The sequence below is a fragment of the Loxodonta africana genome, chromosome 4, assembly GCF_030014295.1.
Source record: "Loxodonta africana isolate mLoxAfr1 chromosome 4, mLoxAfr1.hap2, whole genome shotgun sequence".
In the NCBI taxonomy this organism is placed as follows: Eukaryota; Metazoa; Chordata; class Mammalia; order Proboscidea; family Elephantidae; genus Loxodonta; species Loxodonta africana.
Genome location: NC_087345.1, coordinates 88589004 through 88709526, shown reverse-complemented (window position 1 = coordinate 88709526; position 120523 = coordinate 88589004). Strand labels below are relative to the sequence as shown.

The 120523-nt window shown below is 50.2% G+C and overlaps 8 protein-coding genes and 1 long non-coding RNA gene across 21 annotated transcripts; 5 read left to right on the top strand and 4 right to left on the bottom strand.

Moving 5' to 3' along the window:
• Nucleotides 1-727: 727 nt before the first annotated feature.
• Nucleotides 728-38567, bottom strand: LOC100661118 (integrin beta-7). 8 transcript variants are annotated; one of them, XM_064284169.1, is made up of 24 exons: nucleotides 38453-38567; nucleotides 37637-37703; nucleotides 33035-33366; nucleotides 21696-21844; nucleotides 21162-21303; nucleotides 20345-20505; nucleotides 19944-20120; nucleotides 19192-19396; nucleotides 18587-18745; nucleotides 17645-17787; nucleotides 9983-10186; nucleotides 8362-8563; nucleotides 8097-8267; nucleotides 7203-7444; nucleotides 6658-6816; nucleotides 6248-6343; nucleotides 6011-6100; nucleotides 4392-4538; nucleotides 3911-4104; nucleotides 3318-3541; nucleotides 2854-3073; nucleotides 2508-2713; nucleotides 2039-2199; nucleotides 728-1741 (listed from the first exon to the last, which is right to left on the bottom strand). In XM_064284169.1, exons 3-24 carry the CDS (start codon nucleotides 33216-33218, stop codon nucleotides 1661-1663), a joined length of 3717 nt encoding a protein of 1238 aa, XP_064140239.1. In that variant the 5' UTR covers nucleotides 33219-33366; nucleotides 37637-37703; nucleotides 38453-38567; the 3' UTR covers nucleotides 728-1660. The 8 variants fall into 8 exon arrangements, with proteins under 8 accessions (XP_064140239.1, XP_064140240.1, XP_064140237.1 ...); XM_064284170.1 differs by lacking the exon at nucleotides 38453-38567 and having other exon boundaries at nucleotides 37637-37714; XM_064284167.1 differs by lacking the exons at nucleotides 33035-33366; nucleotides 37637-37703; nucleotides 38453-38567 and adding exons at nucleotides 22440-22633; nucleotides 26374-26467.
• A 4063-nt stretch (nucleotides 38568-42630) lies between these two features.
• LOC135231201 (uncharacterized) lies at nucleotides 42631-47909 on the top strand. The gene has a single exon (XM_064284165.1). The coding sequence runs from the start codon at nucleotides 45962-45964 to the stop codon at nucleotides 46487-46489; it is 528 nt and encodes a 175-aa protein (XP_064140235.1). The 5' UTR covers nucleotides 42631-45961; the 3' UTR covers nucleotides 46490-47909.
• Nucleotides 42722-54505, bottom strand: LOC135231202 (uncharacterized). 2 transcript variants are annotated; one of them, XR_010321842.1, is made up of 3 exons: nucleotides 54180-54505; nucleotides 49150-52847; nucleotides 42722-43794 (listed from the first exon to the last, which is right to left on the bottom strand). It is a non-coding gene; the product is annotated as an uncharacterized LOC135231202 (long non-coding RNA). The 2 variants fall into 2 exon arrangements; XR_010321841.1 differs by lacking the exon at nucleotides 42722-43794 and having other exon boundaries at nucleotides 48939-49452; nucleotides 52687-52847.
• An 88-nt stretch (nucleotides 54506-54593) lies between these two features.
• MFSD5 (major facilitator superfamily domain containing 5) lies at nucleotides 54594-56927 on the top strand. 2 transcript variants are annotated; one of them, XM_010597085.3, is made up of 2 exons: nucleotides 54594-54725; nucleotides 55318-56927. In XM_010597085.3, the coding sequence occupies exon 2, from the start codon at nucleotides 55336-55338 to the stop codon at nucleotides 56686-56688; it is 1353 nt and encodes a 450-aa protein (XP_010595387.2). In that variant the 5' UTR covers nucleotides 54594-54725; nucleotides 55318-55335; the 3' UTR covers nucleotides 56689-56927. The 2 variants fall into 2 exon arrangements, with proteins under 2 accessions (XP_010595387.2, XP_023412729.2); XM_023556961.2 differs by having other exon boundaries at nucleotides 54605-54725; nucleotides 55258-56927.
• A 206-nt stretch (nucleotides 56928-57133) lies between these two features.
• On the top strand, nucleotides 57134-88925 carry ESPL1 (extra spindle pole bodies like 1, separase). Of its 2 annotated transcripts, none has more exons than XM_003405049.4 (31): nucleotides 57134-65942; nucleotides 66316-66408; nucleotides 66704-67762; nucleotides 68048-68152; nucleotides 68307-68427; nucleotides 70417-70553; nucleotides 71546-71739; nucleotides 74063-74302; nucleotides 74673-74817; nucleotides 74926-75064; nucleotides 75279-75418; nucleotides 76404-76538; nucleotides 78415-78534; nucleotides 79035-79206; nucleotides 80513-80641; nucleotides 80761-80917; nucleotides 81599-81708; nucleotides 82551-83512; nucleotides 83931-84276; nucleotides 84476-84637; nucleotides 85023-85236; nucleotides 85358-85548; nucleotides 86064-86191; nucleotides 86327-86449; nucleotides 86769-86924; nucleotides 87044-87214; nucleotides 87334-87438; nucleotides 87629-87744; nucleotides 87913-87996; nucleotides 88120-88284; nucleotides 88564-88925. In XM_003405049.4, exons 2-31 carry the CDS (start codon nucleotides 66328-66330, stop codon nucleotides 88763-88765), a joined length of 6309 nt encoding a protein of 2102 aa, XP_003405097.2. In that variant the 5' UTR covers nucleotides 57134-65942; nucleotides 66316-66327; the 3' UTR covers nucleotides 88766-88925. The 2 variants fall into 2 exon arrangements, with proteins under 2 accessions (XP_003405097.2, XP_023412742.2); XM_023556974.2 differs by having other exon boundaries at nucleotides 87334-87450.
• A 1447-nt stretch (nucleotides 88926-90372) lies between these two features.
• On the top strand, nucleotides 90373-93365 carry PFDN5 (prefoldin subunit 5). Its single transcript, XM_064284166.1, has 6 exons — nucleotides 90373-90501; nucleotides 90705-90807; nucleotides 91090-91121; nucleotides 92137-92211; nucleotides 92311-92416; nucleotides 93156-93365. The coding sequence occupies exons 1-6, from the start codon at nucleotides 90430-90432 to the stop codon at nucleotides 93230-93232; spliced, it is 465 nt and encodes a 154-aa protein (XP_064140236.1). The 5' UTR covers nucleotides 90373-90429; the 3' UTR covers nucleotides 93233-93365.
• Nucleotides 93366-93564: 199 nt separating this feature from the next.
• MYG1 (MYG1 exonuclease) lies at nucleotides 93565-100387 on the top strand. Of its 2 annotated transcripts, XM_003405471.4 has the most exons (7): nucleotides 93568-93827; nucleotides 94012-94124; nucleotides 96689-96848; nucleotides 98909-99061; nucleotides 99181-99303; nucleotides 99420-99601; nucleotides 99742-100387. In XM_003405471.4, the coding sequence occupies exons 1-7, from the start codon at nucleotides 93612-93614 to the stop codon at nucleotides 99938-99940; spliced, it is 1146 nt and encodes a 381-aa protein (XP_003405519.1). In that variant the 5' UTR covers nucleotides 93568-93611; the 3' UTR covers nucleotides 99941-100387. The 2 variants fall into 2 exon arrangements, with proteins under 2 accessions (XP_023412758.1, XP_003405519.1); XM_023556990.2 differs by lacking the exon at nucleotides 99420-99601 and having other exon boundaries at nucleotides 93565-93827; nucleotides 99742-99855.
• AAAS (aladin WD repeat nucleoporin) lies at nucleotides 96848-113699 on the bottom strand. Of its 2 annotated transcripts, none has more exons than XM_064284164.1 (16): nucleotides 113450-113699; nucleotides 112727-112854; nucleotides 109454-109509; nucleotides 109051-109142; nucleotides 108810-108856; nucleotides 108449-108547; nucleotides 107985-108128; nucleotides 103140-103260; nucleotides 102666-102790; nucleotides 102445-102505; nucleotides 102201-102291; nucleotides 101897-101990; nucleotides 101742-101809; nucleotides 101512-101593; nucleotides 101303-101387; nucleotides 96848-97268 (listed from the first exon to the last, which is right to left on the bottom strand). In XM_064284164.1, exons 1-16 carry the CDS (start codon nucleotides 113570-113572, stop codon nucleotides 97224-97226), a joined length of 1461 nt encoding a protein of 486 aa, XP_064140234.1. In that variant the 5' UTR covers nucleotides 113573-113699; the 3' UTR covers nucleotides 96848-97223. The 2 variants fall into 2 exon arrangements, with proteins under 2 accessions (XP_064140234.1, XP_003405520.1); XM_003405472.4 differs by lacking the exon at nucleotides 96848-97268 and adding an exon at nucleotides 99949-101174 and having other exon boundaries at nucleotides 113450-113697.
• Nucleotides 113700-117204: 3505 nt separating this feature from the next.
• On the bottom strand, nucleotides 117205-120131 carry SP7 (Sp7 transcription factor). Its single transcript, XM_023556999.2, has one exon. The coding sequence runs from the start codon at nucleotides 120091-120093 to the stop codon at nucleotides 118852-118854; it is 1242 nt and encodes a 413-aa protein (XP_023412767.2). The 5' UTR covers nucleotides 120094-120131; the 3' UTR covers nucleotides 117205-118851.
• Nucleotides 120132-120523: the final 392 nt, after the last annotated feature.

Here is a 120523-nt window from a genome sequence, read left to right as displayed (position 1 = left end):
GAATCACAGGCGTGATCAATGGCCCTAAGTTTGGGAGTGTGTTCAAGATGAGAGCGTGCCCTGGCCCTTCACACAGGCTTTGGCTTCCTGCCTAGGTGAGTGTGAGGGAAGGAATTTCTGGTCATATGGGCAAAGGGGCATACCAGAACCACCCTGCCAAGGATTGAGGTGGGGGGAGGAATTCAGGAGCACGTCGTTGGTTCAGTCATCCAGGTGCTGACATTCTAGAGCAGTGGATGTGTGAGGAGAGAGGAGCAAATGGGTGAGAGGAGTGATTTAATGCCCAGAGGGCCCAGGAGCCCCACTTATACCCCAGGGAAACCACAGACTTAAGATGGCTGCAAAGGCTCCTTAGTCCAATGCTCTACCTCTCCTGCAGGGGTGGAGCCTAGCACTGGAAAGATGCCTCAGGTGTGTTTGGAGTGGGGGAAGGGAGGTGGGGCAGGCTCTCAGAGACCAGGTTGTGGAATGTGGGGGCCTGGGAAAGAGTAGCGCCAGTTTCTGGGTGGGCAGCTGCCCCAGGCCCTGCCAGCCCTGTCCTTCCCAGCACCCCAAGTCTTTTCCGTCCACCCTCCAACAGCCTCTTGTCATCACTTAGCTACTGATTGTACCCCATGGCTTGATATGGGAGGGTTAAATGAGGTGTGGAGTCCCACCACAACTTTTAACCCTCTCCCCCAGGTGCCCTTTGCCTCTGCTGTGGCCCTGGGACTTTTATCTTCAACAATCCCCTTCCTACCCTTCCTCTCTACCCTTTTTTTTTTTTTTAATATACTTATTTTGCTATTGGGGGAGGGGAGTATCAAATGAACAAGATCACTTTTAAATGGTAGTTTTTATAAGATGTTATAAACTTGTATCTTTTTACCATTAAAGTGCAGTGTATGTTCCTTTGTGATATATTTAGGATATTTAATAAAAAGAAAATGGGGCTTTTCTACATATTATCTCCTCTTTGGGGGAAACAGACTTTGGGGAAGCTTTTCACTGGGGCCTGAGTGGTTTCCTTCATCCCCCCCAAATGTGACCACCACACAACTTTGAACACCCTACAGACCACTGTTTTAAAACTGTCTCCCATCCTACAGAGGAGCAGTAAGTAGGTATAAAGAGCATTGATTCTGAACAAGTGAGAAAATGTGTACAGCAAGACGGAATGAGGTTAGATAATCAGCAAATCTGGTAATTCTCAGTATGTGGTTTGTATCCCTCATGCATCAGAAATACCTGGGAAGTGAATTCACCAACCCATTCCAGACCTGGTGAATCAGCCTGTTTCATGATTCAGCACATTGAATTTTGAAAACCTCTTTATGCCCTCAGTGGCTGGAGGGGGAATGAACAGGGTTTTCCGGAGGCCCAGGCTAACTAGCCTGCTTTGGCCTTGGTGGGGTAGAGCAAAATGACAGCTGAGGTCTGAGATACGACTTTATTGTACACTTGGGTGGAGGGAACGCCCACTCCTTGTGAGGTAGGAAAGCTAAGTCTCAGCAGTAGGAGGCAGCCCTCTTGGGTATCTCTGAAAATAAAGTAAGGTGGAAACTGCCCCTTGGCAATGGACGGGTTCCCTGCCAGGCTGCTGCCTGATAGACCCCTGCCATCCCACAAAATACCCCTTGTCCCAGAGAGAAGAGCCCCAAGGCGAGTGTCCCTCCCCCAGTCAGAGAAGGGGACTCTCTCTTCCTTGAAAGCGAGGATTGATGGTTGTCGTGATGGCGCTTTTGTAGAGAGGATTGTTGTCCTGGGGAAAGAGATTAGAAATTAGGAGGAAAGGTCCCAGAATTCCTCATCCGCTTTAGCCCTAAGAGGCCAGCCTAGGACTTGAGCAGGACCCTAAAAGCTGATGGAAGCTGACAGAGGGATGGGGCGGAGAAGTAAGGGTAAGTGTGCAGAGGAAGGACAGACCAAGGTGAGTATGGCCTAGGTGGGAGGAGTCAGGGCTGGGTCTGGGGTGGGGAAGCAGAGAGCAAGAAAGGGATCCTACCAGGGAAAGCAAGTAAAACCCAGCCCAGAGGGACAGGAGACAGAATGTTTTCACCTGGTTCCAGTTAAGTTGCTGCTGCTCCTTCTCAAAGCGACTGTATTCCCGGCGATCATAAATTTCCACTGAGATCCGGTAAGCCAGGACCAGCACCAGGCCCACTGCCACGATGCCCCCTACACAGCCCAGTACAATGGCCTGGGTGTGGTCTGCTCCCTCTATGGAGGGGAACAGGACCCAAATGTTTGAGGGCTGGAGCACAGGGATAGATCAACAATTGCCTCCACTGTACCCGGTCTCATCTAGCCTCCCCAGCCCTGCCTGGCATTGAAAGCAAAGGGAACCCTGTAGGACCCAAAGATATTCTCAGGACCCAGAGCCTTTGCCTTAAGCTCGTAGTCCATCGCCTTTGCCTTGTGATTCATAGCTTTGCTTCAACTCCCAGCCTGGTTTCCCATTATCTTTACCTCCCCATCAAACATGCAGGGTTGCACTTGGCATGCCCACAGCATCCCCACCCACTTACTTTCCTGGGGTCTCACTCTCAACACCACCCTGCCTCCGGCCTCCTCCACCAGGAAGAAGAATAGCTGGTTGTCCAGGGTCCTCTCTTTGCACCAGCCATCATCCAGGATGGGGGCCAAAGCCAGAGTCACGTTGGCATGGGCGCAAGCCATGCTGCAATTGGTGGTCAGGGGACCAGTCCCGAAGGCTCCGCACTCTGCACAGTCCCTGTCCAGCAAACCCCAAGAAGTTACCAGGTGGGCATAACCCCATTGGTCCTCACCCCAACACATGCAGAAAGGAGAGCAAAAGTGCTCACCAAGACGCCCCGTACCCTTGCTCCCAAGATGCAGGACCTGCAGCCTCACCTGTGTCTCTCGCATGGTGTCTTGCAGCCTGGGCACTGATCACATAAAGCACCGTAGTAGCCGTCCAGGCACTGGCAGCGGTTGCATTTGCAGTGTCCATGCCCACTGCAGAGGCCTCCTTCAGAACTGACACAACTGTCCACGGACCCACTGCACTCGCAGGCTCTGCCCGTGCGGTTGGCATGACAGTGACATACTCCACATTGGCAGCGCCCAAAGCCTGGGGCAGAGTCATGCATGGAGTGACAACCATATTCCCCACACACAATTGGACATCCTATGCCGCCACAGCTGCCTAGAGTTGACCTATTCCCCTCACTGGCCTAAGCACCCAATCCCTCTTAAGTATGCCAGACACATCCAGAACCTTTGATACTTGCTCATAGTGCCATAAATCTCCCAGAGCCTAAGTGCCCTTGGGATAGCCTCTCTGACCCTACCCTTTTCCCAAAAGCTCCAGGTACCTCCACAGAGAATGCCCTCGTGTCGCTCACAGCTGGCATCATCACACTCGCATAGACGCCCGGAGCTTTGTCCACTGCAGCTACAGCGTCCACACTGGCACCGACCCTTCCCGCTGCATAGAGGGCCTGTCCCATTGGGGGCCCGGCACCCAGATTCCAGATCCGGGGAGGACAGCTCAGCCTCAGAGCACTCACAGAGCCGACCCCGACGCCCGGGGGCACAGCTGGAAAGAGGAGGCAAAGGGGTAATGGAGAGAAGGTGGGTCACAGAGTTTGGCCATCCCATGATCTGTCATTCCCAGGGTCCTCTAAACCCAAGTTTCCACAAATGTTGGGAAGAGACGTGTGGCTGAAGGAATGCTGAAGTACAGTGGAGCACCCAAGGGGTAGAAGAACCGAGGAAGTTCTGGTCTAGGGCAGGGTGTGGGCATATCTATGAGGCTTTAGGGGAGGAAATTCAGGGTGGAGGCTTGGAACTACTAAGAAAAGATGCCTAGGGGCCCCAGTGGGAGGATGGAAGACTTTCAGCAGGAATACAGGGATTGATCATTAGCAGGGAGCCAGATGGGTGAAGGGAAGCATGAGGTTCTCACCTGCACACCCCGCACTGCAAGTGCCCCTGGCCATCACTGCAGTGGGCAGCCTGAGGCTGGGTGTCACTGCAGTTACAGTCACACAGTGTGTGCAACTCCACAGTCAGCTCCTCGGAGAAGCCAAGGGCCCGGAACCTCAGAAGCTGGGGCTCTGTGAAGCAGTGGGCAGCTTGGAGAGTAACCCAGAAATTCACCTGAGGACGGTGTGAGCAGGAATCAGACTAAGATTACACACACACACCCTGCTGATCACCCAGAACATTTCCTAAGGGTTAGGATCACGCTAACACCCATCCTCTAGAGACACGCTCGAGGGAGCTGCCCATTAAACGCTCTCAGAAGGGATGGATGGAGGACTATTCCTATGCTTTTACATTGTTCTCTGTGCCTGCCCCATCTTTTCCTGCCTGCTTCAATTTCCCACTCCTACCCAGTCTTAAATCCCACAGCCTTCCTTCTCCCTCTCCTGGCTGGCTCTCACCGTCTGGTTGATTCGGACGTGATTGCACTGGCCCCGATCCCCAGTCTCACCCTCCCTCTTCTTGGGACCGCCACACTGGGATTCGTAGGAGATGTGGACCCCAGGAAGGGGTGAAACGTGTTGAAGGGTCACAGTGGACGACAAGCTCTATGGGAAGACAGGGAGTGAGTAACCGCATGAAGGCAGGACTCCAATTCCATCTTATGCTCTCTCCAAAAAAAAAAAAAAAATCATTGTTGAGTTGATTCTGACTCATGGCGATCCCATGTGTTGCAGAGTATGCACCCCATAGGGTTTTCATGGCTGTGACCTTTTGGCAGCAGATCACCAGGCTTTTCTTGCAAGGCACCTCTGAGTGGGTTCAAACCACTGATGTCTCAGTTAGTTGAGCACTTAACCAATTGTGCTACCCAGGGACTCCTTATATTCTCTCTCCAGCCACTCCAAATTCTGCCAGAACCCTGCCCTCCAACTGCCTTGGTGCTCCTTCTACTCTGCCCAGTGAGGAAGCATTTCTGGAGGAAGGAGCTGTGCAGAACTGTGAGTGGAGTGCATGGGGATCCTCGAAGGCCTGGACACAACACTTCAGTGTAGCTGCCAGCAAGGGCCTGCTGGAGGGTCAAGGGCTGGCCAGACAGTAAATGTACAGTGACTATGATTGTCAAACTCCAAGTCAGGAAACACAACCTGTGTGCATACAAGGTCTAAAGGGCAGAGTCTTTAAATTGGGTTTGTCCTGGGAAATTTCATGTTGTCTCAAATTTTCTCGCTGTGGATTTAGGACACAAAATTTAGGATGATAGTCTCTGTCATCAAGGAGTCCCTGGGTGGCACAAAAAGCACTCAGCTACTAACCAAAAGGTTGGTGGTTTCAATCCACCCACAGGTACCTTGGAAATAAGACCTGGTAATCTACTTCTGAAAGATCACAGCCATGAAGACCCTGTGGAGCACAGTTCTACTCTTACACACATGGGGTCTCCATGAGGTGGAATCAACTCGACAGCAACTGGACTGGCCCCTAAGTCAAGAAGCTCACAGTCTAATTGCGGAGATAAGACCTAAACCCAAGAAACACCAATTTTTATGGTTCCTTCCACCTGTAAAATTGTGTCTATGGCTCCAGTGAAGTATATCTCTGAATTGTTTACAAGCTTATTGGAAGCTGGCTTCAGGTGTCACATTTTTTGTGTACAGACAGACTGGGGACATATGCCACCCCTTTCATTTGTGATCTGTGCGAACTTGGGCAAGTGACTTAGTCTCCTTGTGTCTGCTTCCTCATCTCTAAAACAGGGGCGATATTAGTTACCAAGCAGAGGTTTGGGTGGAGTTAAATGAGATAGCAAACAGGATGTGCACTTAGGACAGTGCTTGGCATGAACTAAAAGCTCAATGAATGTTTTCTCCTTCGACTGGAGCAGGGCTCCATGCTTTGCATACAGCATACACTAAAGATTTATAAATGTAAGATTGAGTAACTAACTGTTAATGACAGTCACATGCAAACTGTAGGGTGGAACTCCGGAGGGTTGGACCAAAAGGTTAGACTCTCTTAGTTCTGCCACTTCCATCTTTCCCCAGTGCCCAGCCTCACACCCCACACCCCAGGCCCTCACGTTATAAGCATCCATGATGAGCTGCAGCACATTGCTGGAGTTCTCGCTCAGCTCCCCAACTGTGGATTTAGGAATCAATTTACTCAGCTCCTGGATTAAAAGAAGTGGCGGGGGGGATGGGTTACAGCTCTAGGTAGATAGACTTCTGGGGGGTCTGGGAGGAGAGCATATGGGGAGGGATGAGTCTTTGGGGGAAATGAGAAAGGCTGGGGGGTTCTGGCATTCAGAAGTTCTTACCTGGTAGACAGGCAGCGTGGCACTGGTGACAGCGAAGATGGGCTGGATATTTGCCGCAGAGAGGGCCTGGGCTACCTGACCCACGGAGGGGTAATCCTGGCGGGGGGGATAGTTGGGGACAAGGTGAGCACCACAGTTCCCCCCAAACACACAAGGTGCTCTCAGCCCAGGGAATCCAGGAACCAGAGTTCCATCAGCAGGAGGAGCTCTGGAGGCTTGACGAGGAATAGGGAGTGGGGAGAGGGTGGGGTGACACAGGTTTCCTGTCTGACAGCTGTGGGACACAGAGAAGAGGAACTCCTGGGGAACACAGGAGGGTGGTCACCAGGGAGGAGTGTGAAACTGGGGGCTGGGAGTTCTGGAGGGAAAGGAGGTATGGCTGAGATGAGTGGGGTGAAGGCAGGACTCACAAACTCCGGGCTGCGGCTATAGAGGCCATTGCTGTCCAAGTGGCAGCGCCCATCGCTGGGCCTGAAAATGCCACCTAACTTCCCATCCCCAGCTGTGTGGAATGTGTCATCTGAGGTGAACACCAGCAGCCGGGACACGTTTCTCCAGCCAATCTGCTCCTGGGATGGGGGGTGGGTGGGGAGTCTGTGTACCTGGGCACAGCCCTTGAGCCACCCCAGCCATCTCTATGAGCCAAGGATTTATTTGACCAGTCTTGTTTTGAGTCAGTTTGTCCATCCCCCATCTCCAGTTCCCTGCTTCTCTGTGCCCTCCCCAGCCCCCCAAACAGGGCTGCTGTCAGTGAGAACCTTCCGATGAATTGGAAAAACATGCTTCTTCCTCAAGACACTTTATTCTAATCTACAAAGAAATCGTGAACATAAATATGCACACCTACAGTGACTACAATATGAGTGACGCCCCCTCATTTATGCATTATACAACATAGGTGGCAGTCCTGGACCCAAATGGTCCTCCAGGCTCAGATCCCGTCCCACCTCCTTACCTGGCAGACTGCAGCCTGCAGAATGGCGTCAAAGCCACCTTCGGGCGAGTCCAGGTTGCCAGACACATTCTGGAGCCCCACCTCCCGCTCAAAGACCTTCGCCTCAGTCGTCAGGGACAGCACATGGTGAAAGCTGAAGGGTGGCTGGCAGGGCTCGAGCCGGGTGGGACAGGGGTGGCGAAGCTTCGAAGGTACTGTGCTCACAAAGGGCAGCACCGTTTTGTCCACAAAGGAGCCAAAACCTGGGAGGAGGAGGTGTGAAGGCTGTGCCAGAAGTCACTGGGCAGCAGCCAGTTGAAGGGGTCACTGCTGAGGACTCAGAAGGAGGGAGTCCATGGGAAGGTGAGGGAGCAGCTATAAAGGAGATGATGGAGAAAGTGCTCCTAGAGGGCCGGAACCCAGTACCTGGCAGGAGCAAAGGGGTGAGACCACCAGCCAGGGAAGTGAGGGTTGGAGGACAAAAGGACGGGACTGGGACAGAGCTTCCTGATGGCTGAGGAAGAAAAAGGTGAAGGTGTAGGGTGTAGAAGCAGCACAAGGCAAAAGAGGGGAATTTTGAACGGGGGAGAGGTGAGCGCAGAATGTGGAGCCAGAGACTGCAGGATCAGAGTAGTATTCAGGTTAGTGGGTCCAGCTGTCAGATCTGGAGAGCTGTCTGAACACAGCCTCACTAGACTCTGGGCCTCAGTTACCCCAGATAAAATAAGGGTCATACAGTCTCAGAAGTCCCCTTTACCTCAGACCTCGAAGATGGGTGTCTTGGAGAGAGATGTCAGAACCTGGGGGCTGGGGCAGGTCGGGACACTTGTGTGTCCAGTTGTCAGAGGGTAAGACTGCGGTAGAAGTCAGGTCAGAGACAAGGGCTGGCGGGGTGGGGGACAGCGCTCTGCTCACCAATGCGAACGGAATGGGTGACCTCCTGCAGCCTGAGCAACAGGTCGTGCCCGAGCTGGCGCACTTGCTCCAGGTCGTCCTTCATGGAGTAGCTCAGGTCCATGAGGTAGTACAGGTCCACTGGGTAGCCCTCCGCACGGAGGAAGCGGACCTGGAGTCGCTGGGGCTCCCCTGGTGGGGGATGGGGGAGTCGCGGGCGCTACGTTAGTGGGGAGCCTTTGGAACCCAGCTCAGACCTCTGCCCGGCCCCCCGCCCCTAACTCACCTGGGCGCAGCATGACCCGGACCCGCTGCGGAGCCAGCTGGACGGTCCCTTCGCCGCGGGCGCCCTGGCTGAACGGGTAGTCCTGCAGCACCTCCTGCCGGCTGCGGGGCTCCTCCAGCTCCTCTAGGGGACAGCCCCGGGCCAGCAGCTCCTCCCGCCCTGCGCAGCGCCGCTCCTCCGCCTCCCCCGACGCCGTGAAGTTCTGCGCAGCGAGTGGAGGCACATCGGGACCCCTCACCTCCCCACGGGTCCTTCAACCCCGCTTCTAGAATCACCCTGCACTCGTGCCCGCTTCTGACCCCTCCCCTCTCAGTCAGCAACCTGAGCCCTTTTGATACTCTTTCCTGCCCTCCCTTCCAGTGCTACCCTTCATCCCTTGTCCTCTCCCCCTGTGGGAACCCCACTTCCTATAGCACTCCTACTCTCCTACCCTTATCTTGACTCCCTCTTGCGCCAGTCGCCCACCCTTGCCCTCCACCTAGGGCCACAGACTTCCTCTTGAGATCTCAGGGACATGACTACCACAAAAGAGGGGCAGCCTGGCCTCTAGCCCAACCTCTTCTACATGCTCAGGCTGAAATGGGAAAGGGGTTCGGCTTAGACCCCACAGTTCCTGAGAATAGGAAGCACAGGGACAGAAAGGAGACCCTTTCACTGCCCCCTGCCCCACACGTGTGTCTGGCACCTCTGGGACTGGCTGAGAAACCACAGGGGAAGGAAATGGTTAGAGTGGCTTCTCAGCTGGCCTAGGTGCCAGCCTCTGGTCTGAGGATTGGAGGAGGCAGACACAGACCTGACTGTCCCAAGAGCCTCAACTCCCCTCCCCTAGCCTGGCATCTCTGCCTCTCCAGCTCCCTCTGGCTCTGGATCTACCATCCTGTCTATGTGCCTTTCTCCTGGGCCCTCTCAGCCTCTGTAACTCTGCCTCCTTGAGTTTGCCCCATCTATTATCTCTTGCCTGCACTGATCTAACTTCCTATCTTCCTGTGATACAGTTCTGTCCCTCACCCCCAGCCTGGGCACCCATCATGCCCTGCAACTCAGTGAGCCCTGTCTCTTTTTGGCAAAAACAAAGAACACCCTTGTTTGAACATCCCCTCCTTAACATCCCCTTCTCAGCCAATCACTCCTCACTTAGGGCTCAAGCCTTACCCCCCAAGCCCACAGGCTTCAAATCCCTTCCCACACTTACCCAGCCAGTCACAGGCTGCTACACACCCAGGAACATAACCCTTCCCCCCATAAACACAGACTCAGAAACTCCAATCACTTTCTCACATGTGTACAGGTTCCTCCAATTACCTCTACACAAACATGAATTCTTACAAACACATACTTTAGCCACAGTCATTGCCATAGGCCCTGTCCATATGTACACAAATATGCACACACAGCCATAAGCACACATGCTCTGGAGGCTTGTATGCATGTGTGTGCCTCCCCCAAAACACGCACACACAGGAATCCTATGTGCACAAACTCACACGCAGGGCTGTGGAGTGCACCCAGAAAATGACACACGTGCCCACACCATCACACATAGAAGCCTTGCTTACACATACACCCAGGTTGCATACGCACAGATATACATACGGTTCAAAGACCACAGGCCCATCTTTACCAGTTGCTTGCACCACGCACAGCTGGGGTGTGATAGGATGCACTGCTGGCAGGAGGGGGCTGGCTGGCAGGACCCCAGCAGAGACAGGTCAGGATCCCCCCATTCTGTGGCCTCCCCTAGAGATGGGATCTTGGTGTCCAACTCCCTCTCAGCTCTGCTCAGGGCCAACAGGGACCAAATGACCATCGATAAAGCTACCATGGCCTGTAATAGAATGTAAAGGGGAACATGTCAGTCCTCCCTCAGAGTAGACTCCCAAACTCTCAGTCCTCTAAACTTAACCTGTGGTTGTCACTCTCAGAACTCTACCCCAACTCCTTATCTCCCCTCATAGTTTCACTTCCCCTGTGGATCCAGCAGTTTCTTCAGGATGGCGATAAGGGACATTTACAAGTCTGGGGTAAGGGCCTCAGAGAAGACCTGTCTCTCCTGTGTGCAGACTCCATGAGTCTACCCCAAAAACTAATTGTTGGCTAGGGTCCATTCCGACTCATAGTGACCCTATAGAACAGAACTGAAATCTTTAAGGAAACAGATTGCCACATCTCTCTCCTTTAGAGCGCTGCCTGTGAGTGGGTTCGAACTGCTGAACTTTCAGTTAGCAACCAAGTGCTTTAACCACTGTACCACCAGGGCTCCTTTCCATGAGTCAAAACACATTGCTGTCAAGTTGATTCTGACTCATAGCGACCCTATAGGGCAGAGTAGAACTGCCCCATAAGGCTTCCAAGGAGCAGTTGGTAGATTCGAACTGCCGACCTTTTGGTTAGCAGCTAAACTCTTAACCACTGCGTCACCAGAGTCCCTCCATGAGTCAAACCTGTTGCTATCAAGTCAATTCTGACTCACAGCAACCCTATAGGACAGAGTAGAACTGCCCTATAGAGTTTCCAAGGAGCGCCTGGCAGATTCGAACTGCAGACCCTTTGGTTAGCAGCCATAGCACTTAGCTACTACTCCACCAGAGTTTTCTCCATGAGTCAAGGGTGGGCAAAATAGCCTAACCAAAGTCCTGGGAACTGGGCCTGGAGGCAATAGGGGCTGCACTCAGGCCTCTTCACCAAGACACCAAGCCATAGTGGAGGTAGAACCAAACGAGAAATGGACCAGGTTCTAGCCCTGCCTCAGTCACTCACTGGCTGTGGGACATGGCAGACTTTCTCTCTGGGCCTTAGTTTCCCTATCTATAAAGTGAGGGAGGTGAATAAATAATCTGACAGTGCTTTACAACTTTCACATTCTTGCACTCTAAATAAGGGATTCTAAAGGATAATAGTAAGGGATTCAACGAGTCTGAATAAGGGAAGGAGGTCAGGGGTAGGGAGCAGAGGAAAGATGGCTGAAGCAGAGGAGAGAGTGTGTGGAAGAGGCAGAGAAGGGTAGCTCTACTTGACTCACATGGTAGCAAGGGGAATGAAGATTAGACCACAAGAAGGACTTTCTAAAGGTCTGAGATGAGAGGAAATAGGCCAGAAGTGGTAAAGAATTTTCTCTTGATTTTGCACAAAGAAGATCTACATTAGCGAAAGAGTCTGGAGGCAGGGTAATTAATTCCTGGTCATTAGAGGGTAATGACCTCTGTGATGACCTAGGGTAAGATCAGGCAAACTCTGAATTTTTTAAAACTTATTAACAATTTGAATAGGCAATCCATTCCCATGATTCAAAAAAGTTAAAAAAGGTATATAGTGAAAAGTCTCCCACCCCTACCCCCCATCCACCCACTCCAAATATATAACCATTATTATTCATTTCTTATGTACCTTGCCAGAGATTGTTTTCTGCATACACAAACATGTGAATATATATTCTCTTCAAATGGTAGAATACTTTATACCCAGTTCTGCACCTTCTTTTTTTTTTTTCTTTTTTAACTACTTTTTTTTGGAGATCTTTCTACCTAAGAAAATGAAGAGCTTCTTTGTTCATTTGTACAGCTACATAGATTTCCACTGCATGGATATGTCATACTGTACATAATCAGTCCCTTAATGATGGACATTTAAATTGTATCTAATTTTTCACTATTATAAATCAAAATTCATGTGTTGATCATTTCACATGTGTACAAATAAACCAGTAGGATAAACGCCTAGGATAGGATTTGCAAGGGCCAATAGACAGTAGCGTTTGTAAGATCCATGGGATACTGCTGACTTGGCCACCTTGGGGATAGAACCTGTTTACACTCCCATCAGCAGTGCAGGAGAAAGATCAGGCAACTCCTTGCCATAACGCATCTGCATCTTCCTCAGCCTGGGCCTAGACTCAGATCCAGATGCTCTGCGTGGAGTGTGGGGTGCCAAAAAGTCGTTGGACCCAAGCCCTGCTCCCCACCACCTGTGACCCCAGGTGCAGAGCGCAACACATCCTCTACCCCTCTGTGCAAAGCCCAGCCCAGGGCTCGGCCTTGGTGTAACCTCAGCCCTGCTTGCTCTGCACCCCTGTGGTCAGAGAGACTGGGGGATGCTGCAGCAGACAGCCCAGTGTTGACTCATCTCTCATAGGTGGGGCCTCACTGCCACACTGATTTCCCAGAATAGGGCAAACCCAGAGACCCCCAAGCCCCCCTCATCTCCCCCTAAAGGGGGCCTTCGACTCCCTAGACAGTTCTCCCCAATCTTCTTCCAACCCCACCCCCTTCTCCTTGCCTCAGGGATACATGCCCTGCCACTCACTTTTTCTCTCCATCTGTCTGGTTCTCTCTCTCTCTCTGTTGTTGTGTGCATTCATAGCGACCCTATAGGACAGAGTGGAACTGCCCCAAAGGAAGGAGCAGCTCATGGCCTGAGCTCTTAACCACGTTGCCACCAGGGCTCCTTCTCTCTCTCTATCCCCTTCCTATTCAAAAATTTTATTACCTCTCTCTGCTGCTTTTCTCTACTTGACCTCTTCACACTTCTTTGTTTTACTTCCTTTTTCCCCTCTGAACCTAACCATAGAATGTCAGAATCTTCTACTTCAACTCCCTCTTTTTACAAATGGAAACCTAAAGCCCAGAGTGGTAAGTGACTGGCTCAAGGTCACACAACAAACTAGAGGCAGAGAAGGGACTGAGACAGGTCAAGCCGCTTGGATTGTTTGGGCCTTCCTCCCCTCCAACCCAGGCACCATCATCATCATCAAAAGTTGTATCTTCTTGGTGGAAAGGAGGAGTGTGCTGTCTGTCACATTATAGGGAGAGCAGCTAGGGTCACGTAACAATGTATGTATAAATTTTTGTATCAGAAACTAACTTGAGCTGTAAACTTTCACTTAAAGCACAATAAATTCTTTTATAAAATTGTGTCTTCTCCCCACTCCCCTCTTTCCTGAGGATTTTCTTCACTCTTTCCTTCTCTTTCCTCTATGGTTGTCCATTTTCCTGGACTCAGTTCTGACTCCAATACACCCTTTACTCCCCTCTTAGCTGCTGCAAAACAGAGGCTCTTCCCAACCCAGCCAGGCCTCCCAGGTCCGGCAGAAGCCTCCACTGCCCACTTAGAGTCACAAGGAGGGGATGGGCTGAGCAATTGGGCCAAGTCTCCCAGGAGCACGGAATCTGGAGGCCAAGGTGCTGATTGGGAGGAGGTCTGAGCTAAGGTCAAGTTACTGGGCAGCAGGGATGACAGCTGGGGAGTCGTGTTGGGAGACCCCTACCTTGCCATTGTCCGTGGCACATGGCAGGCACTCATAGACACCCCCACCTCCTTTTCCTTCCTCCAGTCCCACTCTTTGGAAACTGATGCAAAGAGATAGGTGTGGGTATGTGCGTATGCATGTGTGTTTGTGTGTGTGTGTAGGGGTAACACTGAAGGAGAGAGCAGGAATGGGGCACTCAGGAATGCAAAAAAGAGTTCAGAGCCTTTCTGTCTAGGCAGGCCCCTGGGTGTCTTCAGGTCAGAGCCCTCTTCCCGGGAGGTTGGGACCAGGTGGAGCCTGGGCTTACAAGGAGAAGAGGCAGGAGGGCTGGTGCCCTGGTACTCACAGGTGCGTGCAGAGCAGCCCTTCCTCCAGCGGCAGTGGCAGGCTTTGTGTACCGATCTGCAGCTGCATCAGTGGGTGAGGAGGCTGCAGAGGAGGAAGTGACACGCCCTGGGGTGGGGGAGACTTGAGGGTGTGGGAGTGACTGATCTAGGTGAAGGTGGTACAGATAGGGTTGGGGCTGGGGCGAAAGAGTGAACGATAAAGGGATCTGGGAGAAGGAAGCAAGAAAGCTTACCTATTGAGCTATTGAGCACTTACCATGTGCTGGGTGTATCATGACCGTAAACTAAAAAAGTTGCCATCAAGTGGATTCTGACTCATAGAGACCCTGTAGGACAGAGTAGAACTGCCCCACAGGGTTTCCAAGGAGCAGCTGGTAGATTTGAACTCCCGACATTTTGGTTAGCAACCAAACACGTAACCATTGTGCCACCAGGGCTCCATGATGTTAAATAGATGTTAGTATTTGCCCCCATTTTAGAGATGTAGAGATTGAAGCTTAGAAGCAATAAGTAAAGAATTTAGCCCAAGGTCACATAGCTAGTTAAGTGGCTGGAAGTAGACAGCCAGCCTTTCTTCTGAGGCACCTTTGGGTGGACTCGCACCACCAATCTTTAGGTTAGCAGCCAAGTGTGTTAACTGTTTGAACCACCTACAGACTTTAGGAATATGATAAAAATAAAGTAAAAAACCGTTGCCTTTGAGTCAATTCTGATTGGCAGTATTTATTTTTTATTTATTTATTTTTACTGTAGGGAAGGAGATATGAAAAACTATTGATCATTGCTTAACTTCAAGGGCTCTGGAGTCAAAACTGCCTGGGTTCAGATCCCACCTCTACCACTTATTAGCTGTGGGATCTAAGGTAACTTACCCCTTCCTGTGGTTGTTTTCTTATCTGTCAAGTGAAGCTCATAGGATTGATGTAAAAATTAAATAATTCATATCAATTGCTTAGAACAGTGCCTGGCATGCACTAAGGGCTTGGTAAGAGAAGCAGTAGGGATGAGAAGTAATGGAGGTGGGAAGCAGAAAGACTTTGAGAAATACAAGGGCTAGGCAGCTAGAAAGTTGGAGAGGGGGAAGGGCACAAACTCAGGCTCTGAGAATGAGATTGGAGGTCCCAGGGGCCAAGATGGGAAGGCCTGGAAGAGGCAAAATGAGGAACTGGGAGAAGCAGAGTGTACTGAGGCAATCTTGAAGCCTGCAAGGAGATCTGCTTGCAGGTTGATGAGATTCGCCCCCTGCCCACGCTTGACCACAGGGAGCTTTGAAAGGAAACTGAACCCTGAATTCTGGTTCACAGTTCTGTTTCCCCTACAGGCACTCCTTGAGGGGAGGGACCAGCTCCACAGGACTCCCTGCTGTAGCCACAGCACCTAGCACAGTGCCCATCTCACAGTAGGTCCTCAATAAATGTCAGATGGGTTGTAGCTGCTGGTAGGAGGCAGTTGGGGGAGAAAGGGCAGTGGGAGAGGCTCTTCTACCCTGCCCCCACAGCCAGGGAGGTTACCATGGCAATGGCCCCTCCTTCCCCCAGGCCCTGTGGTTTCCTCTGTAGCTTCTTTCACTTTCTTCTTCTGCTTTGCCCCCACTCCGCTCTCCTCCCTGTAACCCTCTATCCAGCCTCCACATCCTCAACTTCCCTCTCCCATATGCACACAGATCACGGGTGAAGAACGCCAAGGACAAAGCAGGCAAGGCACTGTCTCAGGGAAGCAGGTGGGTCACAGGGGAGGTAAGAGGCCAAGGGAGTGACAGTGAGGTTGGAGGGGGTCCAAAGGCAAAGCATCCTAGGGGCAGGGAGAGCTATTAGGAGAGAAGGTAACAATGGGGTCATAGAGGGTGAGTGGAGGTCGGTCATGGGGTGAAGACAGGAATCAGAAGGGGTAGAGGGAGTGAGTCATAAGGTGATAATGGGGTCACAGGTATGAGTGCTCTCTGGGTGAGAGGCTGGGATACAACAGAAACACTGTAACACATGCAGGCTGTGCTTTTAAACTTTTCTAGGGCCAGGAACCTCCCTAAGAACAAAAGGAGAGTGCAATGGACCCTTCCCCAGAAAAGGGCAGATCTGCACATACACATAACTGGGAGGGGAAGGAGGGGAACATGTTCAGAGACCTCTGAAGCCCATTCATGGCTTCCCTGAGGTCCATAAAACTCACTGCCATAAAGTCGATTCCGACTCATAGCAACACTACAGGACACAGGAGAACTGATGCATAGGGTTTCCAAGGAGTGGCTGTGGATTAGAACTGCCGACCTTTTGGTTAGCGGTTGAATGCTCAATCTCTACACCACCAGAGGTCCATAGGATCCAATGTTAAGAACCACACTTCTTGACTGGGAGGCACCTGACACTCGGTTGCCCCCACACCTGGCCCCATCTGGTTCAGGTGCATTTTCATCCCATTTCCTTTGTTCGTCTAAGCAAGCTGCCAAATCCAGTAGTTTAGTTTACCCTCGTCACCCAGCTCCCTCTCCATCCAGCTTCCCAGCCCATTGGCCAGTCATTTCCCCTACCACCTCCTAGAGGGAGCCACATGCTATGAGTTTCCATCACTTTATTTTGCAAAAATAGAAAACTCAGCAACACGCGATACAGCTGGGTGGAGGGGAGATGTAAACAGAGGGGTAGGGGACAGCACCCTGACCCCCCAGAGAAAAAGGGGAGCCAGTGGGAATCTTATTCGGCAGCTAAATACAAACTGGGGATTGGAGGAAGAAGGGAGGAATCACAGGGGCCCCGGGCTCCCCCTCCCAAGACCCCTGGAGGAGGGGTCAATTCCAGGGTGTAAACAAAAGCTAATAAATAAATAGAGGCTTCCTCTGGGTCAGGGTGGGATCAGCTAAGCAGCGCCTCTCCCTGGGCCAAGCTGCTCTGGGGTCAAGGGGGAAGGCACTAAGGGGAGAGGGATCCCCTGGCCCCTCTGTAGTGTAGGAGGGTCCCTGCCCCATGGCTGAGATGGGGGGCAGAGGGAGCCCAAGGCACATGGCAGGGCTGGGGGAGGGGCTTGTAACGGAGGGCACAGGGTAAACTCTGGACCCAAGCAAAGAGGTGCAGACTGGACCTGCATCTGTCCCTTTCACCCTCTGGCCCCCACAGAAATGCAGGGTCCAGCCTACCCCCACCCTGAACCTAGCACAGGGATGGGTGCACAGAGGGCAGCGTGCACCCAGCAGGTGCATTACGCAGCATTAGGCACCAAGGGTAGGGGCAAGAGAGTGGGCTCAGCCCTCCCCTTGTACCCCCATTTGGTCTCTAGTGTTCCCGTTTGCTCCCAGAGGCCTAAGCACCTGGCAGGGGGAGGGCTGTGAATGGCAGGATTTTCCTCCTGCCCCAGGGAGCCTGGGACCCTGGTATCTGAGGGGCAGCGCTGAGATTTTAGAGTCCAGACCCAGGCTCACCCCTCTGCCCTCTCTCCTGGTGGGAGCAGGGCAGGCCCCCGGAATTGGAGGGGGAGCCAGTCAGAGCAAGAAGGGGGTGAACAAGGCACCCCTGGAAACTTTGGCAAAAACAAGGAGCTGGCTGGAAGGGGTGGGGAGAGGGCAGAACAGGTCCTCTCCCAGTCACTGATGGTGTTTGGGAGATGGTCAGTCTGCTGCCTGGAGCCCCAACCCCCACAGCAGGGGAAGTCAGGGGCCCTAGTCAGGCTGGGGGCTTTGGCCCCCTTTGCCCTGGCCCCTAGGAACCTCATCCTCGCTGGAGGCCTTGGGATGAGGGCCAGGCTGCGAGGAGTCGTCCTCAAACATTTCGGGGTTCTCCAGCATCTCCTGGATCAGGGGAGGCATTGGGCCTGGAATCTCCATCTTCAGGGTAATGGCCCTTTCTGCTCCTGCAATGAAGAAGCAAAGAGACTCAGGGAGACAGAGGCACATGCCCATTGAGGCCACTTACCTTTCTCAACTGTCCTTTGACTCTCTTCTGGGTACCCCCAGCACAGGCCTGCCACCTCTTTGTCCTCAGCTCATCCTTTCCTCTACTTGAGGGTTGCTGTGGGTGACTCTTCTGCCTGGACCCTCTACCTGGTCTTCTCTGCCAAGCCGACTGCCTATTCATCCCATTCCTTCAGGACGTCTTCTCAAAGATCACACTGCTCCCAACTTCCAGCTCCAACCCTTAGGCACCCCACCTCTAATGTTCAAAGTTTGCCTGTTGTTCCTAGGCCCATTCTTAATAACATTTATAGTAATAGCTAATATTTACATAACGCTTACTATGTGCCAGGCATCCTCCTAAACAAGCACTGTCCAACAGAACTTTCTGTGATAATGGGATATCTGCTCCGTTCAACACAATAGTCACTGGATACATGTGCCTACTTAGCTTTGAAATGGGGCTAATAAAACTGAGAAATTGATTTTTAATTCAGTGCAGTTCCAAGTTCACTGGGTATTAATTCAATTCTCACAATAACCTTAAGAGGTAGTATGGACATATCTCATTTTATAAACAGGAAAATGGGTGTACAAAAAGTAAAGGGATTTTCCCAAAGTCTCCCCGCTAGTAGGTAGCCCCAGTGTAGACCTCCTGCTTCTCAAGCCCTCTGTTCTTGTCTTTTCCTGTCCACCTGTCTGCCTTGGGAGACCAGCAGCTCCAGGAAGACAAAGAGGGAAAGCTCACTCCTGACTAACCCTTGGTGCTGATGCCCCGGAGGTCGGTGATCTTCATGAGCATCCTTGGGAACATGTAGGGCTGGCTGGGCCGCCGGCGCCGGGTGTACAGCCTCAGGGCTTCCAGCAGTGGCTCCTGAAGCTTGTCTACCTTTTCAGGTTCCTCTAGGTCCATGCGGTCTGTGATTACAAGTACAGTGGAGTGAGAGGGGCAGAACCTGAAGGAAGGGGAGGACAATGACAGGTGGCTAATCCCCAACTGACCCTGCCCTATGGGCCTCCAGACCTCAAACTCTGTTCCATCAGACCCTCACCTATCATCCTTGAGCCCCACCCTGCTCCAAGCCCTGTACCTTCTCCCCTTCAGTAAGAGGCTTACTATGAGACATCGACCCAAACACCACTCCTGCCTATTTCAGCACCAATATCTGGCATCTCTTCAGCAACCCCTGGGTCTGCCATTCTTTTTTGTCCTGTGTTGCAGGCTGCTAGGAAGCCTGTACTAGATCAGAGAAGTCTGTGGATGTGGCCAAGGCCTATGGCCGGGTCCCAGTCAGCCAAGACAGAGATCAGGTATGGGTGTGGTGGGAAAGAACCCAAGCAAATACCAGGGGGTACCCCTGCACCTCCGCAGATGAGACAGATGGCACTGAGCAGCCCTGTCTCTGTGTCATCCATCTCCAGCGGCAGGAGTTGCCCAGCAAAGGCAAAGACGAGGTCTGTGAGGGGCCCGAAGCCGGCATTGTGCATCTGGGTCCGGTTCAGGGTCAGCCCATCAGAGAAGGTCATGGTGTCCTGCTCTGGGGTGTACCGCGTGCAGATCCGCAGCATCTAGAGGAGGTGGAGAAAGGGGTAGGGTTATTGTTGGCTCTGGAGAGGGCCATATATAGTGGATAGGGAGTAAAGGGAAGATGAGTGGGGGGAGGCACAGCAGGAGGTGTTTGAGGAAAGCAAGGAGGTTGGGTCCAGACCAAGTGCCTACAGCAGGCATGGGGAGGAATGCAAAGAGGTGGAGGAGCTGATACTTGGGAAGGGGAGGTCCTGAGAAGACAGGAGTTGGCAAGGGGTCCAAAAGTCTAGGACCAGTCTTACGGGCAGGGTTAAGAGAAAAAGAGCTTGGGAATCTGGTAGAGGAGGTCTGGGGAGTCCACGGTTTGGGGGGAGATCAGGAAATCTTTGTTTGGACCAAGGAATTGTTGAGCGTCTCATATAAGAGTCAGGCTGTGGAAAGGGTTTGAATTTGGCCAAGTCTGGGATGTAAAGTGCTTTCAGAGTTGTAAAAGGCTCCAGTAGAGCTGGTCAGGGAGGAATGAAGATACAGAGACCAGAGAGGAGATGCTCAGCTGGGTGGCTGAGGTAGGTGCAAGGCCCAACCTACCAGGATGTCCAGGCAGGCAGCCTTGAGCAGAGTGATCTGGTCAGCAATGCTCAGCCCTGTAAAGCCGGGCACCCGCTTGGCAAATTCCACGATCTTGATGATGCACTTGGTGGCCAGCTCACTGAACTTGTCCCACAGCCCTAGATCCAGCTGTACCCGGTGGTCTGCACTGGAGTTCTAGCGAGAAGAGAGGATTGGAAGGCATACTAAGGCTCACTCCTGGGACTTCTTTCTTTCCGCCAATACCCCAAACTCTTCCCTCTGCATACTCCCATGGTACCCCTTCTGATGTCTCCTTGTCTCAGTGCCAGACCACAGCCTCCAACACAACCCCTACCCATTCCCCAAAGTGACTAGCGCCTGCCTGCACTAGGGCTACACAGGTTCCGCAGGTTCCTCACCGTGGTGTATTTGCCCAGCTGGCAGAGTGAGGGGAAGGTCTCCTGATGGGCTTTGCTGACCTTGGTGATAAGTTCTTCTAACTGGGGGCTCAGCTCATAGCTGTCAGGTGACCCTTCTTCCTTCACCTCTTTCTTCTTCTTGTTCCGATCATTCCGCACGGCTTAGGAGTGGAGGAAGGAGCAAGAAGAGTCAGGCCCCTCAGAACTTTTGTCTGGGTGTCCTCTCTCACCCTGATTTAACGTGCTCAATTCCAACCATGAACATTTATTCCCTGGGCCCAAACAGTGCCTCAGTTTCCCCATCTCCTAGATTAACTCCTACACCCAGGCTGGCTCTCCCCAGCCCCACCCAGGGCCTGCAGCCCCTGCTCCCTCCCCAGGCCACTTGGCTCCATCCTGCCCTTCCTGTCACCCTGCAGGAGCTGGGGAGGGGGGGGCAGGATATGCAGGCGGCAGGATATCCACTTATAGCCTTGGCAGCACAATGGCAGGGGGGAGGCACCCCAGATACACTTCAGGCTCAGTCCTGTGGATGGGGGAGGGGACTGGCAAGCCCCCCACTTCCCCACAAAACAAGGGGAACAGACCCTAATTCCCATTCACTCATTTAGAGGAAGGATTAAGCCCAGAGGGTAGAGGGGGAAAGGGTGAGGTCTTCTGGGTATAGGAACTAATCAAATAGGACTGGCCAGGGAGAAGGCAGTACCCCAGGGCAGGCTAGGTCTCAGAGGTCAGGGAGAGGCGGAGCCGATGGGAAGAGGGTGGCCACCACAGGGAGAACGGGAGTGTTCCTGCCCAGGCAGGGCTAGGGGCCTACCTTCCTTGGACATGCCTACTTCGAAGCACTTCTGTAGCCTGCAGTATTGGCAGCGATTCCGAGTCACCTTGTTGATGATACAGTTTTTGTCACGGTGGCATGTATACACCATGTTCTTCTGGATGCTGCGACGGAAGAAGCCCTGGAAGAAGACCGAGACCCACCATGGGGTTGCCGCTCCTGCCCACAGGAGGGGTCCCTGCTGAGGAGGAAGGGGGTAGGCTCTGGGTTTTTCTCCTTTTAAAGCCCACGTTTGTGAAATTGAGGAAATTCCTGGACAGGCTAAGCAGCCAGGTGTAGGAGGTGGTCACTGAGGCAGGATGCTGGGAGTACCAGCCTCTCATAGGCCTTACAGGTTGCCCTGGGCCTAACCCAGTAGTCAATCCAGTAACCACCTGTGTGCAAAAGAGCCCCCTCCCACCCCACATGTGCCCACTCCCCCACAGCACTCACCCCTCTGGTCTGGCCCCTGGTCTCTGATCTTACCCAGGTTAACTCCAGACCCCAATCCACCCACCCCCACCACATACACACCTTGCAGCCTTCACAAGAGCTGACACCATAGTGGTAGCCAGAGGACTTGTCATTGCACACGAAGCACGGCTTGTAGACCCGAGGAGGTGGAGGAGGTGAGGGTGAGCTGGGTACCATCTCCTCTGAGCTGGTGCTCTGCGTCTCCACCGCTGGGGGGAAAGGAGTGATGTGAAGGTTGGGGGAGAAGGACCTCTCAGGTCTCCAGGAGTCCTCATCATACATACTCCAATCCACTTCCTCCTCCAGCCCAGTGGTGACAACGCCATCACTACCACAGTGCACTAGTCCCAACAAACATGGATAGCCCTACAGAAAACATTCCAAGAAACCCCCTAACAACCACTATTACTACAGCTCATTGGGATCCTAGCCCACCTCTCCTGGTTTGGCCAACCTCTGCCACAATAATGCCAGCCCTAGCCCTATATGACACTGCTCAATTCTCTAAATTCCAGGCCAAGGCCATCCTAGAAGTTAGCTTCTCTGGGCCTCAGTTTCCCCAACTATAAAGTGAGTTAAGGTATGGCCCTGCCAGTTCTGCAGTCTCTAGTAGCCCCCAGGTCTTTCCCTGTCACTTTGGCCACTCTTTGTCAGGTAGTCTACCTCCCACCATCCTCCTCCCCATGATACAATAGATTTGGGGGCGGCAGGCAATTACAGGCCACCTGTAGCTGGCAGCTGGAAGAATGACCTGCTGGGATAATCAGTAGGTAGAACAGGACCTCATTTTCTCTCAAGTAGTACCGGGTAGATAATCCTCGAGCTTCTCCCTCATGTTGTTGTTAGCTGCCATCGAGTCGGCCCCCAGACTCATGGAGACCCCACGTGTTAGAGCAGAACTGAGCTCCATAGGATTTTCTTGGCTATCATCTTTATGGAAACAGATTACCACCAGGACTTTCTTTCGCAGTGCTGCTGGGTAGGTTCCAACCGTCATCCTTTTCGTTGGTAAAAAAAAAACTCATTTTCGTTGAGCTGATTTTGACTCGTAGCGGCCCTATTGGACAGAGTAGAACTGCCCCAGAGATTTGGTTGGTAGCCGAATGCTACCCAGGGACATTTTACCCCTCCTACCATTCCTCGAATAACCGCTAATGTCCTTTTCAACAAAAGCCACTGAAACAGTGAAGCAAATGGGATATAGATGTCAGGAAGGTAGGTCAGGGGATATGCAATGGCCTTATTTTACACCTGAAGAAACTGAGGTCAAGAGAGGGAAGTGGCCAGCCCAGAGCCACACTACCAGTAAAAGGAGGAGGCAAGGTTCTCTGGTCTTCTAACTAGATCTAAATGCCCATGAGGCAGAGAAGCTGGGGAATGGGACACTGGGGTATTTGCTTAGATCCTCAGGTGTAGAACTGTTGGGGGTGGGTACAGCAAACCAGAGAAGTCAGGTGACAGTGGGTATACAGGGCTGATGGGGGAGGGGATGTGTCTCAATCACAGCTCAAAAGGGGTCTCAGCCCATGCCTCAGATAGCATGTGGAGGGCACCCTCTTTGCAGGGGGCTGCTGAGTAAATCTTTTTTGTGTGTGTGGTTGATCTTCAGAGACTAGGAGAATCTATAAATTATTCAACCTGTAAAACCTGTTACCCAAACCTGGAAGGCCCGATTTAATGCAAGAAAACCCTAAGACCTCCCTAAAAAGTATCCCATACGCCCAGCTCATGAACGTCTTCTTTCTAACCCTCTGCAGCCCGCCTGGTAAGAAGTCTGCTCAAATGCAGCCAGAAGGGCAGAAGGAAAGTCCAGGATGCCTAGGTTCCAGCCTAGCTCCATCCACCCAACGAGAGGGAAGCCCTCCCCACCCCCAACACACACACACACACACACTCAATTAACATAAGAATCCTGCTGGAGTGAGATTCCCCCATGAAAAAGGAGAGAAAGCAGGGAGGAAAGAAGGGCACTTGGGTCTATTCAAGACTGGGGGCAGGGGACTCCAGAAGGGCTCCTGTTAAGAGATGTGGGGAGGGCTGGGATATCTTTCAGGACCTCCCCTCCTCTCCACAGGCCCACCATGTTGTCCTCTGAGGGTACATGTCTGCCCAAGGGCCTGTGCGTGGGGTGGTGCTCACTCCAGTGCTGACGCTCTCCTGCCCGCAGAGCGCTGCCTCATTTCCTCTCTTACGCAAGGGTCTGGGTGCGGTCAGACTAGCATGGGGCAGTGTCAGCCAATTATAAGACTGGAGGCCACAGGGAGGCAGGCCTGGGGGCAGCTTTTCCCATCTAAGTGGTACTGTCAACCCATTCTCAACACCCCTGTGGCACATTCCCGGCTCCCTGAACCCTAAAGCGCATCCCAGTGACTCTGAGGTCAATTGGGGGGTGGACGGTGCAAGAAGGCAAACTGAATCTACTCCACCTGGACTCCCTCTTCAGCCCTGGGCTAAGACCCACCACGGGGATGCTGCTTCTGCCCATGGCAGGAACCCCTTGGCCGGACTGGCTAAGCCAGGGCAGGGGCCCCTGCTGAGGAGGAGGGGTGTGGGCTCTAGGTTTTTCTCCTTTTAAAGCCCAAATTGCTGAAATTGAGGAAATTCCTGGCCAGGCTGAGCGGAGCTTCAAACAAACTCTTTATAACCGGCTGTAAACGCTCCCAGCTGCGAGGCCCAGGCTGAGAAGCCCAGGACTCTCGGTCTGACACACATCTCCCTGGAGAATGGAGAGACACACACTCTCTGAAATGACAACAGCACATAGGGCACAAACCAGGCATATCGATGGGCTTTTATACCACGACCAGACCCTGGCATAGAGGAACACACAGGCAAAAAGGCACACTCATTCGAGCCGCATGAGGGAGGTGAATGCACAAGTCACAAAGCCGATATGCAACACCAGCACTGGAGTTCGTATTTGCAAGTGAGCAGCTACCACCATAAAAACACCCAGCCTGCCAACGCAGCACCAAGACTCCAGCCTCCAAACATGCACAAACACACCATCCGGCCCTCCCCTCAGAGGACCTCTTTCCTTCCCTGGTTTAGACACACAGGTCTAAACTACTTTCCCTCTGAAAGTGTGTGGGAGCAGGCCCGAGGCTGGTTTTGTCTGGCTCACCAGGACCCTAGAGGCCAAATTATTAGTCCAAATTTAAATACAAAAACATAATGCCAGCCTGAAAAGGGCTGGGGTCTCCACCCAGCCCCCACAAAAAGCCCTTCCTGGGAGATTGCCTCTACCTTCGCCCCCACCCTCACCTACCCTTGTTTCCCATCCTATTGGGCAATGAGAGGAAGATTAAGAATTCTCAAAGATTTGGTGCAAAGCAATAGTTCGAGGCTTTCTCCACCCTTTAAATGCCACACTTTTCATTCTTGCCTCATCCCAACCAAGACTACGGTCTCCTGTTTGCCACCTCCCTCTTCAGGCTCCCAGTCTTTAAATCTGAGCAGTTCTGTTCTAGAACCAAAGACAAAAAAAAACAGCCTAACTTGTAAACAGCGCTGCCGAGTGCCAAGGAGCGAGGCGCGTTGGCGGGGGCTCAGTGACCCGGCGTGCGCACTCCCCCAGCGCCCGCGCCCCGCCCGCCGCCCGCCCCTTCTGAGCGTGCCCTACACCCCTCGTTCCTAGACGTCCGCACCGGGGCTGCAAGCGCAGCTCCAGTCCAGGGCAAATTTGGGGGGGTGTTTCAGGCTTCCCTCTCGGCCCCTCCCCATACCTCACCCCCGCCAAGCACTGTGGCCCAGGCTTCAAAGACGCCTCTCATCTGGACTTCATTTTTACTGCCTCTCAGTCAGTCCCCAGCTTTTTATTACCGGTCTGGAAAGGGGTTCCAGGGCCCCAGGCCTGGCATCTCCCGTTTCACAGAGGGGAGAGGATGGATATTTGGGGACCCAGTACTTGTACTCCCACTGCCATCTCCAGGCCACCCCACTGCACACACAGACTTTGCTTTAAACTTTCCGCTTCCTGCTGAAGTTGTGTGGGTTGGAGCCATAGGGAAAGTCACTGCTCTTCACACAACCGCAACACACATTTACAAACTTTTTTCTTTCTGAAATGGGGCGTGGGGGCAGAGCCCAGCTTTCTCCCTATGCGCACAGCCCCTTCCACGCCGCGCGGAGGACACACAGGATGCACTCTCGCACACATCACTTTCCAAAACCGCCCCCGCAGCCACGCAGGGGCACACGCCCTCCCGCCCTCACGCCACAAACATCCCCCACACAGGGCCACGCGGACCTGCCAACCCTGTCCGAGGGCGACAGTCCGTGGAGAAACCCCTACACCTACACCCACACGCCCTAGGGAAGGTGCTGCATACTCCAGGGATTCGCACGCTCTGCAAAATATCTTTTACACTCCCAGCTTCCCACACGGACTTTACAAAACGCCACCCACGGTCCTTCGGGCGGCAGACTTGCGGGCACAACTACCAACACATCTCGGTCTCTCCCTACCCCCAGGAACTCTGGAGTGGCAACAACCATACATCCTAGCTAAACACCCACCATAAAAACCACACACACTCCAAACACTATTGCACACACCCAAAAGAGTCGCTGAGGCCCCCACGTTTAAAGGGCCAGTACCCCACTTTCCCACACCCGCCCCTCACATTTAAAGGGCCAGTATCTCCGCTTGTACCCCAGTTCTACCCGTTGCCCACGGAAAGAGTGAACCCCTGCCTCTCCTGCACCCCACACCCCATCGCCTGTCTCCGGTACCTACATTGCAGACTGGCGGGTTGCGGCCAGGCAAAAGGCTCAAGTCCGGCGAAACAGGAGCTGCCGGTGGCTCTGCGCAGCAAGCCGGCCCCGGGCCCCGCCGCGCCGTACAGTCGTCGCGGGCCCGGGGCAAACGTTTCCATGCAGTCGTACATGGCGACCCGGCTTAGAGGGAAGCTGGGTGCTAGGAACACCAAGGGCCCGCAGCCGACTCCCCCTCCTCCCCTGGCGGCGCCCCGCTCCTGGAGGGGGGAGGGGGAGGGCTAGCACTCGGCGCCGGTCTGCATGGGAGGTAAGGGCTGGGCGGGGAAGAGGGGGATCCCCAGCAGGGAAAAGGGACTGGGTGGGGCGCGAAGCCGGGGCTGCCGCTACAGCTGCGGTCCGGTTCACTCTGGGCGCCTCAACAGCCAGCACTGGGGAGACCTTTTGTAAAAGCGAAGCCCGGAGGGGTGGGGGGTGGGGCTTGGAGAGCGGAGAGGGCCGGGCACCAAGATGATCAGAGCTGGGAGTGGAGCGCACACACTTACACATACATACAATTCGCTGCGCGGCGCGCGAGCTTGCTTAGACAAACATTCGTGCATGCGTTTATCTTGGCAGGCACCACGCAATTGCAAGCATGCGATAGTGCACATATATGCCTGCATGCACCTTAAATCATATATGCATACGCGTGTGTGCAAGCACACCTAGCTCGAGAGAACGGTTGCAAGCCATCTCTCTCCAGAGCCCGAAGGCTTTGCACGCATCTGCACTTAGGCGCGTGCCCTGGTCGAGGATGGGGGAAGGAGTGGAGGAACCAAGCACACGCATTTCCTTTTCATAGAGTTCTACCCCTCTCGCCCGCCAACACTCCCTCTTTCACACAAGTCAATACAGGCAGGCGTGTCAAGTATGATTGGGGAGAGGAGAACGTGGCGGTCCCCTGCGCGCGGCAGTCCTCTAGTGCCTGGGGACCTGAGCTACCTACACGCCCATCCCTCTCTCATTCCCAGGCCTGGCTCCTCCTTCTCCCTACGAGCGCGCGCTTGAGGCCAAACAGTACATTCCTGCGGCTCAGCGCGCGCAGCCTCCTCCTTCCTTCCCGTCCTCCCCACCCCCGGTCCAAGGGCCGGAGCGCGCTCCCGCCGTGAACTCTCCGGGAACCCCCCTCGGGGCGGGTGGCCGGGCGCGCTCACCTCCTCCTGACCCGGCCCCGCCCCACCCCGCCCAGGCCGTCGCCAGCGCTGCCGCGGAGTCCCCCCGCCCCCTCCAGCTCGGCCCAGAGTCTACCCCTCCTAGCCGAAGCTGTGCTCCCTCCGCCGCGTCCCGGGCCGCCTCCCTCCAAGTCTTCGAAGCGCCATCCCACGACTGACGCTCCCTAGCGCCTCAAATGCCTCTCTCACTGCCTCTTCCTCGAATCTTATACTTCACTTTCATACCATTAAACTACCCCCAAAACTGTCCCTTCAGTGCCAAGTGAGCCTCGGACGAAACTGCCCTCCAGAGTGCCAAGAGTTTCTACTACGCCAGTTGCCCCCAAAGTGCCAAGTGCCCCCTCGGCAATAACAGCACTTCTGTCCTCAGGGTTATTAAATACCCGCACCACAGGCAACAACTGCCCCTCTTCCCCTTCAGCGCCGCGCCACACTTAAAACTTAGTGCCCCTCAAATCTCCAAGGACCGCTTCACTGTTCCCCGGGTTGCCCCTTCCGGGCACTGAGCGCCCTCGCTCGGCGGAGGGGGTGAGGGGGGCGGGGGTTTGGCCACGTCATGAGTTTGCCCGTGCCGGGCCGAAGCGGGGGCCCTAGCCCGGGGACAGCGCCAGCGGCGGCGACTCCCGGAAACCACCCCCTCCCCCGCACCCCACCCGCCGTCCTCCCGGCCGCCCGGCGGGCCTGCCCAGCCGGCTCTGTCAGCGCCGCTCGCACGGGGAGCGTCGGGGGAGCGGGAACGGGAGCGGCGCCCGGCCCAGCCCCTTCCCCCGCCCGGCGGCGGTGGCTGGGCCAGGGCGGGGCGCACTTTTCTAAGAATCTGTTGTACCGGGCGGGGGGCACATTGGGGTGCTGCAGGAGTGGGGGGCCAGTTTGGAAGAATAAAGAGCAGGAAGGGGTGCCAGAGTAGGGAGGAAGGCGGGCGAGGAGGAGGGGCCCGGGTGGCTGCCGGGGACTGAGAGGTGGCAGGGCTGGGGGGCAGGGCTGGGAAGGAAGGCCGGGCTTGCGGATGGGGGGGACGCGGGGTGGCAGGGCTGACTGTGGGGTTTGAAGCAGGGATGGAGAGGGAATGCAGTGTTCTTTTCAAACCTGAGTGAGCTCTCGTTCTTGCCCCTGAGCCCCAAATACCCCACTTCGGAATCCAGCCCCCCCCCCAAAAAAAGGGGGTGATACATTTCTGAACTGGAATTTGGCCAGTGGCAACAACATAAATACGAAATGGAGAGCACCCCAAAAACAAAGGCGAATGAGCCCTGATTAGTCAACTTCAGGCTGTCAGTCAGTCTCCCCCCCACCTTCCCCCTCCGAAATCTGAAAGATCCCAATTAAGTCAGGCCTGCCTGGTTGGTAATTAGAACCAGAAGTGGCCAGGCCACACGGAGGAGGGTTGGGAGTAGGGCACAGGAGGAGTAGGGGGAGGGCTCCAGGAAGCCATGAGTCCTCAGTGGCCCCCCTTTCTTTTTACCAGATGCACCCCACTCCTCATCACCCATCTGTGTGCGCTTCCCAGGCATCGCAGGGAGAAGGGGGCTTTTGGGATTATGCATTAGGGTGTCTGGCCCACCCTTCCCATCAACTCCAAGTCCAAGTTCTAGACAGACTTAGTACAACCTCGGGGAGAATATAAGAGGATGGGGGGAATCTGGTGCCCCCACTTTTCCCCAAAGTCCCCCCAGCCCTTATTGCAGCAATTAGACCCATTAGCCTTCTAGCATTTCATGGGAACCAGATGTTCTCCGCCAGTCTGGTGGGAGTATAAGGGGGGGCTGCTGCCTGACTCACCCCCTTCCCTATGATCCCCACCACCAAGGAGCACCCCCACCTCCAGTAAGAGCCTCACAAAGGCAAGGTCCCAGAGGCAAACAGGACTGTACCCCTCCCCACCAACAAGGCTATTAGCTAGCACTCAGAGTCTTGCACCGTCAACCTTCAGAGTCCCTACCACCCTGGCAAGGATGAGTCTGGCCAGCGAGGGACTGTGGGGGAGAGACAACTAACTCCTTATGCCCCCCTTTCTGAATAGGGCTTAAGGATAACTGGCTCTGAATTCCTTTAGCTAAATTCTCCTTTTCTTACAAAACCCTCACTCAAAAATTGAAGAGTGGGCATTTCAAAGCAAAGCAGGCCCTGCCTGCCTCAAAGGGTAAATCCTAACTTTGGAGTCCCACCTGAAGGGTGGATAGCCCAGGGCTATGGGAGGGGTCTCTGGAGGAGGGGACAGCAGAAGCAGGGGGGGAGTAGGGAGGTGTGAATGGAGGACGGGGCCCAAAGCAGGGATGTGAGGAGCACTGGGTAGGATGGGGGCTGGGACCGGGTAGGGGGCCAGGAGAGGGGGGTGCAGCCTGGGCCCCAGTGGCGGCGGCTTGCCCAGCTCCCCCCGCCGGAGAGGTTTCCTGTTGCAATCAAAGCCCCGTTTGTGTCGGCCTAGAGCTGGAGCTGGAGGAGGAGAGAGCAGGGGAGGGGAGGGGAAAGGAGGCAGTAGGCTGGGGTTTTTTCCTAGAGAAGGCCTCACTGCCGCTGTTTGCCACCCCTACCCGCCTGCTTGTTCTCCTTGCCTCTCCCAGCATCTGGGTTCTCCCTGTGTCTGCGCCTTTTGGCCTGTGTATCTCTCCCTCATCTTGTTTCGGTCTGTGAGTCTCTCTTTTTCAGTTTTCTTAAAGTAGGACTCTTTCTTTCCTTGTGCCAGCCTGTCCTCAGTTTCTCCATGTGACTTAATGTAGTGAAATCAGAGCTGTGTGCTTGTCCCATACACACAGTCCGATGGCTGGGGCACCATCACCAGGGACAAAGGACAAACTGAGCCAGGTCCTCAGAACCACAGCTATCTCCTCGAAAGGAGGAGAGCAAGGCTTCCTTTCCCTCCTATCACACTCCGTTCCCCTGTACTTTTGATAAAGTAAACATACAACATACTAGTGTTCACGTGGAGATACGGGGACACAGACACCAAGGTTTCATGTACACACACACACCCCTCTGCTTTCTCATGCACACAGGCCTGTGCTTGCCTGGCCAGGACATGCTCTCCTCACCTCTCCCTTCCTCCTCTGCATGGTTCTGAGATGCCTGCCTCACCCACTCCGGCCCCTGGAGAGCCCCAAGAGGTGGGGCAGGACTGCTTTTCTCAACAAGGAGATCCCTGAGGTGCCAGGGACCCAGCAATAGAATCTAGGAGCCAATCCCAGGGAGAAGTTCCAGGCTCCTTCTCAGACTACTCTGCCTCTCATAGAATAAGAAACACAGGGTGATGAGAGAGACACAGACCCTAGGTGAGTATGGCTTTGGCATCAGACGTAAGCTTCTAATGCCTCTCCATTGGCTGGTGCGAGGCGAAAAGGGACTGCAGGTCAGAGAAATGAGCAACAGCACCCTCTCACTCTGGCTACCCTGACTTTGGGAGATTACCCAAACTCCAGAATCCCTCCCCCCTCCTCTGCCTCCCTCTCTACTACCACAAAGCACTGCATGCCCCACCCCCTCCAAACATGTCCCACCCCCTCCAAGCCTTCTGGGCCAAAGCCTCCCCTTCCTCCCTACCCCAACACTGCCTCTCTGCCCAGGCCTGTTCCCCTCTGCCAGCCGCACCCTCCCCAGCTACCTGCCCTAGTTCTGGCTCCTCCCTCAGATTTCTCCTCGCAGCCCCCCTCCTTCAGGGCAGCCTTTGGGGATGGACCCCTTCCCTCCCTTAACCTCACTTTGAACCCTGACCTAGATGTCAACATGTCCAGGGCACAGGGGCACAAGGAGAACTTTGCTGGGGACTGACTATTGGCTCTCAGGATTTTCCCCAGCCATTCCCACCCCACTACCATTCTTGTTCTCTTCTCCCTCCTAACTTCAGCTCCTTTAGTTGCCTCTCCCAGAACCTAGGAGAAATCAAGTCCCAAGAGACTGAGTTATATGGTTCCCTGCAAGAAGTATATTCATGTGGGGAGAGTGGTTCCATCCCACCTCCCCAGGCCCCTGGGACAGACTCATGGAGGTGAAAAAGGGGTAGGGAGAAGCCCAGCTGGGGCTTCCAAAAAGGGGGTCTTTGTGCTCTCTTGCTCACCTGCATGCCCCCCAAATAACCCCTGTTGGACTACAGACATGCCACTGGCAGGCCTCACCGAACACCAGACACACCATCAGCAGCCCTATTAAATACCTCCTTACTCCTCACACTGACTCTTTGTTGCACACACAGGAATTTTGTATATGAACAGAGTCTCAGGAAGATGTCGTGCATACACACTGCACGTGGTCTTCCCACATTCGCACACATGTGCTTACAAACACACACACCTTCTCCAGATGAGCACATTCTTTCCAGTGGAGCTGCCAGCCTAGTCTAGTTACCCCCTTGCACACACACACACACACACACACACACCCCGAGTGCCCCCCTCTTGAAGGCAGGGTCCCTTCTCTTCCACTTCTTTCCTTAAGTTTGTGGAGCAATAAAGGATATGTCTTTTCTCTTTTTATCTTTTCATCTCTGTCTCTGTCTCTCTAGAACTGTTACTCTCTCTCAATTTCTTTTCCAGTCACTTTCCCTTCTTTTCAAGTGAGGCCTTCTCTTCAACAGCTGACATGCTGACCCTTTACCCCACTAAACCTAGCATGCCAGCCCCCCAGGCCATTGGCTCCCCCACCAGTAATGGCCTGGCTAGGAGGAATAACTATAAAGTGAGAGGAGAGGGGACCCAGAGGAGGAGAAGCTCAAGCTTTGCCTGGCTGTCAGCACTCAAAGGCTTAGCCCAAAGAGGGCAGGCTTGGGGAACAAGTAGGGATCTGCACGGTGCGTGGGCAATATGCCAGACCTGGAGGGAGAGGAGGAGTCCAGAACCCACATGACTGGAAGAGAAGATGCTTCTGGAATACCCTCTCCACCTCCCCAGATTACTTGTGGCGTAAGAGCCATCTTCTTTGCGACTGTTTGCATCCTTCCCAGAACCAAGCAGGAGAGTCTCCTGAGCCCACACATCTTTAGACACCTAGCACTAGATTTCTTCTTTTTTGCAACCTCCTCCTAATTCAGAACAATTTCACCTCTTAATCACAGAGCCACCTGACTGGCCTCCAGACTCTTCTACTTCCCAGTCCAGCTTCCCCCACCTGCCACTGCATGCAGACAGCAGCCTCAGACTTCACCAGACCCGCCCTTGGCTGCCCGCGCAAAGGTGTTCTCCTCTGCGAGTTGACTGACTCAGTAAGAAATGTCAGCCTTCAGCCAGCTACACTTTCTAGATCCCCAATTTTAGGCCTGCCACTTCCTCATCCTATTTGAACAGGAGACCTCACATTTGCAAATACTTCGTTTGCTCCATCCCACTGCCGTCCAAACCCCCTCATTACCACCACTGCCACCTTCTACATTAGATCAAACCCTGCCTTCTTTCCTAATTGGGGTGCCAATTTTCTGTATCACCCACCCTCCAAGTGCCCTCCTGTTTCCACTTGCCCTCATCTCCCAAGATCCCTGAGACTCACACAGAGAGGCCATCTCCTTGGGGAGGTCAGGCTGGCCCAGGCCCCGGAAGCTAGGGCTCAGCATCTCGAATGGTGGAGACCCTCTGAGTGCTCCTGGGAAGGCAAAGGGGAAGCCAGCCCCTGGGTAGCCAGATCCAGGCCCCAGGGCACTAGTTGTAAAAAGTCGCTCCTTATTGGTGGCCATGGCAGCAGCGGTGTGTGAAGCTGAGTCCCCTGGGGTCTGCGGTGGGTAGGGGTGATCTTCAGCCACAGCCCCCGCCCATACCCACTGCCCCAGCTTGGGAGGCTCCGTGCCCGCCCTGCCTGGCCTGCTCACTGGGGCTCCAAGAGTCCTAGGAAGAAACAGAAAAAGGGGGAGTAAGAGAATGGTCACTTTGAGGTTCCAACTGACCCCTCTCTCAGTTGAAGCCTTGTCCCTCTGTGCTACTCCTGTTTGTTCTGCTCAGGCTCAGGGGCATGGTAGAGGGGTAAAAGAGGCAGGGCAGGGGGCTATGCAGCTCAGAGAAACTCTCCAGATTAGCTCCAGGAAGTGTAAACTGAGGTTCAGAGGTGAATAATGGTCTGAGGACTCCTAGGCTGAGAAGCGGCCACTTATTACGCACCCACTGTATGCTGGGCACTTGATAAGCACCCACTGTATGCCGGGCACTGGGCTGGACATTTGATTTAAGCTTCACATGAATCCTGTGAAATAGGAACTATGATTCCCATTTTTGCAGGCCAGGAAACTATGGTTAAATGGCTGGGTTACGGTCACATGGCTGTAAGCGGTGGGTGGTGGAGCCAAGATTCAAACTCTCTACCACCCTGGAGATACATACATATATATATAGGTAAAGCACCTGGCTGCTCACTGAAAGGTTGGAGGTTCGAACCCACCCAGTGGCTCCGAGGGAGGAAGACCTAGTGATATGCTCTGATAAGATAACACCCCAGAAAACCCTGTGGGCAATTCTATTCCATCACACGGTGTTGCTATGAATCTGAATCTATTTGATGACACTAACAACAACTGCATACATTTATACATACATCTGTTGTAACTTTGGGGCCCTTTAACTCCTGGGAAAGAACTATAGTGTAATGTTTAGGAGCACAAATTCTACAGCCAGACTATTTGAATTGCTATCCCCACCACTTGCTAGCTGTGGGACCCTGAGCCTGTTACTGAAATTCTCTGGGCCTCGGTTTCCTCATATGTAAAACATGAATAGTAATAATAGAGCCCAGGTCATAAGATTATTGTTAAGATTAAATAATCTATGGGAAGTGTTCAGGATAAAGTAGGGCACATTCTAAATGCTATATAAACCAGTTGCCATGGGGTCAACACTGACTCATAATGACCCCATGTGTGTCAGAGTAGAGCTATGCTACACAGGGTTTTCAATGGCTGATTTTTTTGAAGTAGATTGCCAGGCCTTTCTTCTGAGGCACTTCTGGGTGGACTCGAACTTCCAACCTTTCAGTTAGCAGATGAGCACATTAACTGTTTGCACCAAATTAGCGCCAAATGCTATATAAGTATCTCATATTATTTTTCTTTGTACCTTCTCTTTTTCCATAAACCAAAAACCCACTGCCGTTGAGTCGATTCCGACTCATAGCGACCCTATAGGACAGAGTAGAACTGCCCCATAGAGTTTCCAAGGAGCGCCTGGCGGATTCAAACTGCCGACCTTTTGGTTAGCAACCGTAGCACTTAACCACCACGCCACCAGGGTTTCCTTATCTCTTTTACTTAGCCTTTCCTTCTGTCTTCCTCAATACTTCCAATTTCCCCTCCCAGTTCTTCTCTGTCTCCAGTTATCCCTCATTTCCTAACCACTTTTGCACCCTGTCCTTCAATTCCACAGACACTGATAAACCTCCACTCTGTACCCGGTGCAATGCCGGGGAGCTCCTCTCCTTGTCTTCTACATAATTTGTTTCTCCATCTCCTTTTCTCTTTCTTTTCTGGGCTCCCTGCTTCTGAAAGCCCTCTCTGCATCTTCCCCTACCTCAGATGTAGCCTGTTCCCTAAGACGAGATTTTTAACTGGAGCCCAGGAGAGAAGAAGCCAAAGAGCAGAAATGAGAATCCTTGGGCCAGGCTGATGGTTCCTCTCTTGATACTAACTGCAAAAGGCTGACTTTCCTAGGAGCCCCAGAGCTACTCACATCTTTGGGGAGTTACTGGGCCTGGAAGAGAGAGTCACCAGGGCCTGGGCACCTCCTTCACCAGCCAGAATCTTAACAGGCTGACATGAAGAAGGGTAGAGGACAACAGAGAGCGAAACACATAGACACTACCGAGTGGGCAGGCCCAGAGGTAGGTGACGGGTATTTCTGTATCTCTTTCCATCAGTATTTACTTCTAGAATCAATAGTTCTCAGTCTTTGTACCTCCCCCTCGTCCCCCTTTTTCTTCTTTTTCTTTTCTATGCCCCATCTACCTTGGCCTTCAAGACCGAGGTTAAATTGCTATGGTGGTTGCTGGAACTTAGACCTTAACACCACTACCTCTCACTCAGCCCCAAAGCATGAAGCATCCCCTGCCCCTTACCAGGCACTACCCATCTGCCCAGCACGCTCAGCTTCTTTAGCCCATTGTCTCCCCAGGCCCTAAAAGTCTGAACTTCAAGCCCCTAAGGTCCTTCTCTTTTTCTTTCCCCTACTCCCTAAAGTCCTGCCCCTGATAGAACCCAGGTGGAGCCAGGAGTCCGGGGCCCCTGAGGCCCCTGGGCCATAGCTCAACAGGCCAACAGGCTGGGCCACATTCCAGGTAGATTAACCCCTCCAATGCCAAGGGTGAGAAGCTACTAGAGGCCCCCCCTCCCACCCATATTCCCCAGACTCAGCTTAGCCTGGGAGCCTGGCTCTGTTCTGGCCCTGATTGTCTTGCCTCTCACCTGAGATGGGATACAAAGATCTAAGGGTGGGGCAGGAGGACTTCATGGGCAGGGGGGGAGGGGGGATCCCAGACAGGGATGCTCAGACTTTTGGTCCTCATCAGGTAATGAAACTCATAAAAGAGCCAAGGGCAGGCCACCTCTCCCTGGCTTCCTCCTATTTTGCCTCAGGGAGGGACTTGGGAGTTGAATGAAGAGAGGAAGGGGGCAGAGATTCATCCCACCTTTGAGCCTCAATTTCTCTGCCTAGGCTAGGAAGGGAAGGGGAGGGTCTCAAGTGTGGTGTGGAGGAAGGGACCAGGAATTGAAGACATTGGTGCAGAGTGCAAAATGAAATCCTAAACTAGGGACCCAGATACCTTAGTTCTTTGGGGAACGTGTAGAAGGGAGAGAACGCTTCTTTCTTCTAGAGATGGCACCTCAGATGGGGTGGGGGGTCATTAGGGAGAAGGGGCTCTTACAGAGCTGCTTCTCTTAGAGCTGAGGTGGAGCTGAGGGGAGGGCATGGATGAAGGGGGCTGCCGGATGGAGGGGGGGCATCTCCCTACCGCCCTGCCCGCTCCAGAGCCTGGAACAAAGCCTCTCTTGTCGGCTGCTCTCCACCCGCTGCCCCCCTCCCCTCTGTATAAACACGACCACCTTTTTCCATGACCCCATCCCTAGCCTGGGCGGAGAACCCAGGCATCCTCTGCTCTAGCCTGGGCCCCCAGCCTGCTCCCCAGGAGGCAGCGGTGGCAGCCTGGGTTTCCTTGGCCTTGTGCCACTCCTGGGGGAGTCCAGACCCTTGAGTCTCCACCTCTCATCCCCAGGTGCCCTCCCTCCACCCCACTGGCCCCAGGGAGGGGCACTGCCCAGGAGGAAGGCAGGCAATGCCAGTGGAATGTGTGTGGGCATCGGAGGGCACGGGCAGGGTGGGGCAGAGGGGGAACTGGAGGTGCCAGTTAGGTGGCTTTCTGAGCCAGGGGTGGGGGTGTGCCAGGTTGGGGGGCGTGCCCTGTGCTGCCTGCCAGGCTCTGAGCCACAGCCTGTGTGTGTCTGTGTATGTGTGTGTGTGTCTATTTGGGAAGGGATACCCCAGCACCCTGCACACACTCCCCCCATGCCCCTCCCCCATCCTCATCTCTTCTTTTCTTGCCTTAAGGATGTGGGGTGCTGGTAGGGGCGGATTATCCATAGGTAAGGTAAGCACGGTGCTTACGTTGCTTACCAGATCATCTGTAGTGAACAATTTTACATTTTGTCACCACATCAAAGAGTCTGCTTCTAAGTATGGCTGGCATCTGTCTCTCTCCCAACCCCACAGCACCTTCCTACAGAATCAAAACCTCTTTCTAAATTTACAATCCCTGACAGGGCAGATGGCTCAATAAGCAAGGTAAGCAACAGCTTACTTGTACTTACTAATCAGCAGTGAACAATTTCACATGGGTTTCACCATATCTTTCACTATAGATGATCTCGTAAGCAAGGTAAGCACTGTGCTTACTCTGCCTATTGGATAATCTGCCCCTAGTTACTGGCTGTGATCCTCAACTTCAACTCAGCATCAGAGGAGTGACAGTGAGGGCAGAAGTTTGGGACTTGAGGACTGGGATTTCAGCTGCCTTGGACACGGGCCTTGAAGGGACACAGTCACCTCTGCTACTTGCCCTATAGACCCTTTTTCCAACGCCCCTGTATCCCCTCAGGCCACCAACCATACACACTCTTACCTTCTGGCCACCTGCAGAGATTCCCTCCTACATACTGGGTCAGGTTGAGGGGACTGGGCTGTAACTGCTAAAGACAGAGGCAGTGTCAGTCAGCTTCCAGGACTAGGACTCCTGGGTCCATGTCCCATTGTCTGTTGTCTTCCTGCTCTTCCTTTGTTCCATTTGGGCTCCCCTCAAGAATACTGCAGAGGAGTCCCCCACTTTGTCTGGAAGGAGCCAGGACTCACACTTATGGTTGGGGATATGTCAGAAGGAACCTTGGACTGGTGTTCCAAGGACACTTCACAGACCCCCTATTCTATCCACTTGTCCCTCCAAATTTCTGGACCCAGAGGGCCGGGATCATTTGCCAAGGACCCTTCTCTTGCCCTTCCAAGGTCCAAGCTGTGCCATTCCACTTGGACTAGTTTGGACCATAAAATCCACCCCTCAGAGCTTCCCAGGGAAGCCTCAGAGAGGGCAGTCCAGTCCCTCCCCACAGGGGGACCCCCTCCTTCTCTCAGGCTCCAAACACAAAAGTAGGAGAAATGCTCCCGGGCTGAAGACCCTTCCCCAGATGCCCTCCCACGCTGCTTACCAAAATGAAGGGTAGATAACCAAGCCCATCCCCAGACTCTCTAAAAAAGCTTCCCTATTCCCTTCGCACACCGGGGCTGACCCCCAAGTCTGGGCAGGAAGCCCCCTCAAGCCCTGCGAATACCCTAACAAGACCAGAGGGAACGACCCGGGTCCGCAGCGCTCCCTCGCCCATCCCACCGCTCCGGAGGACCCAGGCGTCCGAGCGGGCAGACAAGCCTGCTTCCCCGCCTGACTCACCTGGAGGGGGAGGGAGGGGGAAGGAAGGCCGAGGAGCCCCGAGGTCCCGGCGTCAGGCGGTCGCAGGATGGAGCGTCGCAGTGTCAGGGGCTCGTGGTAATGGGGGTTGGGGGGCGGGGGGGCAAGGCTCTAGGCTGGGACTGTCCCGGGGCCTCTAGGAGCCCGCCTGCCCACGTGACCGCCCCAAAATATCCGACACATTTTCTCCCAAACCGCACTCTGACTCTGCAGGCGGGGACACGGAAAATATTTTCTTTCTTTTTCTCCCTCCCCACCCCCCACCTCCCTCCCTGCCCGGCTCCCTCCTCCCCCTCCCGCCCTTGCTCCTCCCTCCCCTGCCGCCTGCCCCTGCCCGGCTCCCTCTTCGGTGCCCTGGGGCTAGGAGGCGAGGGGGGGTAGGAGGGGGGTTGGGCGGGGCGGCCCAGGACGCCTGGGTCTCTGCCCCTCCCATTTGCTGGGCTTCCTTGGCTCCATCCCCAGAGAGGCCGGGCAAGGCTGGCAGAGTAGGTCAGTGTCCTGGTCTCCATGATGCCACCCTTTCTCCTTAACACTTTTCCCCATCCTGCTATTTAGGGGGACTGGCTAAGTTGTCTCTGGCCAGGCTGTGGTTGGGTGATGCCAGTCCCTCCTACCTCTCCAGGGCAGGCAGTGGGGGCTGCACCCATGCCCTTCCAGGGGTGGAGTGATGGGGCAGGGGTATGGCACAGCAGATGCCATTGTCCTTACCCTTTGCTTAGCCTTCACTGCAGGTAAAAGTAGTCTCTCATTTCCCTTGCCTATGCCAGAGGGTTCTTTGGTCCCAAGTGCAAACTAATGAGGGTTGTAGGGGGTGCTGAGGCCTGGGCACGCAGACCTCTCTCTTGCCCTGGCTTGACTAAGCTTGGAAGTTAGGGCCCCTGGGTCTCTGGCTGTCAATGTTGTCCCCACCTTTAGACTTGGATCTGGAGGGGGGAAGGACTGGGGTAGGGTAGGGGGAATCATCTGGAGCTGGGAGTGGGAGGAGCCATGCACTGGGTGTGAAGGAGAAAGCCCAGGCAAAGGGTGTGTGTCTGCCTTAGCCAGAGCTTGCCTGCCTGCCTGCCTGCCTGCCTGCCTGCCTGCCTGCCTGCCTGCCTGCCTGCCTTGTAGATACACCATAAATGTTGTTGACTCTGTGTGTGTGTGTGTGTCTGTGTGTGTGTGTGCTTGTGTACAGTCAGTGTCTAACGGGGACAGCCTCTGACTTCAACATGACCATCACAGACTGTCAGCCCTAAGGTGGGAACCCAGGGGTTTTACTCTCCAAGGCTGGAGAGAGAGATGCACAAAGGACCTTCCCTGGCAACACTCCCAGGATGGTCAGCACTTGGGACCTGGACTCCTGAGTCACATCACATTTTCCATATTGGAATTACTCTGCTCTGTCTTTGCTGTCACCCTGGAGGCCAGGTGTCCTCCCTCCTGGGAAAGGCCACTTTGGCAGCCAGAGTCAGGTGAAGGGGAGGGAAGAGAAGAGGCATGTTGTGACCATCTCAGGAGAGCCTGGACACATCAATAGCGGTGCAGACAAGGCCCTCCTTTTCACTCCAGGGGTGGGAAGAACTGGGAGTAGGTACTCCAGGGTCCCGTCCCCAGGTGGCCTGGCTGCTGTTGACTTTGCTTGGTTACCCTGGGAGCAACTCTCAGCAGTGTGGGAGGAGTGAGTGTCAGGGAGTTGGACCCAGGCTTCCAGGCTGGGATGGGATGGCAGCCCCGCCTATGTGGCAGGGCTTAAACTGGGAGGCAGCAAAGTTAACCCCTCCTGTCCTGGTGGTGCCTGGCGGAAGGAGGGAAGGCCCAGCTGCGGTTTGGGAATGTGGCCCCAATTTCTCCCCTCCCCCCCAACAGCACATCTGTACTTGGTTTACAGTGAATGAGTCTCCTGTCCTCGGGAACCAGGCAAGGGCACCACTCCCTCCCTGGCTGGGCATCCTGACACAGAACCAGGCACCACCCCCATGACGCGCTCCCTGCTGGGATCGCCTCTCTCAGCTCTCCCCCTTCTCTTTCTTCAGAGGGGCTCAGGGCTGGGCTGGGAGGTCAAGAGCTGGAGCTCTGAGATTATGTGGCCAGGGTAGCAGATGGGGACAGGGAAGCTAAAACAGGGGACAAAACACTTGGGGTAGCCTCAAATGGGAAAAGATTCCATTTGTCTCTGCCCTCTTCTTTGTCGAGGTTTGTCTTGTCTGCCTCTGACTTTGTCTCTGGTGGGCATTTGTCCATCCATCCATCTTAGTAACTGTAACTCTTCCCTTCTGGCAGCCTCCTTTGTCCCCAGTCAGCCACAGCAGCCAGGGGGGCGATGCCCGGGAAGACCCGCCCTATGCCAGCTCCTGCCTTCGGAATTCCCAATGCCACCTTCGCCCCCTCTCCTGCCCCTCCCCAGGACCTAACAACTGGGGTCTGTTTGCTGCAGCAGGCTGGAAGTCAAACCAAACAGCAAAGGCAGATTGGGGAGTAGGGAGGAGGGACATCAAGAGGAGGTCAGATTCTTCTCCCTGCCCTTCACTCCCCATCCTGCAATGGAGCCAGTGTTTTGCCCAGGATTCCAGAAGCAGGCTTGGAGAGAGGGCCCCTCAGTTTGGGAACTGGTGGAGGGGGCTCCCTTCATTTCTCTTTCCTTTAGATCATCCCTATTTCTAGGTTTTGCTCTGTTTGTGGCTGCTCCACTCTGTCACCCTGGCAACTTGGAGAGATGATAACCTTAGGGGGCTCTAGAGCTAGGCTTCCATTGCTCCCTTCATCAGAGAGCAAAGACCAAAAAGAGAGATTATGAGGAAAGGAAAAGAATCCAGACATCTGTCCCACCTGCCCTGACTTTGCTATATTGCCCACTCTTAATTTTCACCCTTGTCCCCTTGCCACCAGCCTAAGGACACTGACTAGGCCATTTTTCCAGGCCCAGTCTGATGCTGTGGGGGATGTCCTGTGCCATGCTCAGAGGTGGCTGGCAGATGTCTGCAGGAGTGGGGGGAGGCTGTGTTACAACCCCCAAGGACATCATTAAGGCACGGAAGTGCTGTCGGGGCTTGGAGACCAGGGCACCCAGGGAGCATGTGATGAAAACATGTTTTGTACAACATGGGTCTTCTTTCCCTTCCTCCCCTCCTCTTCCACCTCCTCCCCTTAGGCCTGCGCTATGCCAAGGCTAATGCCAACCCTGCCCCCAGTACTTGCTCAACTCCAACCCTTATGTCAGGCCTATTCTGCTGCTTGCCAGGTTGTTGGCTCTCCTGCTGAATGAGTTTGTGTGTGGAAGGTCCTTACCAGCCCCAGTGCTGCCCAGATCAGACTACAGAACAAGGCCTCAATTTTGAAACCCAGAACTAGCCTAAACAACTCTAGGAATGTCTTCCTGGAACATACACCATTCATTAATTCAACAAATCTTTATTAAACATTCACTGTGTGCCAAACACTGTGCTAACCAAAACTAAACCCATTGCCGTTGAGTCAATTCCAACTCATAGTGATCCTATGGGGCATAGTAGAACTGCCCCATAGAGTTTCCAAGAATGCAGCTGGTGGATTCAAACTGCCGACCTTTTGGTTAGCAGCCGTAGCTCTTAACTACTGCGCCACCAGGGCTCCAGCACTGTGCTAGGCCCCGGGAAAACTCAGGTGTGGTCCTTGCCCTGGCAGGTTTACAGTCTGGTAGAAGAGTCAGACGTTATCAAATAATCCACAAAACTGCAGCTGAGATATTCATAGTGGAGAGACATGTGGTGTCATGAGATTGGGTAGTGGTAGGATTTCTCCCCAGCCAGGAGATCAGGAAAGGCTCCTGGAAAAAAGTGAGGAAGAGAGTAGAGAGAAGGGAGGGAAGAGTATGTGCAAAGACTCCAGTGTCAGGGTCCTGACTCAGCCACTCTGACCCCCAGAAAAAAGAGGGACCCTCTATTCCTGCTCCTCAGCTGGATTTTGCTATGTCACAAAGGAAAGATAATAACACCTCCAAATAGTCAAAGCTGGACTTTGGGACACCTGGAATGATTCCACCTGTTCCTTCATCTCTTCCCCCAGAAAGGTAAACAGAGGCAATCCACAGGCTCAGCCCCTGAGATTATACCACAGAAAACAAGGACCCAAATTGGCGAATCCCCTAGTTGAGGGATTCCTGCATTTGCCCAGCTGGAGCCTCACCAGACAGAAAAGCCTTCTCCTCCCCGCGGCCCCCGCCCCACCCCCAGCCCTGACCTGTCCTACTCTCTGGAGCAAGCTTGTCTGCCTGCAAGGTTGCCTGGAGTGTATGTGAGGTGAGTGCTTAAGGTGTCTGCCAGTCAATCTGTGTGTGGGTGTAGCAGTCTGTTTGCACAGAACCTCCATCTAGGATCTGGGAGGTATCTCTTCCCTGTCTACTGGGGAACTTCCAGTTCTTCTTGCCCAGGCACTAAGGTTCCACACAAGGTCTGGAGAAAGTAGAGGGGCCTGGAACTGAGGTCCCTTAGAGGAGGGAGCAGGCCCTCTGTGGCTGCACCTCCTCCAGAGCTGGCAAAGAGGTTATGGAACCAGTGGGGTTAAGTTCCAGCCTTGCTCTGACCCACTTTCCTCCCTGTGCCCACATCCCCTGGGGCCAGGGTGTTGGGTGGGGCCAGCTTGGCACCCCTGCACCCACACCTGGGACTTCCCCTCCGTGGAAACTCCCAGGACCTGGGTGTCCTGCCTCCCTTGCCAACTCCCACCAACTGCCTGGGTTCTGTTCAGCTTCAGTGAATCTCCCTGTCTGTCAGACTACAGCTCCTCTCCAGCCCTAGAGGACCCAAGGATGTGAGCCCACCCTCTGGGGCCATCTTTGATGTTTGGCTGCCTGTTCTTGTGGAATCTTCTGAAGAAAAGATGTGAGACTGGGGTGGGGTGGTATTGGGAAGTTATCCTTTGTGTACTTACTATGTACCAGACATTGTGCTAGGTATTATATTATCTTATTGAATCCAAATAGCAGTTCAGAGAGTAGCAGTTATCATCTTCATTTCCCAGAGGAGGAAACTGAGAACCAGAGAGGTTAAGTGACTTGTCCAATATCACACAGCTAGGTAGCAACAGAGCTAAAATGGGAATCCAGGTCTTGGTGGTCCTGAGTTCTCTTCACCGCAATATACTTCCGCCCTTTTTCCTGAACCTGCCTACCTCTGTATGGGATGAGAGACTTTGGGATTTAATTCAGTGCAATTCAGCAAAATTTTATTGAGCATCTGCTGTATGCTAGGCACTGATAGGTGCCAGGAATACATAGAAGGTGGCCATCTGTCTTCAAGGTCTGGTGGGAAGGGCAGGTGTATGGACTAGGAAGTGTCAAACTTCAGGATACGGATCTCAACACGGTGCTATGGAGCAAAGAAAGAAGCAGTACTTTTCTCTTTAGGTATGGAGAATATAAATATATTATGAACAGTGTGAATAAACCGGAATTAACTGCCGTCCAGATCAAAAAATAGTATTTCCTGTACTCTAGAAGCTCCCCATGTGTCCCTTCCAGCTCCTAATTCCCTTCTTCCCCTAAAAGGTAGCCACCAGTCTGACTTTTGTGATAATTATGTCCTTGTTTTTCTTTATAGTGTCAGAAACTATGCATGTATCCCTAAATAATATTGCTTAATTTTGCCTGTTTTTGAGGATCATATAAATGAAATATTGTACTACTCTTTCGTGTCTTATTTTGCTCAACATCTTGTTTGGGAGATATAGCCAAGCTATTGCACATAGCTTTCTTTTGTTCATTTTCATTGTTGCATAGTTTTCCATAGCACGAATATATCACTTTTTTTTTTTCATTCTACTGCTGATGGATATTGGATCTGTTCTCAGTTTGGGCTACTATAAACAATACTGCTAGGAACATTGCTGCATGTTTCCCAGTACACGCAGACAAGAGTTCTTCTGGGATATAGAACTAAGAGTCAAAGTCTATGATGTACAGGCTCGACTGGAACAGATAATGCCAAACTGTTTTCCAAAGTGGTTGTGCCAATTACACAGGAAGCAGAACGTTCTACCCAGGGGCAGGTGTAGGACTAAGAAGACTCCTACGCTTTCTTACTTAAAACCCTCCAGTGGTTTTCCCTTTTTACTTAGCATAAGATCCAAGCTCCTTGCCATGACTCCCAAGGCCCTGTGTGATGGAGCCCCTGCCTTACTCTCTGACCTGTGCTGTTTATTACGCTCCCCTTTTCTCATTGCACTCGCTGTCTCTGCTCTCTGGAATGTTCTTCCACTAGTAATTTCCATCGCCGGCTCCCTCACTTCCTTCAGGTCTTCACTAAAAAGTCACTTCTCAGTGATGCCTTCCCTGATCATCCCCATTTTACACAGTAGCCTCCACCACTTCTTATGCCTGTCTCAGTTTTATTTTTCTCCATATCCCAACCTTCAGGACTCCATCTAGCCTCAGGCAGCTCTCCCTCTGTCTGCAGTGCTTCATAGACGCTCTCTCTCTCAAAGTGCTAAATGGCTGTCAGACCAGACTGTTGGGGGCTGTTTAGCTGTCCTCGATGACTGATTCATCTTTCTCTGAGTCACTTTTTATCATATCATTCTGCTTTTTCATAACCATTCTAATGCCCTGAAATAAGCTAATTTGTTCCTTTGTTTACCTGTTTGTTTTTGTCCCCCACCCTGCCTCACCATTCTCTCTTGCAGAAACACCATCAGAGGGGACATGTAGCTGTCTTGCCCACTACCAAGGCCAGTGCCTGATGCGTAATATAAACGAAAAAACCAAAGCCGTTGCCATCAAGTTGATTCCGACTCATAGTGACCCTATAGGACAGAGTAGAATTGGAAGCTGCTGGTGGATTCGAAGAATTGCCAACCTTTTGGTTAGCAGTCAAGCTCTTAACCACTGCACCACCCAGACTGGTTGCTAGTCTTCCAGGGACAGCTAGGCACCCCCATCCCCATACCTGGAAACTCCCAGAATTCACGCATCCCACCTCCCCTGCCTACTGCCACCAATATCAGTCTCCCAGAGCTCTTCTGCTGCTGCTGCTGCCCCTGCTTCTTCCCTGAGTCCCCTCCGTGGGCTGCTTGGGGCCTGAAACAGCAGTTCTGCCCATCAGGATTGGAGAGTGATGGGTGGGGAGCCTCACCCAGGCAGGTGGCAGGTGCCTAGGGCTCAAGAAATACTTTTTGATTGAATGAAGGGGAAGGCCTCCCAGGGGATAGGACCTTGCGAGGTGGAGAAGAGAAATAGGGCACTGCAAGCAGAAGGATCGGTGTGAACAAAGGACGGGAGGCATGAAAGTGCGCATCATATTTGAAGAACAAGTTCTGGTCTGGTGTGGTTGGAGGGTTTTCAGTTGAGGGGAGGGTAGCAGGAAAGCACTGCTAGGCAGGCCTGGAAGGGGAGGGCTGAGCTCCCTGCAGGATCAGCAAGGCTCAGCGTGTCTTAGGTTTAATCTTGCTCCCGTCCCTGCCCCCACAGTCTGCCCCTCCTGCTCTTCCCCATTCCTCTTCACCTAGCCCCCAGCCTGGCCGCTCCTGCAGCTGAATGGAATGGACTTCTCTTTGGGGCTACGCGTGGGACCTCGCAACAAGAAAATTGCCCTCCAACAGCCTCCTACTCTCTCTGGGCACAGCCCACCAGCTGCCTCTCCTTGCCTGTCTTGTCTCCACTCTGTCTGTGCCTGCCCCTGCCCTGCCTGTCTCCCTCCCATCTGCTCCTGCACTGCCTGTCCCTCTCACACAGCTACCTGCCCCTCCTGTCCCAGCCTTCCTGGCCCACCCTGCACCTGCTTCTGCCCTCCCTGCCCTGCCTGTCCATCCTTGGTTGGTCCCCATACCTCCTGCATTCTCTGTGCCAGTCCACCGTTGACCTGCAGTCACCTCCCACCTTGCCCCATTTACCCTTGCCCCAAGGGCCGAGCTGCCTATCCGAGCTCCCGCTTGGGCTGCAGTGACAGCTGCAGCGACAGCTGTGGCCATGGCAGAGGGGCTGCCTGGGGCCCTCCAGGCTCCACTGGCCACTGCAGCTGCTGCTTCAGGGGGCAACGCACCTCTCAGGGGTGCTGCCTGATAGTATAGGAGGGCTGCTGCCCCCCTGAGAAATTATCAGTCTCCCAGAGCCCTTCTGTAGCTGCCTTCTCAGTTTCCAGAGTCCTTCCCACCTCCCCACACCCACCCCTCATCCGATGGGGAGTGGGGGTAAGGGCAGGGAGGCAGGCTAGATGGGGCTTGAAGCAACAGCAGCTCCAGATGGACCCCTCACTGAGGCAGGTAGAGGCAGCAGGCTGTGAACAGCCCCCTGGCCTCCGCCTCTGTCCCTGCTGGGTGAGAAGGGGCATGTGCTTTGAAGTTAGTTTCTGGGCAAGCGTCCGGTGGCTCCAGAACCTCCTCCTCTGCAACTTCTGGAATGGAAAATGTTCTCAGGGCCTTTCCCATGGCCCCTGAAGGTGAGCAAGTTGGCCATTTCTTTCCCTCTAGTCAGCCGCCTTGGAGATCCCTTCTTTGCTAGTCTCCTTTGCAGCTCACGTGGATAAAATGGTCTCCTCCTCTAGAGAAGTTAGGGGGTCCTTTGTCCAGGGGCCACTTCTTTCCTTGGACCTCTGCCCATCTCCTTGATTGACTCAAGAGTCTCTGGACCCTGACCTCTCACCTTGAATCAGGCAAAGAAGGTCTGTGGCCCTTGGTCCAGAAAAGGAGGCTGAGCAGAGGGTTCCTGGATCCTCCCTCCCCTCAGATATCCTGACAGCCTTCACAGTCCTTAGCTTCTCAGAACCTGGTGCTCTGTAGCTGGACAGCTGCCTTTCAAATCCCTGAGAGCTCTCTGAGCTTCATGACCTCAATATTACAGCAATAATCCCATCTGAGACATCTATGCTCCTCTGGCTTGGGGACTGAGGGAAGCTAGGAACCCTTGACTCAGGCTCCCAGTTATTTCATCCACACATAAAAACCAAAAAAAAAAAAACAAAACCCATTGCTGTGGAGTCAATTCCAACTCACAGCAACCCTACAGGACAGAGTAGAACTACCCATAGGGTTTCCAAGAAGCACCTGGTGGTTTTGAACTGCTTACCTTTTGATTAGCACCCATAGCACTTAACCACTACACCACAAGGGTTTCTAACTCTTATACTAGTCTGTTTCAATCTTCTTTTTCTCAGCCTCCTTCTCTGCGACCTTTTGTTCTTTCCTATTTCTGTTAATCTTCCCTTCTTTCTATTTCACTCTCCATTTCTGTTTCCTTCTCTCAGTCCGTCACTTGGACATTCTGCCTTTACCTAGCTTGTGTCTCTGCATTTGTTCTCCCCACTCTCTATCCCTCTATTTCTCCTTCTATCTATTTTCCCTTCTAATTTAAAATCAATGTAACATGTCTTTTTCTTGCCTTCTTCCCTATCTCAATCCCTGTCTTCATTTGGTTTTCCCTGTATCACTCTGCTTTTCTGTCCTATTTTGCTTCTGGGTTCATTTTGCTCTCTATTCCATTTCTGTTTCCCCTTCTGTCTTTGTCTCTCTTTCTATCTTCTATGTCTAGTTGTTTTTTTTTTTTTTTTTCACTTCCCATCTTCCTTTCTGTCTCCCTATATCTGGCTTCACATCTCTATCTATCACTCGTTGGGTCCTACAGCTGTCTGCACAGCCAGCCTGTGTCATGTCCACCTCACTGCTGCCCAAAGGCCAGGACACTGAAGCTTCCAGTGTCCGTCTACCCCATGTGCAGCTCATGTGCTGAAGGGAACAAGGGCTGGACACAGCTACTAGAATAGCCACTCCTTCCCCACCCACTATCCAGGCCACCCATCCCTGCTCAGCTCTTCTAGACCTTTTAAAACCCTCAAACCTTATTTTAAAAATGATGCTTCTCCCAAATGCCTATTCTGAAAATTGGCAATTAAAAAGAAAAAGAATTAAGCATTTGTGCTGCCTGTCCTGTATAAACTACATTTCAGGGTAACCAAATATCTCTAATTGATCAAGAAGACTTCTTATTTACAGAAGTCTAGCTAACAAATGTGGAAGGAACATGGATTTAGAAAAATCATCATTTTGCAATTTCTAATGAAATGATTGAAGCAAGAATCATCAATGGGCAAAGCCAACGATGGTGGTTAATGGAGAATTTACAATGGTGGAATCAAGCGGTCACCACCTTACCCCCCCGGATGAATCCTAGCATCACTAAAAGGGGCATACCTAGACACCATGTGCCTCTGGATGGAATGCAATATGAAGCACTCGACATTACCTAGGAAGGACTCTTGACAAACGAAAACCTAAAATGAATCTAATCAAGCCTCTACACTTAACTTCCATTACATAGAAAATACAGAGCATGGAGGAACAATTTAAATGACAAAACGAGGAAGCAAGCAAACACATCCAGACAAACCCAGAATGTGAGACATTCATTCTAAAGAAAAACAGACTCAGTTTCTTCAGCTGGTCAATGGCTGGGGGAAAAAAGTGAGAGGGGAGTTAAAAAAAAAAAAAAAAAAAAAGACATAACTACTAAATGGAACACGTGGCCTGTTACGGTTAAGATTGTGTGTCAACTTGGCTGGGCCATGATTCTCAGTGTCTTAATGTTGTGATCACTTTACTGTTGAAATCTGATATGTGGTCACCCACATGATGGCAACTGCTGAGTGGTACCAGTGGGGGTGGGGTCCATGGCGGCTCACTGCCCCCTCAGCCTTCATCTCTTTCCGCCTTCTGCGGCCTACTTCCTTCCTGCTCACCTTACAGAGGTTGTTGGCTTGTTCTGGATCCAGCAGCTGTCTCTTGTCTGACCTCTGGTTCTTGGGACTTGAGTGAGCACCTTACCTGTCCATCTTGGGATTTGTTGATCTTCATGGCCTGTGAGCAAGAATCCTGCTCCCCAACCTGCCTATCTTGGGTTCACCAGCTCCTGCAGCTAAGTGACTCAGGTGAAACCTTGTGGTTTTGCCTGCTGGCATTGGGGATTCTTCAACTGTCACAACCTGTGAGCAGGATCTCTGCTCTCCAATCTGCTCATCTTGGGTTCACCAGCTTCTGCAGTTCTGTGAATTGGGAAAGGACTCTATCCTGATCCAAGGACTCAGGATGTTCCAACCCCTACAGTCAAGTGAGCTGTTTCCTTAATATAAATGTCTACATATATTTATACGCACTACTGGTTTTGTTTCTCTAGAGAACCCCGCCTAAGACAATTGGTGCCAGGAGTGGGGTGCAGCTCTAATAGATACCTAAAATGTAGAAGTAGTTCCAAAACTGTGAGTGGATGGAGTTGCAACAGCAGCAGAGAAGCAGCAACAACAGAGAACCAGCAGCAGCAGAACCAGGAGACCGGCGCTGGAGCCGACCAACGGAGTGAGAGAGCTGAATGCCTGTGGGCAGGAAGCCTCCTAGCAGAGTGGGGTGCCTCTGGGCAATTATCAGTGAAGCTACAGAGTTTTGGAACACTTGTCACAGCAGGGCAGATGTGGGCGTGAGGTCCGAAGAGCACAGAGGCCAAGGAACCAGAAAGCAGAAGCTAAAGAGACAACATAAGAAGCCGAGCTGCATCAATCTCAAAAGGTATGACTATGACCTCAGGGGTTACAAAGGGTGCAGCCGTGGCCTCTGGTGTTTCTACGGGTGGAATTGCCACTCAGATGGACTAGGAGAATGGTGCGCCTAAAACCAAGGGAGCTGTGTTGCAGTCCCAGTGAGACTGGAAGGTGGAGCTGAAGCCCAGGGCCGAGAGGCCTCCACTCAGAATCCAGAGAGTATGGCCAATACCTAGAGGCTGGAGGGCAGGGTTATTGTGTAAATTGTCTCAGAGAACAGAGGATTATTTTCAAAGCTCTGAGAGCTAATGTCAGGTATTCTGCTGACTTGTTTGGTGCCTGTTATGCCTTCTTTCCCTTCAGTTTCTCCCATTTGTAATGGAAATGTCTAGCTTGTGCCTGTCCTGCCATTGTACCATTGGAAGCAGATAACCTGTATTCTAGATTTCACAGATGAGGAGGAATTTTTGAATTTTGGACTTGGAGTTCACGCTTTTGCTATGATATGATGGGGTGAACACGGTTCGCATGTTACAAGGATATGATTTTTGGGGGGCCAAAGGGTGGAATGTCATGGATTGAATTGTGTCCCCCCAAAAATATGTGTCAATTTGGCTAGGCCATGATTACCAGTATTGTGTGGTTGTCCACCATTTCGTGGTTGTAATTTTATGTTGAGAGGATTAGGGTGGGATTGTAACACCACTCTTACTCAGGTCACCTCACTGATCCAGTGTAAAGGGAGTTTCCCTGGGACATGGAAAAGAAAAGAGAACCAAGCAGAGAGTTGGGGACCTCATACCACCAAGAAAGCAGCACTGGGAGCAGAGTGCGTCCTTTGGACCCCAGGGTCCCTGAGCCTGAGAAGCTCCTCAACGAGGGCAAGATTGAGGACAAAGCCCTTCTCCAAGAGCCAACAGAGAAAGAAAGCCTTCTCCTGGAGCTGACACCTCAAATTTGGATTTTTAGCCTACTTTACTGTGAGGAAATTTCTCTTTGTGAAAGCCATCCACTTATGGTATTTCTGTTACAGCCATATTAGATGATTAAGACATGGCCCTTATTTGGTTCCTGATTTGGACAACCCAACTATAAAAAGGCATTTGGAGACAGTTGGGGACATTCAATTATGGACTGAGTATTTATGATGCCAAGGAATTTGTTGGATTTTTTTGAACATAAAAATGGCTTTGAGGTGATATAAGAATAGGTCCTTATTTCCTGGAGATGCATACTGCAGTATAAAGTGAAATAACATTTAATTTTAAATATTTCAGCCAAGAAAAAAAGGACAAAAAGAAAAGAGCAGAAGGAGCAAAAGTGACAAAATCTTAGTAATTGTGGAATCTGGGTGATGAGTATATGGGGATTCACAGAGCAATGCTCTCTACCTTTGTGTATGTTTGAACGCTGTCATAATAAAAGTATTAAATGATGCTTCTTCCCACCTGCTCTGCAAGCCAGGACTTCATCTGTGGCTCCCTCCACACAGATCCCAGCCTTCCCTGCCCTCTACTGGAAGTATGTCCCAGAGATGGATTGCACTTGGACACTGCCATTTATCCCCTGAAGTCCTCCAATGGCAAATTTCTCACGCTTAGTACTTTTCCCTGGAAACCCTGGTGGCATAGTGGTTAAGTGATATTGCTGCTAACCAAAAGGTTGGTAGTTCAAGTCTGCCAGGCGTTCCTGGGAAACTCTATGGGGCAGTTCTACTCTGGCCTATGGGGTCGCTATGAGTGGGAATCAACTTGATGGCAACGGGTTTGGGGTTTTTTTGGTTTAGTACTTCTCCCAGCTGTGCATCACAGTTCTGAGGAGCCAAGGGAAGCAAATTTTGAATAAGTTCTACAATAAACAAAGATAATCCAAAATAATGTAATCTTGATTTTGGTCTGTCTCTGGCAGGTACTTCTTAGCAAACGTACCTCAGTAATGGGAGAAAACTGCTCTCCTTCCCGGGAAACAGAAACCAAGGAATGCAAGGTCATCCTGTCCCATCTCCTGCCTCCATGCAGGGTGACCCCCACCCCAAAGAAAAGACCACCAAGAACTGAGAAATTTGGTGTCATGAGTTCAAGGGGCTAAAGCTCAGGACTGGGAAGGAAGGCATTTGGGTCCACCATGCCATCACTTTCTGAGTGACCTTGTGGAAATCATAATTTTTGAATCTTAGTGTTTTTAGATGAAAGCATGGGAATTATTATTCCTTTTGATGCTCTAGAAATTTGCCAGCTAGGATGAAGGCACTTTGAAACTTGTAGGCTGTAAATCTCAGCTATTCACTTTATCATAAGAAAGTATTTATCAAGATGTAAATCCAGGGCTTCCTACCATCTTCCTTCATGACTCAGGATTGTTGTTGTTGTTAGTTGCCATTGAGCAGATTCCGACTTATGGTGACCCCATGTATTACAAAGTAGACCTGCTCCATAGGGTTTTTTTGGCTGTAATCTTAATGGAAGCAGAGAGATCACCAGGCCTTTTCTTCCATGGTACTGCTGGGTGAGTTTGAACAGCCAACCTCTAGGTTAGCAGACCAGTGCAAATTGTTTTTTTCTTTATGACCCAGGAAGAGGTCATTAATAGTTATGGAAGGCCAAAGTTTAGTATAAAGACATTTACCTGCACAGGTAGGTGAACTCATTTAATCTTTTCAGAAACCACATGAACATGGAATCTCAACAATCTGGATTCCAATTCTGGCTCTACCTCTTGCCATGTGACTCTGGGCATGTTACTTACCCTTTCCAACACTGGGAGATAATATTAGCATCTTCCTTATTAGTCCACCACTCATCTGTCAGTTTGTCTTACTGTGGTGGCTTGCATGTTGCACAGGACCGGGCAGTGTTTTGTTCTGTTGCACAGAGAGTCACTATGAGTCAGAACTGACTCAACGGCACCTAACAACAACAAAAACGCCTTATTAGTTGTTGTGACAGTTAAATGAGATAATTTATCTACAGCGTTTGGCCCAGGACTTCTTAATACAGAGGTTAAAATGCAAAACCAAACCTGTTGCCCTGGAGTTGATGTTGACTCATAACTGCCCCATAAGGTTTCCAAGGAGTAGCTGGAAACTGCCAACCTTTTGGTTAGCAGCCAAACTCTTAACCACTGCACCACCAGGGCTCCAACACAGAGATTATTGTTATTGTTGTTGTGTGCCATCGAGTCAATTCCAACTCATAGCTATATGATAGAATAGAACTGCCCTATAGGGTTTCCAAGGAACAGCTGGTGGATTTGGACCACCTTTTGGTTAGCAGTCTGAGCTCTTAACCACTTCGCCACCATGGCTCCACAAAAAGATTAAATATATAATAACTGTTCAATAAATGTTAACAGCTAACATGGATGAGGCACTTTTAAAAGTAATTTACACTGATTATTCACCAAATATTTATTACGCACCCATCACTGTTTTAAGTGCTGGGGAGTCAGCAAGTGAACAAAACAGATAAAAACCTGTAGGGAGGAGAGAGAGGAAATAAACAAAATATATAGTGTGCCAGATGCTGTTAAGTGCTATGAAGAAAAAATAGCAAAGGAAAATAGAGCATTGTGAGGAAAGCAGGTGGATTACTGTATTGGAGATGGTGGTGTTGCTATTTTAAACAGGATGGCCAAGAAAGGCCTCACTGATAAGGTGACATTTGAGTAGAGAACTGGAAAAGATGAGGGAGGGAACCATGTGGGTGTATGGGAGATGAACCTTATAGGGAACAATGTGTGCAAAGGCCCTGGTGGTAGCCAGTATAGATGGAGTAGGAGTAGGAGGGAGACTGGTAGGAAATGAGGTCAGAGCACTAGCAGAGAAAGGGCCAGATGAAGTAGGATTTTGTGGGCCATTATACGGATTTTGACTTTTATGCTTGGTGAGATGGGAGCCACTGGAGGCTCTTGAGGAGATAATATTGAGGAGTTAATACCGAGGCTGGAGAGGGATTAACTAACTTTCCCAAGGGAGCACAGCTGGTAAGTGACAGAAGGAAGGAATGGAGCCTGGCGGCTGTAGCTCTTAACCACTACCCTATGTTGCCTTTGTTATTTGGGCTCTGCTCTCCTATGGCTTCAGACAAAGAAACTCGGACACTGAAAAGTTATTTAGCTTGCCCAAGGCCACACGGCTGGTAAGCGGCAGGAGTAGGGTTTGAGCCTTAGTCTGTCTACACAGCATGAGTCCAAGTTCTCTACACCACACTGCCTCCTTCAGGTGTCTAGGCCATACTGACATCTTGCCTGGAGGTCACTGCAGTGAAGAGGAAGAAAACCGAGGAGCCCGTCTGTTCAGGGTGGCGATGTTCTTTAGGACGCTCTGATACTTAGCTCTGCGGGACTGCGGACATCTTTCCCGCGCACCGCTGCGGTCTCTAATCCACGGAACCGAGGGAGAAAGAAAATGCGCCTTTATTTCGAGGTGGCCCAAAAGGCGTCCTCGAGTCGAAGGAGAGGGTGTTGCAGAAGGCCAGTGGGACAAAACACACCAGGCACGACAACAGCTCTCGCGCGGCCCTTAACCCCCCTCCCCAGTGTCTTCGGTGCCCGAGGTGGGGCAGGAAGGCGGAGCAGGGGCGGGACTTCAGCGCCGCGCCCCCGTCACGTGACGGGGTCATCATGGCGGCGGCCAGAGGACAGCCCAGCTCCCGGAAGCAGGCTTTGAGGGGCGGGAGCGCTGGTGGAATCCGAGCCGTGGCCGGATCCGGAGCTAGAGCGGGAAGGGCGGCCGGGCGGCCTGGAGCCGGACGCGTCCGGAGCGTCCCCGCAGACCGGGACAACAGGTGAGACGGGGTCTGGGCGAGGCGCGAGTGGGCGTGGCGGCGCTGGGCGGAGGCTAGGGGGCGCTGGGGGGTGACAATGACCTGGAGGAGAGGGAATCCGAGATGCACGCGCGTGTCCCCGAAGCAACTCAAGGGGCCCGTGCGGGCAGGAGGGATGGCTGGGACAGATGACGCGATATGGAGGGCAAAAACAGTCTCCTTTGCGAGGATGGAAGGTAGTAGAAGGAAGTGTACAGAAGCTCTTGTGGAAGAGGGCAGCCCTTTGGAACCTGCGGGACCGGCATTATTGAAGGGACTCCCTCTTTGCTATGCTAGGCACGGGTGGGGCGAATGCTGTCTTCTCCTCTCTCTTCTTACCTCGCCCTTCCCCATAGTGTCCTAGGAGACCGCTCCTCCCACCCACCCAACTGGTCCCTCCGGTCTGAGTTTTGGGGGTGTGGAGCTGAGGGGTGGGGAAGTGGAGTTGGCGGGGTGGGGGGGCTGGGGGGGTGGATGGAGCTGCCTTCTGTTTACACACCCAGTCCCTTGACAGTGCTACCCAGGTAATGGATGTGACTCTGGCCCCCTCCTCATCCTGCCCATCACTCCTCAGGTCGTCCGGGGGCCCGCCATGCTGGTGACTGCCTATCTCGCCTTTGTTGTACTCCTGGCCTCGTGCCTGGGGCTGGAGCTGTCAAGATGCCAGGCTAAGCCCCCTGGAAGAGCCTGCAGCAATCCCTCCTTCCTTCGGTTTCAACTGGACTTCTATCAAGTCTACTTCCTGGCCCTGGCAGCTGACTGGCTCCAGGCCCCCTACCTATATAAACTCTATCAGCATTACCACTTCTTGGAGGGTCAAATTGCCATCTTCTATGTCTGTGGCCTTGCCTCCACAGTCCTCTTTGGCCTGGTGGCCTCCTCCCTCGTGGATTGGCTGGGTCGGAAGAAGTCTTGTGTCCTCTTCTCACTCACCTATTCTCTATGCTGCCTAACCAAACTCTCCCGGGACTACTTTGTGCTGCTGGTGGGCCGAGTGCTTGGTGGACTGTCCACAGCCCTGCTCTTCTCGGCCTTCGAGGCCTGGTACATTCATGAACACATGGAGCGGCATGACTTTCCTAGTGAGTGGATCCCAGCTACCTTTGCCCGAGTTGCCTTCTGGAACCATGTGCTGGCTGTAGCAGCAGGTGTGGCAGCTGAAGCTGTGGCCAGCTGGATGGGGCTGGGGCCTGTAGCACCCTTTGTGGCCGCCATCCCTCTCCTGGCTCTGGCTGGGACCTTGGCCCTTCGCAACTGGGGGGAAAACTATGACCGGCAGCGTGCCTTCTCACGGACATGTGCTGGGGGCCTGCGTTGCCTCCTGTCAGACCGCCGTGTGCTGCTGCTGGGCACCATACAGGCCTTGTTTGAGAGTGTCATCTTCATCTTTATCTTCCTCTGGACACCCGTGCTGCACCCACATGGGGCCCCGCTGGGCATTGTCTTCTCCAGCTTCATGGCAGCCAGCCTGCTTGGCTCTTCCCTGTACCGCATTGCCACCTCCAAGAGGTACCACCTTCAGCCCATGCACCTACTCTCCCTTGCTGTCCTCATCGTTGTCTTCTCCCTCTTCATGTTGACTTTCTCCACTAGCCCAGGCCAGGAGAGCCCAGTGGAGTCCTTCATAGCCTTCCTACTTATCGAGTTGGCCTGTGGGCTGTACTTTCCCAGCATGAGTTTCCTGCGGAGAAAGGTGATCCCTGAGACAGAGCAGGCTGGTGTACTTAACTGGTTCCGCGTGCCCCTGCACCTGCTGGCCTGCCTGGGGCTCCTTGTGCTCCATGACAGTGATCGCAAAACAGGGACTCGGAACATGTTCAGCATTTGCTCTGCCGTCATGGTGATGGCACTGCTGGCGGTGGTGGGGCTCTTCACAGTGGTACGGCATGATGCTGAATTGCGGGTACCCTCACCCAGCGGGGAGCCGTATGCCCCTGAACTCTAACCTTGTTCCAAGATCAGCGGGTTGGGATAGACTCTTGAATCCCTCCTCTTCAGGGCTGTACAAATCTCTCTGTGACTTGACTTTTGACTCGCAGTCCCTCAGCCTGTCCTGGGGCCCCTGCTGCCAGTGCTTTGGGTTGGGGAGGACATAGGGGTAATGGACTGGAAAGAAGGTGCCAAAACTTGCCTCTGTGTTACTCCCTTTCCCCTTACCACTTTAAAATAAACTCTCTTAACTGACCATTGATTTGATTTACTCATCCTCACCTGTACCCACCTCAGTAGCTTTTGGTGAGTGATCAATTGAAGGTTTTAAGGATAGAGGTGGGGTTACCATCAGAAGGTTTGTTTTTCTGACCTCTCCAAGACTGTCTCCAGTTCAAACTGAGAGCTATGGAATTACCTCTCAGCAAAACTGGGGGAGGGGGGGTGGGGGGGTGGGGGAAGGGCCTTAGGTTCCTAGGTCCTCCATATTTCTCTACCCTGGGGAGAAGCACCCCCTTCCCAGTTGCCAAGCAGAACTCTTGCTCCACAGCCAGGGTGAGATGATCTCTGGAGCACATGGGGTAAATGCCCAGTATGCCAAGCCACTTAACAAAGATTCCAGGGGCTTGGGCTGCTGCTCTGACAACCCACTGGGACAAACCTGGGGGGCGGGGGGCTTCCTGTAGGAAGCAGCTCACACTTCAGCACATGGATGCTTCCTGTTTCTTCTGCCTTGATGGTTATGACTGCACCATCTGTCCAGCTTCTGGGCCCAGCAGATCCTGTGTTCCTGCATGAAACCTGAGTGAAGGGCTGCCAAGAGGAGAGAGCAGTGAATGGCTGAGGGACTGAGACACCCTGTCTGTACCTGACTGTTCCCCACCCAGCCTGAGTGAGGGTGAGGGAGCCACCAGGGCAGGAAACAGGACCAGTGGGAACACCAGTTCTGTGGGCCCCTCCCTGCCTCACCTCGCCTCTGATTATATCAGCTTTTCCTCCTCCCACCAAAACCTGGGCTTCTCAGGGGAAGCAGAGGCAATCTTAAGAAGGGTGGGGATGGAGGGAAGGTAGGCTCAAGGTGTGTCCTAGAATGTATTTGAGATGGGCATGGGGGGCCCACTGTTCTAGAAAAGGGATGAAGGCCTATCCTTGAGTCCCAGACTACTTCCCAGACAAGAGGATGCAAAACCTTCTAAGACCTGCAAGTTCCAACCTGTGTGGAGATAGTATCAGCTGGTGCTGAAGGAATGTAGGGTGGATGGGCTTCTAGAGGATGAGGCTGAGGGGGAGGAGTGGGTGGTGGTCTCAGGTTCGTACTCAGAGCTGGTTCCTACTAGGCTGCAGGAAACAGAAATTGAGTTTAAGTAAAAAAAAAAAAAAAAACAGTTATCTTTTCCTCCCCCCATCAACTTGAGTCTAAGACAGAGTCTGTTGCAATAAGCCCACTTCTGCTCTGCTGATCTGGAGTTACATATATAGTTATTTGTAGACTTTCCTTTTTTTTTTTTACTATATTGTGAATTTCTAGAGGGCAGGAGGAAACTGTCTTAGTCACCTTTGTGTCCCCCTGTATACTCCCAAGTGTGTGCTTTGCCTACAGCTGTGCTCAGTGTGTGTCTGGAGAGGAGACAGGCTAGCTCACATCTGGCTTTTCAAGAACCACCCATTTGGGAAGTCTATTAGACTGGAATCTACAGCGTAATTAATGGATTTGTGGGGTTTTTTTTTTGTAATTTTTATTGTGCTTAAGTGAAAGTTTACAAATCAAGTCAGTCTCTTACACAAAAACTTATATACACCTTGCTACATATTCCCAGTTACTCTCCCCCTAATGAGACAGCCTGCTCTCTCCCTCCACTCTCTCTTTTTGTGTCCATTTTGCCAGCTTCTAACCCCATCTACTCTCTCATCTCCCCTCCAGGCAGGAGATACCAACATAGTCTCAAGTGTCCACCTGATCCAAGAAGCTCACCCCTCACCAGCATCCCTCTCTAACCCATTGTCCAGTCCAATCCATGTCTGAAGAGTTGGCTTCGGGAATGGTTCCTCACCTGGGCCAACAGAGGGTCTGGGGTCCAAGACCACTGGGGTCCTTCCAGTCTCAGTCAGACCATTAAGTCTGGTCTTTTTATGAGAATTTGGGGTCTGCATCCCACTGCTCTCCTGCTTCCTCAGGGGTTCTCTGTTGTGTTCCCTGTCAGGGCAGTCATCGGTTGTAGCCGGGCACCATCTAGTTCTGGTCTCAGGATGTTGTAGTCTCTAGTTTATGTGGCCTTTTATCTCTTCGATGGGTTTGTGTTTTGGGTGCCAGTAATTATTTACTGTTGGAAGTGTGAGGGGCCCCACATTCCTAAGTGATAAAGAAACAGGGGACTAGGGAAGACAGACGAATGGGGTTTCTTTAACTTTGTCCATGTTGAGCTTTAAAGGGGCTGGCAGCAGATAGAGTGGAGAGGGTTCTTTCCTGTCAGACTCACAGGGTGTTAGGGGCTGGAAGGCATCTTAGAGACTGTTCATTCAACCTTAAACATATATTTTTTTTCTGGTTCTTTTTATTATTTTTAAATTTTTATTGTGCTTTAAGTGAGAGTTTACAAATCATGTCAGTCTCTCATACAAAAATTCATATATACCTTGCTATATACTCCTAATTGCTCTCCCCCTAGTAAGACAGCACACTCCTTCCCTCCACACTCTCTTTTCGTGTCCATTTGGCCAGCTTCTGACCCCCTCTGCCCTCTCATCTCCCCTCCAGACAGGAGCTGCCTGTATAGTCTCATGTGTCTACTTGATCCAAGAAGCTCACTCTTCACCAGTATCATTTTCTATCCCATAGTCCAGTCCACTCCCTGTCTGAAGAGTTGGCTTTGGGAATGGTTCCAATCTTGGGCTAACAGAAGGTCTGGGGACCATGACTTCCGGGGTTCTTCTAGTCTCAGTCAGACCATTAAGTCTGGTCTTTTTATGAGAGTTTGGGATCTGCATCCCACTGCTCTCCTGCTCCCTCAGGGGTTCTCTGTTGTGTTCTCTGTCAGGACCTTAAACATATTTTTATTTGCACACCTGCTACATGCTATGCGTTGTGTTGCTAGGTGCTGGTGAAAAAAAGATTTTTTTTTTTTGGTGAAATTTTTTACCCAGAAGAAACACCCGTTTGAAGAAAGGAAGTGACTTGCCTAAGGTCATGCAGCAAGTGGGTAGTAACCTAAAAAACCCTTTACTGTCAAGTCGATTCTGACTCGTAGTGACCTTATAGGACAGAGTAGAACGGCCCCATAGGGTTTCCAAGGAGCAGCTAGTGGATTCAAACTGCTGAACTTTTGATTAGCAGCTGCACCTCTTAACCATGACACCACCAGGGTTTCTGGTGGATGGTAAAGCTGAGGCTAAACCTTGCCTCTTACTGGCAACCCAGTGTCTCTTCTATGGCATACACTGCCTGTGCCCCATGAGTGTTCACCTACCTGCCTTTTCTTCTCCAGCCCTGCTTCCCTGTCCCAAGACCTGCCCCTGGAGAAGGACAAGAAAGTGGGAGTGTCTAGCCTTGGTCTTCCTGGTCTGTTTTCGGGACCTGTCCATATGGGTCTGAGTGATAGGTTCACTATCTACAAAATGCTGAGAGGCAGTAGAGAGAGACGGTTCAGAGCATGAATCCAGACCCCAGCTGGCTGGGGCTGCCTCAGTTTCCTCATCTGTAAAATGGAGATGATAGCATAGTTTCTACCCTATAGGGATTTTGAGAGAATTAAATGCACGACTCAAAATGAGAAGAAACAGCTGCAAAGATCCATTAATAATCAGAACCTGGAATGTACGAAGTATGAATCTAGGAAAACTGGAAATCATAAAAAATGAAATGGAATGCATAAACATCGATATCCTAGGCATTAGTGAGCTGAAATGGACTGGCTCCAGGAATTGAAGGAATATCAATTGAGATGTTTCAACAAACAGATGCAGCGCTGGAGGTGCTCACTCGCCTATGCCAAGAAATATGGAAGACAGCTTCCTAACCAACTGACTGGAAGAGATCCATATTTATGCCTCTTCCCAAGAAAGGTGATCCAACTGAATGTGGAAATTATAGAACAGTATCGTTACTATCACATGCAAGCAAAATTTTGCTGAAGATCATTCAAAAACGGCTGCAGCAGTATATCGACAGGGAACTGCCAGAAATTCAGGCTGGTTTCAGAAGAGGACATGGAACCAGGGATATCATTGCTGATGTCAGATGGATCCTGGCTGAAAGCAGAGAATACCAGAAGGATGTTTACCCGTGTTTTATTGACTATGCAAAGGCATTCGACTGTGTGGATCATAACAAACTATGGATAACACTGTGAAGAATGGGAATTCCAGAACACTTCATTGTGCTGATGAGGAACCTTCACAGTTGTTCGGACAGAGCAAGGGGATAGTGATTGGTTTAAAGTCAGGAAAGGTATACGTCAGGGTTGTATTCTTTCACCATACCTATTTAATCTGTATGCAGAACAAATAATACGAGAAGCTGGACTATATGAAGAAGAACGGGGCATCAGGATTGGAGGAAGACTCATTAACAACCTGCGTTATGCAGATGACACAACCTTGCTCGCTGAAAGTGAAGAGGACTTGAAGCACTTACTAATGCAGATCAAAGACCACAGCCTTCAGTATGGATTACACCTCAACATAAAACAAAAATCCTCACAACTGGACCAACGAACAACATCATGATAAACAGAGAAAAGATTGAAGTTGTCAACGATTTCATTTTACTTGGATCCGCAATCAACAGCTACGGAAGCAACAGTCAAGAAATCAAAAGACGCATTGCATTGGGGAAATCTGCTGCAAAGGACCTCTTCAAAGCGTTGAAGAGCAAAGATGTCACCCTGAGGACTAAGGTGCGTCTGACCCAAGCCATGGTAGTTTAAATCACATCATCTGCATGTGAAAGCTGGACAATAAAAAGAAAGACCGAAGGAGAAGAACTGACGCTTTTGAACTGTGGTGTTGGCGAAGAATATTGAATATACCATGGACTGCCAAAAGAATGAACAAATCTGTCTTGGAAGAAGTGTGGCCAGAATGCTCCTTAGAGGCAAGGAGGGCGAGACTGCATCTTACATACTTTGGACATGTTGTCAGGAGGGATGAGTCCCTGGAGAAGGACATCATGCTTGGCAGAGTACAGGGTCAGCGGAAAAGAGGAAGACCCTCAACGAGGTGGATTGACATGTTGGCTGCAACAATGAGCTCAAGCATAACAACGATTGTGAGGATGGCGCAGGACCAGGCAGTGTTTCGTTCTGTTGTGCATAGGGTCGTTCTGAGTCGGAACGGACTCAATGGCACCTAACAACAACAGCAACTGTAGTTTAAGGAGCCTTGGCGGTACAGTGGTTAAGCGCTCAACTGGAGACTAAAAGTTCTGCAGTTCAAACCCACCAGCTGCTCATGGGAGAAAGTAGTGGCAGTCTGCTTCCATAAAGATTTACAGCCTTGGAAACCCTGTGGGGCAGTTCTACTCTGTCTTACAGGGTCACTGTGAGTTGGAAGCGACTCTACAGCACAGGGTTTGGTTTTTGGTGTTCTGTAGTTAAGTGCTTAGAACAGTGTTTGGCGTACAGTGTAAGCACTGCATAAGTGTTTGCTTTTATATTTTATTTGCTAATTTTTCAATCCAGCTGAACGTATCTGGATATGGGTGTGAGAATGAGGAGATGGGGCTGTAATGGTGTGTAACTTTCCAACACTTCTCAGTGGTGGGGTGATTCCCTACAGTGTTTATACTTGGTGCTGGCCCCGGATGAAGTATCAATCTATTTGAGAGGTCTTCTGCTTTGGGGTATGTGAGCAGCTGAGTTGGGTGTCAGTATGTTCCACTTGAACTCATTTCCTCCTCCTCAAGTGGGAAGGTCAGTTTGGGGGCAGACTTGATACACACCACCATCTTTCTCTAAGAGGCTCCTGATTTTCTGAATTTCCATCCAGCTGGACATATCGTTATTTGATGTGGAGCTTTTAAATGATCCTGAGGAAAGCAGAGAAGCTTCCCAAGGAAACAGGAACCAATGGGCAAGGGGGCAGGAGGACTGGCAGTGAAGACAGCCCTGAGGCCTTCTCTTCTTGGAGATCCAGTCACTGCCCAGAGAGAGGAGGGGGCTGATCCCAGCTACGGCCATGGCCCTTTTGCTGGGTGTAGGCTCTGCTCCCCATTGCTCTTTTCTCTAATCCCAACCGTGTGGTCTTTTCTGTCCCTTTTATTATTTTCTGCCACTGCTCCCCACAGAATAGAATTATAAAACAAAGTTTGTCATGCTTGGGATCAGATATAATGTTATAAAAATACTTCATATTTGCTTTAAGTTTTTTTGTTTTTTTTACAATAAAGTTACATATGTTGTTATGTGCTGTGGAGTTGGTTCTGACTCAGAGCGACCCTATGTACAACAGAATGAAACAAAGCGCAGTCCTGAGATTTTGAATGCTTTCCAACCTAAGGGACTCATCTTCCAGCACTATATCAGACAGTGCTCTGCTGCTATTCATAAGGTTCTCACTGGCCAATTTTTTCAGAAGTAGACCACCAGGCCCTTCTTCCTAATCTCTCTTAGTCTGGAAGCTCCACTGAAACCTGTCCACCATGCGTGACCCTGCTGGTATTTGAAATACTTTTGGTATAGCTTCCAACATCATAGGAACATGCAAGCCAAAACAGTACTACAAACTGACAGAAACATGGTGGAAATTTACATATACTCATTGTAAAATTCCTGCTGTCAAGTTGAATCAATTCCAACTCATAGTGACCCTATTGGATAGAGTAGAACTGCTCATAGGGTGTAATCTTTACAGAAGCAGGCTGTCACATCTTTTTCCCATTGAGCAGCTGGTGTGTTCAAACATCCGATCTTTCTGTTAGCAGCTGTGCCCTTAACCACTGCACTACCAGGGCTCCTCATTGCAAAATAAAACCAAAAAAAAAAAGCCCAAACCCATTGCCGTTGAGTCAATTCCAACTCATAGTGACCCTATAGTACAGAACAGAGCTGCCCCAAACAGTTTCCAAGAAGCGCCTGGTGGATTTGAACTGCCGACCTTTTGGTTAGCAGTGTAGCTCTTAACTACTACACCAGCAGGGTTTCCCACTGTAAAACAGTCAAGTGCAAATACAGAAGTCCATATTTGAGACAAATATGTTAATATAATGTTATATTAAAATACGTTATATTTGATGTATAAATATAATACAAATATATAGAAATATAAAATGTAAAAAATGACAGATTCCCTTAATCCTGCCCATCAGAGATTACCACTGTTAAGTGTTTGGTCTAGCTCACTGGCTTTAAAATTAGTACACATACATATATCCAAAAAAACCAAAAACAAACCCAGTGCCGCCGAGTCGATTCTGACTCATAGCGACCATATAGGACAGAGTAGAACTACCCCATAGAGTTTCCAAGGAGCGCCTGGTGGATTCGAACTGCTGACCCTTTGGTTAGCAGCCGTAGGACTTAACCACTATGCCACCAGGGTTTCCCATACATATATATCAGTAAAAATTGTATCATACCGTTCATGCTGTTCGGCAACTTTTTTTTTTTACATAACCATATATCTTTATTATTATTTTTTGACAATTAAAATCCACAGGAAGACTATAGCCATCATTCATGTTTCTTAGGCATCTTGATATGTCAGTACATGTAAGACATGCGTTTTAATGGCTGCATAGCACTGTTAGGGCCTTTGGAAAGCGTTTCAAGGGTATTCTACTTGAAACCCCGGGAAGTGGTGAGGGCTTGGTGTTACTATCCCTGTTTCACAGAGAAACAACAAATTGAGGTTGAAAGGAGAACCTAGCTCCTCTGTCCAGGCTCCAGTCCAGAGTTCTTTCCACTACTCCGTGCTGCCTCTTTATAAGCTTGGATTCAGGGTGAGAAGTTGAATTATGTGATGGGATTCACATTCATATGAGTAAGCATTTTTTTTTGATACTTAACAGAACTTCCTGTTTCTTGCAGGAAGTAGAAGAGGAATAAGGAAAGGAGAAATTCTCTGCCTTTGAGGAGTTTAGAATCAACTGCGTATAATACATAACGTTGGGAAAAAGAATTCTAGAACACTTGTTATACAACATGTAGATAAACAGATTGCTAAAATGAAAACAGGAGGAAATGAGCACTGAGAGAATTGATGTATTCGTTCATCAAATATTTATGAACAGCTCTCTGCCGTGCCCTACAGGAGATATTCCTGTCATGTCTGTAACACATATTTTATACCTGCATTAATATTACCATTTCAACGCTGAGGTTTTTTTTTTTTTTTTTTTTTTGAGATCTCATTATTTTTTATTTATTTAAATAGTTTGTCTTCCCTGGTAGATTCTGAGCTTCTAAAAGATGTTGATGATTACGGAGAGAGACGATGATGGAGAAGGATGAATTGCCCAGTAGAGTTAATTAGGGAAAAGCAGAATGAGGTACCACAGTTTTGAGATGAATTCTTTGGTAGGGGAAGGAAAGAAGTTGAGCCAGCTGAATCGGTATGCTTGAGGAAGTGGTTACTACTTACAAATAAAAGCCATTGACACTGAAAAATTCCCAGAGAATGAAATTCCCTAGGTCTTTCACTCACGCCCCAAACCTCACCTACCCGCCCCCGTTAATGAGCGCCAGATTCTCTATCTCATACAACCGATGGAAGGAGCATGGCTGGAAGATAAAGGGAAAACTGGAGGTCGCCACGGTACTCATTTCAGCGTCCCTAAAAAACTGTATATTAAAAGAATTAAATGAAAGGCTACACCCTTTTTTCCTACTAACCCAAACCGCTTGAGTTCCAAGTAAGTTCTTTTTGTTGTCCAGCCTAATTTTCTTCTCTTGAAATAAATACTCTTGCCTGAGCTCTCCAGATAAAGAGGGGAAGGAGGTATGGGGCTGACCTTCCCGAAAGCGACTTACCGACAGGTAGCTGAAGAACTAAACCCTGACTGGTAAAAGGAAGAAACCCGCGCCCCCAAGAGGCCTTAACGCCCAAAGCAACAGGACCTCGCAGGCTTGCATCACGTGACGATGAAGCGCTGCAGATAAACTACAACTCCCAGGGTGCCGCGCGGCCCGCCGGCGTTACGCAGCTCTCGCTGATTGGTCGGTGAGATATTTGAAAGGAGGGGCTGGCGCGGAAAAGCGAAGGTTACATTTTGAGCCCTCGCGAAGTAACTCCGGCTGTTAAGCCCTGGGCCTGCAACGAAGGGGGACCTCTGGGGCGGTAAGTCCAGGAGGGACTCGTGGTCTTGTGTACGCGCGGAGGCGAATGGGACTCCCAGTGTACTGATTTGGGGAAGAGGCGGCGGCCGCTCTGCGGGGAGGGTCGGGAGATTTTTGGACGTCTTGGTAAGCTCTGAAGAGCTCTGTGGAGGCCTCTGGGGTGGCGTTGGGGTGGTGAGGGCCGGGATCGGCCGGGAGGAAAGAAAAGCTGTAGTGGCAGTTTACACTGGGAGCCCGGTGTCCTGGCAGGGTTTTTTTTTTTTTTTTTTTAATAGGATTCTTTACCACCTTCTTCCATGGCCTTTAAGCCCTTCGCCCATTCTCTATTTAGCGCCATACTAATCTATGCCTTCCCTAATCCGTCGCCTCCCTAGCTCTTCGGCGCCATGAGGAACTTTAAAGGAGTCAACTTTGGGACTCTGCTAAGCAGTCAGAAGGAAGCTGAAGAGTTGCTGCCTGAATTGAAGGTGGGGAGCTGTCTGGCTTGGGATATTCCTGGCTCTCCGAGCTGAGGGAGGAGTTGAGGGCCTGCTGCTCAGAGGAATGGGAGGGAGGGCCTGGGACTGTGGCCACCAAGATGGGGAAAGCAACTGAAGTTGCTTGGAGATGTGATCTAAACAAACTTGACCAGGATTTATTTTTTACATTGTTTTCAAGGGAAAGACAAGAAGGGAACCCTATCCTGAACTAGTGTGTTCCAGTTCTTTTCCCTACCTCTTTTCCTTTCTTTGGTAGCCAATTCACACCTTCCACTTCTCCTAGGAGTTCCTGTCCAAGCCTCCAGCTGGTCCTCCCAGCTGCCGATATGATGTAGAAAGAAGACAAGCCTGTGATGCTATCCTGAGGGCTTGCAATCAGCAGCTGACTGCCAAACTGGCTTGCCGTGAACACCTGGGGAGCCTGCTGGAGCTGGCAGAACTGGCCTGCCATGGCTACTTGATGTATACTCCCCAACGCCCTCCCCTCTACTTAGAACGCATTCTCTTCATCTTCTTGCGGAATGTTGCCGCACAGGGCGGCCCAGAGGCTACGCTTCGCCTCGCCCAGCCCCTGCATGCCTGCTTGATGCAGTGCTCTCACCAAGCTGCTTCCCAGGACTATGAGGCTGTGGCCCGGGGCAGCTTTTCTCTGCTTTGGAAGGGGGCAGAAGCCCTGGTGGAGCCGAGAGCTGCATTCTCAGCTCGGCTGAAGGCCTTGAGCTTCCTAGTGCTCTTAGAAGATGAAAGTACCCCCTGTGAGGTTCCCCACTTTGCTTCTCCAACAGCCTGTCGAGTAGTAGCTGCCCATCAGCTGTTTGATTCCAGTGGGCATGGTTTGAGTGAAGCAGATGCTGATTTCCTAGAAGACCTGCTCTCCAGGCATGTGATCAGAGTCTTGGTGGGTGAGGGAGGGAGCTGTTCTGGCCCCCTTTCTCCCCAGAGGGCCCTCTGCTTCTTAGAGCTCACCCTGGAACATTGTCGTCGTTTCTGCTGGAGCCACCACCACAGCAGGGCCACCAGAGTGGTCAAAAAGGCCCATGGTTACCTAAAGAACACAGATCTGGCCCCCAGTCTCCAGCTGTGCCAGCTGGGGGTTGAGCTGCTGCAGGTCGGAGAGGGAGGACCCCAGGGAGTGGCCAAGCTTCTGATCAAGGCATCAGCTGTCCTGACTGCCAGTATGGAGGCACCATCACCACCGCTGCGGGCATTGTGTGACAGCTGCCAGTTCTTCCTCTCAGGCCTGGAGAGAGGCTCCAAGAGGTGCCACAGACCTGAAGCTGTTCTGGGCCTCTTCGCTTTCCTTGGCAGCTACTGCTCCCTTATCCGGCAGCTGCGGGATGGTGTGAGTTAAGGACCTGGAGGTAGGGTGGGTACGTGGTTCTATGGATTCACTACCAGTCTGTGGTCTCTGGCAAGATCCAGAAGCCCTGGCTTCCTCCTTGGCATGCTCTCTAGACTATGCCTGGCCAACCAGCTAGCAGCTTGGGCTATCTTGAGAGGGCAGTGGCTCCCCCTGATATCGTTCCTCCTCTTTGGACTGTGTCAGCTCTCCAGAACCCTGCACCACGATTTTCAACTTGGAACTTTTTATCTCGGGCCCTAAACCAACCTCCTCTTCCTTCCTCAGGTCTGTGGGAACTCCTCTAAGCAGCAGCAGTCTTTGGTTCAGATGCACTTTCAGGGACTTCACCTCTACACTGTGGTGGTTTATGACTTTGCTCAAGGCTGTCAGGTACCATCTGGGACCCAAGGAACCTGGGTAGTGTCCGAGGGTCTGGGGCTGCTCAGCTGCCCTAGGTGGAGCTTTTGGGTTGCTTTGGCTTTGGCTTTTACGACCCTGGACCTGTTGTAACTCCTCTCACCCTCAAACCTTCTCGTTCCTTCAGGTAGCTGATTTGGCTGACCTGGCCCAGATAGTGGAGAGTTGCAAATCAACTGTTGTCTGGATGCTGGAGGCCTTAGAGGGTCTGTCAGGCCCAGAGCTGACGGACTATCTGGGGATGACTGGTTAGTGCCCTGGGCCCAGATATGGGCTCATGGTGGATCATCACTCAGGAGGAAGGCAAATAGCACTTGGTGGATGGTTCTGATCATTGTGGAGGGGGTGCTGGCGGGGCGGGGGGGTGGGAGTGCTGTTTATGATTTAAGGAGACAGTGAAAAAGGTGTTTATAAGTATCAGTTACTCTAACACCAGTAGACAAGTGATGAGGCTGATTTAAAACAGCAGACACTAAGTTCTTTCTCATTGACTTTGAAATCTGACTGGGTATTTGTTTCATGAAAACATTCGTACCTAATATACAACTTTATGACCTTTCTATATATTAAGATTTAAAGGACATTTATAACTTTTTTTTTAAACCAGGTAGACCATTCACATAGTTCAAAATTCAAATTGTACAAAAGAGTATACAGTGAAAAGTCCCTCTTCCACCCCTAACCCATAGCCATCCAAGTTCCTCTCCAGAGGCAATTATTACCAATTTGTTAGCCTTTTGGAGATATTCTATGTATATATAAACACACATGCATATACATTTCTCTCCACCCTTTTTTATTGAAGTATATGTATATACATCATAAGTGTATATAGCTTGATGAGTTTTCTCAAACTGCACACTTTGTAACCAATATCTGAGTCAAGTAACTTCACGAGTTGAACCCTAGAAAACTGCTCCTTACGCATTCTTCCAGTCACAGTCCGCCCCCAACAGTAACCACTATTTTAACAGCATAGTTTAGTTTTGCCTATTTTTATACTTCATAATAAATTTCTCTTTCATTTTAAAAAAAGCATGGATCTTCAGTTTAAGTCATGTGGTCCCAATGAGTTCTGTCACTGGAAGATCCTGGAGAACTTTTCATATTCTCAGTGGTTGAACCAAGCTAGAGAGATGAGAATATCATCATAAGTCACAAAAGTTATTAGTGTGAATGTTCCTTCCGTGGAGGATTGAAAACTGACTTTATTTTTTTCCAACGGTCTATGTTGCTACATGAGTAAGTTATTGGAATTTAGGAAAATTTCATTCAGCAAATATTTATTGAGTATTTACTGTGTGCCAAGTACTATTCTGAGTATCTGGGATGTGTCAGTGAACAAAACAATGATCCCTGTCCTCATGGAGCCACATTTTAGTTGGAGGAGAAAGATACTAAACAGACAGAATAAATAAGCAAACTATAAACATGCTAGAAAGTGGTAAGAAAAAGAAAAAGTAGAGCAGGATAAGAAAGGGGACTAAGAGTTCAAGGTGGGTGAGGAGAGAAGGTTACCATTAAATGGGGTGATCAGGGCAGGCCTCACTGAGAGGGTGACATGAGCAAAGAGTTGGAGGATGTGAGGGAGTTAGCCGTGTAGATACCTGGAAAAGAGCATCCCTGGCAGAGGAGACAGCCAGTGACAAGGCCCTAACGCAGGACAGTGTCTGGTATGTTCAAGGAAAGCAAGCAGGCCAGTGTGGCTTCAGTGCAATGAGTGAGGGAGAGGGAGGTAAGAGACAGACCAGAGTATTTCCCCTAAAATGCTGACTTTTGGGGCATTGGGCAGAAATTGAATTTCTGGGGTGGTACAAATAGTTAATGCATTCAGCTGCTAACTGAAAGGTTGGAGGTTTGAGTCCACCCAGAGGCACCTCAGAAGACAGGCCTGGTGATCTACTACTGAAAAATCAGCCATGGAAAACAGTTCTACTCTGACACACACGGAGTCACTGTGAGTCGGAGTCGACTGCAAATGTTCCGTCATGTTAGGCAGAGATTGGCATGTGAGGAGAGGTGGGCCACGTGTAGGAATGAGGACTTAGAGCATGCAGAGGGCCTGGTGGTGTGGACTTCCTTAATGGAATGGAGGGCATTGGCTGAACTGCTCCTTCCTCATTCCCTAGCAGTAGGGGTTCCTGTCTGACCTAGAAGCTGATGAGCAGACCCCCAGTCAAGCCTCTCTGTTACTTCCTCTCTGACAGGACGTCAATGGTCTTTTTTCTCCCCTGCAGCTTCTTACACCAGTAACTTGGCCTACAGCTTCTATAGTCACAAGCTCTATGCCGAGGCTTGTGCCATCTCTGAGCCCCTCTGTCAGCACTTGGGCTTGGCGAAGCCAGGCGCCTGTCCTGAGGTGCCTCCTGAGAAGGTATGAGGGAATGTGAAGGACAGGAAGGGAGGTTAGGGGTTTGAGGGGAGAGGGAGCTTGGGTAGAATGAGAGGGCCTGGCCAGGAGGGTGTCAGGAGCTGCATGCTGGCATAAGTATCTGGTACAGCATTTGCCAAACCTCACCTGTACTATTGTTTATTATTTACTTATGCTTCTTTTAAATTGATTCACTTGTCCTAAGCCAATATTTCTCAACCTGGCTACACATTAGAATTGCCTGAGAAAATGTTAAAAAAAGTAGTAATGTCTGTCCCAGACCAATCGCATCAGAATCTGTGGTGCTGAACCCCAGGCAAGTGGATTTTTAAAAAGTTTCCTAGTGGTCTTTTGGGCAGCCACAGTGAGAAGCCGTTCTTAAGCAAGAATATCCATGAAATCATAGATTGGTAGACAGGATGGGTCATAGAGGGCCTTGGGTTTCGTCCCTGAGTGAGATGATGAGGCTCTAAATGATTTGAGCAGAGGTGTGGACGTCAGATTTGCATTTTGGATTTCTGTGTCATCCCTGTGGAAAGTGGAACGCAAGGGACAAGACTGGCAGCAGGGCCCCCAGGCTGTTACAGGAGCCTAGGTAGGAAAGGATGGGGGTCAGAGCTGAAGCAGCTGTTCTAGGGATGGAAAGAAATGAATACGTGCAAGGAGTTTAGGATTAACCTGGTAAGTGACTGGCCTGAAGGAGGGAGAAAGAAGAGTCAAAGATAGCCTACATTTCTGACTCGAGGAGAAGGTGCTGTTTGCTAGGTAGAGGATTATAGGAGGGGTGCAGATTGTTGCCTCTGAAGTTAAGAGCTCCCAGGGTATTCTTAATGAGATTGTCCCCTGCCTTGAGCCCAAGGTAGGGAGTGGGGGCAAGAGGACCACTGCCCACCCCTTACTATGTATGTGTATACATCTACCTGTGTATACAAGTATTCTCCCACTGTACAGACTCATTGGCTCCTCTCAGTTTGGTCTGTTCCTTTTCTCTGCAGCTGCATAGGTGCTTCCGGCTACATGTGGAGAGTTTGAAGAAACTGGGTAAGCAGGCCCAGGGCTGCAAGATGGTGACTTTGTGGCTGGCAGCCCTGAGGCCCTGTGGCCCTGAACACATGGCTGAGCCAGTCAACTTCTGGGTTCGGGTCAAGATGGATGCGGCCAGGGCTGGAGACAAGGAGCTACAGCTGAAGTGAGTCAGTGGGAAGGGAAATAACCATGTCTGCACCATGGATAGGCTGGCTTTTTGGATCCACGGTCATGTCATTCCATCTTTATGTCTGAAAAAGGCACTGATTCCTTCGTTCATCAGTTATCCATTTAGTGCCTACTATGTGCCAGCCAGCGTGCTAGGTACTGGCACTGAGGGTATGGTGGTGAATCAAATAATGTTCATGCTCTCATGGAGTTTATATTATACTTGGGGAGACATAAAAAACCAGTACATTTCGTATATATTCTATGAAGATAAATGATGCTTTGCTAAAGAGGGAGCCCCTTTAGATGGTTTATTTAGAGGAATGCCTTTTTGAAGAAGTGATACATGAGATGAGACCTGATGATGTGGCATAATCCACCATTTTTTTTTTAATTATTGTGCTTTAGATGAAGGTTTATGGAACAAACTAGCTCCTCAGTAAACATTAGTATACATATTGTTTTGTCACATTTGTTACCAATCCCACGACATGTTAACACTCTCCCTTCTCAACCTTGGGTTCCCTATTACCGGCTTTCCTGACCCCTCCTGCCTTCTATTCCTTGCCCCAGGGCTGGTGTGCCCCTTTAGTCTCGTTTTGTTTTATGGGCCTATGTAATCTGGCTGAAGGGTGAACCTCAGGAGTGACTCCGTTACTGAGCTAAAAGGGTGTCCGGGGACCATAGTCGGGGTTTCTCCAGTCTCTGTCAGACCACTATCCGGTCTTTTTTTGTGATTTAGAATTTTGTTCTGCGTTTTTCTCCAGCTGTGTCCGGGACCCCCTATTGTAATCCCTGTCAGAGTAGGCGGTGGTGGTAGCCGGGCACCATCTAGTTCTGGACTCAGGAGTCTGGTGGAGGCTGTGGTAATTGTGGTCATTTAGTCATTAGTCCTTTAGAATAATCTTTCCCTTGTGTCTTTAGTTTTCTTCCTTCTTCCTTGCTCCCGACAGGGTGAGACCAGTGGAGTATCTCAGATGGCCGCTCACAAGCTTTTAAGACCCCATGTGCTACTCACCAAAGTAGAATGTAGAACATTTTCTTCATAAACTGTGTTATGCTGATTGAGCTAGATGTTCCCAGAGACCATGGTCCCCACAGCCCTCAGCCTAGTAATTCGGTCCCTCAGGGAGTTTGGATGTGTCCATGGAGCTTTCATGACCTTGCCTTGGAAAAGTTGTGCTGGCTTCCCTGTATTGTGTACTGTCTTATCCTTCACCAAAGTTACCACATATCTATTGTCTGTTTAGTGTTTTTCCATCCCCATCCCTTCCCTCCCTTGTAACTATCAAAGATTGTTTCTTTTTTTTTTTTTATAATTTTTATTGTGCTTTAAGTGAAAGTTTACAAATCAAGTCAGTCTCTCACACAAAAACCCATATACACCTTACTATGCACTCCCAATTACTCTCCACCTAATGAAACAGTCTGCTTTCTCCCTCCACTCTCTTTTCATGTCCATTTCGCCAGCTTCTAATCCCGTCCACCCTCTCCTCTCCCCTCCAGGCAGGAGATGCCAACATAGTCTCAAGTGTCCACCTAATCCAAGAAGCTCACTCCTCACCAGCATTCCTTTCCAAACTATTGTCCAGTAAAGATTGTTTCTTTTTGTATGTAAACCTTTTCATGAGTTTTTACAGTAGCGGTCTCATACAATATTTGTCCTTTTGTAATTGCCTTATTTCACTCAGCATAATGCCCTTCAGATTCATCCATGTTGTGAGATGCTTTGCAGATTACCATTGTTCTTTATTGTTGCTTAGTACTCCGTTGTGTGTATGTACCATAGCTTGTTTATCCATTCATCTGTTGATGGGCATCTAGGTTGTTTCCATCTTTTTGCTATTGTGAACAATGCTGCAGTGAACATAGGCTACACGAATGCACACCCATGTTCATTGCAGCATTGTTCACAATAACAACCCACCATTTTAATGCCTCAGGGGAGAAAATTCCAGGCAGAGGGAATACAGAGGCCCTGCATGGAAATAAGCCGGTTGTGTTTGAGAAAGCCAGCCTGGCTGGAAGGTAGTTAAAAGGGACATAGGGTGGGGAGCAGTGTGGAATGAGGTGGTCAAGGTAGACAGAGGCCAGATCACATAGGGGTTTATAGGCCATGGGAAGGGGTTTGGATATAACTCCTAGTGGAAGCCCACTGCAATGTATTACAGAGGAACGATGTGATCTGATTTATATTTTAAAGCCACAACTAGAAAATCACTGAGCTCTCAGCAAGCCAAGGCTGGGACTCATGGCCATGGGGGCAGAGTCTCCATGCTTCACTGGCCCCACCTCATACTGAGCCTCCCCTCTCTCAGGACTCTGCGTGACAGCCTGAGTGACTGGGACCTGGAGACCCTCAGCCTTCTGCTCAGGGAGGAGCTGCAGGCCTACAAGGCAGTGCGGGCTGACACAGGGCAGGAACGGTTCAACGTCATCTGTGACCTGTTGGAGCTGAGCCCTGAGGAGACACCTGCTGGGGCGTGGGCGCGAGCCACCCACCTGGTGGAACTGGCTCAAGTGCTCTGCTACCACAACTTTGCCCAGCAGACTGACTGGTGAGGAGGAATAGCTGGGGAGGCCACTTGTGCTCCTTGCCCTAGGTCCTCTTACCCTTTTCATACCCCGTGGTGCAGTGGTTAAGAGCTCAGCTACTAACCAGAAGGCCAGCAGTTTGAATCCAAGAGCTGCTCCTTGGAAACTCTCTGGGGACAGTTCTACTCTGTCCTGTAGGATCGTTATGATTTGAAATAGACTCGACAGCAACGGGTTTGTTTTTTCCTTCTCTATGTCCCTGAGTGTCCGCTTCAGTTTGGGGCCATAGGAGCTCATTCAGAGGGTAAGGCCAACTGTTCTGCAGAAGGCTCTTCCCAGGACACTGGCAGCTGTTTATAGTGGGCCCTTCTTAAGTACATTCTCTCCCTGCAGCTCTGCCCTGGATGCTATCCGGGAAGCCCTGCAGCTTCTGAAGTCTGTGAGGCCCAAGGCCCAAACTGAGGATCGGCTCCTGGACGATAAAGCACAGGCCCTGCTGTGGCTCTACATCTGCACCCTGGAGGCCAAAATGCAGGAAGTGAGCGTAGCTACTGTAGGGCTGAGCAGAACTGGGTGTGAGGGTTGTTCTCCTGGGATCCCAGTAAACTGGTACTGCCCTGTTTCTTACTTTGATCATCCTTTCCAGGGTATTGAGCGGGATCGGAGAGCCCAGGCCCCTCATAACCTGGAGGAATTTGAAGTCAATGATCTGAACTATGAAGATAAACTCCAAGAAGATCGTTTCCTGTACAGTAACATTGCCTTCAACCTGGCTGCAGATGCTGGTGAGGGGCAGTAAGAATGCAGTGTGGTGGGACGGGGTCTCCTCCATGGCTTCCTAAGCAGGATAGGGACCCCGTGTGTGGGAGAGGCTTGCCTTAGGAGGGGTTGGGCGGGGGGCAGGTTGGCACAAAGGGCAGAGGATGTTAATGGAGAAAGCCAAGTTCTCCCCACATGGCCCATGATGAAGGAGACTGGTTCCATTATTCTGACTTGCAGCTCAGTCCAAATGCCTGGATCAAGCCCTGGCCCTGTGGAAGGAGGTGCTTACAAGGGGGCAGGCCCCAGGTGTACGGTGTCTCCAGCAGACAGCAGCCTCGCTGCAAATCCTCGCAGCCCTCTATCAACTGGTGGCAAAGGTAATGGGGTAGGGCATCAATGGAGAGCCATACATACAAGGGCCAGACCAGAAGCTGAACTTCCCTTTTTTGGCCTATGAACCTGCTGAGAAGCCAGATAACCCAGGAATTAAGAGTGTGGGCTCTATAATCAGTCTCCTTGAGTTCAAATCTAAGCTCCATCATTTACTAGTACATGGCCTTAGGTTTCTTCACCTCTAAAATGGGGTTGCAAATAAATAATACCTATCTCATAAAAAAAAAAAATTTTTTTTTATCTCATAGGGTTGTTAGCATTCAGTGAGATAATGCATGGAAGAGACTTTGTATGAATGGAGTGTTCAGCTGTTAGCCATAATTTTTATTCGTTATTATCAGGTTAATTTGAGACCTGTATAACCACAGATGCCTATAAACACAATTTTACATTTTTAAATGTGGTTCTAGAGGGCTTTACAGAGCCCCTCAGCTCTTCCCTAGACCCCACATTAGGACCCTCCAAAAGACAACTTTGTACACAAAAGGTTACTGTGGGCCATTAGGCTATACTTCTAGCACCAGGGTCCTGGGAAGCTGCCTTAGCCCTAGACTTGAGTCTTGGCTCTACCACATACCTGTTATGTGAACTTGGATAAGCAACCTAACCTGTGGGAATCTTGGTTTCCTCATCTGTAAAATTGGGATTAGAATCTCTACGAGGACTGAGTTACTATGAGCCATGTAAACCTCTTGCCTGGCACACAGTAAGTACTCAGGGAATCCTGGCTATTGATGATTGGCATCTAGGCTTTAAAACAGAAGGGGTTAGGCTGATTAGCAGGTTCCCTCACTGCTCTCATCTCAAGGTTCCCTGAGGGTGGCTGATGGTTGCTCTGTTTTCGGAGCCACATTTTGTCCAGGCCCTGAGGTCAGGCCACAGTCCAGGGTCCCAAAGGACTGGGGACCAGAGGGTAGAAGTGGAGGCATGAGCAGGAGTGGGGTAAATTTGATGCTCCTGGATGACCAGCCCCTGCAGACTCTGGAGGTGCTCCTGCTTCTACGAATCGTCTCCAAGAGACTGGAGGACCCCGCGAAGGTAGCTGGCTCCTCCTGCCACATCACCCAGCTCCTCTTGATGCTCGGCTGTCCCAGCTATGCCCAGGTGAGTGCCTGGCCAGCCTAGCCTGGGGGCTATAGGGGGAGGTCTGGCCTTATTGGCCCATCTTTTGTTTGAGAAGATAAGATACTAGAGGGGAAGCTTCTCTGCCTTCTACTGCAACACTCTTCTGGGGTATTAGAAAGTGTGAAGTGGTTGGAAGGCAGCAGTGGGAAGAGGAGACTTCTTTCTCCTTCTCATTGTAAAACCAGTTGTTCATCAAGTCTTACAGATTCTATGCCAGGAATATACTGGTAATCCTTTCTTTCCCAGTCATTTCTGATGCCCTGCTTGATGCATTATCACTCGCTTACTCGTTGCCATTGAGTCAATTCCAACTCATAGCGCCCCAGGAGGATGGAATAGAACTGCCCCATAGGGTTTCCAAGGAGCAACTGGTGGATCTGAACTGCCACTCTTTTGGTTAGCAGGCCAGCTCTTAACCACTGTGCCACCAAGGCTCCTCATCACTCACTTAGGACTATTAAAATGTTCTTCTAGCAAGTTTCTCCCTTTTCTACTTGATCTTCTCATTATTGCTAGGGTGACTTTTTAGGTATAGGTCTGATCTTATCTCTTTCTTGCTTAAAAGATTTCAGTGGCTTCTCCATTACCTGAAGGATACTGTTTTGACTCTTATGTTTGTATTGCATACCTTTTTTTTTAATTTTTATTGTGCTTTAAGTGAAAGTTTACAAATCAAGTCAGTCTCTCACACAAAAACTTATATACACCTTACTACATACTCCCAGTTGCTCTCCCCCAATGAGACAGCCCACTCCCTCCCTGTACTCTCTCTTTTCTTGTCCCTTTCGCCAGCTTCTAACCCCCTCTACCCTCTCATCGCTCCTCCAGGCAGGAGATACCAACATAGTCTCAAGTGTCCACCTGATCCAAGAAGCTAACTCCTCACCAGCATCCATTCTCCAACCCATTGTCCAGTCCAATCCATGTCTGAAGAGTTGGCTTTGGGAATGGTTCCTCACCTGGGCCAACAGAAGGCCTGGGGGCCATGACCACTGGGGTCCTTCTAGTCTTAGTCAGACCACTAAGTCTGGTCTTTTTATGAGAATTTGGGGTCTGCATCCCACTGCTCTCCTGCTCCCTCAGGGGTTCTCTGTTGTGTTCTCTGTCAGGACAGTCATTGGTTGCAGCCAGGCACCATCTAGTTCTTCTGGTCTCAGGCTGATGTAGTTTCTGGTTTATGTGGCCCTTTCTGTCTCTTGGGCTCGTAATTACCTTGTGTCCTTGGTGTTGTATTGCATACCTTTTATATTCTGGTCCTACACTTTTTCTTGCCACTTCCTACCAAGAACCTTATTCCACATCCATACAGGTTATTTCATATTCACTGTATATGCTTCTCTGTCTTTGATTGTGTTAGTGTCTCCATCCTGAATGTACCCTTTCCGCCACTTTTTTTGTTTCATTCAGCAAACTTGTACTTTCTTTTCAAGTTCTAGGTCAATGGTCCCCTCCTTTCTAAAGCATTTTCTACATCCTCTTTCAAGGCAGGACCAGTCACTTTCCCTGGGCTCCCCCCGCCACCCCCCACCACTAGACAGCGTTTCTGTTATTGTATCATGATTACATGTGCCTGTCTGTGCCCCCACTGCGTTGCAAGGTATTAGGAGATAGAGATGTTTACTCTTCATTCAGCTTTGTCTCTCTAGTTAGTGGTTAACCCCAAGGTTAATAAACATTTGAGTGAGTAAGTAAGTGAGTAACTCCTGTGTAGATTGCAGTATTTGAGATAGTTTAATTTTTCATTGTACAAGTTCAGTGTTTTACTCGCGAATGCTTTAACTCCTGATATTTGCAGAGTGTGACTGGCTGCCTCTCCTCACCAGTGCATTCGCTCACCCTCTGATTGTTTCCTCAGTTGTACCTAAAAGAGGCAGAATCAAGCCTGAGGCTTCTCAGTCGTACCACTGACACGTACCTGCTCCTTAGCCTGACCTGTGATCTACTTCGAAGTCAACTCTACTGTACTACTCAGAAGGTATTTCTCACTTTCTTAATCTCTGAAGGTCCTGGGTATTGGAAGGAATTCAGAATTTTCTGGCTTCTGAGATTTCCCTGGAGTGAAGAAGAATGTTCCTGTCCCTGGGAAGCAGTAATATTTCCTAGTCTTGCCCTCTCCGATGAATTGTTCACCACTTTTCCTCTAGCAGAGATATTATTTTTTGTTTCCTTTTTTTTTTTCAGTTTCCTGAGGGGCAAAGTCTGTGCTCTTACTAGAAACTGAGATGGTGGTTACTCTGGGAAGGCACTGGAGCCCTGGACTAGAAATCCACTGGGATCCGAAAGGCCTAAGTTTTCTGACAAACAAGCTATGTGACTTGGCCAAGACCCGCGCCCCGTCAGGCTCTAGTTTTCTATACCGCTTTTATGATTCTTAAAAGCAGAGGATTGGGCCAGGTGATCTCCAAGGGCATCTCAAGCTCTGAAATGCTTATCTGACTTCACTCATGCTCTCCGCCGGCTTTCCCCTTCTCCCAGGTGACTGAGGGTGCCTCTCTGCTGCTGTCTGTGCTTCAGGATCCTGGTCTCCAGAAGTCATCTAAGGCTTGGTACTTGCTGCGGGTCCAGGCCCTGCAGTTGGTGGCAGTCTACCTTAGCCTCTCCTCGAACACCCTTCCAGTCTCCCTGTGGGAGCAGCTCTGTGCCCAAGGTGAACGAATGGGGTGGCTGGCCCTCCTTGGACAGCGTGTATGGTTTTTCCTCTCTGCCCTCCTCCACCCTCATCTCTCTGCTGTCCAGTTGTATGGACTAGCCTACCTAGAACCTGCATAGAGTAGATCTGGAATGCCTAAGAAAGCAAATAGGTAGTAATTCACCTGCAGACTCTAATTGGTTAATTAGTTATAGCGGGATTACTGTGGGGCCCTGGTGGCGGTTAAGTGTTTGGTTGTTAACCAAAAGGTCAGCTGTTCGAATCCATCAGCTGCTCCTTGGAATCCCTATGGGGCAGTTCTACTCTGTCCTATAGGGTCGCTATGAATTGGAATCAACTCGACGGCAACTGGTTTGGTTTCTTGGTTTTGAATTACTGAGAAGGATTCTGGACACCATGTGACCTCAGAGGGAAAGAATTCTGTGACTGGGCAGTGTCTTAGGCTGGGTTCTCTAGAGAAGCAAAACCAGTAATGCGTATAAATGTATATAGAAAGATTTATATTAAGGAAACAGCTCATGGGATTGTAGGGGTTGGAACATCCCAAGTGTTTGGATCAGGAGAGGGTCCCCTCCCAATTTACAGAGCCACAGAAGCTGGTGAACCCAACATGAGCAGGTTAGAGAGCAGGGATCTTGCTCACAGGTTGTGACAGTCGAGGAATCCCCACGGTCAGCAGGCAAGACCGCAAGGTTTCTTGAGCCACTTAGTTGCAGGGGTTGGCGAACCCAAATAGGCAAGTCACGGCTTGCTCGCAGGCCGTGAAGATCCACAAATCCCAAAATGGACAGGTAAGCTGCTAGCTCAAGTCCCAAGAACCAGAGGTCAGACAAGAGACACCTGCTGGATCCAGAACAAGCCAACAACCTTTGCAAGGCGAGCAGGAAAAGGAAGTAGGTGGTAGAAGGCAGAGAGATGAATGCTAAGGGGGCGGTGAGCTGCCACAGGCCCCACCCCTGCTGGCACCACTCAGCAGATTCCATCATGGGGGTGATCATATATCATATTTCAACAGTAAAGTGATCACAACATTATACAACTGCCAAAACACTGAGAATCATGGCCCAGCCAAGCTGACACACAGTCTTAACCATCACAGTCAGCTATGTCTTCAATGCAGGAGAAGGGTGGCAGTGTGCTTTGTGTTTGCTATCTTAGTAGTCAGAGGTGGTAGATGCTATCTCCCTTTCCCAGCCCCTTCTTCTCTATGCCAGATAGACTACTGAGCTGTCTGCTGCTTCACATGAGCTGAGGAAGTCTGGCCATATCATCTGCTTTCTCTTCTCTGCCCCACCTACCACAGGCTGGCAGACACCCGAGGTAGCGCTCATCGACTCCCATAAACTCCTCCGAAGCATCCTCCTCCTGCTACTGGGTAGTGATGTGCTCTCAGTTCAAAAAGTGGCTGTGGAGACATCATTTCTGGACTATGGTGAGTCTGAGGAGGAGAGCAAGGCCCTGTGGGAATGGATGGTGGCGCTGGCAGTTTTATCTTCTTACAATGTGGGCCGTGACTGAGTGATAATGGTCTTGTCTCTGTCTTTGCTGCAGGTGAAAATCTGGTACAAAAATGGCAGGTTCTTACAGAGGTGCTGAGCTGCTCAGAGAAGCTGGTCTCCCGCCTGGGCCACCTGGGCAATGTGAGCGAAGCCAAGGCCTTTTGCTTGGAGGCCCTAAAACTGACGATGAAGCTACAGATACCACGCCAGTGAGTGCAAGGCCCAAGAGATGCCAATTCTGAGACCTGAGGTCCATGTGCCCTTGACCATGGGTTCCCAAACTGTTCTACATATTAACATGTTATGTTTGGAGGGGTTGGTGGAAGAATGTATTCTATGGCTAAATAAGTGGGAAATTCTGGGTTAATCAAGGTTCCAAACCCACTGCTGTTGAGTCGATTTCCAACTCATAGCGACCCTATAGAACAGAGTAGAACTGCCCCATAGAGTTTCCAAGGAGCCCCTGGTGGATTCGAACTGCTGACCTCTTGGTTAGCAGCCGTAGCACTTAACCATTACGCCACCAGGGTTTCCCTAATCAAGATTAGATGTTTTTATTTCCAGTAGGACTTCTAATGTCCTGTGATATGCTAATATGCATTGTAAGGGAGGTCTAGTATGCTATGTTTTTCTAAATCTATTTGCCCATAGGATTCTTTTTTTTTCAAGGAATGCAGTTTGGGAAACCCTGCCCTAATGCATAAAGATGAGTTGGGATAAGAGAAAAGGGCAGAGGGCTTTCCCCAGGAGCCTTTAAGTTAGCTTAGGGAGTGAAGGCTCTTGGATGCAGGAAAGAATGTGACAGCCCTGCTTGTGAAAGGGACGAAGAGAAAGAATCTCCAGGGACACAAAGGATTCCACTGAAGGGTCTCCTCTCTTCTACCAACAAGGTGTGCCCTGTTCCTGGTGCTGAAGGGGGAGCTGGAGCTGGCACGCAGTGACCTGGACCTCTGTCAGTCAGACCTGCAGCAGGTTCTGTTCTTGCTGGAGTCATGTACAAGTGAGCAGCCATCCCCACATGCTCATGGGTGGCGGCTAGAGTCACACATATACTACAACACATCTTTATGTGAAAGGTTTGGTTCCCTTCTAAATCAGGGGCTTACTTCTGGTCCCAAGGCTTGACCAGGACTAACCTACCTGGTTCTAGTTTTCTGTGCCACCCAATGCATTTTGGCTATTTACATTTAAGTTTAATTTAAATAAAATAAAAAATTCATTTCCTTGATCACACCAACCACATTTCAAATGCTCAGTAGCCACATGTGGCTAGTGGCTACTGGGTCAGATAGCACAAATGTGCTGTCCTTGGGAGGGCTTAAGCTAATAATAAAACATTCCATTTTATGGTATTGTATTATATGGTATTGCATTTTTTCTTATGACCCACTTTTAACTTTAGTTATTTTATTTGACCCACACAAAAACCCTTGAAGTTACATGAGAGCATAGATTTTTTTTTCCACCTGTGAAGTGAGAAAGCCTGAGATCTATTCAATGTTTTGGGCCAGCTGACGGGGCTAGACAGGGGCAGGAGCCAGGATTAAGAATTGGGTTTCCCTGTGCCAGCCTGCTTTGCTGAGCCATGTAACCTTCTGAGCTGCAGATGTGGGGGCTTTATGGGCTGCAGAAGTATGTGTTGATCCATTGTTATGTGGGAAGAAAATATTAGGAACTTATCTAAATAATAAGCCATACTAATATTTAGTATGTTAGCATAGGTATTTATGTGGTTTATAAACAAATAACACATTTAGCAGGGGGCTAGGCCCTGGGGTAATTCAGGAAGCTCTTGGCACCATTTCTCCCAGTCTTGTAATGCTTGTTCTACTCTCTCCCCAGAGTTTGGTGGGCCTGCCCAGCACCCGGACTCTGTGAAGAAGGTCCACCCTCAGAAGGGGAAGCAGCAGGCCGGGGTCTCCTGTCCTCCAGAGCTCCTGGAGGAGGAGCTCTTCCTAAGAGGCCCTGCTCTGGAGCTGGTGGCCACTGTGGCCAAGGAGCCTGGCCCCACAGCACCGTCTACTATCTCCTCCCCGATCCTGAAAACCAAGCCCCAGGCTAGCCCTGGCTTCCTATCCCACCCGCCCACCTGTGACTGTTCACTCTGTGCCAGTCCTGTCCTCTCAGTAGTCTGTCTGCGCTGGGCTTTGGTCACAGCAGGGGTGAGGCTGGCCATGGGCCATCAGGCCCAGGGTCTGGACCTGCTGCAGACTGTACTGAAGGGTTGCCCTGCAGCCACTAAGCGCCTCGCTCAAGCTCTACAGGCTTCCCTGAATCACAGAGCACCCCCTGACCTGAGCCTCTTGGATGAGATCTTGGCTCAAGCATACACACAGCTGGCACTGGAGAGCCTGAGCCAGCCATCAGACAAGAGCCTGGGTAAGATCCTAGAGTCAGGGCTGAAGTTTGTGGCAGCGCGGATACCCCTCCTGGAGCCCTGGCGAGCCAGCCTGCTGTTGACTCAAGCCCTTGCAAAGCTGGCTGGCCTCAACTGCTGTACTACCCAACTTTTTGCAAGCTTCTGGGGCTGGCAGCCACCAGTAATAAAGACCCCCCCAGCCTCAGAGCCATCTAAGACTCAGAGCAAAAAACATCTGACCTCTGCTACACTGCCTGTCCATAACACCTCTTTGAAGGGCCTGGAAGGTGGAGGACCACCCTGTACACCCAAGCCCCTAGGCCGGGTTAGGCAGGCTGGCCCTCGCATCCCTTTTACTGTGTTTGAAGAAGTCTTCCCTATGAAGAGCAAGCCTGAGGTTCCCAAGGCCCCCAGGGTACGACAGAAGGTCCAGACGCGCCTCAAGGTGAGGTGGGACTATGGCTAGGTTGTGTGGTGTTGGGTGGGCATGGTCCTGGGGAAGAAAGTTCTGCAGAGCAAGTGTCCCTGTGGGATAGATTCCCAGGGCCCAGTGAAACCTTAATCACTCCTGTTATCTACCTGACCCCTAGGTATTCCACAGCAAGACGTGGTTCCACGTCTACCTTTGTTTCAGATGGACTTTCCTTAACTCTTTTTCTTCTCCCTTCTCATCCATATCTTTTGTTCCCTCCTCTCCCTCCTTCCACATCCTAGAGTAACTGCCTCTGATTGAGAGTTGGGGGAGTGTATGCGGCAAGGTAATTCTTAAATCTTGAGGGGTGACTCCATAGCGCCACCTGCTGCCAGAAGGTGTGTTGCCACTGAAGGCCTCTTGGCTCTTTTCCCTTTTCCATCCATCCCAGGTGAACTTCAGTGATGACAGTGACTTGGAAGACTCTGTCTCAGCTGAGGCACAGCTTACAGAAGAGCCTAAGAGATGTGGCTCTGCTTCCCGGGGCCGGGGCCGGACTAGGAAGGGCTCAAGCTCGAAGGCTAATGCGGTGGTTGTCCCAGGTAGTGTCCCTGGGCACCCTGGCCCAAGTGGCAGGAGTCGGAGCGCCAAGAAGGTGGTATCAGGACATTGTGAAGAGCGGGCCCAGAGGGCCCCCGAGATCATGAGGACTATCCCAGAGGAGGAACTGGCTGGCAACCAGATGGAAATGAGCTTTGAGATCCTCAGGGGTTCAGATGGGGAAGATTCAGCCTCAGGTATGATGACAAGGGTACAGGGTAGAGAGTGAATATATTTCTTGGGGGCTGTTCTGGGACTAAAGCTGAAGAAATTACTGGTGCCAATGGCAGTACAGAAAGGAAGTTCTTTTGCTGGCTCTGAGGAAATGGCTCCAAAAGGGAGAACAAAGGGGATGGCAGGAGAGAACTCTGTGAAACAGTCATATTCTCTCCCCAGGTAAGAAGGCACCAGCTCCAGGACCTGATGCAGCCGTAGGAGAATGTGAGGTATTGAGACGGGATTTCAGCAAGGAGGAGCTGCCCACTCCGTGCCCAGACAAGAAACGCAACAAGGACCTCGGCCCTCGTCTCCAGCTCCCCTCAGCCCCTGTAGCCATTGGTGAATATGCTGACCCCTGAAGATTGGTCCCTTGGAGAGGGTGCACCTCTAGGTCTCTTGATCCCAATGCCTTTCCAGTCTGTCCATGCATGGTTCTGGTTTTGGATCCTAGTCTGGAACTGGTAGCCTTTGAACCTGGGTCTGAGTCTCAGCACTCTCACTGCTGGCTGTGCACAAGTCACTTCACATCTCTGAGCTTCTGTTTCCTTAACTGTAAAATGGAAGTGATATCTACCCACAGGGTTTTTGGGAGGATGGAGTAAGTTGACCCATGGTAAATGGTAGCTGCTGCTTTCATATGGGAGATAGGGATTCCTTCTTGGAAAATTCCTGTCAACTAGGAAGAAGGGGATTCATCTGTAGAAGTGTTTTGACTTACCTCTAGGTCTCTCCACCCTGGATTCCATCTGTGACTCACTGAGCCTTGCTTTCCGTGGGGTCAGTCACTGCCCTCCTAGTGGACTGTATGCTCACCTCTGCCGCTTCCTGGCCTTGTGTCTGGGCCACCGGGATCCCTATGCCACTGCCTTCCTTGTCACCGAGTCTGTCTCTATCACCTGTCGCCACCAGCTGCTCACCCACCTCCACAGGCAGCTCAGGTGAGTGCCCACCATCCCTAAGGCTCCTACTAAGAGCAGAGGGACCCAGGTTGGGACAGACTGGAGGAGGGTCTCGATTTTGAAGGAGTGGGAAGCTCACCCCTACCTGTATTGCTTGCAGCAAGGCCCAGAAGCACCAAGGATCACTGGAAGTGTCAGAGCAGCTGCAGAGGCTAAGCCTCCAGGAGAAGGCTGGAGATGTCCCCCTGGCCCACATCCAGCGCCTCTTTTCCTTCAGAGCTTCGGGATCTGGCCACTTTCCCCAGCCCGAGAAGGAGAGTTTCAAGGAGCGCCTGGCTCTGATCCCCAGTGGTACAGTGGCAGGCTTCTGGCCTGCTCTTTTATATATCTCCTTCCTGAGAAGTTGGATAAAGGTGTTTAAGGCATTAGTTAATTTATGATCCTTATGGAAAGACATGTCATACCTTTTCCTGTGTTCATTATTTTGTATCTCTCACCAGACATCTTAAATCTGGAAATCTTTTCCTTTTTTAAGCCTCAACTTTGAGTTATCAGCAAATTCAGTGTCTTCAGGGGTGAGCTCAGCTGTCTGGTGTCTCCCTGCTGTAATATGAAATGCTTAACAGATGATTTGAGTGCCCTACTCTGTGCAAGGCCCTTTGTTAGTTGCTGTGAGAGACACAAAGAACTCCAAACATGGTCTCTGTCCACAGGGAGCTGTTAGGGCAAGGGAGAGCACCTTGAACCCCACGGCAAGGGAAGACTTCGTGCATTATCTCGAGTGTTGGATAGGGATTAGTACAGAAGCCAGAGAAGGGAATTCTTTGCAACAGCTGAAATAACTTGGGGTATGTCCTCTGTGTCAGGGGTGACTGTGTGTGTGTTGGCCCTGGCCACCCTCCAGCCTGGAACTGTGGGCAACACCCTCCTGCTGACCCGGCTGGAAAAAGACAATCCCCCGGTCACTGTGCAGATCCCCACTTCCCAAAGCAAGGTAGGCATCCTGGGCCAGGGGACAAAGTAGGGCTGGCATGGGTTTCTGGTCAGGCTGCTCAGGCTCTGTGGCTGGGGCATGGAGAGATGGCAGTCATGCAGACAAGCAGAGATCTCATGACCCTGTCTCCCAAAGCTTTCTCTGAGCTCAGCCCTAAAGGAGTTTGATGCCATCCAGAAGGAACAGAAAGAGAACAGCAGCTGTACTGACAAGCGAGAATGGTGGAAGGGGCGACTCGAACTGGATCATAGGATGGAGGTGTGTGCCCCCAGGGTGGGGTGAAGGCAGACCTGGCCTAGGAATGGCCCAGGGGATGCCAGAGCGTAGTTCTAATCTGATACACATGGGGTCACCATTAGTCAAAATTGACAGCAACTGGATTTGGTCACATTTGTCAAAATAGAGTGACACCATGTCAGAGTCCCAGCCCCTGGCTTCTTACCTTCTATGACTGGCAGAAAGATATACAAGACAAATACACACATTGGAAAACTCATTTCTTTCCAGAATGCTGGTACCCATGGGGAAAGAAACTTAGCTTCCTCTCTGACTCAAGATTCTGTTCTCCCACCTTCAGGTTCTCATCACTTCCCTAGAGAAGTATGTGTTGGGCTGCTGGCGGGGGCTGTTGCTGCCATCCAGTGAGGACCCAGGCCTTGGCCAGGAGGCTTCCCATTTAGAGGAGTTGCTGCAGGAATGTGGCTGGAAATATCCCAATCCCACTCTGCTGAAAGTGAGTTAAGAAAGCAGGGAGGGGAAGAAGCAGTTAGCCTGCAGACTTAATTCTCTTCCACTAGCAAAAAGGCCACTGTGAGTGGGTGATGGCACCCACTAACCACTGTTCCCCTGCAGATCCTGCTCAGCGGTGCCAGTACTCTCACCCCTCAGGACATTCAGGCCTTGGCCTATGGTCTGTGCCCAGCCCAGCCGGAGAGAGCCCGAGAGCTCCTAAGTGAGGCAGTGGGACATCTACAAGGTCTGACAGTGCCAAGCAATAGGCACCTTGTCTTGGTGCTAGATAAGGTAAGGAGCTGGAGGCTGGAGGAGCAGATGGACAATGGGTGCTGTCCCATCCCTGTGCCCCTTCTGCCTGTTATGTATACCTGGCTGGGGACAGTAACCTCTGAGTACTTTTTGCCCAGGACCTGCAGAAGCTGCCATGGGAGACCATGCCCAGCCTCCGGGCACTGCCTCTCACCCGTCTGCCCTCCTTCCGCTTTCTACTCACCTACTCCATCATCAAAGAGGTGAGGCTCAAGGTATGGAGCTGGGGATGATTGGCTACTGGGGGAGACCTGAGGCAAGACACAGGCAGAATGCTCTAGAGACATGAGTGGGCCTTAGGAATGCGTCAGAAATGGAAAGGGGCTTGGAGCATGCCGGAACTTGGGCCTACTGGCCAGACCAGTATCCTGATCACCAGTGTCTCCTCCTCAGTCCGGGGCCTCATCAGTGCTGAGCCAAGGCGTGGATCCACGTAGCACCTTCTATGTCCTGAACCCTCACAATAACCTGTCAAGCACAGAGGAGCAATTTCGAGCCACTTTTAGCAGGTCAGAGGGGTGAGAGTAAGAAAGGCGGGTGGGAAGGGTAGAGACAACATGTCCTTTTCTCCAGAATTTTGCTGTAGTCCGCCTTCTACCTAGCGTCCCCTCCACCCTCTTTGCTTCATGACCCCTGCCATGCCATTCCCTGTTCTAACTGCTGCCTTTTCCCTGCAGTGAAGCCGGCTGGAGAGGGGTGGTTGGGGAGACCCCAAGCCCGGAGCAGGTGCAGGCGGCCCTGACGGAGCATGACTTATATATGTGAGTGCTCAGAGAGGGGGAGATGAGGGAAGGGGCATCCCAGGAGGGGACCACTGTGGTTTGCCTTGGGGCAGAGACACGATGCTGGTAGGTCAAGGCTCATCTCTCCCCTTTCTACTCTAGCTATGCAGGACATGGGGCTGGTGCCCGCTTCCTAGATGGGCAGGCTGTCCTGCGGCTAAGCTGCCGGGCAGTGGCCCTGCTGTTTGGCTGCAGCAGTGCGGCCCTGGCTGTGCATGGAAACCTGGAGGGAGCTGGCATTGTGCTCAAGTATATCATGGCTGGCTGGTGAGTCTTGAGGGGCAGGCCCATCCTGGGGCATCAAGACTCCTGCTCCCACTCCACCTTCTTTCCCAGCTTTGAACCCTGAACCTACCTCTCTTATGCTCTACTTTCTTCCTGTCTTAGCTCCCTGGCATGCCAGGACTTTTAACCCTTAGAACTCTGGGCCAAGGGAGTTCCTCATTAGTTCAGCCCTCTTTACTTACCCCATACACACCCAATCATGTTTTCCTATGTATTCTCTTTCAGAGCCCTTACTTTGTATTTCTTCCCTTCTCTTCCCAGCCCCTTGTTTCTGGGTAATCTCTGGGATGTGACTGACCGTGACATTGATCGCTACACGGCGGCTCTGCTGCAGGGCTGGCTTGGAGCAGGTCCAGGGGCCCCCCTTCTCTACTATGTCAGCCAGGCCCGCCAGGCTCCCAGACTCAAGTATCTTATTGGAGCTGCACCAGTCGCCTATGGCTTGCCTGTCTCTCTCCGGTAACCCATTGGAAGTGTCGTATCTCTGACAGAAGCCATGTGACTATTCTATCTCCAAACTTAGATTAAACCATTAGGCTAAATATTTTAAGTGATTTTCCCCGCTGTTTTATATGAAACATTTCCTTTCGACTTAATATAATAAAGATGTTATTTAAACTCTCTTTTATGCAACTCGTCTTGAGAACATTTAAAGACAAGATTACTGCCCCACTCCTACTATGTGGTATGTGGCACTTAAGTGAGTGGGAACAGATTGCAGGAATTCAAGTCTGAGAGCCTTGGGAAGACAAAGCCATTGAACAGCTGGTTTGGCCTGGCCTCAACAGACAGAGCTGAAGGAGAGAAGTGCATCAAAATACTCTTCAGTGGGGATAGAGGCCCAAGGGTAGAGATAGACTCACTGAGAGCATCTTGGCCAGTTACCATCATGTCTATATCCTGGGAGTGACACTAGCTTTAGTCCTCAGTTGCCCTGCCCCTCTCCTAAGTGGATATTAGAGACCAGCTATTCTCTTCCGAAGGTGCAGCTGTTACACTTGGCAGTGCCATGTACTATAGCAGCAGATTGTGTGTGGAATTCTGCTTATGGACTGTAAGCTCCTCTGAAGCACAAATAGCATTTTACATTCCATATATCCCTCCTAACTTATGTTTATCTGTATGTTAGCTGCTATTGAGTCCACTCCAACTCATGGACAACACGTACAACTCATGTACAACAGAACAAAATATTGCCTAGGCTTGTCATCCTCACAATCACCAGCATTTTCAAGTCCATCGTTGTGGTTATTGTGTCAATCCATCTCACCAAGGGTTTTTCCATCACCTTTGCTGGCTCTCTGCTTCACCAAATATGATGTCCTCTTCCAGTGACTGATTGATCCCTCCTGATGATGTGTCCAAAGCGAAACAATCAGACAATATTCTGTTGTGATCCATAAAGTTTTCCTTGTCTAATTTTCAGAAGTAGATCACCAGGCCTTTCTTCCTAGTCTTTCTTAGTCTGGAAGCTCTGTTCAAAACTGTGCACCATGGCTGACCCTACTGGTATTTAAAATACTGATGGCATTGCTTCCAACATCATAGCAACATGCAAGCCAGCACAGTAAGAAACTGGATGATGGATGCCTCATACAACACATGGTAAAATAGATTGCATTAATCAATAAACTCTGCTGTACTTGCTGGTTGACAATGGTACCTCCTTACTGTTCTCTCCGCCTCCAGACTCATATTCATTTGTCCAAAGAACTTGCTCCTTGCCTATCAGTCACTACCACCCACGTGGAGTAGCATACATTACGTTGCTTTCCAATACTGTGGTTTTAAGACCCGGCAGTGTTTTCATTCTGTTGTACACAGGGTCGCTATGAAACGGAATCAACTCAACAGTACTTGTCTTATTTTTAAGTTCCTGGATGGCAGGAGTCTTGTTTGCTACAACTTTACTGAACTAGGTTTAGGTTTCTTTATAGAATGAGCGTCGTTAACTTCTCTAACCAAACGGGAGCGCCGGAGAGGTTGCAGTCCCTCCTACCCTTCCGAGACGGAGGATCATAGAGATGTCCGGCGCAGCGAGGCCTCCCGGCGCAGCCATAGAGATGTGCAGTGGACGCCTAGAGCGTTGCCGGCGAACAGGCTTTCCCTTCGTTAGTCCTTCCCAACATGGCGCAGTCGGTTAATATCACGGAGCTGAATTTACCGCAGCTAGAAATGCTGAAGAACCAGCTGGACCAGGTGGGGACGGGCCCCTGAGACGCCCCCTTTTCCGCCTCATATCTCCCCTGCCCACACTACTCCGTCGCCCGCATTCCTCCCCAGTTTGGAAAGCTTCCCTTCCCAGCCGAAAGCCCCACCGCGTCCCAGGTGCCGCCCCCTCCCCGGCCGTGCTCCCCTCTTTCTCAAGCCCCTGTACGGACCCTGTTTCCCGTTATATGCAGGAAGTGGAATTCCTGTCCACGTCCATTGCCCAGCTCAAAGTGGTACAGACCAAGTACGTGGAAGCCAAGGACTGTCTGAACGTGCTGAACAAGAGCAACGAGGGTATGGGTTAGGCGGCTGAGGGCAACCTGAGGAATGTGGCAAGCCGGCTTCTCCTCTCGTACCACCTCCTAATCTAGTTTTCCTTACCTGAGGGAAGAAAACAATCCATTACATATTGTATACTGCTTCATGAACCCTTTGCATGTTGCTTAGCTAGAGCTGCCCCTGTTTCTGTTCTTTTCATTCTTTCTCTGGGTCCTGTGCCATGTTTGAACTCCCTTTAACGTCTTAACGTTGGAGCTGCCAACTTTCCCCAGGTGTTTGTCTTTATTGCTTTCACAGGGAAAGAATTACTTGTCCCACTGACGAGTTCTGTATCCTTTCGGCAAGAACTGCTCTCCTGCTTTCTCCTTTCCTTCCCTCTGGGGAACAAAAGGGGGGAAGGTAATTTTGATTATTCCACGGTCCCCCATGATTTTGAGAACACCCCTCTTATTATACACACTTCCCTTTTGCTGTTTGAAGATATTAATGTAATATGGAGATAAAACTGGGGGTTTACATTTTGGCTAGTAAACTAGGTAGAAGACACGAGCAATAGAAGAATAGGATATAGAAACTGTTCCTAAACTGCGGTCGCTAAGCAACAGGGATCGTGTCCACCTGTTGAGTGTTTTACTTGCATGAGCAGGTTATGGCGGTACAGCGTTTGTAATCTGTAGTCTGAGAACTGACAGGCTAAAAGAACTGCTCTCCTGCCTTCTTCCTTTCCCCTGGGGAAAAAAGGGCCGGAAGGTAGTTTTGATTACTCCACAGTCCCCCATGATTTTGAGAACACTCCTCTTATTATACACACTTTCCAGCTCCCCTATCTAACTTGGGGCCAACATCCAGCTAACAGCTTGTGAGTACCAGGGAATACATAGACTTGAAGTGTGATAGCACTGTAGTGAAGGGCTAGCAGTGTAGTTGGGAATGGTTAAATAATGAACATTAAATCCCTTAGGAATTATCTAGTCCATGGTTGGAGATGTTAAGGGAAAACAAGGCTGACTTTTCACTTTCACTACGCTAGAGCAGTGGGAAAACATTGTGTCTAGACTTTCTGGAATAGCTAATATGAAGTCTTAATGAAAACTGCTTGGAGGGTGGGGGATGGGGTCAGGGCAAGAGAGTGTTCCATCTTATGTCATTTTCTCCATAGGGAACCAACTTTTCTCTGTCTTTCCCCATCTGGAGTTTAGAGGTATAGTTCTCAAGCCTCTAGATTATTCAGTACCTGTGTCTCAGCATTTTAGAAAAGAAGTGTCTTAGGAGGTCAAGTAGGCTGGCTGACAGGGAACCAAGGGTAATGCTAGGCGAGTTTTTCCCTTAATCCTTGCTTCTCAGATGTATGTCCCTGGGAAACTACATGATGTGGAACATGTGCTCATCGATGTGGGAACTGGCTACTATGTAGAGAAGGTGAGCTGGAGGAAACGTGGATGCCCTTCTAAACAGGGAAATATCTAAGGTGCAGCATGAGGTCTGCTCTTATCCCCCATTAACCTCTGACCTATGTAGACAGCTGAGGATGCCAAGGACTTCTTCAAGAGGAAGGTAGACTTCCTTACCAAGCAGATGGAGAAAATCCAGCCAGCTCTGCAGGAAAAGCATGCCATGAAACAGGGTACGCTTGGCCTGGGGCACCTCCTGACACTGTTTTTGACCTCCACGGTAAAGAACGTGGATTGCAGGGTGAATCATGGGTGTGTTCCTTTTGCTAAATTAAAACCATGTTTTTGTATCTCTTTCTATGGTGCTTTCACATATCATTCTTTAGATCTGTGTTACTCTTTCAACCTATGTACCCACTATTTGTAGATCCCTGGTTGGGTGCTTGAGAAATTTGGAGGAGGGAAATCATGTCTGTGTTCTTGTGGAGCTCCTATCTAATTGGAATAGAATGGCAGGAAAGAAACATAGCCCAAACGAATACTAGCAATTGTAGCCCTGGCTGTGCGTTGAATCACCTGGGAAGTTTAAAAAGCAAGCCTGGGTCCACTCCCGGCCAACTAAATCAATCTCTGGGAATTGTTCCCAGGGGTCAGTGTTTTTTAAAAGCTCCCCAGGTGATTCTGTTGCAGTCAGGACTTAGAACTACTTCTAAAGGCAAAAATCTATCACATTATAATTTTCTGGTTATGTCTGACTCATTAAAAAATAGATTTGCTCATTCGTTAATGTATTGATGACTTAACACATTGTAGGATCTGAATTTGTGTTACTGTGTGTCTCCCACAGTGGATCACTGTGTTAAAAACTTTATTAACAAACTGTAAATAGTGGTCTGCCTTCAAACCTGTCATTTTTCCTTACCTCTAGGTTAGGTTCTGACCAGGGTCTTACTCTTCCTTTTTCGTCCACAGCTGTTATGGAGATGATGAGCCAGAAGATTCAGCAGCTCACAGCTCTGGGAGCAGCTCAGGCCACTGCCAAGGCCTGAACTTGTTGCAGAAATAGAGCTGAGGGACCCTGCTTCAGGGGCCTGGGACTCTGTGGGCATGGCTTCTTAGGGCGGGGGCGGGGGTCTCGTCGAGCTTGTGTTTAACGCTAATAAAAGTGCCAGCTGGCCAGAATGTTTTTGTTTTTGCATTAATCAGGGACTAGGAATGGGGTGGTCCAGTGGGGGAGGTAAACCGAGGTGAAGCGGAGTGTATCTTGGCGACTCCACCCAAGGGGCCCTTCGAGGAGCTGAGAGTCTGTGCTGGCCCGCGAGTTCTTGCCAGGCCTGTTGCCGTGGGAACGGCCGGCAAGCGGAAGTGGGGTCGCAAGGGAACTTCCTATTCCGGGTCGGCGCCCCGCTTCCCCGCCGGGGGATCTGCATGGGCCACCGCTTCCTGGGCCGTCTCGTACCGCTGCTGCAACTGCTGCCGCCCCTGCAGGCTCGGCGCCGCATGCTCGGCCCAGTGTCTGTCCCGCCCTACAAACGTCCCCGTGGCGACTTCATGGCACCACCCCGAATTGGGACGCACAACGGCACTTTCCACTGCGACGAGGCGCTGGCATGCGCGCTCCTTCGCCTCCTGCCCGAGTACCGGGTACAGTCCCACAAAACTGATCCTGGTCCCACCCAACTGCCTCCGGGGCGCCCCAGCCCGTTCCTGTCACAGGGTCCCTCGTAGCTCTTCAGCGGCCCGAGCACCCTGCCTCCCCCGGAAACCCAACGTTAATCGTCTGCCCGCGCGACTCCGGCAGCCTCCTCATCTCCTATGTCACCCGCAGGATGCAGAGATTGTGCGGACCCGGGACCCCGAAAAACTGGCCTCGTGTGACATAGTGGTGGATGTGGGTGGCGAGTACGACCCTCAGAGACATCGATATGACCATCACCAAAGGTGGGTTTCCGGATCCCATTTCCTTAACCTCCTTGACTTTATCTTCCCTTCGTGCTCTGCTTCAGCTGTCCATTACCGTGGTCCCTCTCAGCAGAGGGAACTGCCTTATTGAAATCAAACTCCTTTGTCTCTCTGGGACTATAGCCTTCCATCCATCCAGCTGCCTGCCCTTTACCCATCTACCTGTCCTTGGACTTCCCTGAGCCCTCAAGTCAGCCCACATCTCCCTAGGCTCCCCAGCAGTCAGTCCCTCAGGCCCCTCCTGACTTACCTCCTTCTTTGGCTTAGGCAGGCTTTTCTCCCACCAGCACAGCCATCACCCCAAGTAATACCTTATCTGGATTAATCCATTCTGCCTTTGCTGCCCCGTATCAGGCTGGTTGGGCCCAGTAATTGTGGACGCAGGATGGTTCGGATGTGTATACTCTCCTACTTCACTTAGACTCTTCCACTGGGAAATCTTTCTTGTCCGAGGGTAGTCCATTATCCGCATTGCCATTCGATCCTTTTTCCCTCTCTTCAAGCCCCTATCTCATCAAACTCCCTCCATGATTGTCCCTGCCTCCTGCTTAAAGAAAATTGAGCTTTTCCTTCATGGACTCCTCAGTTTCCCACTCCTGAACACCCTCAGCCTCCTCCTTCCAATTGAAGCAAAGTGTCCCCTTCTGTTGGAGGTCAGTCCTTTGCCCACGTTTCTGTTACTTTGTCCTCTGGGACTTCCTGTCATGATTCTCCCACCAGTGTTTTCTACTTTTTCTTCTCTGCTGCCTAAAACTTTGCTCAAGCATCTCCCATCTTGAAAACAAAGAACTGAATTTTAAAAAAAGAAAGAAAACCCTCTCTGAGGCATTATGATGATGTTTTAGGTTTTTTTTTTTTTTTTTAAACACTACTTATTACTTTTATAAATGGTGTCTGGAGGGACGTGTCCCTCTAGTTAGTCTAATCGCTTGCCCTCATTTCTCTAAGCTACTCTTTTTACTCTTCAAAAGAATACCTGACCCTGGCTCCACCTCTTCCCATTAGATTAATTTCCATCCCCAGCCTGCTGCAGTAGTTTTTACCTTGTCGCTCCATTGGAACTGCTCATGGAAAGGGCACCCGTGGCTTCCACACCAAACTAGAGTTGCCTCAGGGTGTTACCTTAACTGACCTTTGTGGGGCACTTGTGGCACTCCTTTTTGCCCCCCCCCCTTTTTTCTTATAGTTCTTTTTTATATACATTTTAACATAGAAAAACCAAGCCCACTGCTGACAAGTCATTCTGACTCAGGCACCCCGTAGGGTTTCCAAGGCTGTAAATCTCTGCGGAAACAGACTGCCACATCTTTCTCCTGAGGAGCAGCTGGTGGTTTCGGACCACCGATCTTTTGGTTAGCAGTCGAGTGCTTTAACCACTGTGCCACGAGGGCCCCCTAATTTTGACATATCTAGAATATAAAACATAAGATGGTTACCTATGATCTTATGTCCCAAACTAAGAACTAGAACATTACCATTACCTTTGCCTCTGTACCTGTGTACTTCTTCCTGTCGCGTTCCTTGCCCCACCCCAAGCAAGCAGTATCCTGAATTTTGTATTCGTCATACCTTTGTTCTTGGGTAGTTTTAACACATGTGAGTCTTTCCATAAACAACACATTGTTTGGTTTTGCTTGTTTTTGAACTTTACCTGGGGGGTTATTATATCACTAGTCTTTATACCAGATGTATATTTTATAATTAATTTTTTGTATTTACTCAATAGTTAATCAAAATCATTAAAACAAAAGTGAGCTCCTTAGGTGTTTCTGATGGACTGGTATCTGGAAATCACAGCGGTAGTTTCTGCTTCTTTACCACATCTGTCACACCTATTCTCTGTTCCACTGCTGTTCAAATTCTGCTTTCCTCACTCACCTTCATCATCGCAGGTAATCTCTTCCTGCATCCATTCTCCACACTGGCTGGCACAGTCCTTTTTCGAACATGCACTTGCCTGCTAAAAAATCCCTCTGTGGCTTCCCATTAACCTACAAATAAAGTCCAAGCTTGTTAGCATGGCATCCAAGGCTTGCCGAGATCTGGCCCTGCCTGCCGTTACAGCTTTATCTTTTGCCACCTCCTTCTCACACCCGAGCTGGCTTTCATGCAGTTGTGTGAAGAGACCTGTCTCTTAGCCCTTGCACATTTGTTCCCTCTGCCTGGAATGCTATTTCTCCTTCACCCCATGTCTGTCTGGTGAATACCCACTGATTGATCTTTTAGGACTGACCTTAAAGGTCTTTTCTCAGGAGCGTTTCCTCATCTCCTCCGTTTATAATCTCTCTAGAGCACTTGCTTGGTTGGTTGTGTGTTTGTCTGCCTCCAGCTGATGGTGAACTACTTGAAGGCAGGGAGACTCCAAGCCAAGGTCCATGTTGACTCCCGAGGAAAGTCAAAGCTCTCCCAGCTGAACTTTTGCCTCCCAGCTGGTGCAATACTTTCCACACGCCCTACCCTATAAGTGTCTGTGCATGTACAAACACTGTGGGGTAACTGGGGCCAGCCCCTTCACCTCAGCCCCATCTCCCTGTGCTCCTCAGGTCTTTCACTGAGACCATGAGCTCCCTATCCCCTGGGAAGCCTTGGCAGACCAAGCTGAGCAGTGCAGGACTCGTCTATCTGCACTTCGGGCACAAGCTGCTGGCCCAGTTGCTGAGTACTAGTGAAGAGGACAGCATGGTGGGCACCCTCTATGACAAGGTGGGACCTAAGGACAGAGATGCCCCACATGCATCTCCACCGGGTCAGCAGGGAGAGGTGCTCACACAGCACTCAGACTTGGGTCTCAGGTGGTCAGGGTTGCAGGCCCCAGCACTCACCCTTTTCTCAGTCAGGTTCATCCTCTCACAAGGGGATGGTAAAGCTCCCCCACCTATGTCCTGGGATGGTCTGTGAGTAGTGGATGAGATAATATGTGGGGAAGGGCTTTGAAAACCATAAACAGTGTTTCCCAGTCTTTTTCTCGACCTGACACACAAAAAATGGCTGCACAGGACATTTGGGTAAACAGAGGCTGCTTATGTTTGGTCTCATATGGTAAGCTCGGCTGGGAAGGGTTTGATTATGACAGTATCTTCAGGTTCCACCAGTGTCCCCTGCAAGCAGCGCAGCGGTTTCCTGCTGTTGGAGAAGGAACAAGGCTATTGGTCCTGGCATGCATGTTGGATCAAACAAACAATGCTGTACCTACAGGCCCTAGCATCCTATGAATTCAAAAGCAAACCTCCAATTCAGTCTTTTTTTTTTTCTTCGCATGTAGGCTACTGAGATCTGTTTTCTGTCTTGGTTGGCCTGTTTTCTGCCCCTTATGGCACAGCTTTAGTATGCACCAAAAAAGTGAAGAAATAGGAACAGGCTAAATAAAGCTTTTGGAATACCAAAGTTTTAGACTGCCTGGATCAGTTTTCACTTCCACTGCTGAGGGGTTTCTAAGCAACTGGCTAAATTAAACCCAAGTTTTAATCAACCATCATGTTGCGCTTCAGACCAAGAGATGCTTGGTACAGAGAAACTTCTTTTTTTGGCTGTCCCTGAGAGTAGCACTTTTTCTCTATACCACAGGTATGTTGATATGTAGGCCTATTTGAAGAGCATATTTACAGGAAAATACTGACCTAATTGAAATAGTTCTTACCCAAAAACTCTTGAGGTCACATGAATGCTCACACAGTAGAATTATTGACTGTAGCCAAAAAATGGAAATCATCCAAATGTCTATCCACTGACAAATGGCTAAACAGAATGTGTTATATCCATATAACAGTGTTATCTGGCCGTAAGGAGGAATGAAGTACTGCTACATGCTATAACATGGGTGAACCCTGAAAGCATTGTTGAGCGAAAGAAGCCAGACACAAAATGTCACACATTGTATGATTCCATTTATATGAAATGTCTAAAACAGGCAAATCCATGGAGATAAAAAAAATAGATCAGTAGTTGCCAGGGGCTGAGGAGAGGGGAGATGGAAGGCAACTGCTAATGTATGGGTGTTGTTTTTGTTTTTTTTTTTTTTTAAAGAAAAGTGTTCTGGAATTAGATGGTAGTAATGGTTGTGCAACACTGTGAATATACTAAAAATGACTGAATTGTATACTTTAAAATGGTGAATGTTATGTTACATGAATTTTATCTCCAAAAATTCCATTAGGGTTTGTAAGATGGTATGTTCTGTTCCTATAATTTCTTCTGCTTTCTTAGCTGAAATTTTTCTAAAATTAAACACACACTCTTGAAACATTGTCCTCCCATTTCCTAGTTGAGGCTCAGGAGATATAGCAACTGCCGATGTCATATGGCACATTAGGGGCTTCCCTGGGACTGCATTCAGCTCTTCACATCTAGTCCAGCAGTCATCCTTTCTCCCACCTGCCTTGTGTGTTTGGCCAGTCCCTCCTGTACCTCATTAATGCCATCTTAATAGCCTCCTCTCAGCCTACCTGGAGACTTATTCTCCTTCAGCCGTAAGGATCCACTCCCACAGACTCCCTCGAGGAACTTGAGACCTTCCTTGTTCAAGAGTCAGCACGCATGCCCCTCCACACACACACATGCTGACCCTGGCTCAAGCTTTCAATAATGGAGCAAGCACTGGTTTAGAAATTCCAGTCCCAGCACTGTTAGGTATCTGACCTTGAGCAAGTCGCTGAACTCCCCAGTTCCCTTTCCTCACCCAGTTGGTGCTGAGAGATCCCCACAGGGCTATTCTGAGGATTAATGAAGGAGCATGTATGAATGTACTTTGAAACCTGCCACCCTAGATGTACGAGAACTTCGTGGAGGAGGTGGATGCAGTGGACAATGGAATCTCCCAGTGGGAGGAGGGCGAGCCTCGATATGCAGTGACCACTAATCTGAGTGCGCGAGTTGCTCGACTTAATCCCACCTGGAACCAGCCCAACCAAGACACGGAGGTAGGGAGGGCCCCAGGGGAACCTCAGAGGAAGAAATGGGAGCATTTGTCCCTTCTAAACCCTAGGAAAGTCAAAAGTTTGGGCCGGTACTATAGTTCCGACTCCCCCATGATTTCCAGGCAGGGTTTCAGCGTGCGATGGATCTAGTTCGAGAGGAGTTTCTGCAGAGACTAGACTTCTACCAGCACAGCTGGCTGCCGGCCCGGGCCCTTATGGAAGAGGCCCTGGCCCAGCGGTTCCAGGTACAGGCGTGGGCAGAGCACTGTGGGTAGGGGGCCGGTGACAGCTGACAGGCGGTGGTCACCAGGGGCTCCTGTTCTACCTTGAACCCTTTAGCCTTGCCCCACTTCCCTTTCAGGTAGATCCAAGTGGGGAGATAGTGGAACTGGCCAAAGGTGGATGCCCCTGGAAGGATCACCTCTACAACCTGGAATCTGAGCTGTCCCCTCCAGTGGCCATTGCCTTTGTTATCTACACTGACCAGGCTGGACAGTGGCGGGTACAGTGTGTGCCCAAGGAGCCCTACTCATTCCAGAGCCGGTGAGGCCCCAGACCCTGCAGATCTTTAGGCCTATCTCAGCCCTTAGTGGTTACCAACATTGGCTCTGCTCTGTTCCCCTCCCTCTCAGTTCCTCAAGTTTGCGTTTCCTCCCACCAACTCCCTTTCTGCTCACTTGTAGGCTGCCCCTGCCAGAGCCATGGCGGGGTCTCCGGGACAAAGCCCTGGACCAGGTCACCGGGATTCCTGGCTGCATCTTCGTCCATGCTAGTGGCTTCATTGGTGGGCACCACACCCGAGAGGGTGCCTTAAGCATGGCCCGTGCCACGTTGGCCCAGTGTTCAGCACCTATGCCTCCCACAAATCCCTTAGTCCAATAAAATGTCTCTCTCATACTGATCAAGTCCTTGCCTCATCATTGCCCTACACCATTCTGGGAACTTGCTCAAACGTGAGAAAAGTTAAAGATCTATTATGTGTCAGGTATTTGCTAGGTTAGGTACTTCCCTCACGATGTTTTCTGAACCATGCTGTCCTCGTTCAAAGACCAAGGCATCTGCTGAGTCTCAGCTAGGAATCAGGAGAGCAATGGCCTCAAGAATTTATGGGCAGAAACAACCCAAGAGTCCATCAATAGATGAACAGATAAACAAAATGTGGTATATTCACACAGCCATGAAGAGAAATGAACTTCTGATACATGCTATGGCATGAATGAACCTTGAAAACATACTAAGTGAAATTAGTCAAACACAAAAGGACAAATGTTGTGTATGATCACACTTACATGAAATAACTAGCATAGGCAAGTACATAAAGACGAGAGTTTATTAGTGGTTACTGGTGACAGGTGGAAGGGGTTAACTGGAAAAGTATTAAGGAGTAATGAGTTTAAGAGTGATGAAAAATTTGGAAACAGATTGTGGTGATGGTCACACAACATGAAGGTAATTAATGTCACTGAACTGTGTAAAAATGGCTACATTGGTGAATGGTTTGATACATTTACTACAATAAAAATTTTAAAAATTTATAGGTAGACCAAATTGATTTAAAAAAGTGGCTAAAAAGGGACAGAGCCAGGATCTTGACCCAAAAACCATGCTTTTAAAAATTTCCTCCATTACACCCTATTGCGGAGCCCCTGGGTAGCCCAAATGATTAAGAACTCAACTATGAGTGGAAGCCTTGTTCAAACCCACCCAGAGGCACCTTGGGAGACAGGTCTGGCAGTCAGCTTCTGAAAGTCACAACCTCGAAAACCCTATGGAGCAGTACTCTGCACATACGGAGTCTCCATGAGTCGAAGCTGACGGCAACTAACATAAAAAAATAGCCACTGCCAACTCCCTGAAAACACAGAGGTCTGGTAATTGAATGAAAAACAATGAAAGTTTATTAGGGGTGGGAGTGGGACGGAGCAGGCAGTGGCCCTGGGAGAGAGTCCCAAGGGGCAGAGGTTGGAGATGTCTCGGTAAAGAGGGGCAGGTCATGAATAGAGCCTCCGCCCCCAACTGGGGGATCCCGGGACCAGCCAAGCACTGGGCTAAACCGTGGAAACTGTGCATTGACAAAGTACAGAGGGATGTGGGCAATTCGGCCGGTGGACCAGCACTGAAGAGAAGAAAGAAAAGCCAGTCAGAGCCTGGGGCTCGAGGCAGGTCACGTGGCAGAGCCACAGCAGCCCAAGCTCTGAGCTGCTCTACCCCACCCCAAGTGTCCCAGCAGCCTGGCCTACTCACCACGCTGAGCAGGGCCCCTTTGTTGAAGGAAGGATGGAAAGTGATATGCTGGGCATGAGCTCCTGGCTCCCCCTGGATAATGCCACTAGAGGAAGGAGGAGGAAAGGTGAGCAGGCCAAGTAGAGGCAGAAGAGGGGCAGTAGAATGTGGGCTCGTGGTGGAAAGGCTGGTGACATACCCAGACCTCTAATGGCCTGCCCGGCACTTACCAGGGAAGTAGCTCAAACACAGGGCTGTTACGAGTGCGAAAAAGGAGGATGACTGGTTTACCACCCTGTACCCGTGGATTTCCTACAAGAAACAGGTCAAGGGATTAGGAGGAACTCTGGAGGCAGAATCCCAGGGCAGGGGCAGCAGAGAACTGCAGGCCAGGATATAGACACGATCAATGGGAAAGATGGCTGTGGACTAAGCATCTCCCTTCCTCGCCAGCTCTTACCTTTCATGAGCACAGCCAGACGCTCCCCGCTGGGGTCCCAGACCATGGAGTGTGCCTCTCCCCCAAGTCTATGGGCCAGAGCAGTAGGTTGGGGGGGCTCAGCATGGTTCCTCCCATCTCCCTTAACACTGGCCCACCTCACCCACCCAGCTCACCTCCTCTCTCCATCTGGTGTCTGTACTGTTGTCTCAGACAGATCTGCCACAATTGTTGCTGACTTCGCACCTCCAACACACCCCTTTCCCTCACCTGTGGAGCAGAGCAGGGGCTCTTAAGTACAGGAAACAGGAGCTTCTCACTGGCCCCCCTCCACCTCCCTATCACAGGCATCAACACCTCTGAAGTACCCTAAGCTTCTATACTTCTCTTTATCTCTCAGTATAGCATTTTGCAGATGGTTCCTGCCTCCCTCTGACCACCCCAGATACTGTGCATCCTGAAATGTTGCCAGTAACTCACCACAACGTTCTGGAAATGACAAGGAGTAAATCAGTGGTTCTCCCAATACAGTGAACAGCAGTCGGCTTCCATCTGGGCTCCAGCAGCCAGTCTGAGGTACAGGAGCAAAGGCAGGGGAAGGAGTCTACAGGGGAATCTCAGAGGAAAAGAAGCAGAGGAGGTAGGGGGCCAGGCTTGAGGGACCAGGGGCCCATTGGAATCACCACTTGCTCCGCAGTTTCTGTGAATCATAATTCCCTCTTACCTGACAGCGCCCCGACAGCGTAGGCCACCTCTCACAGGTCCACATCTGGGCCTCCCAGACTCTGAGCCAGAGAGAGGCAGGTCACAGCTTAGGGCCTCTCGGTTCCAAAATTTAGACCTACCTCACTCTGTCAGTCCCAGGGTCAGGGCAAAAAATGAAAACAGGGACAGAAGGTTCTGCCTGCATTCCTTTTCTTGCCCTCCTTCTGCCCTTCCACTCACCGAAAGACAGCTGACGGGGTGGTAGCCAGGACCTTGCTGCCATCTGGGGACCAGAGCAGGTTGGTAACCCCACCTCCTCGGAACCAGGGAAGGGGAACACAGGTCTCTGTTGAGACATCCCACACCTAGGAGAGTGAGGGCAGGAGAGTGAGGCCACGGAAGCTCAAGCATCCCTATCATCTCTTGTTGACAATGGGCTGCTCTTTCTAGGCACGAAGAACCAGAAAGGGGAGGAAGTAGAAAAGGGGTGTTAAAACAGGATGAAATTGGTTTATGCTTCCAATTATAGCATGCAAATTTTAAATCTGAGGAGTCTGCATGGTAGAAGCTCCTTCACTGGGTAAGTTTAGGACTAAATGGAAAATTATCCCTCTCCTTCCCCAGTGGTATTTTCCATCACCAGGCAAAAAACATTCTTTCCTCAAGACTGAGGGGTGACTGAAATGACCATAAGAGGTATGGGGACCAACTCACGAGGACAGCAGCATCCACAGGTGAAGCTGAGAGCAGCCGGCCCCCGCTGGGGGCCCAGGCCAAGCTGGTGACAGGTGTGTGCCCAGGGTGAGAGAGCACTTGGGCACAACCAGAAGAGGGTCTGCCAGGGAAACAAAGGGTGTGGAATCAGAAGCAGACGAAAAGAAAGCCCTGTGATTCTTTTCCTTGACTCCTTCTAATAAAACCTCCCAATCCCAATGGCCACTCTGAGCTCAAATTCAGTTTGAGGAAAAGGAGTAAGGATCATGGAAAAAAAAGGGGAGGGGGGAGAACAAAGTCACCACCAGGTCTACAAAGAATGGGCAAGCTGCATGTCTGAGGCTGGTGTGAAAGAGGATTAGTTTTCACTCCAGCAAGAAGGCCTCGGGGAAAATAAAGATCTCTGACCAGTAAAGCACTTTCTAGTGCTGAGTTGAGATGTCATGCCTTGTCCTAGGCAAGAGACCTCTCCCCATAGGACCATTTAGCCTGGGGCTCTTGGGATTGCCTATGATGTTACCTCAAGGTTCCAACCTCTTCTCTTTCTGGATTATCTGCCACTCCTCAGAAAACATCCTGTGCTCCAAAACCTGCCTTTCTTTGTCAGAATTAGTCTCCCTCTTCTGTGTTCCCAGGGTCTTCTGCCTCTGTCATAAGGATGCTACATGTGGCCCACCCACATCACTGGGCTGGGAACTACCTGAGGGCACCAGCTGACTATTTAGCTTTGCATTTCCAGAGTCACACACTTTTCCTGACAGGTCCAAGCTACTACCTGAATGAATGCCACCCTCTTCCTTTTCCACCTAACTATAACCACTTTTAGCCTCAATGAGCTATCATGGCACTGATCTACAACTTATCCTTTTCAACTTTACGAGAGATCACAGGTATCTTTTCAGGTTAGTTCATGGAGCTACAGCTCATTCTTTTCAATGGCTTGACTATATTCCACTGAATAGATGAACTATACTTCACTCTATCATGCCTCCACAAATGGACTTTTAAAAAATAAGTATGCCAACAAATTATTTTCTAAAAAGTTTGTATCAACTATGTATAACATTATCTGTTTTCCTACTCTTGCCAGTACTGGGTATTAACAAACCTCTTAATTTAAAAAATACAATCATTCTGAATAGATGAGAAATATTCTTCTATATTTTCTTCTGGTGTTTTTACTTATTTTTTTCCTTACTTATTTTCACATTTAGTTCTTTTGTCTACTTGGAATTCATTTGTATATAAAGTGTAAAGCAGGGGCCTAACTTTATTATTTTTTTAAATGGATAGCCAATTTTCTCAACACCATTAAAAAAAATCTAAACTTTTTTATTGCACAGAAAAGCCAGATTTATCATCACATAAATTTCTATATATTTTTAGGTCTCAAGTCTGTTGCTGTCATGTGCCACCAAGTTGATTCTGACTCATACTAACCCTGTAGGACAGAATAGAACTATCCCATACAGTTTCCAAGGCTGTAATCTTTACGGAAACAGACCGCCACATCTTTCTCCTGCAGAGCGGCTGGTGGGTTCAAACCGCTGACCTTTCAGTTAGCAGGTGAGGGTTTAACTACTGTGCTACCAGGGCTCCTTTAAGACTGTTCAAAGAAAACCCACTGCTGTTGTGTCAATTCCAACTCACAGTGACCCTGTAGGAGAGCAGAACTGCCACATAGGGTTTCCAAGGTCATAAATCTTTACGGAAGCAGACTGCTAAATCTTTCTCCTGCAGAGTGTCTGGTGGGTTCAAACTGCCTACCTTTCGCTAGCAGCCAAGCACTCAATCACTGCACCACCAGGGCTCCTTAAGTCTGTCAGGGGATGTTATTCTGTCACATCTGTTTGTCTATTCTTGTGCCAATAACTTTCTATTATGGTAGCTTTGTAAAATATTTTACTACTAGTAGGGCAAGTCTCCCCTCACTATTCTTCCTTTTCATAATTTTCTTGGTAGTTCTTCCACATTTATTCTTTCATAACAACTAAATATCAGCACATGGAATCTAGACTTTCTGGAGCCATGGAGGCTGGATGAGCCCCAGAACTACTGTCCCGAGATAATCTTTAAACCTTAAACCAAAAATATCCCCTGAACTCTTCATAAAACCAAATAATAGTTTAGCTTAACTAGTAATTAGTAATGAGCATTATGCTCTTCTAAGATCTATCTATATGGGATCAAATTGACAACAGCAACCCAAAAGATTACATAGGAATCACAGGGGGCAGTGAGTTTATGTTAATGGGGGAGGAACAATTCAGAAAAGGAGGGTGAGAATGGTTCAGCAACACGAAGAACGTGAATTATACATGGAGAAACTGTTGAATTGGTGTATGTTTTGATGTGTATATTCTCAACAACAAAAAGAAAATAAATTATTTTTTAAAAAACTAAGTATCATTTTGTCCAGTCTACAAAAACAAAAACCCAGTTGAATTCTGATTGGAAGTACATATAACTTTACATCTTGATGATTAGATTTTCTTATCCAGGAATATAGCATGTCTCTCCATTTATTCAGCTCTTGTTTAATATTCAATAACTTTCTTCATATGTCCAATAAATCATTTATTCCTAGTAATTTAAAAATTGTTGTACCTATTGTAAACAGAGTATTTTTTTCATTTCAATTTCCCAACTGATTAGTATTAGTATAAAACCACCCAAAACCAAACCCACTGCTGTCGAGTCAATTTCAACACACAGCGACCCTGTGGGACAGAGTACAACTGCCCCATACCGTTTCCAAGGAGTACCTGGTGGATTCGAACTGCCAACCTTTTGGTTAGCAGCTGTAACTCTCAACCACTATGCCACCTGGGTTTCCAGCTAGTATAAAGGAAACTATTAATTTTAGATTTCTTATATCCTGTTTCCTTATTAAATTTCTTGTTAAAGTTTTTTTAGTTGTCTGTTGTATCTAAGTATGAAAGCATATTATATTCAAATAAGAATAATTTTCTTTTTTCAAAATTTTGTTTCATTTTCTTGTCTTAACTGTACTCACTAGATCCTTGAAAAATAACATTGGTTAAAAACGATGGTAATGGAATGTTTTTATCTTGACTTTATTGGAAATACCTTTAGTGTTTCATATTTCACTATTTAATATGCTAGCTACTGATTTTGGTAAATACTCTTAGGTTTAGGTTGTCTCTTTCTATCCCTATTTTACTTTTTACCTTATGTTTTCAACTGGAATGTCTGCTTTTTGAGAGGGTCATTTATTGATATAAGGTTTTCCTCCTTTAATTTGCTAATGTAATATAAATCATATTAATAGAATCTCCTAATGATAGTCTTTAATTTCCGGAAAAACCTACTTGGTTAAGATATCTTTTTTTTTTTTAAACATGCTTTTGGACTCCATTTACTAATATCTTATTTAGGATTTTTTATCTATCTTATACTGCGCCTTTAGGTATTAGGATAATATTAGCTTTATAAAAATAAATCGGGATTACAAAGAATCAAATTGACAACAGCAACTTGAAAAATTAGAAAACTTAGGGGGCAGTTAGCTTATGTTAATGTTGGAGAACACTCTGAAAAAAGAGGGTGAGAGTGGTTATACAACTTGAAGAATGTAATGAACGTCACTGAATTTCACATGTAGAAATTGCTGAATTGGTATACGTTCTGTTGTGTATATTCTCAACAAAATAAATCAGAATGGATTCTGAAACCGAAAGAGGATGTTAATGAAAAAACTCGTGAAATCCAAATAAAGTCTGTAGTTTAGTTACTAAAAAACCAAACAACCAAACCTGTTGGCACTGAGTCGATTCCAATTCATAGTGACTCTATAGGACAGAGTAGAACTGCCCCACACAGTTTCCAAGGAGCAGCTGGTGGATTCAAACTGCCGATCTTTTGATTAGTAGCTATAGCTCTTAACCGCTACGCTACCAGGGTTTCTGGTTTAGTTAATAATAATGTACAAATGTCAGTTCCTTAGTTTTGACAAATGCAATATGATGCTATGGGTGGAGAAACTGGATTAGGAGTACAGTAAAACTCTGTACTACCTTTGCAACTTTTTTAAAAGTCTAAAATTATTCCAAAATAAAAAGTTTATTAAAAAGAAAAGGTAAATAAATTGGGAGGCTTTCCAAATTTTTCTATGATCTGCAATAGTTCGAATAACAGAGACCATCTATTTTCTGACAATGAGCTACAACTGTCTTGTAAAATAATCCCTGCCTGGCATCTTTTTTAGTGGCAGAGCTCATCTTTTTCAATTTCGAGAGTTCAAAGTGGTAATTTATACTTTGCTAGAAAAGCAAACATTTCCTTTAGATTTTTTAATTTGTTGGCCTAAAATTGTATATAATATTCTTTTACAATTTTTCTCTCTTATTCCGTATCTGTGGTTATCTTTCCCATTCTGAAAATAACATACTTTGGCTTTCTCTTTCTCCTTAAATAAGCTGGCCAAAAGGTTTTCTTCTTTATTCATAATTTAAAGAACCAGTTTTTGGTTTTATATTTACTTAGTTCTAGTGGAGATTTTCACTGGTTTCAGCTGATACCCATCTTCGTTCCCTCCCCCCCTTCCTTTACACCTGCATCTCACAGTCCTGTGGAAGAGACAGTCTTTCCACTCCATGATCCCCACAGATACACTCGCCTCACAATCCCAGAAGCCCTTGGTTCTATTCCTTCTCTAAATTAAAGCAATTTTGGCATTTCCACCCTGATCTTAGGTCTGCTTTTCCTATAGCACTGGAAGTTCTATAGTGACAAGGATCATCTTCCAGACCTCCTTACCACCCACCACCCCTAACATTGCTGCAACCCTTAGGCCAAGGTAACAAAGAGGCTGTAAGCACTCACCGTGTAGATAAGGAGGTAGGATCCAGGGTCCAGATGAGAATGCAGCTCTGGCAGGCCACAGCCAAGACAGAGGCACTGAGGGGCTTCCAGGCTAGAGCTGCCACATTTCGCTGCAGCCGGTGCTTCAAGGAGGGGACTATAGTGCTGAAGTGAAAGCGCAGGGGACTGAGCCAAAGCAGGGACACAAAGCAGACTCAGGGGACCCAAGTGCAGTGGAGGAGGGAAAGCCACAGAGAAAAAAGTCAATCCATCCAAGGCTCAGGGGTATTGTGGGACAGAGGACAGTGTTATCAAGATTAGATCCTGAAAGTGAATATGCCCAGTTATGCAGCCTCCCTGGCCCAAGCTCTGGAAGGAGCCCTGTGGAACAGATTCAGGAACTAAAGAACTAGTAGTTCCCTTGGGACCTGGGACCAAGGCTGGATCGGGAGGGGAGACTGATCTCCAAGAATGCCCCCACATACCTGTTGGCATTATACACACGGATTGAGTCATCTAGCAGTGCCACTGCAAACTTGTTGGTGTGGGGATGCCATGCAAAGACCCGCAAGCAGCAGTGGTTCCTGGGGTAGGAGTGAGCATGAAGAGTCTGGACCTGGACCTGGACCTACCCATACACCAACCCAGAAACTCAGATTCCCTTTGACCTGAAGAGACAGTTGTTTTTTCTTTTTCCTTCCTCTTTTGGAAGTACGATGAGTGAGAGTATGGTGAGCAATCAGGAAAGAGGTGGAGGGAGTCTCTGCCTTGACTTTCCTTTCCCCCCAAAAAATTCCAAGATTTGGGACTTGCTTCCCACAAAATCCCAGAGCTTGTTACACTCACCAATTTGTGACTTGGGCAAATTCAGCAATCAGATCTTCGCTCCTAAGCTGTAAGGACAGCCAGATAGAGGACACACTAGGACAAAGGTAGCTCATCCCTTCAATGTGCCCAATGGGGAGATGAACCACTCCCACCCTCTGTGGTCTTCCCCCTCACTGATTCGTCTCGTCCAACCCTAACCTTAAGAGGTGGAAATAAAAAAATGGACTGGGGGGAGGACAGAGGAAAAAGCCAAACTTACAGACAAATGGGGAAATAGGGACCCATGGAGGGAGGAGGCCCATCGATAAAGTGCCAGTGCCCAGCTGGATGCCATCTTCACCCACTCAAACACTGTGGGGTTGAGGAAACAGCTGTGATTAAACTGTTCACAGGGCCCTTACTAGACACCCTCTTAGGCCAGGGACAAGTACTCCCCAGGTCCTTCTGCCCAGTTAGCGCTCCGGACACCTCACTCTGGGATACGTGAGGCAAGTAGGGAGAGAGAAGAGATGATGATACCAGTATAGACAACTTGGTCAGGACAAACAGGGTTAAACAGGAAGGGGCTGGGCCAAGCGGTGTTAGGGGGAGGAAGTTCAGGGAGAATATGGAGGAGAGATACCAGCCATGACACTAGAGAAGGCTGGGGAAAAAATACTTACCTTCTTCCTCTGAGTTTGCAATTTCATTCAGCACCCCAAAAAGGCCCACATCACGCCTGATGAGGAGAGGAAGCTGTGAGTGAGATTCCTCTAATTTCTTCAGTCCGCCTCTATAAGTTTCATTCATTCATTCAATAAATATGAATTAAAAACAAGGGCACACGCAGTTTATTGTATGTCGATTATGCCTCAATAATAAAAAACACGGTTAGCATTTAAGCCCTCACTCAAACAAACAAGCAAAAGGTTTGTATAGCAAGTGTGTCTAATAGTATATAAATGTTGAAAGGACACCACAGAGAACTTACAAAAATCAGATGGCTTACTGGGAAGCAGTTCTGTGTGAGAGCTTTTGAGTCACACAAACTGAACTCAAACTCTAGCATCTCTGCTTCCTACTTGTATGATCTTAAGAGAGTTACTGAACCTGCCTTTGCTTTAGTTTCTTCATATGACAAATGGGGATAATAAAAGTACCTACCTTATAGGGTTGTTATGAGGTTTAAATGAGATAAAAATTCTTGTGAAGTACTGGCATGTAGTAAGTACTGAATAAATATAAATTGCAATTAGAAAAAACAAAAGCACTCACATTTAATGAGCGCCAACTATGTTCCAACCAAAATCTGTTGTCATCAAGTCAATTCCAACTCATCGCAATCCTACAGGACAGAGTAGAACTGCCCCAGAGGACTTCCAAGGAGTAGCTGGTAGATTCAAACTGCCAACCTTTTGGTTAGCAACCCCGTAGCTCTTAACCACTGTACCACCAGGGCTCCAACTATATTCCAAGAACTTTATATAGTGTCCTTTTATTTAACTATCACACTAATCTGGTGAATCGCTTTATGCCCATTTTACAGATGAGACAACTAAAGCTCAGAGGTCTTACAGGGCTTTGTGAGCAGGTCAAGATGTCAGGACTTGCTTTAAGACAGTGAATGGAAAGCCATGGAAAAGTTTTAAGCAGAGGAATAAACCTATCACACTAACATTTTAGAAAGATCAGTCTGGCTGCAGATTGAGGGGGCCAAGAATGAAGAGAAGGAGATCAGTTAAAAAGCTACTTCAGGAATTCAGAAAAAAAGTGAAAGGGTTATGAACCAGTAGGGATGGAGACTGGAGAGAGAGATAGAATTGGAATGAACAGAATTTGAGGACTTATTAGACATTGGTAGTGAGGGAGAGAGGATCATCAAGGGTAACACCTAAGTAATAACTGTAACAGCTAATACTGCTTGAGCATTTCAAGGTGCCAGGTGCTGGGCTGGGTGCTTCACGGGCATTATCTAGTTTAGTAGTCATGACAACAATCGGAATAGGTAACATCTACATTTTTAGATGAGAGAACAAGACACAATGAAGTTAATTAATATGATCAAGGTGACCCGATGCGTAAGCAGCAAAGCCAGGATCCAACCCCAGTCTGTCTACCCCAGAGCTACATTCAAAACACCTGCTCCTGCTACAAGACAAAAAATGATACTGGTGAGGAGTGGGCTTCTTGGATCAAGTAGACACATGAGACTATGTGGGCAGCTCCTGTCCAGAGGGGAAATGTGAAGGCCGAGGGGGAAAGAAGCTGGCTAAATGGACACGAAAACACAGGGTGGAGAGAAGGAGTGTGCTGTCTCATTAGGGCGAGAGCAATTAGGAGTATATAGCAAGGTATATAAGGTTTTATATGAGAGACTGACTTGATTTGTAAACTTTCACTTAAAGCACAATAAAAATTAAAAAAAAAAAAGAAACACACCTGCTCCTGAACAAATGGTGAGGCTGTTCTTTGAGCTGACAAACCCAGTAAAGAAAGTATGGGGAGGGAAATGAAGAGACTGATTTTGAATATGCTGAGTATGTGAAAAACCAAAAACCAAACCCACTGCTGTCAAGTCGATTCCGACTCACAGCGACCCTATAGGGACAGAGTAGAACTGCCTGACAGAGTTTCCAAGGAGCGCCTGGAGGATTCGAACAGCCGACCTCTTGGTTAGCAGCCGTAGCACTTAACCGCTACGCCACCAGGGTTTCCTGAGGGTGTGATGCCTGTGGAATACCCAGTTGGGGGTGTTTGGCAGACAAGTGAAGACCCAGGAGCATCAATCAAAGAAGTCCAGGGAGAAAAGGTAGTACTAATGAAGAGGGCTGGGATAGAGCTCCAGGAACACCAACATTTAAGGGACAGCAGGGAGAAAAGACAGAGAAAAAGCTGAGAAGCAGTAGCCAGAAAGGCAGAAGGCAAGAAAGAGCCCAGCACTGAACAGCTTTTTAAGCAATGAATTAATGTGTAACCTCACTCATAAAACCAAACCCAACCCATTGCTGTCAAGTCGATTCTGACTCATAGCAACCCTATAGGACAGGGTAGAACTGCCCCATAGGGTTTCCAAGGAGCACCTGGTGGATCTGAACTGCCAATCTTTTGGTTAGCAACAGTAGCTCTTAACCACTACGCCACCATGGTTTCCACTACACTCACAGACACATGCAAATTAAACTGTACTGCAATACCAAATATCAGTGGTTGATAACACATGTGGTGGGACACAGGCACTCTCATACCTGGCTGGTGGGACTGAACATATATGCTATTTCAACAGAAGACTAGTTGGCAGCAGTTCATAAAATTACAAATGAACATATCATTTGAACCCAGCAACTTCATTTTTCTAGGAATTCGTCATACAGATAACAAGAGTTAACAATTAAAGAGATCAGTATGTGCCAGGAACCGTTAAGTGATTTATGTGTATTAACTCATTTAATCATCACTACAACCTTGTAAAATAGAACCCACTTTACAGATGAGAAAACTGAGGGACAAAGTGATTAAATTACTTGTCCAAGGTCACACAGCTAGAAAGCGGCACAGCCAGGAACTGAACCCAGATAGTGGGGCTTCACTCCCACATGTGCAAAACGAATGACCTAGCGTCTGAGATTATCCAAATACCTAACCTAGCTGAGCTTCAGGTAAAGGCTCTGAAATGGTAAGGACATGAGATGGGGACAGGTGGCAGGGAGCAGGTTCACAGGATCAAAGTAGAAAGGAAGAATGGCAAATCATTCGAGATGAAAAGGAAGTACTGTTGCACAGCCTTGAGTTCTGTAACAAAGAGTGATAACTTGGTATGATTAATGATATATGGTTCTGAGCAAGAGCGAGTTTGAATGAAACAGCCTTTTAGAGAGCAGCCCAAGGCGGAGGGGCCGTAAGCTCACTTTCCCCAGATCTGCAGGCCCTAGCCCAGGAGACCCTTTGGCATGCCTCACCAACTGTTAATGCATCTCTTCCAGACTCGCTCCCGGTGGTGAATGAAAGCCGTTCTTGTGCCATGGTCCAGCCTCCCAGGAGTCTTCAGAGGATCCTTAGCCAGGTGTAGGACCGGAAGGTTGATCCACTACAGCCCAGAAGTTAGGGGTGTGACAGTGAGTCAGTCTGTTTCCCAGATCTCTGCTGAACTCCCTGCCATCTCCAACCCATGGCTGGGCTAAGGGTAGGAGACTCCAGGGACCTGTTTCCCATTTCCAAGGATTTAACGCATATGGAAGTGGGAAACAGGTCTTAGCTCTTTCTCTCACGTAGCAAACGCTCAATAAATGTAAATTTCCCTTCCCTTTCCAAGGAACGCCGGGAAAACTAAATTCCAGGTTGTGCCTTCAGTTCTCGTAGACTGCCCTAACATTTCAATGCTGTCCATGACGTCACCGCCTACTCTCCCCACTTTTCTTCTGCACCCTCACATCCCCTGTAGTCGCCCTCATTCTCTCCATCCACCGAGGCCCACCCCACAGTTCCTTAGCATTCTCAGCATCCCTCATCCTCAAACCCCGATCCTAAAACACATTTCGGCCCCTTCTATTCCTTTGCCCCGGCAAGGCTGTTTCTAGTCCACCAGTCTTACCCACCCCGCTCCCACCATGCTGCCTCTATTTCCTTATTCTCCCTGCCTCTGCCCCATTTCTGTAGGTCCCCTCCCTCATCGCCCTGACCACCTGGCCCCGGAAGTCGGGAGGCGGGCTCTCATAGCTATTGCCTGTCACCAGCTCGTTATTGTGCTCGTATAGGGTGACTTGACCCCTCGACGGCGGCGGAGGGAACAACCCCAGGGAGCACATCTTGCCGGGCCCGGGGAAGTCTGAAGTTGGCTAACTGCGAGTCCGCGCCGGCGCGAACCCCGTTCTTCCCACTCTTATTTCCCGGGCTAGATTCGGATGCGGACGGGTAGCCGCATGGTACAAACAGCGTGCAAACCTCAAAGAACGTAAAGAGAAGAGCGACAGGGAAGAAGGGCGCGTGCGCGGTCCCCGGGCCAACTTCCGGAGCTTCCTCGCTGCCCTCCTGTTGGTCCGCGGAGGGCGGTGGGACGCGTCCGCAGGGTCAACCCCTGGTTAAAGGGACTAAGCAGCTCTTTTCCTGTCAGACTGCTGTTTTTCCCAGGTCCGAACTCCCCAACACGTTCTCCCACTCTCTCAGCTCTCGGAAAACCCAAAATAAACCACGTTAGGGAAATATTGAATTAAACCTTCCCAGGCCTGTGGATCTCCCAGAGGAAAATACAGGCAGCTGGCTGAAAAGCTGAGGGAAAAGCCTCCGGAAGGGAAGCCAAAGGGGAAACCTTGGGAGAGACCGTGCTGCCCCTGCAGGAATCCAGGGCCCACAAGGTTAGGTGTCCTGGAAGGGAAAGTGGGAATAAGTGGAAAACAGCAACATTTCCGGGGTACTTATTACGATGTTGTTGTTAGTTGCCATCAGTCAGCTCCGACTGATAGCGATCTTATGTATAACAGAACAAAGCGTTGCCCAAAACGTCTAGTGCTGTACCATCCTATTATGATAAGGCTTAGTTTGAGAGTATATAATCCTTACAGCAATTCATGAGGTGGGTACTATTATTATATCACCATGAAGACACTGAAGCACAGAGAGATTGGAACTAGAAATACCAAATCGAGGCATTCCGGCTTCAGAGTAAAAGGTTGGTTTTATTCTAACTCCAAAGATGGAACTAGAACTACAGTCTAATGGAGAAACAGGGCTCTTATTCCTACACCTGTGTGATTTTGGAAGCACTGAATTCTCTCAGTTGCCTTGTTTGCAAAGTATCCTAATTATTTCACATACAACATAAAGAAAGTGAAACCATTTAATACAAATTGTAAAGTGCTCAGCAGAAGTCAGAGATGATTAGCCGTAACCCTGTCATTAACTAGGTGACCTTGGGCATTGGTTCATTACTTTAACAAATGTTAATGAGCATGTTAAGGACCATATTAAGGATCATGTTCTGGGGACACAGAATGTGTAAGGTTTAGTACCCACTCCCAAGAGCTAGGGGTATTCTAGTTCCAGCTTTCTTGGATTCTGTGTCAACCCCTCCTTTCTGCCCCCACCCCCCCCATTCTCCCCAAGAGAGTCATTCCTGGGTCAGAAAGAAAGGGCTCCAGGAGCCCCCTCTGAAAATGCACTTCACCTGAGGGAAGGCCCAGTGAGTTACCTCTAATATTGTACTTCTCAAATATTAATGAACATATGAATCACCTGAATATTTTTTTAAATGAAGATTCTGGGGTGAATTCAGAGTCTGCATTTCCAAAAAGCCCGCATGTGATACTGCACAGACAACACTTTTGAGGAGCAAGGCTCCAACCATTTCCCAGTTTAAAAAAAAAAATACTGCCTTTGAGTCAATTCCGACTCAGTGACCCTATAGGACAGAGTAGAACTGCCCCACAGGGCTTCCAAGGAGCAGGCGCCGGATTTGAACTGCCAAACCTTTTGGTTAGCAGCCCTAGCGCCTAACCACTGCACCACCAGGGCTCCCATTTTCATTAGCCCCCTATAATTTGCCAAATTGGTTCACTGTCACCTGGAAGTTACAGAAAGGTTAAAGGCCATAGACGGGGTAGTTTGGGAAATCTGGCTAGCAAAGTTCTAGTTGAGAAGAGAGTATGAGCAGACTTGAAGGAAAGGGACTCGACGATTCTGACAGATTGATGGACAGCTCTGAGGACCCACTGATAAAGTTCTTGTTTATACCTTTATCGTGGCACCATCCAACCCCAGACATCCCAAGAAATAAATCACTCCCGCCTGCAACTTTTACCACCATTCGATGAAGCCTTGATTCTCAGCCTTAAGAGGTTACGTTATAATTACTGCTTAGGTGCCTCTCACCCTGTAATGTGAACTGGAAAGGAGAAAAGAGATGTGCATTCATACCCACCCCACCCCTACCCGGGCCTGGCACAAGACCTCCCCTCCCCGCCCCCTATACTGCTTATTTAACGCTTGCTGAACGGTTTTTAAAATTTGCAAGTGGGCCTAGCGCGCAGTTCAGGCCTAGTGCGCTCCTCACTAACTTCACCAGGGGGCGCGGCGGCCACGGAGACACCAAGAGTGTGCGGGGCTCAGAGCGCTTTCCCCGCGGTCTCCACCCGGGCCACTCCCTACGACCTGGGCGGGAAACCCAGACTTCTAAAAGGGCCCCCACTTTGGGAGGCCGGAGGCATCGCCAGAGCCTGGGTGCTTGGAGCTCGGCCCGCGCCCCTTCCCTGGCCCGCTGAAAGCCGGGCGCCCCGGCCCAGGGCCGGTAACCAAGCGCACATGGCCCGCCCGGCCCTGTTTGTCCTGGCAGCGCGCCGCCGCTATTTGAGGCGGTTTTTATCTCCCAGAAACCAGAAAAACCGCAAGTGGAGTCTAGGAAAGATGAAAGGGGCCGGGGAGGGGAGGACCACGAGGCTGCGGCGGGCAGGAGCTGGCACCGGACAGACGGGGACCGGGAGGCGAAAGGGCCAGGCCCTGGGGGGTCCCGAGGAGTCTGCTTTGCCGGGTGGGGGCGGGAGCCCGGGGTTCCACTTAGGGCTTTCCCTCTCAGACCATCTCTAAGGCGACCCCCGCCTTTTATCCTTCCCACCCCCTTTCCCAGCCTCTCTTCCTCCACAGCCCCCAGCCCACTAAAGAAGAACTCGGAACTCGGATTTCTCCAAAGCGACTTTGAAGCTGCGCGCCCCGCCCGAGGGCAGGAGATTTCACACCTGGGCGGGGCGGGAGTGGCCGCGGGGTAGAGGGACTAGTAACCGAAGAGATTCTAGCCGGCATTCTCGGACTCCCAGACCTCTTCCCACCCGTTCCAGCCAAGCCAGCGTCTCTCCGGTCCCGGCGAAGTGGACCATCCGACCCGAGGCGCCGCCCGGCGTCGAGCCCAGGCCGGGGGTGGGAAGGAGAGCGGCCTGTGAGCCCCCCTCAGCCCAGCGGGGGAGTCCTGGGGGGCGGGGGCCGTACAAAGCCCTATTGTGGCTTAGGGATGGCCGCCACAGAGTGGCTTTTGTTCCTCCACTAACTCCGTGTCGGGCACGACTGATTGCAGGCCCCGGGCAGGGGGCGGGTTACGTGCCAGGCCGGGTCCGCCCGCCGGGAGCCGGATCGCAGCGGGGCTGGGACCACACAATAGTCCGCGCTCGGACGCCGGTGCCCGCGCTCCGGCCAGGTCACTGCCCCGAGCAAGATCGGTTGGTGCAGTGTTTTAAGAAGGAAAAAACCACTCTGTGCCCCCACCTTCCCAACTGCGCAGAGGGCACCGGGCAGTCAGATGAACTCAGCAGGAGGGCCTGGCCTACGAAGTATTTTACAGAGGGCATAAATTGCAAACGTGCACAATGGAATGCCCACGGGGACTCCCCAGTTTGCTAAGGAAAAAATCCTGTAGCCCACGCTTTGCCATTCGTCTTCTCCTTTTCTCACCAGTACGATATTTCAAATCAGATTTTTATTTATTAAATTTTTTAAAAAAGACTCCATGAGGGCATGGTCCCTTTCCTTTCACAATATGACCCACTCCCCAAGCTCCAGCGGCTTTAACCCTTTAACTTGGGGCTTGAGGGAGCAGGGATGGGAAAAGGAGGATCCAAAGTCACAGGAAAAGTATTCAAAGGCACGAAGCGGCTTTAAAAGTCACTGGAGGTGGAGTTGGGAGCATCAGAAGTCCTAGGTAGGGGGCCTGTGGACACACCCCTAAATCAGCTTTGGGGACCTATGCCCTCCTAGCTCGATAATTTCTTCCTTCTCATGGTTTTTAGGCACCAGGCCTAATACAGTGCCTTACTCATAGTAGGCACTCAATAAATGCTTGATCTATTTGAATCTGATCCCAGAGAAAGCTTCCCCACCCATTCAGGAGAGACACCTCCAAATCAATGTCCTCCTCCTGTTAGGTGGGTTTTCCCAAGAAAGCATGTCTAAAATGGTAGCCTCAAACTCTCCATAACCATGGCAACAGGGGATTAGCCTGATGGGGTCATGGTGTCTGAGAAGCAGTGGGAAGAACCTGCTCTGGGGTCAAGGGAGCTGGGGTACATTCCAGTCCTTCTCCCTTCCATAGGATTTGAGGTTTCACAGCTTCTGGCTGGGGCTGGGGATACTAGGGATTCCCAAATTGAGAGATATCCCCGTTAACTCTTTAACATACATCTAGCTAACCAACCCTACTAGCAGAGACTCCATTAAAAGAGAAACGTCATTAACTGAGACCCTGATTATAGGAATCCTATTAACAAGATCTCCACTAACACTTCATTTACACAGAGATGCATTTGGCTAGAATTGCCTTAGCAGAAACGGACCCCTTTCCCTCCCCAGTTCACTCTACCTGACCTGTCATCATAACTTAGATAAATAGAATTATTATTATTATTATTCATTATTCTTGGTACATAGGGGTTAAATACACAGGCCTGGGGGCAGCCTCCCTGACCCTGGGGTCACCCCATCTTTGGGATCAGATCCCCGCTGGTCTGCCCCCATCTTGGCACCCTGCTTTCTGCCAGGTCACTAACCCCAGTCCCCCTAATCCTGGTCCCTAATGAAGGGCCACCAGGGGGCAATAAATTATCATCATTATTATCATTGTGTTTACAGAAAGGAAGAAAGCTCTGGAGAGTGGAAAGCAGTGGAGTAAGAAGTTGGGGAGACAAGCCTAGAAGCTGAGGAAGAGATAAATAAGCTTGGAGAGCAGAAGAGATGCATGTCAAAGAGTTAGTGAGATGGAGAGATAAAGAGCTGGGAGCCCAGTTGGAAGGAAAGTGAAGTGGTATAGCAAGAACAGGGAGAGAGAACCTGTGGGCCGGAATGAGGGAAGAGCTTAGGAAGCCAGAGTGCAGGAACCAGGCACAAGGTGAGGGCCTGGGATGAGAGTTTGCTGAAAGCCAGGATTATAGTGAAGGGAGGAGATGAGATGAGGAAGCGTGCAGGGAATACTCAGGCCCGGAATGACCAGGAGAGAGATGGAGAAAACCCCAAGGGGCAGCATGCATGGGACAAAGGGGTGAGGGGCAAGCAGTGGCCCAGGAGCCAGGAGAGGCTGGCAGAACAGCCCTGAGGTGGAGACCCTCCACCCAGCTCAGATCTCCAGCAGGTTGCTCTGCTCAGGGCTGCCTCCAGGAGCTTTCTCTGGGGGTGCAGGTGAGGTGGAAGGTCTGGGGGTCTGACTGGCCTCCTCTTCCCCCGTGCTGCGGGTCTCCCCCAGCTCCTTGGGGCCGTTGGGAGGGGGCCCAGGGCCTGGCTCGCCGTGGGTGCGCTGATGTTTGCTCAGGTGGTCACTTCGGGTAAAGCGCTTAGAGCAGAGCAAGCAGGTGAACTTCTTCTCTCTGGTGTGAGTGCGTACATGGCGCTCCAGCTCATCTGAACGGGTGAACCTCTTGCCGCAGAAGAGCCAGTTGCAGACGAAGGGCCTCTCACCCGTGTGCCAGCGCAAGTGGGCCTTCAGGTGTGAGGCCTTGCCGTACACTTTGCCGCAACCGGGAATGTGGCAACTGTGGATGGGCTTCTTCCGCAGCCCGGCTGCAGCTGCCCCCAGGCGCTCTAACTCTTGGCAATTGGGGCAGTCACAAGAGGAGCGCCCCGCCCCACTGCTCCCATATCCACCACTGCCCCCGGTGCCTGCACCCCTCGGGGGTTTGGCGCCACCACTCCCCTCCAACTGCCCACTATTGCCCACTGCCTTGGGTTTATAGACATCTTGAGGCAGGACATGCTGAGGCCCTGGTTGTAGGAGGTGGGGAGCTGGGTATGGGGCTGGATTAAGGGGGGCAAAGTCAGATGGGTAGGTGGGCAGCTGGGGGTTAAGTGGAGGCTGAGCAGGGCCTGTGGGCAGTGTCCCTTGCAGCCCATCACCCTGGCCCTGACCACCACCAAGCCAGTTGCCCCCAGGATGCATGTCCCACCAAGGGGTGGGAGCATTGCCTGGGCCTGGTGAGATGCCTGCATGGATGCCCGCCTTGTACCAGGAGCCATAGGGATGTGCCATGTCCAGGGAGGTGTAGACACTGGGCAGGCAGTCAGAAGAGCTGTGCCCTTTGGGCACTAGTAGCCCAGGGTCCTGTGTGCCCGTAGGCCCAGGAAATGAATGGGAAAAGGGAGGGTAGTCATTTGCATAGCCCGAGGTGGGTGCTGGAGGACTGCCAGCAGGTGAGAGGAGCCCATTGGTGCTTGAAAAGGGGGCTGGGTAGGCATCCCCCATGGTTTTTGGGGCTGAAAGGTCACTGCCCACAGTGTATGGCTTCTTTGCTCCTACTTTGCCCAGTGTCGTTGAGTCCCGGAGAGGGCTGGAGCCACCAAATTTGCTGCACGCTGCCGTCAGCATGGCCAGGGGGCTGGAGCCATAGTGAGCTTCCTCCTGTGGGGAGAAGGGAGCACTGCTTAGAGGGAGAGGAGAGATGCAGAATGAAGGGCAAAGCTCTGGGGCTGAGCCCTGGACACATGAAGAACAAAATAGAGGGGCCAGGGAAGAGTTGACAGTCAGGGGAATTAGAGGTAAGAGGGGTCAGTGAGGACCAGGGTCACAGTCAGGATGGAGTCATGGAAGGAGAGCAGAGGCCCAATTCTGCAACCCAGTAGTCCACTCCAGGAGGCGTGAAGCAGAGATCATTGTGGGGTTACTAGGGGTGTGCACGGGGCCTCCCAAGAACAGGAGACTGTTCTTAAATAGCTATGAGAAGAGCTGGAAAAGAGGCAGCATCTGGGTGAGGTAAGAATTAGAGATCCCGACTTCTGGAAGAGGTCATGGGCAGGGG

Excerpts from the sequence above, each read along its gene's own strand:
- MYG1 (XM_003405471.4), top strand. The coding sequence starts at position 93,612 with ATGGGCCACCGCTTCCTGGGCCGTCTCGTACCGCTGCTGCAACTGCTG. Across the intron at positions 94,125-96,688 it reads CGATATGACCATCACCAAAG|GTCTTTCACTGAGACCATGA; the intron begins GTGGGTTTCCGG and ends TGTGCTCCTCAG. Across the intron at positions 99,062-99,180 it reads AGCCCAACCAAGACACGGAG|GCAGGGTTTCAGCGTGCGAT; the intron begins GTAGGGAGGGCC and ends CATGATTTCCAG.
- LOC135231201 (XM_064284165.1), top strand. The coding sequence starts at position 45,962 with ATGGACTTCTCTTTGGGGCTACGCGTGGGACCTCGCAACAAGAAAATT.
- AAAS (XM_003405472.4), bottom strand. The coding sequence starts at position 113,572 with ATGTGCTCCCTGGGGTTGTTCCCTCCGCCGCCGTCGAGGGGTCAAGTC. Across the intron at positions 112,855-113,449 it reads CTCCCGACTTCCGGGGCCAG|TGGATCAACCTTCCGGTCCT; the intron begins GTGGTCAGGGCG and ends TCTGGGCTGTAG. Across the intron at positions 109,143-109,453 it reads TGCAAACTCAGAGGAAGAAG|TGTTTGAGTGGGTGAAGATG; the intron begins GTAAGTATTTTT and ends TCAACCCCACAG.
- ESPL1 (XM_023556974.2), top strand. The coding sequence starts at position 66,328 with ATGAGGAACTTTAAAGGAGTCAACTTTGGGACTCTGCTAAGCAGTCAG. Across the intron at positions 85,237-85,357 it reads CACCTCCACAGGCAGCTCAG|CAAGGCCCAGAAGCACCAAG; the intron begins GTGAGTGCCCAC and ends TATTGCTTGCAG. Across the intron at positions 87,215-87,333 it reads TTGTCTTGGTGCTAGATAAG|GACCTGCAGAAGCTGCCATG; the intron begins GTAAGGAGCTGG and ends CTTTTTGCCCAG.
- LOC100661118 (XM_064284167.1), bottom strand. Across the intron at positions 21,304-21,695 it reads GCTCTTGTGAAGGCTGCAAG|GGCTTCTTCCGTCGCAGCAT; the intron begins GTGTGTATGTGG and ends GTCTTCTTCCAG. Across the intron at positions 6,101-6,247 it reads CCACGCTGCCTGTCTACCAG|GAGCTGAGTAAATTGATTCC; the intron begins GTAAGAACTTCT and ends CTTTTAATCCAG.
- PFDN5 (XM_064284166.1), top strand. The coding sequence starts at position 90,430 with ATGGCGCAGTCGGTTAATATCACGGAGCTGAATTTACCGCAGCTAGAA. Across the intron at positions 92,212-92,310 it reads CTGGCTACTATGTAGAGAAG|ACAGCTGAGGATGCCAAGGA; the intron begins GTGAGCTGGAGG and ends TGACCTATGTAG. Across the intron at positions 92,417-93,155 it reads AAAGCATGCCATGAAACAGG|CTGTTATGGAGATGATGAGC; the intron begins GTACGCTTGGCC and ends TTTCGTCCACAG.
- SP7 (XM_023556999.2), bottom strand. The coding sequence starts at position 120,093 with ATGCTGACGGCAGCGTGCAGCAAATTTGGTGGCTCCAGCCCTCTCCGG.
- MFSD5 (XM_010597085.3), top strand. The coding sequence starts at position 55,336 with ATGCTGGTGACTGCCTATCTCGCCTTTGTTGTACTCCTGGCCTCGTGC.